Source organism: Rhinoderma darwinii, chromosome 5 (assembly GCF_050947455.1).
Source record: "Rhinoderma darwinii isolate aRhiDar2 chromosome 5, aRhiDar2.hap1, whole genome shotgun sequence".
Classification (NCBI taxonomy): domain Eukaryota; kingdom Metazoa; phylum Chordata; class Amphibia; order Anura; family Rhinodermatidae; genus Rhinoderma; species Rhinoderma darwinii.
Genome location: NC_134691.1, coordinates 269,049,404 through 269,193,582, shown reverse-complemented (window position 1 = coordinate 269,193,582; position 144,179 = coordinate 269,049,404). Strand labels below are relative to the sequence as shown.

Below are 144,179 nucleotides of genomic sequence, written 5' to 3'. Positions count from 1 at the left end.
ATGATGTGCGCACGGCATGACATAGGTAAAACAGCAAAGGTACCTGTGAAAAGTGCAGCCCGGCCAGATTACCCGTCCCAGCGACTGCAGAACATACAACTACCTGAGGTAGAAGTGTATGACAAAGTGCTCATGTGTGTAGACCTGTTCTCGGTGGGCCTGAAGCCCGGCCTGTATTTTCCCCACTACAGACGTTGTGTGTAAGTGACAGGGGAACAATGTTATCCCAAGTATTGAACTGGTGTTTGTACAATGATAAGATGTCAGCAGTTCTCTAGACATTGTCCCAAAGTTAGTTTGTTTAATAACTGTATTTAAAAAGTTTAGTGGGAATATTAAATATTGAGGTTAAGTTTTATGTAAAGTTCTGGACCAGCCTTAGCATTGGACTATTAGAGTCATGCGTCAGATAAAAGGTACAGAAGTGGGATATTCCCATTAGAAAACATTTTTATTTGTTTATTTTTATTTTTGTTGTGAAAGGGAAATTTTAGAGCAGAGAATTCTGTGCAGTGTATATGTGTAAGTATAGATATGTATATAAAGAAGGAGAATCAGTTTGTAAGTTTTAGTTACTGACCAGTGTGAACGTTTAATGTAAAGATGTTATTTGTTAATGTTTTTCTTCAATTGAATTATCTGATTAAGATCAATTAATGTTTATGCAATGAAAAAGCTTGTTCTCCACAGGAAGTGTCCAACTGGGAGCGGAAGGCGTGAAAACCAGATTCTAACAGAATGTGGACAGATAAAGGAAGGTGAACCGGTACCACCCAATTCACTCTTGATGGCACTTGTTTTGATGGTGTATGACCTCACATATGCCCCAAGACTGCAAGGATCGATTTGGTAAGATCTAATTGGTATGTCCCAGGTTTTACAGCTGTCGCTGCTAAATTCTGTTAGAGCTGTTTGATTTGCCTACAGAACAGTCCTGGCAGACCGGTGCCAACCTTATCATACCCGCCTCCCACGGAGAGAACCGACCTTGAGAGGCCTTCCCAGGTAGAACGAACCAGATTAGAGTAAGAAAAATAGGTTTAAGACGCTTGTCAGATAAACATGTGGAATCTGTGTATCTTTCTGTGAGGTGGAGATGTTCCAGGCAATCAGCTGAGATCAAGGTACAAATCCTGCTGAAAGGGTATCACCAAGTGCAAATGAAATGTACCCAGTAAGTTACACATCTTCTAGGTGCCCTGTCCATTGTAACAGAGAAGTTTTTCCTTATATAAAGGTGTTTGATGTCATTTAGGGGCCTGACATTATTGTATGTACTTAGAACAACGTTTATAATGTATGCGGATGATGTTATCACCAGATTAGTATTTATTTTAACAATTGACAAGAGTTGGGGGTCCCCAGCAAGTGCCAGTAAACATGAACTAGAAGACTTTTAATATGATGAACTCCATCACTGAGATGCGGCAGGCACAGCCTGAGCCAGTACAACGCGTTTATCATGAACTGACGGCAGTGTCACAATTCTAAGCGGCCGCCCAGACGAGTAACTTGCCAGAGGAAGAGTACAGATGCGGAGGGTTTGATAGTCACAATACAACTCCACTAATCCGCCTACGTGGGATCTCACCCCAGGCTCACAACATGCGGTGCTATGTACAGCCTGATGACGTAAACTAAAGGAGACGTGTCGGACAGATGAGAAGGACCAAACCAAGTCCTGATGACATCAGCAAAGTAAAGACCAAAGACCTGAGTGAATCCGTCAGCAGGATCAAGTGTTTTGATAAGTAAGTGACCAGGAGGGGGTAATAATAACTCCCCCACTGGACACCAACGTAGTCTGACTCCACAATTGTGTGGGTTACCCTGAGGGTGACAGTCAGTGAAGAGCAGAAGACAGGAGAAGAAGAAGACGATGGTGTACAGGACTGGCAATGAACTGATGGGACCCGAGACCTGAGGGTGATAGCATGAGATTGGTGATAGCATTATGTTATTAGCTGAGGCCCTATTGTTTATAATGTCTGAGGTTTATAATTATAATGTGTGTAAATATGCCACGGTACTGCAAATTACAATCTGAGGAGTTTTATGTGAAGGTGTGAGGTGAAGGTCACTGTGCTGCCCATGACCTGTCATATCTGCAGGGGTAAAGTCCCATTAGGACACTAAGTGACAGTGCGACAATTATTACTGTTAATAAAAATGTAGACCGGATTAATATATATATATATATATATTACAACCAGCAGTGGTTTGTAGATTATATCAAGACAACCATCCTGTATCCAGAGGAGAATAGGGAAAGTTAGGACCACTCCGACACCTTGGAAGTCCAGGTACAAAGGGGGGTTACTCATCAGGAGTAGCTCGTCTCAAGCTGGTGAAGAAATCCAAAACCCCTACCCGCCTGGTTCGAGTGGTCAGTGGTAGGTTGCTAGGCAAGACTCAGGGATAGAGTAATAATATTTTTAGGGGGGACTGTCAGGGATCATTACTATGTATATTGTCTGAAAAATATTATCCTCACACATATGTATATACATTTCAGTTCTTTGTGTAATATACTGATATATATAACAAGTTCTTTGTTCATGTCGGACACACCTATGGAAGACACCGCCCCCTGGAATGCAAAGAGGAGTGTGCAGAAGAATGTATAGGAAAAGTTACAGCTGGGGAGCGAATAGAATTTAAGCAAGTCACACATCTATAGGGAGGGGCATGTGTCTTCTCTGTGTGTGTGTTTCTTTGTTCTGAATAAAGTTCAGTTCTTCCTGGCTGACATTGAAGCTGTACCTCAGACATTTGTGTGGTGTACTTCTTTCCAGGCATGCCTTCAGCTTTCAATTTACAGAGGTGGTTATTCGGTGTGAAATCCGGACCTGACACTGGCAGGTACAGCTTAATGTAAACGGCCGTATAATCCCTACTCCAGGATCCAGGTAGCCAAAACAATAGGGCCCTGCATTCAAGGGTCACCTGCCATTGCCTAAGTCAATAACTTCTCAGTATCATAGTATGTAAGGCCGAAAAAATACATATGTCCATCCAGTTCAGCCTATTATTCTGCAATATTGATCCAAAGGAGGGCAAAACTCCCATGAGGCAAAATCCAATTTTCCTCATATTACAAAAAAAACGTCTTCCCGGCTCTAATATGACAATCAGAATAAATCCCTGGATCAATTACCAATCTACAGCAATCTAGTACTCATAACTTGTTATATTATTACACTCAAAAAAGGCATTCAGGCTTCTTATGAACTCTTTTCACTGAATTCACCATAATAACTTTCTGGTTACTGTAGTCCTCCAATTCCATTTTTTACTTTAGTTTCCGCCTTTGAAACTGCTCAAGCTCTGCTATGTCTTTCTTGGGCACTGATGCCCTAAACTGTACACACTATTCCATGTGCAGTTTTACTTGAGATTTATAAAATGGTAGAACTATGCTCATGTGCATCTTTTGATATACCCCATAATCTTATTTGCCTTAGCAGCAGCTTCCTGACATTCGTTGCTACAGTTAAGTTTACTGTCAACTAAAATTCCTAAATTCATTTCCATGTCAGTATAACCCAGTATTTTCCCATTTAGTATGTAATGGATAGATGCATTTTACCTTCCCACATTTGCCACTTCTCTGTCAAAGCCTCCAACTTCATTTTTAACAGAATATTGTCCTCCATTGTGATAATTACATTACACAATTTAGTATCATCTGCAAAATTTTAAATTTTACTGTACAATTCTTCTATGAGGTGATTAATAAATATATTAAACAGCATAGGACCCAATGCTTACCCCTGTAGTATGCCCCACTAGTAACGGTGACCCACTGAGAATGTACAGTTAATAGCCACCCTCTGTTTTCTATCATAGAGCCGGTTAATTACCCACTTACACACATTTTCCCCCAGTCCCAGCAATCTCATTTTATGTACCAACCTTTTATGCGACACAATGTCAAATGCTTTGGAAAAATCAAGACATATGACATCCAATGACTCACCCCAGTCCAGTCTAGCGCTTACTTCCTCATAGAAGCTGGTCAGATTAGTTGGACAGGACCAATCCCTCATAATACCTCTTTGAGATACCCCTGGATAGCATCTCTTAGAAAATCTTCAAACATTTTACCCACAATAGAGTTTAAACTTACATGCCTATATATTCCGGGCCTACTTTTTGACTCCTTTTTGAATATTGGCACAACATTTGCTTTGCCCCACAGAACCTGTCATTATAGAATCCTTAAATATCAGAAATAATGGCCTGTCCATCACTGTACTTAATTCCCTTAGATTGTTAGAAGACTTCTCTGATACACATACTGTAACTGTAACGAGCCGTACACCTGTGTGTCCAACACATGACAGAATTTTATCCACTGGAGCTAAACAATGAAGGTTCCTACTGAATAACAACAAGCCGAGAACTTCAAAGTCGTGTGGAATTAATACAGATAGTATATTGGGAAATTGTATAACTTTTAATTATACAAAAAAATAACATTGATTGACTTTGCCCTGTTAGTGACCGAAATTGCTGTTCTTTTTCTATTACCCCCCAAAAAAAGTTAATAAAAGTTAATCAACAAATGATATGTACCCCAAAATTGTGCTACTAAAAAACACAACTTGTCCCGCAAAAAACAAGTCCTTATACAGCTACGTCGAAAATAAAAAAGTTATAGCTCTTTGAATGCGACGATGGAAAAACGTAAAAAAATAGCTTGGTTATTAAAGTTTAAAATATTCTGATAATTAAAGGGTTAAACCAGACAACCCCTTTAATAAGGCATGCTTTCTGAATCTCAGCTCATGGTTGGTTTGGCACTAACATCTGTAATGTCTGTGGCTGCGGGCTGTCCACTCCAGCCTTCCGCTGACAGCCGCAGCCACAAGTTGGCAAGCGCTGGCCCCAGCCTCCTCCTCAAGAGACGCCAGCGCTTGCATCCACTCACCTCCGCCGGAGCCCGCAGGGTGCGCGCGCACGCTCGTCCCCGCTCTTAAAGGGGCAGCGCGCGCACCGGACATCTTGAACGACCTTTGATCCGTGAGTACCCTGGGCTATAAGAGGAGTCCAGCCCCCTAGTTCGATGCCTGAGCGTTGTTAGTCTTTCCCAGTCTGTCTCGCAAATGGTTCCTTACTGTCTCCCGTGCCCTGTTACCGTTCCTGTATTCCATATTGTTCCTGTGCCTACCAGCGTCAAGAGCCATCTGCCACGTCAAGTGCCATCTGCCACGTCAAGTGCCATCTGCCACGTCAAGTGCCATCTGCCACGCCAAGTGTCTTCTGCCACGCCAAGTGTCATATGCTACATCAAGTGTCTACCGCTTCATCGGATACTGCCCGCCACGTCTGGCGCCACTTGCCGCACCTGCCTCCATCCGTGCTGAAGCCACAGCCACCGCCCAGACTATTTCAGGTACCCAAGCATTACTGTCTGCCATTTACTTCCGCATAGACTGTGACCTGGTCAGCTGCCTCCCCGCTACAGCGGAGCGGCCTAGTGGTTCCACATACCCTGTGCCCGTGACAATATCATTGAGGTATCACAGTCAGTCTTGAATTCACTATTCATTAAATAGTTTTAAACTAATCACACAATTCTACATTCTTCTAAGGCCCCATGCACACGACCGTATAATTCATCCGTAATTACGGACCGATATGACCCATTCATTTCTATTAGCCACGAACACCTTTCAGTATTTTTACTGATCGGTGTCCGTGCTGAAAAAATTATAGTGCCTGTCCTATTCTTGTCCATAATTATGGCATGGACTCCATAAGCCGTCCGTATTTACGGAAGCGTTGCTATGCAACATATTGGTGACATCATTTGAAGCCTCCCTCTTTTTTTTACGGATCCGTATATATGGATCAAATACAGACGCAATATGGACCGTATTTATGGACACCTTTCTATATTTACGGATGACTATGGATCGGTATTTACGGACAGTATTTATCAATAGATAAGGCAGTGACTACTAGCGTCGTACATAACTATGATGCTAGGAGCCCGTCTCCCTGCACTGTGTTCGGTCCACCCTTACCTCTAATAGGATGAAAGACAGAGAAGAGAGATAGGCACAAAGTAAAACCAGAACCACCCAGAAGCTAGACCAGTAGTCATGGCGATCTTAAAGGAACAGACGTTTCCTAACATGCAGATCAGACATGCAGCTTTATTTTTTATCCCTTCTTCTCTCTTCTTCATATTCTCTCCTCTATAAATGGCTAACCTCCAACTCCTCCTCCAAGAGTAACATCTCCCAATGTTATAAACTAATATTAAGCTCCTACCCGAACGACATACATATTTACCTATAAATTTAAATGGGAACAAGATATCGATACCACCTTCTCAGAAAATCAATGGAATCTAGCATTTTTTTTGCTATTTCCTCACTTACTAGATGTACTAACTATATTGAGACTGCTAGAAAACTTCTATACCGATGGTATCTTACCCCCCTCTAAACATTTTAGTTATTACAAAGTCTCCAATAATTGCTGGAGATGCAATGCAATAGGTACAATGAAGTATATATATATATATATATATATATATATATATATATATACATATATATATACACCGCATTCCAAATTATTATGCAAATGTTATTTTTTGCTGATTTTCCTAAATAGTCTATGCAAATTACAGTCTTAATCTTCAAGCCATCAACCGTTGGAGTATAATGCACATTTTAATGAATAAATCTCCTAATGATAACAGATTTTTTTTTAGAAGTAAAAAACTCAAAATGCACTGTTTCAAATTATTATGCACGACAGAGATCAAAACATTTTAAAGGTTGTAAAGAGAACTAAAATGGTAATTTGTTGAATTTGCAGCATCAGGGGGTCATATTTACAGAAATCAAAAGCTCTTTCAATAAAAAAAACTTAACAGGCTAAGTTACATGTTTTGATATCACCTTCACAATTCTTGCATCCATTGAATTTGTGAGTATTTGGACAGTTTCTGCTTGAATATCTTTGCAGGATGTCAGAATAACCTCCCAGAGCTTCTGTTTTGATGTGAACTGCCTCCCACCCTCATAGATATTTTGCTTGAGGATGCTCCAAAGGTTCTCAATAGGGTTGAGGTCAGGGGAACATGGGGGCCACACATGAGTTTCTCTCCTTTTATGCCCATAGCAGCCAATGACACAGAGGTATTCTTTGCAGCATGCGATGGTGCATTGTCATGCATGAAGATAATTTTGCTTACGAAAGGCACGGTTCTTCTTTTTGTATCACGGAAGAAAGTGGTCAGTCATAAACTCTACGTACTTTGCAGAGGTAATTTTCCCACCGTCAGGGACCCTAAAGGGGCCTACCAGCTCTCTCCCCATGATTCCAGCCCAAAACATGACTCCGCCACCTCCTTGCTGACGTCGCAGCCTTGTTGGGACATGGTGGTCATTCACCAACCATCCACTACTCCATCCATCTGGACCATCCAGGGTTGCACGGCACTCATCAGTAAACAACACGGTTTGAAAATTAGTCTTCATGCATTTCTGAGCCCACTGCAATCGTTTCTGCTTGTGAGCATTGTTTAGGGGTGGCCGAATAATAGCTTTATGCACACTTGCAAACCTCTGGAGGATCCTACACCTTGAGGTTTGCGGGACTCCAGAGGCACCAGCGGCTTCAAATACCTGTTTGCTGCTTTGCATTTTAGCAGCTGCTCTCCTAATCCTATTAATTTGTCTAGCAGAAACCTTCCTCATTATGCCTTTATCTGAACGAACCCGTCTGTGCTCTGAATCAGCCACAAATCTTTTCACAGTACGATGATCACGCCTAAGTTTTCTTGAAATATCCAATGTTTTGATACCTTGTCTAAGGTATTGCACTATTTCACGCTTTTCGGCAGCAGAGAGATCCTTTTTCTTTCCCATATTGCTTGAAACCTGTGGCCTGCTTAATAATGTGGAACATCCTTCTTAAGTAGTTTTCCTTTGATTGGGCACACCTGGCAAACTAATTATCACAGGTGTCTGAGATTGATTACAATGATCCAAAGAGCCCTAAGACACAATACCATCCATGAGTTTAATTGAAAAACTAATAATTAAATGTTTATGACACTTAAATCCAATGTGCATAATAATTTGGAACATGGTGTATATGACCTACAAGAAAATTGATGCTACAAAAAACTTATAGAAAATTGAATTTTTTTTATCGAAATAACCATAACAAGCTACATGACAATACAGTGAAAAAGAGTCCACAGACCTACAATATAAAAGGACAACTCACTGTGTGACTCACAAGAAAAATAACAATTAAGTCAGACCCCATAACTGCACAGACCTACATAGTACAGATCATATGTAAATATCAAATGGTATAGAAAGTGCAAGAAGTAGTCAGTGCATAAATGAGAACAAATATAAATCAACTATTCAAACAAATGTAGAGGGATGTTACATCCACATAATGAGTTTTCAGGAGTACCAACACATAGAGCGTCCACCACAACGCGCATTTCGGCGCAAAATGCCTTTGTCTGGGGGTGGCGCTAATAGTGCACTTACAATATTTAAATGGACGCTAACCAATAGTATTAGTGGACATCCAGGTGATATGAATATGCCCATAAATCAAATCAATACACTCACTATTTACTACCGGTTGCAGTATGTTGCTGAAAACAAGGCTGGCCTCCGAAAACTTCAACCACGAGGAGCCGGGAGCGAAAACACGTCAGTGTGTCACACTGACGCGGTCACTTGGGTCAGCAACCCGGCACATCATGTGTGACGAGTCGGAGATGGGTGAGTTGCAGCCAATCAGAATGCGACACAGTGACAAAGAGCTTTTAGAAGAAAATCAAAAGGATATTATTCCTATGTGGACAGCCCAATAATAATATCAATATACTTCATTTCTGCTGGGCTAAACCCAAAATACAAAGAGACAAGGTAATTATACAAACTATTCGTGCTACCCCCAGACAAAGGCATTTTGTGCCGAAACGCGCATTGGGGTGGACGCTCTCTGTGTTGGTACTCCTGAACAACTCATTATGGGTATGTTACATCCCTCTACATTTGTTTGAATAGTTGATTCATATTTGTTCTCATTTATGCACTGACCACTTTTTGCACTTTCTACACCATTTGATATTTATATATTATCTATACTATGTAGGTCTGTGCAGTTATGGGGTCTGACTTAATTGTTATTTTTCTTGTGAGTCACACAGTGAGTTGTCCTTTTCTCTTGTAGATCTGTGGACTCTTTTTAACTGTATTGTCATGTAGCTTTTTATGGTTGTTTCAATAAGCATTTTTTTCAATTTTCTGTATTCTCTTTTGTAGCGTCCATTTTCTTGTATGTTATATATTTTTTAATAATGTATAGGGCAGGCGATTTCAAGAAAAACAGCAATATATTTTAGTAACCAATTCAGCCTTCTTTCATTGTAAAACTGTTCCCAAACTGCTGCCCCTAAGGGTATGTGCACACGATAACGACCATTACGTCTGAAATTACGGAGCTGTTTTCAGGAGAAAACAGCTCCTGCATTTCAGACGTAATTGCTCGTACTCGCGTTTTGCGAGGCGTCAATTACGGGCGTAATTTGGAGCTGTTCTTTATTGGATTCAATGAAAAACGGCTCAAGTGTCCTGCACTTCTTTGCCGAGGCAGTAATTTTACGCGTCGTCTTTTGACAGCGACACGGAAAATTAAAGGTCGTCGGCACAGTATGTCAGCAAACCCATTGAAAGCAATGGGCAGATGTTTGCCGACGTATTGAAGCTGTCTTTTCAGGCATAAATCGAGGCGTAAAACGCCTCGTTTACGCCTGAAAATAGGTTGTGTGAACCCAGCCTAACCGTTGCTGGGGAAAATCCGTATTCAGCGCCATACACACTGAATACAGCTACTTTGCATGGGGAACACTTCATGCTGCCTGCTCCTGAAACCCGATGCACACAATGTCTCAGTTCCTAATAACCAGCCATGAGGGAAAGAAGATAAACGGAAGGAATGGGAAAAAAATATGAATACTGCAAGATAGCCTTCTTATAAGAACGTTAAATTCCTCCATCTATGTTTGTATATACAACTTGCTGTTGGAGTTTAATCTAAGGGAAGGAGGCAGTGGCGGATACCCATAGGTCTGTTATGGGTAGCCCCTTGGTCCCAAGGCTCCCGGGGTGCCCATGACCGCCTAAAGACCACATCTTCGTTTTTGCCGCGAATCGCAGCAAAAACCTTGTCAAAACTGGAAAAAACTGGAATCAATTGTAATCAACATGACAAAACTGTAATCAATAGTATCCACGACCAAAGGACGTGAATACAAGTGACATCACAGGTAAGGGTACAGTCGGTTCCCTTGCCCGCCATTCGGCCTTTTTTTTAAAGCAGGCGGCGCGATGACATTGGCACGATTATGTCATTGCGCACTATTTAAAGGGGGGCTGTGTCTGATGCGATATAAAAGGGCTGTGTGTGGCACTATCCACAGGGGGGGTGTGTGACGCTATGTACAGGGGGCTGTGTGGGGCGCTATCCATAGGTGGGTGCGTGTGGCGCTATCTACAGGTGTGTGTGGCGCTCCCTACAGGGGGTGTGGGGTGCTATCTACAGGGGGTGTGTGTGGCGCTATCTACAGGGGCTGTGTGTGTGGCGCTATCTACAGGGGCTGTGTGTGGCGCTATAAACAGGGGCTGTGTAGCTCTATCTAAGGGGTTGAATGTGACACTATCTACAGTTGGTTGTGTGGCGCTATCTGCAGCGCCAGCCTTAGGATAGATGGTGCCTCGTGCAAAATTATCCACCCAATCATAATTGCCCCACCCAATCCTAAAAAAAATGACCCATAATAAAGTATAACGCCCTCCCATAATCTAATGCTCCATTAGTGCCCCCTTACAGTATAATGCCCCCATAGCTGCCCCATACAGTATATTAATAATATTTAATAATATGACCCCTTCAAGGACACAGTATTTTGTCCTCTAATTGTGCCCACACAATATTATATCCCCTAAGTGCCACACACAGTATATTGCCCCCTGTAGTGCCCCTACAAAGTATAATGTCCGCTTAGGGGCCCCCACACAGTATAATGCCCCCTCATCTGGGGGCCACACACAGCCCCCACTTATAGATAGTGCCCCCTGTAGATTGTGCCATACAGCCCCCTGTAGATACTGCGATAATCCCCCACCTCCTCTTTGTAGATAGTGCAATGCAGCCCCGCACGTCTCCCATGTAGACAGTGCCATACATCCCCCCACCTCCTCCTTGTAGACAGTGCCATATTCCCCCACCTCCCCTCCTGTAGACAGTGCCATACAGCCCCTCACTTCCCCCTTGTACACAGAGCCCCCACCCCTCCCCCTTGTACACAATACCATACTGCCCCCCACCTTCTCCTTGTAGACAGTGCCATACAGCCACCAACCTCCCCCTTGTAGTTCGTGCCATAAAACCCCTCACGTCCCCCTTGTACACAGTGCCATACTGCCCCCAACCTCCCCCTTGTAGACAGTGCCATACAGCCCCCCACCTCTCCCTTGTACACAGTGCACCCCACCTCCCTCTTTTACACAGTGCCATACAGCCCTCCTTCTTGTAGACAGTGCTATAATCCCCCACCTCCCCCTTGTAGACAGTGTCATAAAGCCACCAACCTCCCCCTTGTATACAGTGCCATACAGCCACCTCCCCCTTGTACACAGTGTCCCCCACCTCCCTCTTGTAGACTGTGCCATACAGCCCCCAACCTCCCCCTTGTATACTGTGCCATACAGCCCCCACCTCCCCCTTGTACACAGTGCCCCGCCTCCCGCTTGTACACAGTGCCCCCACCTCCCCCTTGTAGACAGTGCCATACAGCCCCCACCTCCCCCTTGTAGACAGTGCCATACAGCCCCCACCTCCCCTTGTAGACAGTGCCATACAGCCCCCGGCCTCCTCCATGTAGACAGCGCCCCCAAACCCAAAAATTTGTACTCACCTAGGCCCGATTCCCACGACGAACTGAGCTATTCCACAATGCCAATGACAGGATCCTTGCATAGGTCGGCGTGATCCAGTGACCTCATCACGCCATCCTGCGCAGGGATCCTGTCTCTGGGCATGATAGGCTGCAAGCTGAATGACCTGTAGCCTAGTAGATGGCAGAGCAGGGAGATACATCACTGCTCTGCCATAGCGTTCAATAGTATCTACGTCATAATGACGCAGATACTATTGAATGTGGCGTCTCTACCGCTGTAGCAGCCATGGTGGCTGCTAGCCACGCCACCGGCCATTGGATTGCCCGTCCTGGTGAGTGGCACGGTCGCCCTCATGCCCGGTGTAGCCGCTAGCAGCCGCTACGGCTGCTACAGTGATAGTGACTCCACTGAGAGAAGCGCCTGGGCGGAAAGGCAGCTACAGAGTCGCCGGGCGCTTCTGAAACACAAGCAGGGGAAGGGAGCCAGCGCAGCGCCAAATTCTACCTGCTGGAGTGATGCGCCCTGTGCGAAGGCACAGGTCACACACCCCAAAGGTCATCCCTGTCTACAAGGGGGTATTGTGGCGCTATCTAAAGGGGCGGTGGCACTATTTACAGGGGGCACTGTGTGTGATGCTATTTGCAGGGGCTGTGTGGGGCCCTGTCTACAGGGGGAATGTGTGGCGCTATCTACAGGGGGCTGTGTGTGGCACTATCTACAGGGGGTGTGTGGCGCTATCTACAGGGGGCTGTGTGTGGCGCTATCTATAGGGGATGTGTGGCGCTATATATAGGGAGCTGTGTGTGGCGCCATCTACAGGAGAGATTATGGCGCTATCTACATTGGATCAAAGAAAGGAACTGCAGCACTCAAGATAATCCAATGAAGTGTATTTGTATTTGATAAAGACGCATTTATGTGTTGAAACATTGCAAGTATTTTTATGCTTGGTGAATAAATCAAATACACTTCATTGGATTATCTTGAGTTCTGCAGTTTCCTTCTTCGATTGCATGTTGATTGTCTCCCTTGGACTTTGGTTTCTCTGCTGAGTGCACCATCCATGTTTGGGGAGTTGTCCTTTCCCACTTGAAATTTTTTATGGCTGTGCTGCTGTTTTCCTGAATAACTATCTACAGAGGGGTGTGTGCGGTGCTATCTACAGGGGGTTTGTATGGCGCTATCTACAGGGGGGCTGTGTGGCGCTATCTACAGGTGTGTGTTGCTCTATCTACAGGGGGTGTGCGTGGCGCTCTCTACAGGGGGGTGTGTGGCGCTCTCTACAGGGGGAATATGGCACTATCTACAGGGGGGGTGTGAGTGGCACTATCTATAGGGGATGTGTGTGATGCTATCTACAGGGGCTGTGTATTTCGCTATCTACAGGGGCTGTGTATGGCGCTACCTACAGGGGCTTTGTGTGGCGCTATCTACAGGGGCTGTGTGTGGTGCTATCTACAGGGGGCTGTGTGTGGCGCTATCTAGAGTGGGCTGTGTGTGGCGCTATCCACAAGGGGCACTGTGTGTGTAATGCCTTATTTTACAATGTTTGACACAATTATATTGGAATGTTGGAAAAGTGAGGAGCCGAAGATATCTGAGTGGCAAATTCTGCAGAAATGGGACATGAGCAAGAGAAGTCGTCATGAATTCTGGACCGGATGGAGAAGAAAAGAGGAAAAAAGACTACTAGAATCTGAAGTCGTCACCTGTGAGTCACTGGATTTATAGAGAAAAGGTCACCTTCTTCTGACAAGTTTATTATAGAAATCCTTGTATTTTACAAAAATTATTTCTGCCGTCCAGGACTGTTAGTTAAATGGGTGTTACTGTCAGCGATGGTTGGACACTGTCAGTATGTAGGGACCCAGCCCTTTGACAAGGGGAAACGTAACAACCATTTGTTAATGCTTCCACAAAAAGGTAGAGTGGTGGTGGAGAAGGGGGGCCCAAGTTTGGGTAACAGTCCAGGGCCTATGGACTAATCCGCCACTGGGAGGAGGGATAAGAGGTGTGGGGATAGAGAGTTGGATCGACATATGAGGATAGAGTTGATGATGAGTGAGGCAGCTCTACAAAAAGTGAGGGGTGGGTATTGGAAAAAATGGGAGGGAAGGGGTGGGGGGATATGAGCATCAGAGCATTGAAATATTGTAGATAGATAGATAGATAGATAGATAGATAGATAGATAGATAGATAGATAGATAGATAGATAGATAGATAGATAGATAGATAGATGAAAACAATTCATATAGTCTCATGGAACGTTAAAGGGGCTGTGTGGCACTACCCACCAGGGGGATGTGTGGCACTACCTACAAGGGGGCTATGTGGAGTGGCACTACCTACAGGGTGCTGTGTGGCACTACCTACAAGGGGGCTGTGTGGCACTACATACAGGGGGCTGTGTGGCACTACCTACAAGGGGGTTGTGTGGCACTAACTACAGGGGGAATCTGTGAGTGGCGGGCTGATGGTCATTTTAGTGAGAGTGGCGGGCTGATGGTAATTTTACTGTGAGTGGCGGGCTTATGGCGATTTTACTGTGAGTGGCGGGTTGATGGTCATTTTACTGTGAGTGCTGGGCTGATGGTCATTTTACTGTGAGTGGTGGGCTGATGGTCATTTTACTGTGAGTGAGGGGCTGATGGTTATTTTACTGTGAGGCAGAAAGTACCTGCGGTGCTCGTTTGGAGTGCTTTTTTTGCCTGCGTCTTTTGCATTAGCTTCAACGGCTTAAAAAAACGCAAAAAATTCTTGAAGGAATTTTGTGTCAGATGTTTTTTGCCTTCCAAAAAATACTGTGTGAACATACCCTACGAGTGTAGTGCTTGTTTTTAGCCGTTTTCTGTCTTTCTCAAAAAAAATTGGTGGAGGTGCCCTCAGGAAAACAATTTTTTCCAGTGGTGCCTCGAGTCCAAAATGGTTGGGAAACTCTGTACTAGGCTACAGGATAACGCCGGCCTACGCAAGGATCCCGCCATGGAGCAGATCAGTTCGTCGTGGGAACGGGGCCTAGGTGAGTAAAAATGTTTTGTTTGGGGGCACTGTCCACAAGGGGGAGGTGGCGGGCCGTATAGCAGGATATACAAAGGGGAGCTGGGGGGATGTATGGCACTGTCCAGAGGGAGGCTGTATGGCACAATCTACAGGGGGGCACTATCTACATGGCGGGCTGTGTGTGGCAGCCTGGGGAGGGGGGCATTATACTGTGTGGGGGCCACTAAGCGGATATTATACTGTGTAGGGGTAGTACAGGGGGCAATATACTGTTTGTGGCACTTAGGGGGCATTATACTGTGTGGGCACAATTAGAGGACAAAAAACTATGTCCTTGAATGGGTTATATTAATAAATATTATTATTATACTGTATGGGGGACACTAAAGGGGCATTATACTGTGTGGGGCACTATAAAGGGCATTATACTGTAGGGGGCATTATACTTTTTTATGGGGCATTTTTTTTTATGATGGGAGTGGGGCGCCGAAAGATAATTACGCACAGAGCGCCATCTATCCTAAGGCCAGCCCTGCGCACACGTTCTCCTCTCTCCAGCTCTTGCTGTGGCACTGTCCGTAGCTACGGACAGTGTCACAGCGATGTAACACAACCCCTTCCAATTACATGCCCCATTGAAAGTTCCGGGGGTTAAATAAATATCGGGCACCAAATATAATGGCACCGATATCGAAATAATGGCGGAGGATAGGAAAGAAATGTAAAGGGCCCCTGGGTTCGTGCAGCCCTGCCTATTACATGCTGCACTCAGCTGCACATGTATGGGCAGGTGAAAAGTTCTCTTTAAGTCAACGTATATCTGTGATATAACATTGTCAGACCATGCCCTGCTAGTGGTTGTTGTGGATATGGGAAGTTATAGGAATATATGTAATAATTGGCGTTTTCCGGTAGTAGCTTTAAGTGATAAGAACTTCATTAGCTCAATGGCTAGTTGGATAGAAGACTATGACCATAATAATGGACAACACCGGGATAATCCAATCCTCTATTGGGAAAGTCTTAAAGCAGTATTAAGGGGCAGCATCTTAGCCTCTACGCAGTTGTCGAAGAAAAAAATTCATTGGAATATTGGAAATCAAGTGAACACTATCATAAGGCTTATGATGAGTACAAAATGTATCCCAATAATAACAATAATAAAATAGAAATGTTGAAAGCAAAGAAAACAAGTAAAGAATGGATTGAAGTGGTAGATAGCTTGTACCGATCAAGGAATACAAATATTATAAATATGGTAATAAAGCAGGGAAAATGCTAACTTCTTAACTAGAGAGAGGTAGAGGAAATTATATTCCAGCAATTATAGATGAGAATGGGGATATTCAGACATCCTCCTATAATGTTAATAAGGTATTCTATGACTGCTATAAGACACTGAATGGCAACGCCGTAGAAAACAAAAAAGTGGCAGAATCATTCTTTTCCGGTATCTCCCTAACTCAGGTAACGAATGAACCAATTAAGATGCTAAACGTGACTATCACTAAAAGAGTGGTTGAGAGGGTAATTTCACAAGTCGCTAATGGCAAGTCACCAGCGTCGGATGGGTTCTGTAAAGAATTTTATAAAACTATAGTGGCAAAATTATCAGATACATTGGTTTCCCTCTATAACTTTATTATATCAACAAGTTTACAAATGAAAACAGGAGAACAAGCACATATCAAAGTAATTTTGAAAAAAGGGAAAGACCCTTTGAGACCTGATTCATATCAGTAAATATATCTGATGTACCACGATGCAAAATATTTATCAAAGATATTGGCCGATAGAATGGCAAAGATAATGCCTGATTTGATTCACCCATCGCAGTCAGTATTTACAAAGAGAAGAAGTGGTGCACGTAATACGATTTTAGATTGAGCAAAAGCTTCCCCAGAACGGGCCAAAGAAAAGGTACTCACAACTATTGATGCACAAAAAGCTTTTGACAATGTGTTGTTTGTTGTGGTCTTGGCTCTTTACAGTAATGCTTAAAACGGGGTTTAAAGGCAATATCATTAATATTATAAGATCCATATATGAGAACCCTAGGGCACAGGTTTGTACATCTAATGTGATCTCTGACTATATGACCCTGCACAAAGGGACAAGACAGGGATGCCCCCTGTACTCCTTATTATTCAATCTGGCTAAAAGGCCTCTTGCGGAGGCTATCAGACGATGCACAGAGATACGGGGGATCAGGATAGGTGAGGTAGAGTTAAAGATTAATCTCTTTGCAGATAATGTACTTTTGTATCTCAATGACTGCAATCAGGGCCGCCATCAGGGGGGTATTAGGGGTAGTGGTGTGAGGGGCCCGGCCAAACCTAATTGAAAGGGGGGCCCGGCAACTGCCTCGACATTCTTTTGGTAGGAAAAAACGGGCCCCTGCAATGGGGCCCGTTTTTTTCACCAAAAGAATGTCGTGAGCTGCTGCTGCTGCTGCGGGCCCCCTCCCCTCGTCATGGGGGGCCGTCAAACCGTCCGCCCGCGCGCGCGCACCCGATCGCGCGCACAATGAAACTCCCGCGCGTGCGCACTCGCGAGCGCGCATCCACGAACGGCCGCACTGGAGACCGCCCGCGCGCGCACCCGCGATCGGCCGCGCGCGCACCCGCGAACGAAGCGCGCGCAGCCGCGGACACACATGGACAAAACTTACCTGGAGCCTGGCTGGAGGTGAAGGACTGGACGTCTGGACCGAAGACCTCCCCTGGAAGACATCGCCGGAAGAGGACTGGAGTGGGAGCATCTCTTCTGACACAGTGAGTAAATTATCTCAAAGTGTTGTTTATGTATGGCCCTGTTCACACAGTATTTTGCAGGCAAAAAAAAATCTGCCTCAAAATTCCTTAAAGAATTTTGAGGCAGATTTTGACCTGCCCACACTATCTTGCCGCGTTTTTTTGCTGCGTTTTTTGCTTGCGGCGATTGAGGACAGCAGACAAAAAACGCAGCGAAAAATGCATTTTCTGCCTCCCATTGATTTAGATGGGAGGTCAGAGGCGGAACCGCGGCAAGAAAGGATGTGCTGCTTTTTCTTTTTTCCGCGACTGGCTCTCATTGATTTCAGATTAAATCAATGGGAGGCGGTTTTGGAAGTTCTTTGGTGCTGATTCTGACGCAGTGTCCGAGTCAATATCAAGGCCCAAAAACTCTGTGAACTGGGCCTTATTGTTAGGGCTTATTCAGACGAACGTGTAATACATCCGTGCAACGTGTGTGATTTTCACGCGCCTCGCACGGACCTATGTTACTCTATGGGGCCGTGCAGACTGTCAGTGATTTTCACGCAGCGTGTGTCCGTGTGTCCACTGCGTAAAACTCACGACATGTCCTATATTGGTGCATTGTTCGCGCATCACGCACCCATTGAAGTCAATGGGTGCGTGAAAATCACGCCCAGCACTTCCGCAGCCGTATAAACTATGAATGAAATTAGAAAAGCACCGCGTGCTACAAACATACAAACAGAGTGTCATAATGATGGCGGCTGCGCGAAAATCACGCAGCCGCGCATCATACGCTGCTGCCACACGGAGCTGTTATGGACCTTTTGCAAGCGCAAAACGCCACGTTTTTGCGCGCGCAAAAAGCACACGCTTGTGTAAATCCGGCCTTAGGGTAGGAACACACTAGGCATGAACACTGCGGATTTTATGCAACACATTTGATTGTGGAAAATCCGCAGCGTATTACAGTCGCAGCAGAGTGGGTGAGATATGAATAAATCTCATCCACACGCTGCAAAAATAATGGACCTGCAGTGTGACTTTTTGGCTTTTTAAGTCGCATGTCAATGTATTCTGTGGAATCGCCGCTCCTCTGTTGCGGAAATGCTGCGGTTCTGCCGCAAAAATCACACAAGAGAAGAAAAAAAAGGTACTTTTTTAAATTGATAAAGTTTAGACTTACCCCGGCCGTAGTCCTGGTGACGCGATCCTCTATTCTTAGCGCAGCCCGGCCTCCTGTCATGACGTTTCATCCCATGTGACTGATGCAGCGGTCACATGGTCTACAGCGTCATCCCAGGAGGCGGGGCTACGTTCAGAAGAGAGAGATGCGTCACCAGGACTACGGCCCTGGCAAGTCTAAACTTTTTTTCCCTGCAGGATTCCCGCAGCGGACACGCCTCACGAAACCTGCGCCGCTATTTGGTGCGGTTTTGCTGGCAGAATTCCCTGCGGCTCCCGGGATAAGCTGTGGAGTTTTACTCAGCATATCCGCCTAGTGTGTCCCTTATGATGTCGCTCCTGGAGCTGCTGCCGATCTCTAAATAGGCAGTTGGTCCAGTAGAATTTGGAATTATTTTTTTTTGTGAACCAGCTTAAAAAAATACAAAACTTTTGTGTTAGGGCCTGTTCACATCACTGTTCGCTTCCGCTCCGGGGTTCCGTCTGAGGTTTCTGTCGGGTGAACCCCGCAACGGAAAGTGAAAGTGATAGCATGATAGCACAGCTTCCGTTTCCATCACCATTAGCACAGTCGACTGCGCTATTAATTCCGTCCGAAAACCAGCCGGAATGGTGACGAACCACCGCTCCGGGGTTCCGTCTGAGGTTTCTGTCGGGTGAACCCCGCAACGGAAAGTGAAAGTGACAGCACAGCTTCCGTTTCAGTCACCATTGATCTCAATGGTGACGGAAACATCGCTAATGGTTTCCGTTCGTCACCATTCCGGCTGGTTTTCGGACGGAATTAATAGCGCAGTCGACTGCGCTAATGGTGATGGAAACGGAAGCTGTGCTATCACTTTCACTTTCCGTTGCGATGTGAACAGGCCCTAACACAAACACAAAACACAAACAGGCCCTAACACAAAAGTGATGTGAACAGGCCCTAACACAAAAGTTTTGTATTTTTTTAAGCTGGTTCACAAAAAAAAATAATTCCAAATTCTACTGGACCAACTGGCTATTTAGAGACCGGCAGCAGCTCCAGGAGCGACATCATAAGGGACACACTAGGCGGATATGCTGAGTAAAACGACACAGCTTATCCCGGGAGCCGCAGGGAATTCCGCCAGCAAAACCGCACCAAATAGTGGCGCAGGTTTCGTGAGGCGTGTCCGCTGCGGGAATCCTGCAGGGAAAAAAAAGTTTAGACTTACCCCGGCCGTAGTTTAAGTGACGCATCTCTCTCTTCTGAACGTAGCCCCGCCTCCTGGGATGACGCTGTAGACCATGTGACCTGCAGCAGTCACATAGGATGAAACGTCATGACAGGAGGCGGGGCTGCGCTAAGAATAGAGGATCGCGTCACCAGGACTACGGCCGGGGTAAGTCTAAACTTTTTTATAAATTTAAAAAAGTGCCTTTTTTTTTTTTTCTCATTTGTGATTTTTGCGGCAGAACCGCAGCATTTCTGCAACAGAGGAGCGGCGATTCCACAGAATACATTGACATGCGACTTAAAAAGCCAAAAAGTCACACTGCAGGTCCATTATTTTTGCAGCGTGTGGATGAGATTTGTTCATATCTCATCCACTCTGCTGCGACTGTGATACGCTGCGGATTTTCCACAATCAAATGTGTTGCATAAAATCCACAGTGTTCATGCCTAGTGTGTTCCTACCCTAAGGCCGGATTTACACAAGCGTGTGCTTTTTGCGCGCGCAAAAACGTGGCGTTTTGCGCTTGCAAAAGGTCCATAACCGCTCCGTGTGTCAGCAGCGTATCATGCGTGGCTGCGTGATTTTCGCGCAGCCGCCATCATTATGACACTGTTTGTATGTTTGTAGCAAGTGGTGCTTTTCTGTTTTCATTCATAGTTTATACGGCTGCGGAAGTGCTGGCCGTGATTTTCACGCACCCATTGACTTCAATGGGTGCGTGATGCGCGAACAATGCACAAATATCGGACATGTCGTGAGTTTTACGCAGCGGACTCGCGCTGCGTGAAAATCACTGACAGTCTGCACGGCCCCATAGAGTAACATAGGTCCGTGCAAGGCGCGTGAAAATCACACACGTTTCACGGACGTATTACACGTTCGTCTGAATAAGCCCTAACAATAAGGCCCAGTTCAGAGTTTTTGGGCCTTGATATTGACTCGGACACTGCGTCAGAATCAGCACCAAAAAATTTCCAAAACCGCCTCCCATTGATTTAATCTGAAATCAATGGGAGCCAGTCGCGAAAAAAAGAAAAAGCAGCACATCCTTTCTTGCCGCGGTTCTGCCTCTGACCTCCCATCTAAATCAATGGGAGGCAGAAAATGCATTTTTCGCTGCGTTTTCTGTCTGCTGTCCTCAATCGCCGCAGGCAAAAAACGCGGCAAGATGGTGTGGGCAGGTCAAAATCTGCCTCAAAATTCGGTGCGCGGTTCCAGGCGGTCGCCGGTGCGCATGCGCGAGAGTTTGCGGGTGCGCGTGATCGGTCGCACGGGCGGCGGTGTTTGACGGCCCCCATGCTACCCAGGGCCGCCATCAGGGGGGGTATTAGGGGTACTGATGTGAGAGGCCCGGCCAAACCTAATTGAAAGGGGGGCCCGCAGCTCATGACATTCTTTTGGTGAAAAAAACGGGCCCCATTGCAGGGGCCTGGTTTTTTTCTACCAAAGGCAAGTCGCGGCAGTTTGCCGGGCCCCCCTTTCAATTAGGTTTGGCCGGGCCTCTCACATCAGTACCCATAATACCCCCCCTGATGGCGGCCCTGGGTACCATGATATAGTACTGGACGGAGTACCGTTAACAGGCGGTGCCACGGTAGGGGGGCCCAGAAAATGTAGCTGTAGGGGGCCCTGAAATTCCTGATGGCGGCCCTGACTGCAATGATTCGTTAGGTAAAGCAATGGAACTGATGCGGGAGTGTGCATCCTTCCAGGGGTTCAGGATCAACAAGGGAAAATGTGATGTGTTCTTCTTGAGTCCAGTGGAGAATGCATCCTCCCACTATATTACCAACTTGAGCTTACCAATAGCCGAGGAGAAGGTTATGTATGTAGGTATTTGGTTTGCTAGAAGTGTGAACAAGATGTACGAACTAAATTACATCAAAGTGATACAAAAAAAATAAGCAAAAGTTGGAAAGGTGGAGAGCTACTGTTATGGATTATAGGAAGAGCCCATTTTATGAAGACGATTAGTTTCCCCCTGGATCCAGCCGGAGGTGTGCATCCCCAACCCTTTAGACTGTCTGGCAGGTAGAGCAATATTGCAATATTTTTTTAATCACCTGCCCTATACTTTATTAAAAAAAATACATAAATGACAGTTACCCTTTAAGGACTTTGAGCTAATCTTTCCTAAAATCACAGAAGCTAGCCTAGGATCTTGTACTCTGAGAATGACAATTGTTGTCATTTGTGCAGAGTCTACCTTAGTTAAATCTATTCTGATAGTACTAAACGCTGGCTGATTACCTTTGTTTCTTTAATTGTTACTACGATGATGGAATTGTCTGTTATAATGTACAACTGTAACTGCAGTTTAGGCCGGATTCACACAAGCGTGTGCGTTTTGCGTGCGCAAAAAACGCGCCGTATTGCGCGCGCAAAAGGTCCATAACAGCTCCGTGTGTCAGCAGCATATGGTGCGCTGCTGCGTGATTTTCGCGCAGCCGCCATCATTATGACACTCTGTTTGTATGTTTGTAAACAGAAAAGCACGTGGCGCTTTTCTGTTTTCATTCATAGTTTTGACTACTGTAGCGCGCATCACGCGCGGCACACGGAAGTGCATCCGTGTGCCGTGCGCGGTTTTCACGCACCCATTGACTTCAATGGGTCGGTGATGCGCGAAAAACGGGCAAATATAGGACATGTCGTGAGTTTTACGCAGCGGATATACGCTGCGTGAAAATCACTGACAGTCTGAACTGCCCCATTGACTAACATAGGCCCATGCGAGGCGCATGAAAATCACGCGCGTTGCACAGACATATTATACGTTCGTCTGAATAAGCCCTAAGTGTTATAGATATAGTCTAGCAAAAAAACCTGAGAATTGCATAATAGCATTTGATAATGATATAGCCTCTTCCTTAGGGCCCTTTTACATGGGCAAATTATCGGGCACAGGAGCGATCACAGCGCTCGTTTCCGATCATTGCCCTGTGCAAACAAGGCAACGATCAGCCGATGAACAAGCAAATCGGCTGATCGTATCGTTTCTGCAGAAGAAAATATTATCATTGTCGGAAAGAAATCTCCCTGTGTAAACAGAGAGACGTCCTGCCGACATGATAGAAATGTATGGGGACGAGCGATCGTAGTAACGAGTGATTGTTTCCATACATTACTGATAACAGATCCTTGTGAAAGAAGCAAACGAGCGCCGACCAACGAGCTGTCTCATTGATCGGCACTCGGTGTTACGGCTAAAATTGGCAAGTGTAAAAGGACCCATACTTTCCGGATGGTACCTTACATCTCCCTGTGTCAGCAGATTATCGTCTGGGTACATGTCGGAGAGTATGTGGGCCACAAGGCCCTTACTTCCATATGTGGTGGACGTGCCCAAAGGTTGTGGAGTTTTAGAAGGGTATTTCACTTTATTGATAAACTATCACTTAGCCCAGACCAAGCAATGACCTTGTGCTTCCTTCACATGGAAAAAATTAGATGAAAACTATAGCCAACCATGTTACTTTCATGGCCCAAAAGACTGTTGTTTATTTAGAATCTTGAAAATGCTCAACAACCCCCACTATCCTGAATGTTCTGGGCTCTCTTCATCATACTTTCTCTCTGGAACATTTTTATGGCACTTTCAAAATGATTGATTGAAAACTTTGGACTCCATTTTATACTTTCAAAACCATTTTTTTGCCTAACAGACTTTTTTTATTATTGTTTTTATTGTATTTTCAACCTATATAACAGAAAAATCATTGTGTGTCTAAGTGCTTGAGAGTACAAGTGGCAAAACAGTACAATCTACTCGATCTTTTTTTCTCATGCAGGTAATTTTAATAGCACTCGGTTTGTAACATTGGGCTCTGTTGTTGTAATTAGATCTGAATTTGAATATATCTCCTAACCTGAGCAGTCATATCGTTTTATTCAAATGTAAGCCTCAGTGGGTTATAGAATGGAAGAAGGTTAATGGTATGGATATATTTTTGGTATTTTTTTTATTATCTTTTTACTGCCTGGTCCAGCCTTATGTGACTTAGAAGGACCTGCTCAACCATCCATGCTGTAAGTAGGATCTTGGCCTGGCACCCAAGGCTTCTGACCACCATGGGTCTTAATATTAATGTTAGTCTATTACCAGGTTTATGCTGTCCTATCTAAGGGTAGTATAAAGTAAGGACACAGTCCCTGATTATGGTGCTGTGTCACTTACTTTGAAATACTTTGCAGTTCTCAGAAAATCCCAATTTTCTTCTGCAGCCCACATTTATGAGCTGCGGCTAGCCACCGATCATTAATACAGGCTGCAGGTAAAGACCTGGATTTTATGAAAACCACAAAGTATTTCAAAGTAGGTGACACAGCGCCATTATAAGGGACTGTATCCTTACTTTATGCTACCCTGAGATAGGACAGCATTAACCTGGTGACAATTCCCTTTAATTGTATGGCAGTTTTATTTATATTTGTATAGTATTGTATACTGATTACTTTAAGTATGAAGCTGTCATGTGGTCACTGTATGTTGGTATTATTTGAGCACTGTATAGTAGTATTTATATTGTTTGGCACTGCTACTTAATAACTTTGGGTTATATTATTTTTACAGTGTATTGTGGTGGGGGTGGCACAATATCGCTTTGTTATTTAGGCAATTGTATGGAAGTGTAATTTGGCCAATGTATTTGGCTACTGTTTTTGGGCACCATAATGTGCTTATATTAGGCACTGTTTGGTATACTTATTCATATACTATATGATAGTACACCATATGGAGGGCGCCAACAGAAGGTACTGCACATGGAATGATTTAACCCCTTAATGCCCAGGCCATTTTGCGCGTTAATGACATAGGATTATTTTTTGTTTTTTCACGGTCGCATTCCAAGAGTCGTAACTTTTTTTTATTCTGTCGACATAGCCGTATAAGGGCTTGTTTTTTGCGGGATGAGTTGTATTTTATAATTGTAACATTTTTAGATGCTTATAATATATCGATTAACTTTTATTAACTTTATTTTAGGGGAGAATTGAAAATAAGCAGCTATTCCAGCATTAATTTTCACGTTATAAATTTACACCATTTACTATGCAGCGTAAATAACATGTTAATTTTATTCTATGGGTCGGCACGATTAAGGAGATATCAAATATGTAAAGGTTTTATATGTTTTCCTACGTTTGCACAATAAAAAGCATCGCCGCATTCCAAGAGCCGTAACATTTTTATTTTTCCGTCAATGTGGCCATATGTGGGCATGATTTTTGTGGGCCAAGGTGTAGTTTTCATTAGTACTATTTTGGGGTACATAGGACTTTTATTTAAAAAAATGTATGGGCGGAATGGGAGAAAAGAGATAATTTTTTGTGGTTTTTTTGGACGCCGTTCATCCAGCGGTTTAATTAATGTGTTCATTTTATTGTTCAAGTCGTTATGATCGCGGGGATACTATATATGTGTATGTGTTATTTGTTTTGGCACTTTTACTAAATACAATTTTATTTCATTCTGACTGTAAATAAAAAAAAAAAATTTCACCAACTTTATTTAACTGCTTTACTTTTTTTTTTTAGTCCCACCATGGGACTTCACTATGCAATCTGCTGATTGCATATATAATGCTTTGGTATACTTAGTATACCAAAGCATTATTGCCTGTCAGTGTAAAACTGACAGGCAATCCGGCCACCGGCATGGCCTAACAGGCATTTGCTGAAGGCAGACCTGACAAAAGCCCCCGGCTGCCATGGAAACCCAACTGCGCCCCGCGATTTCTTTTTCGGGGGCGCCGATGGGGTGACAGAGGGAGCTCCCTCCCTCTGTCAAACACATTAGATGTCGCTGTCGCTATTGACAGCGGCATTTAATGGTTAAACAGCTGGAATCGGAGCGCGCTTCGATTCCGGCAGTTGCGGCAGGAGCCAGGCTGTGCTTAACAGCCATGCTCCTGCTGCTGATGGCGTGGGTACACTGGCAATACCCGCGCGATCAGAGGACGGATATATATCGGTCCTCCTGCACGAACTAGCAGCTGCAGAGGACAGATATATCCGTCCTTTGGCGTTAAGAGGTTAAGGCGCATGCAGGTGCCCATTGGAAGACCTCTATTATATTATTGATACTGAAAGGGTCAGTTCACATGTTGTGTAAATACTGTGGTTTTTCGTTGCGGAAAATCCACACCAAATACAGTTGCAGCAAAGTGGATGAGATAAAACAAATCTCATCCACACACTGCGTAAAAACACTCAGAAATTGACCTGTGGTGCTGAAATTTATTCTCAGGAAGTCAATCGTAATTGCATAAATGCTGCTTATTTGTTGCGGGATTTGCCCATTGAATTCAGTGGGAGGTAAATCTTGCAACAAATAGCAGTTGTTGCCTTTTTTTGCGGCTAGTTCGCAGCGATTCCGCCGGAAAAAAATGCAACTCAGAAAGAAAATAAATCACATACTTACCCAGGAGTCTGTGTTCCTCCCTCCAGTGCGGCCTCTTGGGATGATGTTTCATCCCATGTGACTGCTGCAGCCAATCAGGCTGTAGCGGCGGTCACATGGGATGAAACATCATCCCAGGAGCCCGGCCTGGATGAAGTCAAAGGGCCGGCCTCCTGGGATGACACTTCATCCCACGTGACCGCCGCTGCCGCCAATCATAGGGGATGAAACATCATCCCGGGAGGCCAGCCTGCTAGCAGGCTATCTAAGTTCCACAGTTTGGTGCACTTTTTCGCCTGGAATTCCCTGTGGCACACAGGGCGGATACACTGCGTGCTTTTACGCATCGTATCCACCTTAGGCTAGACTCACACGGGCGTTGCGCATCTCGGACGTGAAAAACTGGCATTTTTCACGTCTAAGGTGCATCCGTGTTCTGAGCTGCGGTATGCGATATCACGCATCCCCCATAGGCTATCAACTTTTTGCTGATATTATACTAACCTTACCTTAGTAAAAATATTTTTCTGTAAAATAGGTGTATGTATGTATGTATATATATATATATATATATATATATATATATATATATATATAGCCAGTCATCATGAGACTGTACAATATTTATAACTTCAATGATTACCTTCTATTATTAGTTAATAAGAAGTCAATAACCTTGATAAAGTGACCTCCTTTTAGAATATAAGTATAAACATAAAATTACTTTCTCAAAGTTAAGCAATTTAATTTACAAACTTGCCAATTCCTGCAATTGTTTTTCCACTTTAAAAAAACTCCATACAAATAAGTGTTTAAATGATAAATATTTGTATCTTTGTACCCAACACGGAACAGAATAACTCCATAGAATTCCATCTGTTATTGTTTATATCTTAGGGGAGTTTCATGCACAGTATGAGTGGGAGGTGAGATATCTGCTTTAATTTAAATAAGATATTTCTTCTTCTGCCTGCAACAACTTTCTGAAAATTGATCCTTGATACTTGATTGAATTGGAATTTCTCCATGTACTTGTAAGTAACCAATTCTACAGACAGATGTAGTTTGTTTCCATGTTTTATCTCTCTAATACGGTGGTCTCCAACCTGTGGCTCTCCAGCAGTTGAAAGAACTACATGTTTTGCTACAGCTGGAGACCTCAAGTGTTAGAGGTCCAAATTATAGTATTCAGTACCTTTTTTTAATTAATAATAATTCTGGATAAAGTATTATTCTTCTTCTTCTTCTTCTTCTTCTTATTATTATTATTATTATTATTATTTCAAGTAGATACGGTTTCTCTGCAGTGCAATACTAGATGGACCTGCTTTTTTTTCCCATTTTTTTCCATATGGTTCTTTGTGTTTTCTTTAGATTTCGGAAGAGGTAAGATGAAATGTTATAAAAAATACTAGCAGATTTGTGACTTAAATGAATGAATAAATGCATCAAGAACATAAAAAAGATGTCACATGATAAATGGTTAGGTTTCTGATATTGTCATTGCAATAGGCAATTGAATTTTTGTAACTTCTTTTCCAAAGAGTGAGAAGCATAAGTTATATATTATTTATTGCATTTTTTTGCGATTGGATGTAACAGAATGGGTATTTAAAGATATAATTATTTTGCTGTTGTAACTTTAACTTCTTAACGACCAAACCGTTTACTTTCATTTATTCATCCTCACATTCCAAGAGCAATAACTTTTTTGATTTTCCGTTGATGTAGCTGTATAAGGGCTTGTTTTTGCAGGACAAGTTTTTTTTTTCCAATGGCACCTTTTGGGGTCCATATAATTTATTGATTAACTTTCATAATTTTTTTGGGGAAGGGAATGCAAAAAAAAACACAAGCAATTCTGCGGTCCCTAATATGTAGTTTTTTTTACAGCGACCCATTTTTAAAGAAATGTAAAGGGAAGTGTCCCATATATATATATATATATATATATATATATATATATATATATATATATACTTCATTATACCTATTGCATTGCATCTCCAGCAAATATTGGGGACTTTGTAATAACTAAAATGTTTAGAGGGGGTAAGATACCATCGGTATAGAAGTTTTCTAGCAGTCTCGATATAGTTAGCACATCTAGTAATCGAGGAAATAGCAAAAAAAAGCTAGATTCCATTGATTTTCTGAGAAGGTGGTATCGAGATCTTGTTCCCATTTAAATTTATAGGTAAATATGTATGTCATTCGGGTAGGAACTTAATATTAGATGAAATCCAAGAAAATATGATCGACTCAAGCACATAAAGTTTATGAAAAAAGATACAAAATTTTATTGACATAAAAACATAACAGAATAAAACTGGAACAGGGATGAGTCACTCAATAAAAAGACATCAAATCAATCACGTACCGGATGTAAATATCAAGTGATTATGTGAGTACTAGACATATTGTTAAAGCAGCAGAGATGATGTAGGTATACATGTAGACCTACGTCTAATGGAGCCGAGGTAAACCTATAGCAAAAGAACCAGTCCAATGTGATCAAGCAACGATGTATGTATGTATTAGCCCAACTGTATGAGGGCATACAACAGTAGTTACATGTACATGCAGGTACGCAAATACAGTGATTATCTGAGTAAACCTAGGGAGTTGACATAAACCCTAATGTGAATGCTGAGGGATCAACATTGAAAGGGCAGGTATACAATGCACCTGGGCTCAAAAAATGACAGAGGAATAACATGGAAAACTCAATAGCAGCTGTCTAACAAGGAGAAATAGTAAGACATACCGGTAGACATAGAAGAGGCGTGAAAGCGATGTCTGTACCCGACGCGCGTTTCGGCAACTGCCTTCGTCCGGGGTTAAGGTCAGACTGCTGATATCCGCCCATATATACTACATAGCTCAGGGGTTTGAGATATAAAGAAAGAATGAGGAGGAAGCAGATCTGGAACTTAATATTAGTTTATAACATTGGGAGATGTTACTCTTGTAGGAGGAGTTGGAGGTTAGCCATTTATAGAGGAGAGAATATGAAGAAGAGAGAAGAAGGGATAAAAAATAAAGCTGCATGTCTGATCTGAATGTTAGGAAACATATATATTGTCTCATGAGCTAGGGCTGTAGAGACACAGCCCTGGTCATGAGAAATTAGTCATTGTCCTGCTTTGCTTTAGGGTGGATTTACACGAACGTGTGCATTTCCCGCGCGCAAAAAACACTGCATTTTGCGCGCGTGGCAGGTGCGTGACAGCTCCGTGTGTCATGTTCATATGGATGCGCGGCTGCGTGATTTTCTCGCAGCCGCCATCATTATGACACTCCATTTGGATGTTTGTAAACAGAAAAGCACGTGGTGCTTTTCTGTTTACATTCATTCTTTGACTGCTTTTGTGCGAATAACGCGCGTCCCACGGAAGTGCTTCCGTGTGGTGCGCGTGATTTTCACACACCCATTGACTTCAATGGGTGCGTGATGCGCGAAAAACGCCGAAATATAGAACATGTTGCGAGTTTTACGCAGCGGACTCACGCTGCGCAAAACTCACGGACAGTCTGCACTGCCCCATAGACTTGCATAGGTCCGTGCGACCCGCGTGAAAACCACGCGGGTTGCACGGACGTATATCACGTTCGTGTAAATCCGCCCTTAAACTGATGGAGACAGGAGATACTTCTTTTGATCTCCTGTCTCCATATTTAACCCCTTAATGCAAAATCACGTAACTGTACGCTCCATACACAGCGGGTGATGGCTGCCGAAACCTCACTGCAACGAGCAAAATCACAGTTCACTTTGATTCTGCCCGTTTAACACCTTAAATGCCTTGGTCAATCGCAACCGTGGCATTTAAAGTGTTAGAATCAGGGGGATGCCCTCTCAAAAACACCATCGCACCCCCCTCCCTGCGGCCCGATCAGCTGGTAACAACGGTTGCAGGATTTCAAAGGAGACTGTCAGAATCACGATAAACTGCAAAACATTAGTATTGCAGTATATCATGCAAGTGATCCAACGATCGCTGCTTCAAGTCTCCTAGGGGGACTAATAAAAAAAAGTAAAAAACAATTAAATAACATTTTTTGTAAAAAATAAAGTATTAAAAGTTTAAAAAAAAAAACCTTTTCACATTTTTTCCCTAAATCAATGTTAAAAAAAATATATCGCTAAATTGATGGAAAAATTAAAAAGTTATGGCTCTCAGAATACGGCGACACAAAATATTTTTTTAATTTAACAAATAGTTTTATTTTTTTAAAAGTGGTAAAACATAAAACAAAACATATACATTTGGTATCGCCGTAATTGTACCAACCTGTAGAATAAGGTGAATATGTAGTTTTTACCGCCTGATGGATGTGGTAAAAACAAAACCCCCAAAAATATGGCGTAATCGCTGTTTCTTGCCCATTTCACCCCACAAATCATTTTTTTACAGCTTCCCAGTAAATTATGCGGTAGAATAAATGGTGCCATGAAAACTACAACTTGTCCCGCAAAAAAAAAGCCCTCGTATTGCTATATAGACGTATTGCTAATAAAAAAATTATAGCTTTTGGAAGGTGGGGAGGAAAAAACAAAAGTGAAAATCAGAAAAATTTGTTCCAGGCTTCCGTCGGAGGTTTCCGTCGTGGAACCGCGCAATGAAAAGTCAAACGGAAACCACAGCTTCCGTTTGCATCTCCATTGATATCAATGGTGACGGAAACACTGCTAATGGTTTCCGTTTGTCACCGTTCCGGCAGGATTCAGTTTTTACGACAGAATCAATAACGCAGTCGAACCAAGGACAGACTATAGGTCTAGAAAAACAAGGCACTTGGTTGGGTTTTATCAGGATATTTGCCATGTAAATACAAAGGGGATCATAGATCTGCCGTAATTGCTTAAAATGTAAGTTTTTAAAGGTTTCTAAATGAAGGATTAAAGGCTATATACACCTTTGAAAGGCATTTTTTTTTAAAATAAAAAGCTTAATCATTGTGATTGGTGCAGCTTTATAATTCGTTTTTATTTAAAATTATTTTAACTTTTTGAGATCCAGCTTCTCTGTATTCTGTATACAGAGCAGCTGTATTGTTCACTTTGACCTGAATCTGGCAGTCCTACAGACCTGACGGGTTCAGGATCCACCTGTAATCTATTACATCTAAGTTATGAACTTAGATATGATCGATAACAGGTGGATCCTGCGTATCAGAGAAACGTAAGACCCACTTTCACTGAACCCGTCAGTCCCACGGACCTGACGGGAACAGGATTTAGCGAACGATACAACTGCTCTTTATAGAGAATTCAGAGCAGCTGTATCTCAAAAACGAAAATATTTTTTAATAAAAACTAATTATAAACTCATTTTCCTTTTGGTCAATTATGCCTATGTTTGCCGTTGTTCGGTTTTTAAAGCATATTATCAAAATGTGATCCATTTTCATTAACGGTTTGTCTTAAAAGTGATAAATAAGGTAGACTGCTACGTATATTCATTAGTATAGGCAGTATGCTTCTTCTTGACCATTTACCCCAGTCAGTTTGACAATTTGGATTTTCCCACACTCAAAAAATGGGCTCAAAGCAAACCACTTCCTTCTGCCTGAACATTTTCTTCAGATAAAAAGTAAAAAAAAAACACAGTAATAACAAGCCTATACATAGTTTTTGTTGCTTCTTTGTTTTTTATTCTTAACAACATCATCTTTTGTGTCATTGCTTAGCTCATTGGCATTTGTCACTTCAAGTCTCATGTATTCGACACTCTAATCTGTAAGGGATTATTTGAATTTATTACAGTAATTAAAGCAATTAAAAAACAGCTAATAATTTGTATTAGTTCATTCTTTGGCTCTAAAAATATACTTTTTTTTATCTTCAAAGAGCACTATAAATCGCTTTCCTTATAAAAGAGCTTCAGAAAAAATCATAAATTAAATAGCGCCTGGACAGAATTCTTTGGATAGGCACGTCACGGTAGTCTTTTTAAGGGTTGCATGTAGGGGCGGATTAAGAGTACTATGGGCCCCCGGCACTTTTTCAAGTCTGGGCCCCCCCAACTCTGAAGACAGAACTCTGAAGACACTGTACCGTATATATTTTCAGATCTCTGTTTAGGCGGCCACAGATATGGCACGGTTTTGAATTTGCTGTAAAAGCAGAATGAGCCACACAGAAGAGAATACACTAAAGAGGTCAGGAGCTTTATAACTTTTTTATTTTTACGTCAATGGAGTGGTGTATGAAGGATTATTTTTTTGCGGGAGGAGTTGTAGTTTTTATTGCCACCATTTAAAGTAACATTTAATGGGTGAATTGGAAAAAACTGAGATTCCTCCATGGTTTTTTGGGTTTAGTTTAACATCTACTTTTACCTTAAGATAAGGTAAATATATACAGCCCCAGAACCAAGCTCAGTACATATATACAACACCAGAACTAAGCTCAGAACATAAACACAGCACCACAAACAAGCTCAGTACATATATACAGCATCAGAACAAAGCTCAGTAAATAAATACAGTCCCAGAACCAAGCTCAGTACATATATACAGCACCAGAACATATATCAGTACATATATATAACTCCAGAAACAAGCTCAGTACATAAATACAGCCCAAGAACCAGCTCATTAAATATATACAGCAGCAGAACTAAGTTCAATACATAAATACAGCACAAGAAACAAGCTCAGTAAATATATACAGCACTAGAACCAAGCTCAGTACATATATACAGCACCAGAAAAAAGCTCAGTACATAAATACAGCACCAGAACAAAACTTAGTACATATATACAGCCCCAGAACCAAACTCAGTACATAAATACAGCACCAGAACCAAACTCAGTACATAAATACAGCACCAGAACCAAGTTCAGTACATATATACAGCACCAGAACAAAGCTTAGTACATATATAAAGCCCCAGAACCAAACTCAGTACATAAATACAGCACCAGAACCAAGCTCAGTACATATATACAGCACCAGAACAAATACAGTTCAGCACAGAGATCATTTGCAAATTCAGTTTAACCCGTGCCGTATAAATTTGTACGGCATAAAATAACAGCTCCCAGTACAGCCTGAACAATGGTTAGGATCTGCTGGGAGTTGCTGTTTAACAAAAAAGAATACTACCATCCGTCATCTCGCTGCATATCATACAGTGACTACAGTACTGATCAGTCACAGGGTGAATAAACATTTACATTGAGTGACTCACAGGTGATATTTCAGATACTTTTTAGTTATTTTTCTCATTTCTTCTCTATCCGGTCCAGACCTCTATGATGACTTCTCCCAGGCACGGCGCATTTCTGCAGTTTGCAGCTCAGATGTCTTCGGCTCCTCACTTTTGCAACATTTCCGCACCCATAAACGAAGATAAAATTCTCATGATGCAACACTCTATGGTTCTAAATATAATAGTATCATACACTGTGCCCCTGAACAAAATAGTACTATTCACTGTCCCCCTAAATATAATAGTATTATACACTGTGCCCCTGAATACAATAGTACTATGCACTGTGCCCCTGAATATAATAGTGCTATACGCTGTGCCCCTGAATATAATAGTATTATGCACTGTGCCCCTGAATATAATACTACCCTACACTGTGCCTCTGAATATAATAGTACTATACACTACGTTCTGAATATAATAGTATTATACACTGTGCCCCTGAATATACTACCATACACTGTGCCCCTGAATATTATAGTACTATACACTGTGCCCCTGAATATAATAGTATTATACACTGTGCCCATGAATTAAATTGTGTCAAACACTGTAAAGTAAAGTACCACACACTAACAATGCCCCCTGTAGATAGCGCCAGTTACAATGCCCCCTGTAGATAGTGCCAGTTACAATGCCCTATGTAGATATTGGCCCCTGTAGATAGTGTCATTTACAATGCCCTGTGTAGACAACGCCCCTTGCAGATAGCGCCAGTCACAATGCTCCCTGTAGACAGTGCCAATTACAATGCTCTCTGTAGATAATTGTAAAGGATCTGCCAGACACAGCTTCTGTGTCGACGCCCGTGGGTAATCAGTCTGCACCTGCTCCTAAGTCTGAGAGAGTGACTCCATCCTCGACCACTCAGCCTGGCAGGCTTAGGAGTGGGAGAGCCTATCACAGCCTGGCCAGACGGAGCTAGCTCTCGCCCTCTGTCTATTTATACCTGCATTTCCTGCTCCTCCTTTGCCTGTGATTCTGCCTGTTTCCTGGCTCTGCTGCTGCTTGAACTATTTGTCCCTGCTTCATATTGACCCTGGCTTTACTGACAACTCTACTGTTCTGCGTTTGGTACCTCGTACACTCCTGGTTTGACTCGGCTCGTTCACTACTCTCCTGCTCTGCGTTTGGTACCTCGTACACTCCTGGTTTGACTCGGCTCGTTCACTACTCTTGTTGCTCATGGTGTTGCCGTGGGCAATTGCCCCATTTCCCTTAGCTTCTGTGTCCCTACCCCGTCATTACAATAATGTCACGGCATCATTTATTGTACCATATAATGTAGTGGGAAACTGAAAAAAAAATATTTGTGGGGTGGAATAGGAAAAAAAACAGCGATTCCGCAATTTTTGGGGAATTTTGTTTTTACAGTGTTCACCGTGCAGGAAAATCGGCATGTTAACTTTATTCTGCGGGTCAATACGATTACAGTGATACCAAATTGATATAGTTTTTTTTTATGTTTTACTACTTTTACAAGGAAAAAACTGATTGTTCAAAATAAAATTGGAGTTTTGTTGCCATATTCTGAGAGCCATAACTTTTTTAATTTTTCGTCGATTGAGCGATATGATGGCTTATTTTTTGCGGGGCAAGCTTTAGTTTCTACTGGTACCATTTTGGGGTACATGAGACGTTTTGATTTTATATTCCATTTGTTGTGGGAGAAAAACATTGATTCTGACGTTTTAAATTTTTTTTTTTACAGAGTTCACCTTACAGACTAAATAATTATATATTGTTATATTTCAGACTTTTACTGATGCGTAGATACCAGTTATGTTAATATTAATTTTTTTGTTACTTTGTGCTTGAGGAAAAATGGGAAACGAGATTTTTTTGAAATTTTATTTTTTAAAATCTTTTTATTTATTAAAAAAACTTTATTTTACTATTTTTTAATTTTTTTACTTGTTCCCCTAGGGGACCTGAACCAGCGATCACTGGATCGCTTGCACGATATACTGCAATGCTAGTCTATTGCAGTATATTGTGATACTGACAGTGATACTGTTATATAGTGATACTGACAGCCTGAGGCAGGGCTTCATAGGAGTACAAAGATGGTGGATCTGGGGACCTTCATCTGGCCACAGGCTGCCATGCCAACCAACGGCACCCCCCGATCATGTCATGGGGTGCCGTTGGAACGTTACAGGGGGCCACCCCCTGTTTCTAGTCATTTAAATGCGGCAGTCGCTATTGACTGCGGCATTTAATGGGTTTAACGAGTGGGATCATGCTCGAGCGACATCCCGCTCATTTCCTTGAAGTTTCGGTTGTAACACACAGCCGACACACATTCTCTATGGAGCGGGCTCAGCCCGTGTGCCCGCTCCATACTCCCCCACCCAACGTGCGCCGGCGGATTTTGGGAATGGGATAATAAATCACATGCCAGAGTTGGGAAGCTCTTGCTTGGTATTGTAATTAATGACCCTGTAATAATATAAGCTTGCCTTGCTGTTGACATGTGCCCCTGCTCTCTTTCATTGAGAGCACCTGGACAAGCATCAATTATAAAGCTGAATAGCTGACTGCTGATCTAGGTGTCTGAATTGACTTAAAAAAAAACAAGATGGCATACTCGGACAGTGAACCATAATTAATAAATCCTCCCATAGATTCTTCCATCACTAGAAATTCGGAGAACATATTCCAAAATATCCCAATTTAGAGTCCTGTAACTACTCCATTATTATACCCATGCATGTGTTAACAGAAGTTAATATTTACAGAAGTATAGACAGGCTATTGTCCGTCTATGTTTCAAGTGGCTCTGTATATTATTTTGTATTTTATACTTTTCTACAGTTTTTGTAGTAAAAAAACAAAACACAATGTAATACAAATAAACCACAAATAAATTGTGAAGAAGTAGGATTTCAAGAGATGTTGATGTGGAAGGAATCAAATGGCTCTAAATAGTAGATTTGTACTATAATCATATTTAACGTGAAGTTACGGGCAATTTTTCATAATTAGTAAAATGAACCTATTAGGGTCCTATAACATACCGTGTCCTGCATGTCCTCGGCAAATACACCAATTAAGACATTTTTTCAGGGGGTTTTACTTTAAAGGCTATGTACACTTTGAAAGGACTCAATGTTTTTTTGTGTTTTTAAGAACTTTTTAAATAGACTTTTATTAAATTAAATTCTTTACTTTTCACGATACAGCTTCTTTGTATCTTGTATACATAGAAGCTGTATAGTTCTCTGTCAACCAATTCTCTCAGTTCAGCTGAACTGACAGCTCGGCTAAGAGCTGGTCCTTTGTGTCCCTGACACACAGAATCAACCTAATACCGATAAATGTGATCGATATTAGGTGGATCTGTGTCAGAGACTTGAACATATATTGTAGGAAGATGAATACCTATATACTTATAGACCATTGGCATTCGCCCAAAAATAATGCGTCCACACAGATCGCAAAGCAGAACTCAATACCTATAGAAGACTGTGAAGACAGCTAGTATATCCAGAAAAATAAGCGACACATAGCACTAATTACGTACCATGACAATAAAAAATAAACTTTATTATATTGCACATACTATACTATACTATGGTAACATATAACTGGGACTATTTACGTTGTTTCTCCACACTCTCCTTTTAAATTGTGTGTATTATTGTTTTTATTTCTGTGATGGCCAATATGCTGTTATGTGCAATATAATAAAGTTTATTTTTTATTGTCATGGTACGTAATTAGTGCTATGTGTCGCTTATTTTTCTGGATATACTAGCTGTCTTCATAGTCTTCTATAGGTATTGTGATATATTGTAGGAAACCTATCTTTATGTTCTTATGTGTTACACAACTTAATGTTTCACAAGCATATCCGTAAAGCATAGTCTATCGATGAGCTACAAATATAGTCCTCAATGTATACAGGATGGATATGCATGTGTATTACACAGCACCTCCATATAGCTACACTCCAAGCCCCTGTGATCTCAGCTCATACACTGAACCATATCAAACAGTAGATTACAAAGTACCAACACATTAACATGAGCACATATTAAAATAGCAGAGCGCTCCATGTATTTCATTATCTTGTTCATATACAGTCTTGTAAAGCAAATTAGAGCAATGGGATTGCCAGGAATTGAACCCAAAAGGTTCAAAATTAAGCATGTTATTGGCACTAATAGACATAAGACCAACATTCAACATACATAACTCTGCTGTTTTTCCCTGAACATCAAAATTTGGTATTATAGAGAAAGACAAGCCGCTATTTGACACAAATGTAAATGAAACTTGCTTGGTAATATAGATGAAATAAATGCCAGTCTTCTCTTCAGCTGGGTATGTCATCATGTTATATTTCGTGCTCTATGATTGGTCTTCATGCTATATGCATTTAAGATAAAACAAACCAAATGTAACGGCTTGGCAGAAATATTCACTGGGTTTCATGTATCAAAACTGTTTCAGTAAAAGAAAGTTGCCTTTTTGCCCATAGCAACCAAAGTCCATGTGTCACGGCACGGGCTGTGGACCCACTGGGCCGTACCGCGTAGCGGGTTAGCAGCTGGCCAACTAGGTACAAAACAATGTCTATAGTCCAGATTGGGTACCTGAGGCAATGCAAACAGTAGCGGTGACACAACTTGACTTTCACTGTAGATGGCACAGTAGATGCAGCAAAAGACACGACTTGACTTTCACTGTAGATGGCACAGTAGATACAGAGGAAGACACAACTTGACTTTCACTGTAGATGGCACAGAGGCACGGTAGCACGGGATACAGGGTACAGGCAGCAGGAACGGGTAACACTGGGAACTGGAAAACACTAGGAGACCATTTGCAAGACAAACTTTAGGTATACAACAACGCTCAGGCAAGGATCAAGTGGGCAGAGCCCCTTTTATAGTCCAGCAGCATTCTGGGCTAATTACTGATTAAATGACAGCTGGACGCGTACTGGCCCTTTAAGGGCATGCACGTGCGGGCGCGCGCGCCCTGCGGGAAACAGTCCCGGAAATGAGTGCCGATGTCTCCCTGGAGGGAGATGCCGCCGAGAACACAGATGTCCATGGCTGGGGCCGTCAGAGGGTAAGTCTGAACGACGGCCCTCGGCCATAGATGTTACAGTATCCTCCCTCTTACGCCCCCTCTTCTTGGAGCCAGAGCGGGAAAGAAATCTCTTCACGAGGATAGGGACATCGATGTTCTCCCCTGGCTCCCAAGACCTCTCCACTGGATCAAATCCCTCCAATCCACCAAATAAAATGTCCTTCCTCCCACTTTCTTGGTGGCCAGGATCTCCCTCACTTCGAAAGTCCCTGACGAACTGCCAGGAGCCACTGCGGAACTAGGAGTCCTGGAGTAGTGGTTCAGGACCATGGGCTTCAGGAAGGAGACATGGAAGGAGTTAGGGATCTTTAGGATAGTGTCATATCCGTGGCTGCAGGCCGTCAGCTCCAATCTCCCCCTGACAGCCGCAGCCACGAGTCGGCAAGCGCTGGCCGCAGCCTCCTCCTCAGAAGACGCCAGCGCTCGCTTCCACTCACCTCTTAAAGGGGCAGTGCGCGCACCGGACTTTTGATGAACTTTGAACCCGTGAGTCCCTGAACTATAAGAAGGGCCTTGCTAATATGCCTGAGTGTTGTTGTTGTTTCCTAAGTTTGTCTATGTGATGGCCTCCTAGCGTGTTCCTGTTCCCTGCATTCCGTACTATCCTGGTCAAGTACTGTGCTGAGCTGTTCCCGTGCCGCGCTGTATACCACGCCTAACCTGCTTCACCACGCCTGACGTCTGCCTGCTGCCTAGTTCCAGCCGAGCCTGCCTTGCTACTGTCCATGCTGCCACTGGTACCCTATACGAACTATAGACTTAGATCTGCGCCCCGTTGGCCAGCTGTCATACCGCCAGGGCGGTACGGCCCAGTGGATCCACAAACCCTTCGTGACAGGTAGTAGGCAGCCGAAGCTTGTAAGACACAGGATTGATTTGTAACAGAATCTCGAAGGGTCCGAGGAACCTGGAAGCAAACTTGCAAGACGGCACCCTTAGCCGGATATTTCTGGAAGACAGCCAGACCTTCGTACCTGGAAGAAACTGGGGAGATTCTCGTCTTCTAGTCTCTGCCTTTCTCTTCATGTGGTCCACCGCCAGCAGAATAGAAGATTGTGTCTGTTGCCATATCTGCAGGAAGTCCCTGAAGGTAGAGTCAGCTGCAGGCACCTGGGACATAGTAGAGACAGGAAGAGGTATATGAGGATGTTGGCCGTAGACAATGAAGAACAGACTGGAGGTGGTGGACTCACTAGTATGGTTATTATAGGAGAACTCAGCCCACAGGAGCAGCTGCATCCAGTCATCATGCCGTCTGGAGACAAAGTGCCGCAGATAGTTCTCCATAATCTGGTTAACCCTTGCTGCGCACACCGTACAGGAGGAGACAAAGTCCATGACGTCTTTGGGCAGCGCGGGCCACCAGAACTGATGGCCAATTAGGTCTCGGGTCTTACGGGCACCCGCGTGACCTGCCAGCTTGGAACTATGACACCAGGGAAGGATTCTTCCTCTGTCTGCCAGACGTACAAAAGTCCTTCCCGGAGGAATGTCTCTAACTTGCAGAGGGTTTACAGAATAGATGCAGGAAGGGTTGATAATATTCTGTGGGGACTCCACAGTGTCCTGTGGGGACTCCACGGTGTCCTCTGTTTCAAATGACCTAGACAAGGCATCGGCCCTCACATTCTTGTCGGCAGGTCGGTAGTGAAGTTCGAACCGGAACCAAGCAAAGAACAACGACCACCTGGCTTGATGAGGATTCAACCATTGAGCCGTCTGTAGATAGGTCAGGTTCTTGTGGTCCGTGAAGACCAGGATAGGATGAGCTGCGCCTTCCAGAAGGTATCTCCACTCCTGCAGGGCCAGCTTGATGGCCAGTAACTTCCGATCCCCAATCGAGTAGTTGCGCTCTGCGGGAGAAAACAGCTTAGAATAGTAGCCACATACCACAGTCTTGCCTTTCGAACCTCTCTGGAACCTCTCTGGAACAAAAGTGCATCGGCACCAACAGAGGAAGCATCCACCTCTAATGAAAACTGTAGGGATACATCAGGTTGATGAAGAATAGAGGCTGACGTGAAGGCCTTTTTTAAGGTTTTAAATGTGACTTCTGCTTCTGGAGTCCACACCTTGTCATTCAAGCCCTTTTTAGTGAGGGTGGAGATGGAAGTTGTTAATGAAGAGAAGTTGGGAATGAACAGCCTCTAGAAGTTGACGAATCCCAGGAAGCGTTGTATGGCCTTGGGGGCGTTGCCATTCCAGGACAGCCTTTACCTTTTCAGGGTCCATTTTGATCGGAGATGATATAGCCCAGGAAGGGTAGAGACTTCTCCAGCTTGGCATAAAGATGATTCTCCCTTAATCGAAGCAACACCTGGCGGACATGACCCTGATGAGTAACAAGATCTGGGGAAAAAAATCAAAATGTCATAGAGATACACCACAACACAGACATAGAGGAGATCACAAAAAATGTCATTCACAAATTCTTGAAACACCGTGGGGCGTTACACAGGCCGAAGGGCATTATCAGGTATTCGTAGTGTCCATCACATGTATTAAATGCAGTCTTCCACTCGTCACCCTGACGAATCCAGATTAGATTCTAACCCCCCCCCCCCCCGTAGTTCTAGCTTAGAAAAAAATGTTGCCCCTCGTATGCGATCAAACAGTTTCGAAATCAAAGGCAATGGATACCTGTTCTTCCCCGTGATCTGGTTGAGACCTCGGTAGTCAATGCAGGGTCGGAGGGATGCATCCTTCTTCTTGACAAAGAAAAATCCGGCTCCGGCCGGGGATGAGGATTTACGTTTGAAGCCCCTCTCCAGATTTTCCTTAATGTAGGCTGACATAGACTGGGTCTCAGGCAAGGAGAGAGAGTATACTCTACCGCGAGGAAGGAACGAATCAGGAACCAAGTCGATAGGGCAATCATACGCTCGATGTGGTGGCAATGTCTCTGCTTCCTTCTTGTTGAAGACATCTGAAAACAGAGAGTAACAAGAAGGCAACCCTGCCAGTGACTGATGCGGAGGAGACTGAGGTGGATGGACATGCACCAGACAGTGGTCGAGACACTTGGGACCCCGAACCTCTCCAGAGTTCCAATTCAGGACTGGGGAGTGTAGACGGAGCCAAGGCAACCCCAGCAGCACGAGGTTGACGGCATTGGGCAGGACAAACAGCGAAATTAGTTCAGAGTGAAGGACTCCCACTTGGAGTCTTAATAGCTTGGTCACAGACAAAACTGGGTCAGGCAAAGGCAGTCCATCTACCGAGGCAACGATCAACGGTCTTTCCAACAGAACAGTGGGCAACTGAAGATCTACAAGGTCTTGGCAGATGAAATTGGCTGCAGAGCCAGAGTCCAGGTAGGCAGAGACTGGATGGGGCCTCTCGCCAGCGACAATGGACACAGGAATGAACAGTTTGGAGGAGAGTTCTCTATTAAATGCAGTATTGCCCAGGGTTGTCTCTCCAACCAATCCTAGGCGTTGGGGTTTTTTGGCTTCTGGGGACACAGACGCACGACATGGCCAGCGAGGCCGCAATATAAACAGAGTCCAGAGGTGTGCCTGCGCTGTTTCTCTTGAACGCAAAATTTAAGCCGATCCACCTGCATCGGAACCTTGAGTGGAGCAGTAGAAGAAGGCAAGAGGGGTTGCTGGAAGTTGGGTTTTCAAATAAAAACAAAACATTGCAATACTGTTGTATTGGGTTGTCATAGCGTTTCTCACTATGAAAATCTTTTCCATATGTTCCATTAAGGCATATGAATGTTAGGGCCTGTTCATATCAGAATTTGCCTTTCATTTGGACTTTCCGTTCATCTGTTCCACCAGAGAAACAGATAAACGGAAAGTATGTTTTCGGTTTGTACCATTGGTTTTTTTTTTGGCTTCAGTATGTTTCAGTTTGCCTCCGTTCTGCTAGGTTTCCTTTTTTTACGGAAACAACTGCGTAATGTGCTGTGCTATTGTTTTCGTAAAAAAACAAAAAACCTAGAGGAACGGAGGCAAGCTGATACCAACTGGAAGAGAAAACATGCCATTGAAATCAACGATATTCAAACGGAAACCTTCTGCTTATCTATTACTCTGATGGAACAGATGAACGGAAATCCCAAACGAAAGGCAAATGCTGATGTGAACAGGTCCTTATAGATGTGAGGGGTGGGGGGTGTTAACCGTTCATTTGGCAAAAGCTTCCCCAGTAATAACAGCTTCTTGCAAGGGGTATTCTGAAGTTGAACCTTAGACAATCAGCTGTGCGTTGAAAAGAGGTTGTTGAGATGAGATCCTCATTTATTTTAATTTTGGGCATAATGGGATCTGTTTTTATAGAAACCATGACACATATAATGGATCCAGTAACTGATTATTAAAAAGAAAATCTGTTGAACTAATTTATTTATTTTTTACTGGTTAGAATAGAACAACTTGTTACACTGTTTGGACTGTCAAAGCAATAGAAACCTGATGGGGAAAAAACTTAAAGAAGTTTCGCTTAAATGCTGGTGTTATGTGAAAATGATGTGGAATGAAAAAATATTTTTTTAAAACATTACCAAGATACAAAATCAAATTCTAAAATTGGAAGTTTAATAATTGGCAAAGATTTCAATTTAACTGTAACTGTTGGACACCTAACTTAAAGAATCTGTTTCAGGATCTGGACTGACTACATGCTTAGAAAATGTGGCAGATGATCAAAGACTAACACATTTAATGTGAAAATATAAGACAAGAACAAAAAAAAGAAAAAAATATTAAGACTTCTTATTTAACAAAATAAATTAATGAAAATCACATGTTTTAAGAAAAAAAAATGCTTAATGGGAATAAGCACCATTTAACACCTATCTTATCAAGGAGCTTACTGTCTACTGTTAAGACATTGACCTTAATAATAAAACAGTATACAGTGAGTTCCAAATCTCCCCCTAGTGAGGACTGCAGACGGGCAGAACTTTATAATTTCACTCTATATCTATACAGGGGATTTGGAGCACTATCAAACAAAAAAGCTACAGTATAAAGATAAATTAAGAAATGATTCAGCTCAGAAGGGATCTATTTAGAAAAAAAAATGATGTCCAAGGGTGGTCATTCCTTGGGTACATTTAAAAACTGACCCTAGTAGGTCCATTAAATAATTATTGGATAAATTGATATGTATAAATATATGACAATAATGTATAAATGTTTAATGTAACTTAAGTAATGCAATATATTTACAAAGTTACATTTTATAAACCAAAAATGTCTCGACTTACAAATAACCATCAATCATCACAGACACATACTTTCCATAAATATCCTTTATTACGCCACAAGTGTGGACCCCACCAGAAACAACAAATATACATACAAAAATAAATTTAAAACATATCGTATTTATCGGTCATTCCTTGGGTACATTTAAAAACTGACCCTAGTAGGTCCATTAAATAATTATTGGATAAATTGATATGTATAAATATATGACAATAATGTATAAATGTTTAATGTAACTTAAGTAATGCAATGTATTTACAAAGTTACATTTTATAAACCAAAAATGTCTCGACTTACAAATAACCATCAATCATCACAGACACATACTTTCCATAAATATCCTTTATTACGCCACAAGTGTGGACCCCACCAGAAACAACAAATATACATACAAAAATAAATTTAAAACATATCGTATTTATCGGACTATAAGACGCAGTTTTTAGCAAGAATAAATCTTGCTAAAAAGTCCTTGTGTCTTATAGTCGGCAGTCAAGGGATCCGGCAGCGCCGGGCCCCCTGACCGCTTCTTACTTAACCCTTTACTGACCCATAATGTGCCGACACATCATGGAGCAGGGAGGGGATGATGTTTGAAGCGGGCTCACACGCTGAGCCCGCTCCATACACTGCAGGTGTCAGCTGTGTTTTACAGCTGACACGCTACTCTAACGACCAGGAACAGCATTGGCGCTGTTCCTGGCCGTTTAACTAGTTAAATGCCGCAGTCAATAGCGACCGCAGCATTTGTAGCGGTCTTCCCATGACGGACATTTATGACATATCCACAGGATATGTCATAAATGTCAGATAGATGTGGGTCCCGCCCATGGGACCCACACCTATCTCCAGAACGAGGCCCATAAACCCCGTTCTATCTTACTCGGCTCCGCTGTCACCCGGCCACTTCCTGGTTAGGTGGTCGGGAGTTATGGAAACAGACGAGTGCTAGCTGAGCTATGCTGTTTCCGTAACTCCAATAGAAGTGAATGGGAGTTACGGAAACAACATAGCACCACGAGCTACGCTGTTTCCGGAACTTGGTAGCTATCAACACAGCATACATGGTCGATTTACGGAAACAGCGTAACTCACTGAGCTACACTGTTTCCGTAACTCCCATAGAACTGAACAGTAGTTACGGAAACAGCGTAGCATGCTACGCGGCTTTTGTAACTGCTTTTGTAACTGCCATTTACTAATATGGGAGTTACGGAAACAGTGTAGCTCAGCGAGTTATTCTGTTTCTGTAACTCACCCATGCATTGCATTGTATTGTACTAGCGATCTAATGATTGCTGGTTCAAGTCCCCTAGGGGAACTTATAAAATGTGTAAAAAAAAAACTTAGATCAATTGTCAGGAGTGTAAAAAAATATTAAAAGTTAAAAAAAAAAGGTTTTCCCATTTTTCCCCAAGCCCAATGTAAAAATAAAAAAAAATAAAGTACGAAACTATTACAATATAGCATTATTTGACTAGCACGGTGAACGGCATAAAAAAATGTAAAACCCCAGAATCGTTATTTTTTTGGTCACCATAGCTCTAAAAAGAATTATATAAAAAGTGATAAAAAAATCGTATGTACCAAAAAATGGTGCTAATAAAAACTACCGTTGATCCTGAAAAAAATAAGCCCTCACACCATTCAAACGATGAATAAATATAAAAGTTATGGCTCTCAGAATGTGGTGAAACCGAACAAATTTTTTTTTTTAACCAATAGTTTTTTCTTTGTAAAAGTAGTAAAATATGCAATATTTTCCTATTTTCTGTTGTCTAAAACCCGGGTGCGTCTTATAGTCAGGTGCATCTTATAGTCCGAAAAATACGGTAATTAAAAAATAATCCCTCTGAAACAATAGGCTAAACATCACCAATGCAATTATAAGTCAATAAGTACCAAACTCACAATAATGCAGGAAAGGCGTATGGTAAATGCAATCCTAAATATCCATGTGAAAAGTGCACAACCTACATAGAAAGTATAAGTAACTTCAGTTACCTGTAGCTGGCATAAAGGCTGCTTATGGACTCCAAGGAAAACACCCTGACGCGCGGTTCGCACCCTTCGTCAGGAGGGTGACCATTGCGGAGTAATAAAGGATATTTATGGACAGTATGTGTCTGTGATGATTGATGGTTATTTGTAAGTCGAGCCATTTTTGGTTTATTTACATTTGTAATATGTCTTGGTAATATATTGATGCCTTAAAGATATTATAGGTGGTAATACCAAAGTTAAGTTTTATGTTGATTAATTTCTTTATGTAAACTGTAAAATGGTGTTCAATGATGAATATGCTTTGAGGATTCTGATGTCAAAATGAGATTTGTTCTTTAACCATGAAATCTCCTATAATTCCTCCAGCTAGCAAGAATTAAAACCAAATGTATTGACTATAAAATGAGGACATGTAAAAATAAACAGAATGGTTGCATTATCTTGGCAGACTGTAGATTAGGCAGATTGAACAATGGCCCATAAGCACAAGGCTATCCATTATGAATGGTGCCATAGGCCTATTCGAGTTTTTGCCATGTTAGTTTCTTCTGGGGCATATTCTTGGACATGCCCCATTAGAAACAATGCAGCGGAATTTGAGTCAGGATATGTCTACATGTAAAGCCAATTTGCAATTTGCCGTTCTTACTTTGCTGTTCGTGAGAAAAATTAACTTGCTCTTATGATCTAATTGTTGTGTCGTGATAATGCACCATCAGAGGCTGCTGTATTGTTTTCGCTCTTAAAAATTGAAGTAAAATTCAAAATATTGGTGTACTTTCCCTTAGCAATGGTTAAATTCAGCACATTGTGTCCTTTAAATGATTTGATCATTGGAAGAAAGAACTATTCAGAGACAGGATCATTATTCCTCCTCTGTTGTGAGCTGTATGTTTTTCCTTTAACTGGATTTATTGATGATAATTCAAGCAGTTGAAATGTTATTGTTAATATTTGACTTTAAGAAGTTTGACCTTCTTCTAAAAACTCTACAGTGCATATTTTTCCAGACTAAGTGACTTTTTAATAATATTTTATTAGTTATTCTGGGGACTATATTTCTAATTCACAGGAAAGATATGGTATTGCATGACACCCATTAAAATTAATGTAATTGGGGGCGTGGCTTGGATGCCGAACAGAGCGGTCGCATCTCCTTGAGCTCCGCTCTGAGATCTCTAAGCTACGACCTTAGCGACGTTACATACCACCGGATTACCAACCCTCTTACCTCCGAACAGCACGGTAGCATGATGACCCGGACGAAGTCCTCGAAAACAGGACCCAAGCGTCTCACAGACTTCTTCTCCGCGAAGGAGAACAAGCATGGCGGCGAGGCATCCTCCGCGACCAACGTCCCGCCAGCCTCTCCTCCCTTGCCTGAACGAGATTGGGATGACAACCCCTCCAAGACGACAGCCGAGGGTGAGTCTGTGCCCTGGGGGGACGGGGAAGCAGAAACGCCTAAAGTGGCATCCATGGGGAAGGGACGCTTTGCTGCACTAACAAATAGCCCCATATCTAAGATGGCGTCCTCACCTCGTGTATCAGAGGAGTCTCCTCCCCCCAGCCCTGCAGGACTTACAACCAACTGCACAAGCTCCCTGTGTGGAGGATATATTTACACATTCTGTGGCCATAGAAGATATACCCTCATCGGATCAAGCAGCTTCAGAAGCTTTTATAAAAAATATGGTACTAGCCCTCAGAGGCTCCTTTCACAGCGATTTATTAGGATTCTCCACTAAACTCTCTAACGCTATTGACGACTTGGGAGACCGAGTTGACCACGTGGAGACAAAAATGAGTGAACTCACTAATGCACATAACGATATAGTGGATGCTCATGTGTCTTTGGAGGAAGAAATGCAAGCTTTAAAATACAAGTTGGCTGATTTGGAGGATCGCAACAGATGGAATAATGTCAAATTTAGAGGAATTCCAGAGTCCGTCCAACCTTCCAACCTCACCGCTTACTTACAGCAACTTATTAAGGATGTATTGCCTACTTCCAAACCTGCAGATCTTATCATAGATAGAGCCCATAGGCTCCCTAAACCTAAATCTATTGCTGCTGATTTGCCACGAGATGTGATAGCAAGGATTCACTTTTATAATACCAAGGATTCCTCATGTCTGCTTCACGAAGATTACCGGCTCTACCTGTACCTTATGAAAAGATACACATCTATGCGGATCTCTCCCAAACAACCCTGCAAACTAGGAGGAAATTTCTGCCTCTTACACTGGCGCTAAGGAAGAACGACGTGGGATACAGATGGGGATTTCCTACCAAATTACTGGTGTATAGGAATGGAGTCCTGCATACAATGGCGGATGTAGAGGAAGGATCGGCCCTGTTTCATAAATGGGGACTTACACCTATTTTGCCCGATACAGTTCCTGCTAGAAGGTCCCCCTCGAGACTCTCACCGGAGTGGATTGGGAAATCTCGTCCTTAAACGTTCCGGGGTATTGGCTGCTAAATGGAGGTCGTGATGGTGTCCAAGTAGACTCTTTCCCCACTTGTCTTTGGTGACTCTCAGCCAGATATCTGGCGGAGTTACTTTCTCACTACGTGATGTTATTCTTGCTACAGTTTCCAAGTTTTTACTTTCCTTCCCTGTCCTCCTTCCTTAAAATTGCTGATCTACGATTATTGTCATATATACCAGACACGTTATGTTCTGATCCTATCCTAGCTCGAATATGGGTTTTAATTCATATGAAGCACTTTACATGTATTATTTATGGCGGTTAAATTTGTATCTCTGAACACCAGGGGGCTTAATTCACCCTTTAAAGAGGCTCTGTCACCAGATTTTGCAACCCCTATCTGCTATTGCAGCAGATAGGCGCTGCAATGTAGATTACAGTAACGTTTTTATTTTTTAAAAACGAGCATTTTTGGCCAAGTTATGACCATTTTTGTAGTTATGCAAATGAGGCTTGCAAAAGTCCAAGTGGGTGTGTTTAAAAGTAAAAGTCCAAGTGGGCGTGTATTAGGTGCGTACATCGGGGCGTTTCTAATACTTTTACTAGCTGGGCGCTCTGATGAGAAGTATCATCCACTTCTCTTCAGAACGCCCAGCTTCTGGCAGTGCAGACACACAGCGTGTTCTCGAGAGATCACGCTGTGACGTCACTCACAGGTCCTGCATCGTGTCAGACGAGCGAGGACACCGGCACCAGAGGCTTCAGTTGATTCTGCAGCAGCATCGGCGTTAGCAGGTAAGTCGATGTAGCGACTTACCTGCAAACGCTGATGCTGCTGCAGAATCAACTGTAGCCTCTGGTGCCGGTGTCCTCGCTCGTCTGAAACGATGCAGGACCTGTGAGTGACGTCACAGCGTGATCTCTCGAGAACACGCTGTGTCTGCACTGCCAGAAGCTGGGCGTTCTGAAGAGAAGTGGATGATACTTCTCATCAGAGCGCCCAGCTAGTAAAAGTATTAAAAACGCCCCGATGTACGCACCTAATACACGCCCACTTGGACTTTTACTTTTAAACACACCCACTTGGACTTTTGAAAGCCTAATTTGCATAACTACAAAAATGGTCATAACTTGGCCAAAAATGCTCGTTTTTTTTAAAATAAAAACGTTACTGTAATCTACATTGCTGCAATAGCAGATAGGGGTTGCAAAATCTGGTGACAGAGCCTCTTTAAGAGAGCTTCGGTGTGGAAGGATGCTATAGCTTCCAACTCTGATATAATCTGTTTACAAGAGACACATTTTGGCAAAGCCCATTGTCCCAAATTTACTCATCAAAAAATTCCACTAATTTACCTTTCTAATGCTGATAAGAAAAGGGCGGGAGTGATGATAGCCTTTAAGGACACAGTATCCTTCCAAATGCAGTCTTCCATTATTGATGAGTGGGGGAGATTTTTGATCCTGGTAGGTCTGCTTAACAATTGTCCCATCACTATTGCTAATATTTATGCTCCTAATACGTCACAAATACGTTTCCTCAACAAGACTATGCGCAAAATTCGCAAAATTATGCAAGGGAAGCTTATAGTATGTGGAGATTTCAATATAATCCCAGACGCTAAATGGGACTCTACTAAACAAGGTAGAAGGTCTCCCCCGACTCTAACCCCATGGTTACTTAAGGAAGATTTATATGACACGTTTAGATGTATGAATTCCTCTTCTAGAGAATTTACCTTTTACTCCACAAGACACCGCTCATTTTCTAGAATAGACCTTTTCTTGGTGGATAGGAATTCTATATCAGGGATTAAAGCTTCTGAGATAGGACAGATAACTTGGTCGGATCACGCTCCCTCATATCTCCTTCTCTCTTTAGGGCCTGCCCCCTCCCCAAGATCCTCATGGCGAATCAATAATTTTCTTATCAGTCTTCCCAAATATAAGGAAAAAATCTCCTCTCAATTACAAGAATATTTTCTTTTTAATGGTTCCCCAGACCTAAGCCCATTCACTCTATGGAATGCACATAAAGCGGTTATGAGGGGGGTCTTGATACAACAAGGGGCGCAATATAAAAAATTGAAAATGGCTGCTCTGACATCCTTACTGTCGGATATGCGTTCTGCGGAACAAGAACTCCAACTAACTCCATCTGCCTCCCTGCACAACAAACTCATTACCCTTAGAAGGAACCTGCAGGCCCTCCTTATAGACGAATTTGACAAAAAGATTGCTGCCTTAAGATTAAACTACTACACTTCTTACAATAAATCCAGTAAACTGATGGCGCGTAAAATGAAACAACGTCAGCTAAAAACTAAAATCACTCACTTAGTCGAACCAGCAGATGGGTCTAGGATCTCTAACCCCCAAACTATAGCAGATCAATTTAGCTCCTATTATTCTAAACTATACAACCTGAAGTCTGATCCCCAAACTCTACAACCCTGGGATAAGGATATCCAAACCTTTTTAAAATCGGTTCGGTTACCTTCTATATCTCCGGACCAACTATCCAGTTTAAACGCCCCTGTATCGCTTTTAGAGGTGTCTAAAATTATCAATTTATCTAAAACCAACAAATCCCCTGGTCCGGATGAGTTCTCCAACGAATACTACAGAACCTTTAACACCATTCTCGCCCCCCATCTAACTGCAGTCTTTAATAAAGCAATGTCAGAGGGAAGTATGCCCCAAGAAATGCTAGAAGCCACGATAGTGATGATCCCTAAACCTGGGAAATCCCCTACAACCCCGGCCAATTTCAGACCCATCTCCCTCCTTAATTGTGACACTAAATTATACGCTAAACTTATAGCCACCCGTTTAATAGACATCCTACCCACGTTAGTACATTCCGATCAGGTGGGATTCACGAAAGGGAGGCAAGCTCCGGATGGAACTAGAAGGGTAATTGACCTTATAACTAAAGTAAGTCAATCTCGAGCACCTTCTCTCCTCCTTACCCTGGATGCAGAGAAGGTGTTCGATAGAATACACTGGGGGTTTGCATTTTCGACTTTGATGAAATTTGGATTCGAAGGGAACATATTTAAGGCTATTCAAGCACTATACACTCTACCTACTGCTAAAGTTCTCTCTAATGGTTTCCTGTCTACCCCCTTCAATATTACTAATGGTACCAGGCAGGGGTGCCCGCTGTCCCCCTTATTGTTTACACTAGTTATGGAACCTCTAGCAGAATCTATAAGATCTAACTTGTTGATTCGGGGAATCCCAGTGGGGTTTCGACAACATAAAATTGGATTATTCGCGGATGATATAATTTTGACCATTATTGACCCTTTATCCTCCCTAAGGGAAAATTCTTCCATTCCCTATCTGGGAATCCAAATCAGCTATCCTTTGTCGCAACTTCCCAAAATAAATTTTGATCCTCTTCTAGCGTCCTTACAGAAGGAATTGGATCAAATTGCTTTGCATGAACCTTCATGGTTAGGACGCAACGTGTATAAGATGTTCATACTACCCAAAATATTATACTACTTACGCACCCTGCCAATCCCTATACCGCAAATTTGGATCTCTAAGTTCCAGAAGCAACTTCGGAACTTTCTGTGGGGAGGAAGGAGACCTCGGATAGCAGCGTCCCTCTTGTTGAAGCGGAAACATAGAGGTGGGCTGGGTGTACCTAATCTCTTAGCTTACCATAGAACATTTGTAGTTAAACAATCAGAAAAATGGTTTACTTCCTCTTCTGGAGTTAGCTGGCCAGCGATTGAACACCATTTGATAGGGGGTCAACCGTTATCTACAGTACTGATGGCCTATGCCTTGAGGCCTGACCTTCCCCTTCCCAATATCCCTACAATTAAAGTTGCAATACAATGTTGGCTTCATTTCATAGCGCAACCCGTGGGGATTCCTGGGAGGGGCACGACTCAGATACCGATGGGGGTGCTTGAAACACTAATTCCCAACCTAGGAATCAAACATTGGCCGATGAACGGCATCCAGTACGTTTCTGATCTATTTTTGGGGAAAGATATTAAGTCCTTTAACAACATTCAGGAACAGTTTGGGATCTCGGATAGAGATATTTATAAATATACTCAGATTAAATCTTATCTGGAGTCCTCGCCTCTGACCGGGCTTCAAGCACCCCAATCAACTATAGCACTTCTTTCTGGATCTGGTTGGGGAGGCAGCAGCCTTACGGCTAGAATATATGATGCAATGAATGGGGATGTGGAGACTTCTAGGCGAGCACACTTCTTGAACTGGGAGAGAGACATGGGGAAATCTTTCTCTATAGCACAATGGGAAGCAGCGATTAAATGGACTTTGAAGTCCTCAGTTTGTATGAACCTCTTGGAAGTCTTCCATAAGGTTCTGTTGCGATGGTACTATACTCCGACCAAATTGGCGAGGATATATCCTCAAACTTCTAACCTATGTTGGCGTAACTGTGGCCAAGAAGGCTCGTTATATCATATATTTTGGGGATGTCCCCGCCTGGTGACTTTCTGGTCCAGCATTTTCCAATTACTCTCAGAGGTTTTGAGGATTCCTATTCTCCAGGAACCAGGGTTAGCATTACTATCTCTGGAGATAGAAAAGTTCCCGCCGATTTATCGACGCCTAGTGTGCCATGTTTTGCTCACAGTGAAGTTACTGATAGCTAAGGCCTGGAAGTCTCCAACATCACCCACACGGGAGGAGGTGGTGGCCAGGGTGTCAACGCATTGTGTATATGAACGCATTTTTTACCTTAGACAACATAGATATGCTTCTTATATTGCCTTTTGGAATCCCTGGATAATATATCATAAAGTGGATGTGGAGATAACACAGATTTCAGCAATTCCCCCCCCCCCCCCCCTCCTAACCTTCCCCCTGAACCTCCCCTTGTTTCTGGTTCTCTGTTAAAATGTTATGCGAACAAGATGGACTGCTTTTGACATCATTGATGTATACTTGTATATGATGCACTTTATTTCTGTAACATATGTTGTTTATTTGAAAAGTACAATAAAAATTAAATGTTGAAAAAAAAAAAAAATTATGTAATTAATGTTCGTACTGAGTCCTCTAGAGTGCGGGCAGTGCTATCCTGACTAACACACTCCTCCACATTGAAATTGCAACACCAAGAAGGAAAAGTTTTGGAATTATGGAAATCACAGGATCAATAGATATGTTAATGATATGCCAATGCTTAAAAAACAAAACAAAATATTTTAAACATCTTGATTTATTCAGTATTGAGTATGCTATCAATGAGGTTATTAAAGGCTATGTACACCTTTGAAAACTTTTTGTTTTTTAAATAATAAAATGAAACTTTGCAATTACATTTTATTTAAAAAAAATTTTTTTAAATACAGCTGCTTTGTATGATTTATACAGAGCAGCTGTATCTTGTGCTGAGACCTGAATTCGTCAGGTCAGCGGTGCTGATGGGTTCAGTGACAGTGGGTCCTGTTATCAATCACATCTAAGTTAGTCACAGACATGCAGGATCCGCCGTCACTGAACCCGTCACTGAATCCGTCTGATGGATTCAGGTCTTAGAGCTAGATACAGCTGCAGCTGTATCTCAAAAAAACAAAAATCATTTTTAATAAAATGTAAATACAAAGTTGTACCAATCACACTGACATTTTTATTTAAAAAAAAAAGTTTATGAATGTGTACCTTTAATAGTTGTCTGGGGAATGCTATGCCACGCGTAATGCACTTGGGCACGGAAATCATCAAAATTGACTGCTTGCAGCTCCCTTTGCAAATGACGTCCCAGATGTGCTCGAGACAAGTCCAGAGATCCTGCAGGCCATGGTAGCACATTTAGGCCACGCAGGCTGCTCACAGTTGCATGACCAACATCCGGCCTGGCGTTGTCCTGTTGGAAAATGGCTTCTGTGACAATTTGGAGAAATGGCAGTACCACTGGTTCCACGGCCAAATCAATGTAACGCCGAGTTGTTAGTGTACCTGAAATAAAGACTAGAGGGGTCCAGCTACTGTACATTATGCCACACCACACCATAATCCCGGGAGTAGAACCTGTGTAACATTCCCTTGTAAAGCACACCAGAAAATGGCGACTGCAAACTGCGAACACTAATGCCACCTAAGCCACTAAATATAAATAAATATACATTACTGCTAAATCTACTTACAATAGGGAGGTTCTTAGTACACATTTGGATCAAATTGTGTGAGCCCACCTGCCACGACAAGGCGACCTCTATGAGGTGGAAACCTACGCTGCACATACACCCAGAACTGGGACTAAACCTACATATTCTTGGGGATGGTATCAACTAGCATTAAACAAATTAAAATTACCCAGGGCAGAATGAGTGGAGCGCAAGATCAAAAAATGGAGGCAATCACTAACCCCACATTCCCTTGTAAAGGCCTCTTCATGGCGTTGCCCACATGGTCCAGACCAATCTCCGGCAATAATCATTGCGTCCAAGACAAAAGTGGGACTCATCGCTGAAGAGGACAGACCTCCATTCCAGCCTCCATTGCCATCTGGTTGTGCACCATGAGAACCTTTGAGAATGGTGGTGTGTGGTCAATTGACCTGTAGTTGTACGTCTGGCTCATAGCCCAATTTCGTGCAAACGCCTTCTGATGGTTTTGTCAACACTGGTTGCCGCCCTAGACTTGGCATGTGACGTCCAATTTCACTTGCAGTAGAGAATGGATCACTACGCTCCATTCTTCCAATCAGATGATCCACCTGTGCAGAGGTTCGCCTCCTCACACCTCTTGCTGTCATTCCTGTTCGTTGTTGATCTCCCAACCTTCGGGACATGCAACATTGAACAGTGCTGACATCTCAGCCCAGGTGCGCAGCGGTCTGCCAGAGTGATAAAGCAAGGTCTCTTAGTGTAAGGATTATGTCCCTCTCAGTTTGCGACAAGTGGGGATAACTGGAATGTCTATGAACAGGAGGCATCGCACAATCATCCATCATCCCACACCACTTGATCCAATTTTTGAGGTTTCAAGTGGCTAAAAAACTTTGCTTTCAATTTGGCTTTTATGCCCCTCCACATGCCACAGATTGGAGCTACGTGCTTGAAAATGTGATTATTTGCAGATCTGCATATTTGCATAACCTTACAGCTTGCCCTTCTTGGTGTTTCAATTTCAATGTTGAGGGGTGTATTTTGCTATGGGGCCCTGTGATTTTTGTGTTCACCCCTAAAAGACATCTAGTGAATGTTTAACAAAAAATAAGGGCTAATCCTGGGGATCTGTTGTTTAAATTAAAGAAACAGTGCAAGACATTTATTTTTATTATACCAATAGTTTAATTAACAGTACCTAAAAGTGAGAACCATTTTTCTGTGACAAACAAATGCTCACAGCAGTTGTCACTCCCCTTCCCCTCGAGGAAAACCACTGAACACAAAGGAGTTTTACAGCAACAATTTCAAATGATCGAGAACATGCACTCCTCATACTTGCTAAAATGTTAAAATTCAAATGCCAATAGTTAGTCCTGGGGACTGCTGTCTTGGGTGAGTGGGATTTATTTTTATATTGGTGGCTCTATAGGAGAGATATTTTCTTTGCTCTCTATTGGCATATCCCATATATCCTGTCCTAAAGCCGTCTATATAATCGAGCAGCCTGTGAAAATCCGTTCTGCTAATAAAAAAAAATATGCTATAACAAACAAATGTTTATACGCATTTTGATCATAGACAATTGTGTTTTTTGCTTTTTTTTATGTATAACTGATACTTATGCTCACTATGAAACTTTGTCTTAAAAATCTTTCAGTAACTACCCTGTGGTGCTCTGAAAATGAAATTCCTCTTTGGTTTACTTGTGGCGGTTATTTGGTTGGACCTATCATCTACTCAAGGTACTGGTAAGCCTGTAAATAGAGAATCCTTGTCATTAAGCCTAAAATGTATGTTGCTTATTTCTATAGAAGGAACATGTCTTAAAGAGGCTCTGTCACCAGATTTTGCAGCCCCTATCTGCTATTGCAGCAGATAGGCGCTGCAATGTAGATTACAGTAACGTTTTTATTTTTTAAAAACGAGCATTTTTGGCCAAGTTATGACCATTTTTGTAGTTATGCAAATGAGGCTTGCAAAAGTCCAAGTGGGTGTGTTTAAAAGTAAAAGTCCAAGTGGGCGTGTATTGTGTGTGTACATCGGGGCGTGTTTACTACTTTTACTAGCTGGCCGTTCTGATGAGAAGTATCATCCACTTCTCTTCAGAACGCCCAGCTTCTGGCAGTGCAGACACAGCGTGTTCTCGAGAGATCACGCTGTGTCGTCACTCACAGGTCCTGCATCGTGTCAGACGAGCGGGGACACATCGGCACCAGAGGCTACAGATGATTCTGCAGCAGCATCGGCGTTTGCAGGTAAGTAGCTACATCGACTTACCTGCTAACGCCGATGCTGCTGCAGAATCAACTGAAGCCTCTGGTGCCGATGTGTCCTCGCTCGTCTGACACGATGCAGGACCTGTGAGTGACGTCACAGATATGCACTGCCAGAAGCTGGGCGTTCTGAAGAGAAGTGGATGATACTTCTCATCAGAACGCCCAGCTAGTAAAAGTATTAAAAACGCCCCGATGTACGCACATAATACACGCCCACTTGGACTTTTACTTTTAAACACACCCACTTGGACTTTTGCAAGCCTCATTTGCATAACTACAAAAATGGTCATAACTTGGCCAAAAATGCTCGTTTTTTAAAAATAAAAACGTTACTGTAATCTACATTGCAGCGCCTATCGGCTGCAATAGCAGATAGGGGCTGCAAAATCTGGTGACAGAGCCTCTTTAATATAAAATTAGAATCACAATCAGTCCCTTTACAAGTATAGGAAATTTCATTTTAGGCTTTCTTCACATCTGCGCGGGACTCCGTTCATGGGTTCTGTTGGAGCTGACTGAAACAAACGGAAACCACAGGCTTCCGTTTGCAACTCTATTGATTTCAAAGGTGAGGGATACGGTGCAAATGGTTTCAGTTTGTCACCGTTGTGTAAGGATTCCCTCGTTTTTACGGAATGAATAGCATAGTCGACTATGGTATTGATTCTGTCAAAATGACGGAATCCTTGCACAATGGAAACCATTTGCTCCGGATCCGTTACCGTTGAAATCAATGGTGATGCAAACGGAAACCTGTGGTTTACGTTTGTTTCAGTCAGCTCCAACGGAACCCATGAACGGAGTCCCGCGCCGATGTGAACAAAGCCTAAAATGACATTTCCTATACTTGTAAAGGGACTGATTGTGATTCTAATTTTATATTAAGACATGTTCCTTCTGGGTTCCCCTGACAGAAAGCTCAGACGGAATCCCTGAACGGAGCCTCGACGCAGATGTGAACGAAGCCTTACTTGTAGCTTCCCCAGTTAGGTCATCAGTAGATAAAAATGATCTATCTATTTAAGTGTCTGCAATTTCATTATCTGAGCCTTCCCTTATACAATCATCAGCTAAAGCTCCAAAAGAACAGTCTAAGAATTGTCTAAATGGTACATTGTCCCCAGATTTGCTTTTTGGATAATTAAGATAATTCAAGTTCTCGCTTTATTTTTTGCCACGTGGGGCTGGTTTTCTGTCGCAGAGTGTTTAATCTAAATCCCTTCATCTTGTTTACCTTATTTTTATTTAATTTATTGTTTTCTTAGGAACGAAACCATCTATCACCAAAACATCCAAAACAATTAGTAATGCATCAGCAGGTAATATTGCTTAAATATCGAATTGTAGTAGTTAGTATCAGTTATCTTGTGCCTAGCAGTGGCGGACATAGACAGCAAAGACCCCTGTGCAGGGATCCCCCTTATCATAGAGAATGCTCTTTATTCCTCTCCAACATTCCACTAATAATTGTGAGCTATGAAATTCAATCCTTTAAATGTAATCGAATAGACAGTGCCCCCTTATCTGCTGGGCCCCAGTGCAGCTGCGCGGGTTGCGCTTATGATATCTCCACCCCTGGTGCCTAGTGTTTCTTATATTTCATATATATTTTGCTATGAATTTGTAAATGTGATGCATCCTGTTCAATACTATTCTGTCTATTTTGTCCTTCAGATTTGCAATCTCAAAAATAATTCCTCAAAGGGAATATTTAATCTTCCTATGCTATATTTACTGTAAAAACTGTCTGGGAAATACTGTGACATTCTCTACATGTCACAGGTTATCATTTTATAATAATTAAGGTAGAGAAAATATTGTAATTCTACATACAGTTAACTATTCAATTTTAATATTTTCATTGGCTCGTCTGTTTATATGAATACTTTGTTCTATATTTTATCAACAATTTTTGTTGTCCTTTTTCAGTTTGTAGCAAAGGTATAGCAACAGATCTGGTGCTAATGGTGGACATTTCTCAACATACATCATCAGAAAACAAAGACTTGAAGAAATTCTTAATTGATGTTTTATCCCATCTGGAGATAAGTGAATATTGTGTCCATGTGGGCCTGGTGGCATTCAGTAATGAAGCAAAAGTAATTGTCTCCCTCAATACCGGAGTCAATAAACTTCTTGTAAATAAACATATTGAAGACCTTCAACCTTCAGCTCAGAAGATTGCAAATATTGGAGGTGCTATTAATTATACGAGAATTGAAGTGTTCGGTGATGCCTTGGCAAGCAGGAAGAACCAGGGAATAAAACCAATATCAATCTTGGTCACTCATAAGTCTTCTGCAGATAGTGTAATTGAGGCTGCCTATTTACTTCGCAAAGAAGCAATCCGAACTTTTGTTGTGGGAATTTCTGAGGCTAATGTAACTCAAATGAATGAAATTGCATCACATCCAACTCAAGATTATCAAATCAGGGTGAAGACTTTTTCTGATCTTTCAACAAATGCAGACCATTTTCTAAAGAAGATAGTGAACGCTGTTGAAAGAGATATTGTTTTCTCAGCGGACCAAACCCATCAGATAAGACAGGGTAAGATTATCAATATCATATAATGGAGGGGAATTCTGCTTCAACTACTAAGGTTGTTCTTTGATTGTAACATTATAGTGGGGTGACAAAGTGACTGATATCATATTTAAAGAATAGTGGAACATTTTTAGTTAGAGAAAGTAGTAGTAGTCAATATTGGATTTCCATCTAAGAAGCCTATAGCCACAGTTTGTCTGGTGCCTCAGACTCTACTTATCAAGTAGGCCACATTTACAGTCATATATGTATTTAACCTAACAATGTGCTTCTCACAACATCTAGCACCCTCAGCAGCTTTCCCCTTATCTTTCTCTTAGTCTTGCAGCAGTGGGAGTACCTAATTAATATATAAATACAATTAATTTACATATGTAGTATATTTTTCCTTTAGCAGCCAACCTAGACGTAAATCTGGCCCTCTAAGTAGTTTTTAATGGGTTGTCCCATTAGGACAATCCCTCTTCAAATGATAGCCACTTCAGCAATAAGCAGATTGCCCCAAGTTACTGAAGCTAAGGCTGGCCATACATTATAATATTGTATTATATGGCACCCATTCAAATAAATGAGTAACAATGTAATACAAGATCACAATATATATTCTCTAGAGCAGAAGCCCCAATGCCTCCCCTTTCTGGCTAATTGAAGAGGGATGTCAAGCTGGGGACATAATAGGTCATAATGGAAGGGGTTGTCCTGATGGAAGAACACATACATACAGTTGCCTTGTATTTATTGTTCAGTGGTGAATTATAGACATGTCTTGGACAATCACAATGCCCCTGAGCTTATCATATATCTGTTGATTTCATGCATTTATTTTTATCTAATGTATCGTGAATCTGAATAATGACAATTGGCCGTAAAATGCAATCACGGTATTCAGTTGTACAATAAGATGTATTATTTTTCAATGCTTGTTAATTGCAATTTTCATTCTTTGAAGGATGTCAGAAGACGGAGCTAGCTGATATTTATCTGCTCATTGATGGTTCTGGAAGTATCACTAACGTGGACTTTAGTGAAATGAAGACCTTTCTGGCGGATCTAATAGATATGTTTGATATTGGACCTCAGAAGGTCCGTGTTGCCACTGTACAGTACTCTGATAGTAGTCAACGGGAGATTGATATTGGTAATAATTACAATAAAATACAATTGAAAATGCAGATAAAGAACATGTGGCAACTAGGTGGAGGAACGAAAACAGGAGCTGCTATAAACGTTACTCGTGAATTAATAGTAGACCCCAAAAATGTCAGGGCAGGGAATGTGCCTGTGTATTTTATTGTTCTTACAGATGGAGCATCTCAAGATAGTGTGAAGGAGGCTGCCGTCATTATCAGGGAAAACAAAGTGAAAGTGTTTGCAATTGGAGTTAAAGGAGCTAACCAGACTCAGTTAGAGGAAATCGCTGGAGATTCAAACAGGGTCCAATTTGTAAACAATTTTGATTCTCTGAAAGACGTAAAAAATCTGATAGCCCAACAAATCTGTTCTAGCAAAGGTAAAATAAGTGAAATGTCTACCTGTAAAACATGCAAGAATGTATATGAAATACTCATCTAAAAGTGTGGAATTAAGTATTTTATTGTTCTCGTTACAGTTTGCGATAAGGTGCAGGCTGATGTAATGTTCCTGGTTGACAGTTCTAGAACTATGGGCAAAGATAACTTTAATAAAATGAAGGAGTTTCTGAAAAGCTTGGTTAATAAAGCAGAGGTTGGCCCGCGTAAAGTACAGTTCGGCATTGTTCAATTCAGTGACATCAGCATGGAGGTATTACAGTTAAATAAGAATGGAACCAAAGCTATTATCTTGGAAGCTATTGACAAAATGGGATACCTGGAAAAGGGTACATACACTGGAAAAGCCTTGGAATTTGTGTCACAGTACTTCACGGAAAATAAAGGTGCTAGACCTTGGTTCAAAAAGCTCCTTATACTTATAACAAATGGAAAAGCGGAAGATGATGTTGCACTTCAGTCCCAGTCTCTGAGGGATAGCGGTGTGAACATTATCTCTGTGGGTATTTTCAATGCAAATAAAACTCAACTGGAGGAAATAAGTGAGCGTCCAGGAAAAATACATTACGTGGAGTCTTTTGAAACATTGAGGTTTAAGGAAGATGACTTGCTCGATGATATCTGCAAAGAAGGTCAGTATATAGAGTAGTATCATATACACAAGATGTAGCTCCATTTAATCTACTATACTATAACATTTCTCTCTTTGCTTTTTAGTTATTTATAAAAAAAAATATAACGTTTATTGAGATTGTTAGAAAGAACGTTATAACAGTTTAGTGTGGAACAATAAGGAATATACCAGGTCCTAGACAGTATAACCACCAACGCTTATAAAACACATGTATGGTAGATCTAACAAAATATAGATGAAATACCCCCAAACAACTGCACAACAATGGCATTTGGAGTTAGCAGAGTTAGGGTGGATTCAGACGAACGTGAGGGTTTTGCGCACGCACAAAACGCATGCGTGACAGCTCCGTGTGTCCTGTTCATATGGATGCGCGGCTGCGTGCTTTTCGCGCAGTCGCCATCTTTATGACACTCCGTTTGGATGTTTGTAAACAGAAAAGCAAGTGGTGCTTTTCTGTTTACATTTATTCTTTTACTGTTGTTGCGCGAAGGGCTTCCGCGGGGTGCGCGTGATTTTCACGCACCCATTGACTTCAATGGGTGCGTGATGCGCGAAAAACGCCTAAATATAAAACATGTCGTGAGTTTTACGCTGCGCAAAACTCACGGACTGTCTGCACTGCCCCATTGACTTGTATAGGTCCGTGCGACCCGCGTGAAAACCACGCGGCTGCACGGACGAAAATCACGTTCGTCTGAATCCGCTGTTATAATGTTGGCCATGTTGCAGATCTGATGAAGTCACATTATTAACATAGGATGGCCAGCAAGCCTCCTAAGAAGGCAAATACGGCATATACTTGATAGACAAAAACAAGACAATAACATCACAGGAGAGGACAGGAAAGGGAGGAGAGAAGAGCAAAAAAGAAAAAGCTCAGTTCAGGGTAATGGTAGCAACTCAAGAAAGTGGACACCATACTTTACGCTTTCCCTGTCAAGGACGTATTTCATGCGTCCCTGGCAGGAAGGCTCTTCAGTATCCAATGACGTATCTGATACATTCTTGCTACTAATGGCTCTAGCTAAGGCAAGGTTGCAGCTAGAACTAAGATTCTTCTCAGCTCTAGCTGTACCTAGCCTGAGTTATGGTAGTTGAAGTGGGTGAATATATTTGCAGCTATCACTTTAGCCACGTGGAGAAGGAGAGGGAGGCCAGCAGCGGGAAGTGCTGGCAGCAAGCTGGGACAGGAAGAAAAGCTGTCATCCTCCTCCCATCCCTGTATGATTGTAGATGACCCCAGGGGAAGGGGTAACGTGAACACTTCTTCATGTTCACTTCATCTTCATTCTCTGACGCGTCAAATAAGTTGCACCAAGCCTTTTATGATACCCGGTTCACTCTACAGTCATAGCGATTACAATTATCACTAGAGAAGAATGTCTAATACATATCTGATGGATGGAAAAGATTTTGTCAGAAAATACATTTTTATCCACTGACAGTTGCCATAATCAATAGTTTCTTACTAGTTCCACAAAAAAAATCAGTTTGAGCTCAATACATTAGAATAAATGTAGGGAATTGAGATTGATCAGGATTAGGCTGTGTTTCACACGTTGCGTATAATTTTTTTTGGGGGGGGGGGGTTTACATGATTTTCATGGAATCGTGGCAAAATAGAGCGGTTTTGCTGCATTTTTTTTTAGATTACTGCAAAAAACTAGGTTTGACCGCGATTTTTTAAAACAGCCTTAGTGTTTGTATAGGTCGTTAAAAAACATTATACCTATATAATCCCCATTTTCATTTGCATGTAAAAAAAATTTGGTGCATTCCTGCAGTTTTCACATTTCTCTAACACATACCTGTCAACGTAGACATGTGTGCTATGTATCCACTCTTCACATTTTACAGTTCTTTACACAGTACATTTTGTTTGGATAAGAGGTCTACTTGAGTAGGCACTTTTGTACTAAATTAAATTTTTATGCAATTTTTGCTTATAATCACTGTTTGATGTAAAGTTATGTGAGGGTGGTTATGTGTATAAATTATTAGGTTGTATTTTTATATACAGTTTGCTGTACGCTTTCAAAAATTTTTGATTTTGGTAGCATAATAGCTGTTTCCTGTTGGCAGTACATCTTTTTTACACATTTGTGGATGATGGTCAAATATTACATTGCCTCTGCGGTTTTGAGAGAACAAGCTCTTATTGATGTAGTCCTATGTAGAACTTTGCACACTTTGGTCTATTTTTTGAAATTTTTGTGTGTAAACCTCTTTTAATATGTAAGTTATAGGCGCAAATTAATGTTATGATACTTTATATATATCTATATATATATATATCTAGGAATTCAAAAAATAGGCAGCACTCCACAGCATAGTAGTCAAAAAAGTGAAAAACGTTTATTCACGCATATGTAAGATTGCAATCTTACATATGGGTGAATAAAAGTTTTTCACTTTTTTGACTACTATGCTGTGGAGTGCTGCCTATTTTTTGAATTCCTAAAATTGGACTATTTGTCGAGGTCTGAAGGATTGCACACACGAAACCCCTGATAGAGGTGATTATTTCAAGATTTGTGGTGCGGTTCTTCTTTGTATTTCCTATATATATATCTATATATATATATATATATATAGATATATATATAGATATATATATTATTACTGTTAAGGCTTATTCAGACAAACGTTAAATACGACTGTGTGACGGCTGTTAAAACAATGGTCGTCACACGGACTCATGTATTTCAATGGGGCCGTTCACCCAGTCGTTGTTTCAACGGACCGTGTGAAGGGTCCGTTGAAAAATAGAATATGTCTTATTTTCGTTCGTTTTCACGGATCCCTCCATAGACTCATGTCTATGGGGATCCGTGAGAATGTAACCTGCACGGGGGCAACTCGGACATGATAAACTTCAAGTTTTTCACTTCCAAGTTTCCCCATGTTCGCGTGAATCTGGCCTTAGTCACAAAGTTACGTGACGGTGGCCATGGCTGCCAGCAGCACATCAAGACAATTGCAATCATCAGGTTGTCTGCTTTCAGTAAACATATAAGGTTTGGATCTAAACTCACTTTTTAAGGTGTGTAATCCCTGTATTTTATAGGTTGTTAATTTTTTTATGTTTCCAGCTTAAAACCAGATTTTTTATCTCTTTAGTTTTGGTAATTTTATGAAGATATGTTCATGTAGACATAGGCATAAATGCTATTTATGAACTCTGCACATATTGAACATTTATTTTTGGGATGTGTGGTGCATCTAACCTCCTGCTTGGGTCACACTTTTAGCCGCAAATATAAATTTGTCTGAATTTTTTATGAAAAATTTTAACTATAACAATGATCAGTTTTTCTCTAACCTGAGTTAAAGCTTCATAGTCCCCAGAGTAAAACCAATCAATTATATGCATACTCACTGCCACCTGATAATACCAATGATAATCCAGGAGCGACACCCCTCCCATCGACTTGGGTCAGGATAGTGTTTGGACATTGATTCAGGGTATATAGGTGCCCCAGGCAAATCAGTTTTATTCATTTGCCAAACGTCTACATTTTTTATAGCGCTAATGCATCCAAACTGGGAGATATATATTTTTTATAGTCAGTCAAGTCCCATATAGTCTGCTGCAAGAGGGTGACATAGATCGTGCAACTCTGTGGGGATCTGAACACCTAAGCAAATAAGCAAGCGTGCCTATTAATGAAAGAGAAAACCTTGGGACAAGAGTCCCATCTCAGAGGAAGGCATAGAGACGTTAAGCGCCTCTGCTTTTCTTAAAAATACTGACTAAAAATACTGTAAGAGTCTGTCACATACAGTAACAGGTCATGGTCATCTGCATACAGAGGCAGCTTGTATACCTGGGAGCCAAGACCAACACAGTACAGGTGATAAATGTCCCATTGCTGGTGACTCAACCCTTTAGGATCCTTCTATCCTGCGGATAGGTAATAAATGTAAATTGTGGGGGAAACCCCTTTACTTAGAGAAGGGTTGTCTGCTTGGATTTCTTCAGAGGTGGCATGGTCAACGCATTATATTCAATGGCCAACCATGCGGCTGAACTCCTGCCAATCAAACTTTTACAGCAGATTTTAGTGATAGTCCATCAGTGGCCAACTCCTGAGACATCCCCGTTATTGTCAAGAGCTGTAATTTACTTTTATTTTTTTATTTACTTTACATTGTATTTTGACCTAAAGCAAATGATAATAGCAAATATGTGATAAATCTGGTGCATATGAGTTACTGGCCAAAACAAATACTCTTGCTTTTATTTTTATTAATGTTTTAAGATATAAAATGTTCTTTTTATATATTCACAGATTGTCCAAGAATACAACAGGCAGACATTGTTTTTGTGATTGATACATCAAGTAGTATCAGCATTGAGAAAGCTAAAATAATGAATTCCTTTGTTATATCTTTCGTGAATAAATCAGATGTTGCAGCAAATAAAGTTCAATTTGGAGCTCTTAAATACGCAGATGACCCCTATAAGATGTTCTACCTAAATTCATACAACAACAAAAATGATATTATTAAAGCTATTGAAATGGATACATCAACAGGAGTAAACACCTATACCGCTAAGGCCTTGCAATTTTCAAAAGGATTCTTTACTGAGCGGCACGGCAGCCGCCAACCTAGAGGGGTCCCTCAGTATCTTATTGTTATAACTGATGGTGACTCTCATGATTGGGATAAACTTAATGAAACTTCAGAATCTCTCGAAAATGATGGGATTACAATATTTGCAATTGGAGTAGATAAGGCCAAAACTAATGAGCTAGTAGCAATGGCAGGATCCAAGGGCAAGTGGTTCTTTGTTGAAAATTTTGATGGATTAAATGAAATATTTCAGAACATTTCTGATGCTTTATGCCAAAATAAAGGTGAGTTATATTCCCCAATATCTATCATAAAATATATAATGTCACTACATACTATTTTACTTTGAATCAAGTACATACTGTGATATAAAAAAAACTTTTATTAAAACATTCACTAAAACATGAATCAAATAGTTTTCATGCATGTAGTCTGATCCTAACTCAAGAGTTACTCCATTCCATCTGCCCCCTCTTTTAGTTAAGCTACTGGCAGGAGGCAGGGAGTAACACATGACAGTAGGATCAGACTACACACAAGGTTTGTAGTCTGTAACCATGGAGACTTATAGGTCTACATAGGAGTCTAGCTTTTGACACAAAATGGTAAGATATTTTTAATCAAGAGGGCTTCTTTTTTTATTTTAATCAAAATTGCTTCTTTTTTTTCATTTTAGATGCTTTGGAGGAACATTAAAAAATGGTTGCAATGGTGGATATAGCATTTTAAGGGGTTATCCATTTTAGAAATACAATTTTTAGAAACAATAGTAGTAGCTTCTCTGTTCATGGTCCTCGTCACTTGGTCAGAGTCTTTTGCTATAGAGGATCAGTCCTATATTACACAGACAGCCCATAAAATGGGTATTCCCGTCTCAGACATTTATGGCATATCCACAGGATATTTCACAAATGTCTGATAGATGTGGGTCCCAACTATGGGACCCGCACCTATCTCTAGAACGGGTCCCCCTAACACCCGTTTCAGCTTTTTGTGCTCACGCTGACTCCTGGCCACTACCTGATTACGTGGTCGGGGGTTATGGAAACAGCGTAACTCACTGATCTACACTGTTTCCGTAACTCCCATAGTAGTGAATGGCAGTTACGGAAGCAGTGCAACATGCGAGCTATGCTGTTTCCGTAACTACCATTCAGTTCTATGGGGCTTATGGAAACAGTGTAGCTCAGCAAGCTACGCTGTTTTCTCCTTCATGATCGGAAATCAGTCAGAACACAAAGAGGTAAAACAGGGTTTAGGGGCCCAGAGGTGGGACCCGCGTCTATCTGACATTTATGACATATCCTGTGGATATACCATAAATGTCCCTCGTGGAAAAACCCCATTAACACTTAAAGAGGCTCTGTCACCAGATTTTGCAACCCCTATCTGCTATTGCAGCAGATAGGCGCTGCAATGTAGATTACAGTAAAGTTTTTATTTTTTAAAAACGAGCATTTTTGGCCAAGTTATGACCATTTTTGTATTTATGCAAATGAGGCTTGCAAAAGTCCAAGTGGGCGTGTTTAAAGTAAAAGTCCAACTGGGCGTGTATTATGTGCGTACATCGGGGCATTTTTACTACTTTTACTAGCTGGGCGTTCTGACGAGAAATATCATCCACTTCTCTTCAGAACGCCCAGCTTCTGGCAGTGCAGACACACAGCGTGTTCTCGAGAGATCACGCTGTGTCGTCACTCACTTCCTGCCCCAGGTCCTGCATCGTGTCGGACGAGCGAGGACACATCGGCACCAGAGGCTACAGTTGATTCTGCAGCAGCATCGGCGTTTGCAGGTAAGTCGATGTAGCTACTTACCTGCAAACGCTGATGCTGCTGCAGAATCAACTGTAGCCTCTGGTGCCGATGTGGCCGACATGATGCAGGACCTGGGGCAGGAAGTGAGTGACGTCACAGCGTGATCTCTCGAGAACACGCTCTGTGTCTGCACTGCCAGAAGCTGGGCATTCTGAAGAGAAGTGGATGATACTTCTCGTCAGAACGCCCATCTAGTAAAAGTATTAAAAACGCCCCGATGTAACACACATAATACACGCCCAGTTGGACTTTTACTTTAAACACGCCCACTTGGTCTTTTGCAAGCCTCATTTGCATAAATACAAAAATGGTCATAACTTGGCAAAAAATGCTCGTTTTTTTTTAAATAAAAACGTTACTGTAATCTACATTGCAGCGCCTATCTGCTGCAATAGCAGATAGGGGTTGCAAAATCTGGTGACAGAGCCTCTTTAATTTGTCCTGGGGTGGCATTGCAGCAGATTTGAACATTTACAGTTGCCAGCCAAGGGGACACTTTGGGGCAGATTTACTAGGACTGGCGTTTTATATGCGGGTCTTAGTATGAAGCCTGCAGGAGTAAGATGTGGCTAATTTATTAATAATGCATCCCTCTTAATAAATTTGTTGCATCTTCTTCAGTCCGTGCGCCAAAAAGGAAAATCTACACAAGCTACGAGTTGGCATATATTTCATATAAGTGTTGGTTCGCGAGTCCCACTGCTCTCTTTTACTTAGACCTGCCCACTTTTTTAGGTGTCGTGAGCAGCGTAAAAAATGAAAAGATTGCACAGTTTTTGCTCAAAATTATCGTTTTGGCACAAAATGTGACTTTTCTACACCATAGAACATTGTAGCAAGTTGGGACTGTCCAAAGGAAACAATCACTTTCAGTAGCATGCCCACGAGACAGCCTATATATAAAATCACATGTAAATAAATAATCCTCTCAAATAGCTGATGTCTCTAGTCTAAGGCCAAACTTGTATAGTCTGTATTAGGAAGTTAAAACATTACAAGTGCTCAGTTATTAGCCTTGTTTCTATTATCACATACGGCCTAAGTTTTACTTCGTTTGTACATATTATAATTGGTGTAAAAATTGTTTATCTCAGGACAATATAATTCCCACACAACTTTTTGTCTGTTCATATATGAATACCGTTGCTGAAATAATTATTACTATTATAGAAATACATTTTAAATATCAATTTGGCACACAATTCATTATTATATATTGTGTGTAGGTTTTCTCTAATGAGTGCTTGAGTGGTCCAGGTATCTAATGTTGTGTAATTGCTGAATGTCCTTGATATTTTGCAGGATGCGAAAAAGAAGCAGACATAAGTTTTCTAATTGATGGTTCCTGGAGTATTGGACTTTCAGAGTTTGAAAAAATGAAAGATTTCATGGTCTCTATCATTGATGACTTTGACATAGGTCTAGGCAAGGTTCATGTAGGTGTTGCCCAATATAATGAAACATTTAAAACAGAGTTTCAGCTAAAAACATATCTGGATAAGAAGACTTTACAGTACATGATTAAAAACATCACATGGATGAATGGAAACACTCTCATTGGAAATGCTCTCAGGCAAATAGATTCTGCCCTATTAAGTCCTTCAGCTAATAGTCGTATTAATGAAAAGGTCCAGCAAATATTGATAGTGATAACAGACGGAGACTCACAAGATGAAGTTGCAACACCTGCAAATGCTCTTAGAAGTAAAGGCATCTTTACCTATGCTGTGGGAGTGGGACAGGTGTCAGAAACACAGCTTATTCAGATTGCTGGTGATTCAGAGAGACGATTTTATGTTCGAACATTTGATGAATTAAAAGATATTAAAGAAAGATTGGTCGCAGATATATGCGTCCAGCGGCTTGCTGAGAGTGAGTATGATCTGATTTGTCGAATACCTTTAAAATTTAATTTGGTGTCCATTACCTCATCTGAATGTACAACTACACTACTGCACAATAGTTTTAGGCAGTTGTGGAAAATTGCTGTAAAGTAAGAATGTTTTCAAAAATAGAATTGTTTATAGTTTTTTTTAATCAATTAACAAAATGCAAAGTGAATGAACAGAAGAGAAATCTAAAGCAAATACATATTTTGGTTTGACCACCCTTTGCCATCAAAACAACATCAATTCTTCTAGGTACACTTGCACAAAGTTATGGATTTTGTAGGATTACAGTCAGGTGTATGATTAACCAATTATACCAAACAGGTGATAATGATCATAATTTTCATATGTAGGATGAAATACAGTCATTAACGGTAAGGGTATGTGCACACGATAACTGCAATTACGTCTGAAAATACGAAGCTGTTTTCAAGAGAAAACAGCTCCTGAATTTCAGACGTAATTGCATGTACTCACGTTGTGCGGGGCGTCTTTTACGGACGTAATTCGGAGCTGTTCTTCATTGGAGTCAATGAAAAACGGCTCCAATTATGCCCCAAGAAGTGTCCTGCACTTCTTTTGACGAGGCTGTAATTTTATGCACCGTCTTTTGACAGTGACGCGTAAAATGACAGGTCGCCGGCACAGTACATCGTAAAGCCCATTGAAAGTAATGGGCAGATGTTTGTCGACGTATTGGAGCCGTTTTTTCAGACGTAAGTCGAGGCGTAAAACGCCTCCATTACGTCTGAAAATAGGTTGTGTGAACCCAGCCTAACAGAATCAGATTGGTAGACGGTTTAAACTGGGTGAGGAACAGCCGAACTCTGCAACAAAGGTGTGGTTGTGAAAGACAGTTTCATGTCAGAGGTCCACCATGGCACAACTAAGCACAACAACAAGACACAAGGTAGTTATACTGCATCAGCAGGGTCTCTCCCAGGCAAAGATTTCAAAGCAGAGTGGGGTTTCAAGATGTGCTTTTCAAGCTCTTATGAAGAAGCACAAACAAGCAGGCAACGGACTCTAGACGCAGTGGTCGGCCAAGGAAACAGTGCAGCAGATCAAAGACACATCATGCTTACTTCCCTTCAGAATCGGAAGATGTCTAGCAGTGCCATCAGCTCAGAACTGACAGAAAACTGTGGGAGCCAGGTACACCCATCTACTGTTTGGTGAAAAGTTTTCATGGAAAAATTGTGGCCAAAAAGTCATGCCTTCGACATGGAAACAAGGCCAAACGACACAACTTTGCACGAAAACATAGGAACAGGAGTGCAGAAAAATGGTAGCAGGTGCTCTGCATTCACTTTGTTCCTATCCAATGTAATATCTGGCCACTGCGGTAAAAGAATACAGCAGACAAAGTTCAAGATGGTTTAAGGGAACACCCCTGTCTCCCAACATTAATCTGTAATAAATGTAATTTCTTATTTATTTATTTATGTTATTAGCAGTCACCTTCTAACAGTAATACTTGTTTATAATTGGTTTTACGGGATTAAAAAAATTCTTTCATGTCATAACATAACAAATAGACGTCTACTCACCATTTAGTGTCACCGATCCTGTGGTCCGCCGATGTTTACATGACGTATTATCTCATTTCTTGTAACTCGCCTCTAATTATTATTTACATGGTATTTTACTACCTTACATCATTCATACAATTTAGATACATGTTTTGTGAATGTGCCCCTTGCCATTGTCTTATATATGTGTCTTTTCTATCCTTTAGATTGTTCACTTGATGTCATAGTTGCTTTTGACCTTTCAACTATTCCCAGTGGTGCCAACTTATTCCATGGTCAAAAGCTATTGGAAGTTCGTATTGCTAATATCTTACACAGCATGATGAATTTAGGAAGTGCAAGCTGCACCCCTGGTGCTATTCCTCAAATCAATGTAGCTTTTTATGTTCCAAATTCAAGTACATCCCTTACTCCAAACTTCCACACCTACAGTTCGGATTTAGCTCAGACCCTTAAAGTCATTTCTGTCAATGGTCCTTCCTATCTGACAACATCTGTTCTTCAGTCTATGTGGAAGACATTTCGAACGAACAATGCAGGAAAAGCAAAGGTATGTATTAGTCATTGCTACATAATAAATATTATCTCAAATTGTGTTCATTTAATATGCCTTCCTTATGCCATGTAGATAAGGAAGGATAGGTGGAAAAGGGAGGATCCTGCAAGGCGCTGCTGCGTGTCTGTTTGGGAAATATTGACGTGGTAGACAAAGTGATATGAAAAGTGTCTGTTTATTGAAAAACAATAGTGGCTACGCGTTTCAACGCTGTACCAGTGTCTTCCTCAGGCCGTTTTTCAATAAACAGACACTTTTCATATCACTTTGTCTACCACCGTCAATATCTCCCAAACAGCCACGCAGCAGCGCCTTGCAGGAGCCTCCCTTTTCCACCTATCCTTCCTTATCTCAACAAGCGGTGACCGTACGGTTTAGCGGTTTGGATCCTGGCAGCAGCATTTGTGGATTTTTGTATTACTTTATCCAAGCACTACCTGGGTGAGCATGCTATACTACTACTGACATTTCACCTAAACCCAATTGACCTACACTATGTGGCGCCGTGCCTTTTGTTTTTATTTCCATTATGCCATGTAGATGATGCTAATCTTCACTGATGGCCTAGATGAAAAGGTGGAAGACCTTGAGCAAACAGCAGAAGATCTTCAAAGACAAGGTATAAAGCACAAGTACTGTGGATTGTCATCAATTATTAAGATATATACAATAGGTTCTGGAGATAATTGATTACATTAATAATATAATAAGCCAATTATTGCTGTAATTGGAATTTTTTGTTATAATCGGTGAATATAATCTACGTGTTCACTTCAGGACAGGGGGTTCACTCCTGTGTGGATTTTGTATGAATTCTTGCTTTGCATGTGGGATCCCTATTTGGTATTCTTAGAGGAAAATGTAAAAAATATATGTTTTTCACATTTTGTTTCTTAGTTTTTTTTGTTTGTTTTAGATGTTTTTACACATTGTGACACCCATAGGGTCATAAGTAACCTTTTGGGGACATTTTAACAATATTTTTATTTATTTTTTATTGCTGATTTTCCTTACAGGGGCTGACATATTAGCCCCAGATACAGGACAAATACAACCATCTGTAATGTTCTGTAGACTGCTGAGTGAGATTTTCTACATCTCCGGGAGGTACCAACTGTGTGGAGGGTGGCTCATTCTATGCAGCATCTGAACGGCAAAAGAGGGCTTTGAATCAATTTGCCTATATTGCCGTTTTGCTAGCCCATAGAAAACAATGGGAGAATAGATTTACCAATTTTTCTCATAAATTCTCTAAAAGCAAATCTCTAACCTGGTGAAATAATTCTCCAATGCATTTAGGCAGCAAATCGGTGAGGTGTGAATAAGACTAAACTTGTACTTACCTCTTGTCAGGAGCTTGAATTTCATACGGAATATTGTTATTTTATCAGGTAATAACATATTTCTGTTAACTATGCAGCCCAGGTAGAGGAGAAGGAGGACACAACTGCTTGTAAAGGATTATTGTTCTAGAGGAGGAGATGGCTGCTTGTAAAGGGTTAATCTGAGTGTCTGAGCACATACACACTGAAGCAGCAGCAGCCATATGAGGTAAAAGCAGAAGATAACATGAGAGTGACAGGATTTACCTTCCTTCTCTGCTGTGTCATGTGATAAACTCTTCAGATTACCCAGCAGTCTCCTCCTCATCGTCCTTTAGCTGCTCCATAGTACACAAAAGAATCATGTTATTAAGTTGTCTTCGTTCTTAAAGGGCCAGAGCTTTTATCACTAAATTAGAGAGAGAATTTTTTTAATTTTCCTAATTTTATATGCTAGAGAAAAGTTTTATATTATGGTCTACTATTTCTCCATGCATTAAATACCGAAAAAAGTGGAAACCAAAAAGCGCTACTTCATCACAAATTAAGGACGTCCTCCAGTAGGTAATGCGTAATTCCGTTTTATTAGGTTTAATGGGGTGATGCGTTTTGATACCGAACTGGCGTCTTCATCAGACCATATACATGAAGCACCAAACAGAATGTGTTTTTTTAAACACAAAAAAAAACACCAAGAAACTCCAAATGACATCATGAATGGCAGTCACAGCAGCCAATCAAATGTACACAAAGAAAAAAGAGAAAATTATTATTACTATTTATATTTCTCCATGAGGTTTTCAAAACAGGACTAAGTAATGACTTTATTATGGCTCTGTACAACCTTCTTTGGCCATTCAGTACCTCTATATGCATCTGTATGAAATCAGAAAGAAAATAATCATGCCATGTACCATCAGGAGCATATCATAAAGATATTCTACCCTAGAAGCACATGGAGCGTCTTAGGCTTCGTAGTACGGCATGTGCCTGTGTACACTGTTTGAGTCCTAAGATTAAATACCTGTTTGAGGTTTTTCTTGTGTGGGCAGCACTTATGTTCATATTGATTTTTATAAGGCGTATAGCTTATTTATATGTATTGTAAATATCTTTGTTAATTATATAATTTATTAATTTCTGCAAAACTTTCAGGGTTAAATGCTTTAGTAACTGTTGCTTTGGAAGGAACAAAAGAATATGATAATATTAAGCATATCGAATTTGGCAGAGGCTTTAACTACAACTATCAGATGAATATTGGAATGCCAGATATAGGATTTAGACTTTCCAGACAAATGGTGGGTATAGTAGTATGGGTCCAGAATAATTTAAATAAAATTATTTCATAGACATAGTAATTATTTTTAGAATTATGTTAGAGCAATATAACATATTTTATCTTTCTCTTTTAGTCCCAACTTAATGAGAAAACATGTTGTTGTGTCTTCTGTGAGTGCGATGGACTAAGAGGACCGCCTGGAAGGTATGGAGGTCGGGGAATCAAGGTATGTATATCAACTGGAAATGAACATAAGGAAAGAAAAGCTGAAAAAAACATATGTTGGTATACAGGGGCATAACCAGGAAAGACTGGGTCCCATAGCAAACTTTTAACAGGGCCCCACACCCCTGGGTGCCACACAACCCCCCCTTGTAGATAATGCCTCCCTGTAGATTCTGTCACACAGAGCCCCGTGTATGTAGCGCCATACAGCCCCCTGTAGATAGCGCCACACACAGCCCCCTGTAGATAGTGCCATACAGCCCTCCCTGTAGATAGCGCCATACAGCCCATACAGGGCATTGCAGCTCCTGAAATTACAGTCCATACATGTACAGTGATGTCAGAAGCTTTCCCAGGCACAGCGCTTCAGGTAGCGCTCTGCCTGGGGTGTTCGGGCAATGTATCCATTTACAGTGTTGTATGTTGCAGCCTTCTGTTGAAGGTATACTGTACGTCAGTATGTAGGTAATAGCAATCACAAACAGCTGTAGCCCAATATCAACAAATGGCAACATTAAACCAAAGTGGACCCCTAAATGTAATAGCAATAAGTCAATATCACCATGCTGAAACATTCAAGTATGTGAACATGTGAATGAATATCACTGAGATAAGCCTCTTATTGACTTGGCCTAGCTATGATGTAGGTGAGTGTGAAAAGCCAAACACCACAGAACCTGGTACCCGTTTCGCATGCAGCTTCATCCAGGACTGAATTAATTTAGGCTTCTCATCTGGGGTATGAATTAATTAAGTGGTCTTGTCAGGGGTCTAAATGAATCTTGGTGTCTGGCCTGGGGTTTGATGTCTCCTATGCCCTCATCCTGCATTTTCTAGAGTGACTGATGGTGTTTGTGGTACCATTGCTCCAGCATGCTCTGATCATTTGTCATTTCATGCTGGGAGTTGGGATACCTGCTATGTAAATCTTCAACTCCCTTTGCAGTCTGATGAAAATAAATTGTCAGGCCATGCTCAGAGTTATACTTTCACAGAAGTTGTTTTTTTTTTTGTACTGCGACTCGTCCAGCAGGTGTGCCCTCACCCTAACTTTCACATGTCTCTGGTATATACCGGAGCGGACATTCAAAACTTTGCTTTGGGGCCTGTTAGAGAGGAGTAAACTGCCCCTTCTCATATGAAAACAAATAAATGAGCCCAACTGTTGAGGTTAGAGTTATTTCCCTAGATATGAAATAGCTTCACAAAAGAAATTTATTGCATTGTGATAACATATCCTTTTATTATATATATCCTGATGCGTTCTGCATGGATTACTGTGATGTAAATTTCAAAATGAATAAATATTTGGGTAAGTTAAAATATGGCCTACATGGGTTAGAAATTCTGAGATTTTATGGGCTGTTTAGCGCTAGATCAGTGAAGCCTAGCTTAGATTATGGAGACCTCACATGTGGTATTCAGCTTTTCAAATGCACTACATCACTGTTCTCCAACCTTGTTATCATGAATATGCAACTGCCAACATGGCGTAAAAGCTGGAAGTTATAGTTTCACAATAGCTTGAAAGCCGTACGTTGGAGAAAACGGTACTACATTATGTATTGAAGCATATATTCAATAATCAATTTAATAATTCTCGGTAATACTAAATGAAGCCTGAGATTTTTGGATCTGGATCAGTGAATGGCAACGTCAAGCTTTATTCCGGCACATTAAAAAGCGCTTACAGAATCATTTGCACACAGACATCTCCGCTTACCTTTTTTTGAACACCAAAAACGTTTTACTTATAGCAGACAGGTTCAAGGTGAAGTCATGTTTTTAAACACACATTTACCAATGAAAACATCATATAAACTGTGATTCATTCCCATGTCATGTATATTTCTTAGATCGCGCAACGTAAGTATTTTGGATCGAGGTTATTAAAAAAAAAAAAATAAGGATGGACATTCCCTTCAACTACTGCCGTAAAAAAAAAAAAATTACATTGATTGGACGGTGCATTGTTTTCTGATCACATTTCAACTTAACATGAAAATATTTTAAAAAAACATTTTAAATATTTTAACTAATGTCTTTTTTGAATGAGTACACATTAAATCTTATTATCTAAATGAAAAAATAAATATGCTATGTCTCTAAAAACAGGATGCTATTTTAAGAAATAAAGTTATGCAAGTTTTTGTGTTGGAGGCATCTTTGACATAACACTACTATAATTAACCCTTTAATGACCGGCCACTGTCTTTTGACGGCAGTGCAGGTCCTCAGTCTACTTCAATGTCATTTGGCGTCGCTGAAGAAGAGGATAATGAGCTCTCCAGTGATCGATCATTCTCTAAGCAGGAGAGGTTACTAACAACTTCTATTCTTATAGATGCCTTTTGAGTATGGCCGGGATAGGAGGAACCCTTTGATCGTTTAACCCTTTGATTGCCGCGGTTCATGACTGTGGCATGATCAAAGAGGACTCCTCCTTTCAATAGCGTCACTAGGTTTCACTAGAACACCAGGGATGTCTGTTCCATAAGCCTGCTGTTAGGGCACACTAATATTGTGTAACACCAGCCTGTATCATAGAGACACAGAAGATAATGTACTAGCATACAGGAGTGTGCTAATACATTACAAGTAAAAAAAAAAAAGTTGTAAAATAGTTATCCCTTTAATAATAAAAACATAAATTAATTTTAAAAAAAAGTCAGCAAAAACAAATATATAACAAAGTGATTATTTTGTATAAAATACATTTTATTGTGAATACAATACATACAAAAAAAACCTGCACATATTAGGTATCCACACAAGCGTAATAATCGGAGGAATTCATTTACCAGGTCATTAAGTGTAAAACGTGAACAGTGTAAAAAATAAACAAAAAAACTATTGAAAGACACATTGAAAAACAAATTCTACAAATTACACAGTAATTTTTATGTACCCCCCCCCCCAACTGCGGCGAAAAAAAATACAACTTCTGCCGCATAAAACAACATTTCGTCAATGAAAAAATAAAAAGGTTATAGCTGCTGAATGCAAAGAGGCAAAAACGAAAATAAGTATCTGGTCATTTAGGCCATTTTAGGCCTGGCCATAAGAGGGTTAAACAACAAAAAAGGTTGTAACACATCTTCTGCACATTTGTCATTTAACCAGGGATCAACTGGAGTAAAAGGATATCAGGGCTATTCTGGAGAACAAGGAATGGAGGTGAGTATTGTCTTATTTATGATATTATTATTATTAGTTTGAGAGTATTAGCCCTAAAATTGCAAAATGCCCCTTTCAATAGGGAAAAAAAAGTGTAAAAAAAGAGTATGTAAAAAATCTGGATGACATTTCAGAAGCTTTATATTTGGAGGCTCAGTCAAAAAAAAAGAAAATAAATAAAGGGTACCTCCACGTGTGATTTCCTGCCTGACCTCAGGCATGGAGAGATGCTTCCGCATGCTGGGCAGTATTGTTGCCATGGCAACCGTACAATGCCTGGAGATTATCTTGCTGGGCGCTAACACTCCAGGTCAAACCTGATTAAATTGTTGATGCAAGTGTGAACACCCAGCAATCATTTGTTAACATTACATGACAGCCATTCAAATCACGGCTACAGAGCAACTCTCCTTTCTGGCCCATAGAGGGGGATACCGAGCAAGGGACCTCCTGCTTTGTCGTCCATAAACCACGGGGCTTTAAATTGTAATCTGTTCCAATCCTAATTATTATTGACAAGATGAACATGTTTACACTTGCAAGAAAATGAAATTATTTTGGTTAATCCATAAAATAATAAGAGTGGGTAAACGCTGGATTTTTATATTTTTTTCTTAAGGGTGATAGAGGATTGCCTGGTCTGATGGGTGTGCATGGCGACCATGGATGTGCAGGAACCAGAGGCCCCAAGGTAACACTGTGATATTAAATTGATATTCCAAATATATTACTGCCATTTGAGAGCTACAAAAAAAAAAATTTTTATGATAAAATATAAGAGAGACTACAACTAAATCTACAGTTGATGTCATTAATTTTTATTGTATATAGTACTGTAGATACATACAGTGGATAGATAGGGTTGTGACCACAACCCCTTTAAAAATCACAGGGTTCCATAGCGAAAGTCAAAGTCAACCTTGCATATAGTGACTGCATCAAAGTGAGTGACCAAATACCAGCTCATTCACCATGCTACAGTTTGCGTAAGAAAGCAGGTGGCCAAACACACAGCAGCATGGCAAACAGCAGCTTTAATAGGCTGTCACTGGGAACTTTCTGGACGTAGGGTCAGATTAGGGCCATCAAGAGTAATGGTATCTCATGACTAGTGTTGATACCTACTGTGGGGCCCCTGCCAATGAAGCATTTAGAACATATCCTTTTGATATGTCATATCAACCACAGCAACCCATAATCCGTGCAAAGAAAATCACAGCATCCTCTACTTTGGTCCATTTCTCGTACTAGATTAACCCATTCAAGTCAATGGGACCGTGGGAAAAAACAGACAGCACACAGATGCTATGTAGGTGCAGTCAGTTTTTTACTGCTGAGTTGTTAACAGATGCTCAAAAGAAAGCAGAAAGTACTGCCGAAGCAGCATCAGTTTTCTTTTTACGTATGTGGAAAAAGTGCTGATAACTGTTGCCATACAGACATAAAAAACTGACAAAGCTAAACGCACCGTGACATAATACTGATTGAACGCTGGTGTAAAATCAACAGTTTTTCCCTGATAAAAAAAACAGATGAGTTTTACAATTCATGTCTGAATAAGGCTGAAAGTGAATAACTTTGTGTGTGTGTTTTTTTTTTCTCAGGGAAACAGAGGGCTTCCAGGAGACAAGGTCTGTATTTGTTTATTGTTGTTGTTTTTCAGCAACAAAAATATAATTTTGCCATTAACCCCTTAATGACCAGGCCATATTGCACGTTAATGACCCAGGATTATTTTTTGTTTTTTCACGGTTGCATTCCAAGAGTCGTAACTTGTTTTTTATTCCGTCTACATAGCCGTATAGGGGCTTGTTTTTTGTGGGACAAGTTATATTTTGTAATTCTACCATTTTTAGATGCTTATAATATATTGATTAACTTTTATTAACTTTATTTTAGGAGAGAATTGAAAATAAGCAGCTATTCCAGCACTAATTTTCACGTTATAAATTTACGTGCACGTGATCCAATGCTCGCTGGTTCAATTCCCCTAGGGGGACTTATAACAAAAATATAAAACTGTTAAATTAAGAGTTTTTTAATGTACAGAAAAAAGAATGTAAAGTTAAATTTTTTCCCTAAAGTAATGATTAAAAAAAAAGTTAACATAACTGGTATTCGTAAAAGTCTGAACTATTACAATATAATGTTATTTATCCCTCGCAGTGAACGCCGTAAAAAAAAAAAAAAAAATGCCCAAATTGTTGTTTTTCGGTCACCTTAACTTCCAAAATTTTTTTATAAAAAGTGATCAAAAAGTCGCATGAACAACAAAGTGTTAATTTTTTTCACAAATTGTTTTTTCTTTATAAAAGTGGTAAAACATAAAAAAATATATAAATTTGGTATTGCCGTAATCGTATCAACCCATAGAATAAAGTAGGCATGTCATTTTTACCACACAATCAACGCCGTAATAAAATGTTTTCAGTTTCCCAGTACATTATATGGTACATTGTGCTATGAAAAAATCCAACTTGTCCTGCAAAAAAAAAAACCCCACATACGGCTGTGTCGACAAAAAAATGTAAAAGTTATAGCTTTTGGAAGGCGGAGAGAAGAAAACGCTCATAAAAAAAGCAAAATTGGCTGCGTCCTAAAGGGGTTAATTCAAATGTATGGAATTGATTTTCAATTGCAGTAATAAAATATGCCTCATGGGATAACACCTTTAGGGCATGGCCCCACGTGGCGTATTTCTGCCGCAACTGTCCGCATCAATGCCGCACAGAATCTGCGTTGCAGATTCTGTGGCGGATCTGCCCAAAATGTGCAGTAAATTGATGCGGACTGACCGCTGCGTATTGAGGGGAAAGTACTTCCCTTCTCTCTATCAGTGCAGGATAGAGAGAAGGGACAGTAATTTCATACTTACCGGCCGTTGTCTTGGTGACGCGTCCCTCTTTCGGCATCCAGCCCGACCTCCCTGGATGACGCGGCAGTCCATGTGACTGCTGCAGCCTGTGATAGGCTGCAGCCGTCACTTAGACTGAAACGTCATCCTGGGAAGCCGGACTGGAGAAAGAAGCAGGGAGTTCTCGGTAAGTATGAACTTCTATTTTTTTTACAGGTTGATGTATATTGTGATCGGTAGTCACTGTCCAGGGTGCTGAAACAGTTACTGCCGATCGCTTAACTCTTTCAGCACCCTGGACAGTGACTATTTACTGACGTCGCCTAGCAACGCTCCCATAATTACGGGTGCACACACGTAGTCACCCGTAATTATGGGTGCACACACGTAGTCACCCGTAATTACGGGAGCCCCATTGACTTCCTCAGTCTGGCTGTAGACCTAGAAATACACATAGATCCATGCAGAATGAAGAAATGTCATGTTAAAAAACCAATACGCTCCGCAGCACACATAACCATGTACATGACATCTGCGAACTTCATTGCGGAATTTTGAATCTCCATTGAAGTCAATGGAGAACTTCCGCAATGAGTCCGCAACCAGTCCGCCACAGGTCCGCAACATCCATTGTATGCTGCGGACACCAAATTCCGCACCGCAGCCTATGCTCCGCAGCGGAATTTTCCGCATCGCCTAACAGAACCCTACTAAAAAGAAGTGGAAGTCAATGGAAAAACGGGTCCGCCGTGGATTAACGCTGCGGAGTGTCCGCAGCGGAATTCCAGAGCAATTCCGCCACGTGGGGCTTTGCCCTTAGGGTGAGTTCACATGGAGTATATTGACGAGTTTTTTGGTGCGGAAACCGCGCTGAAAAACGCTCCAAAAAACGGCCGAAAATGCCTCCCATTGATTTCAATGGGAGGCAGCAGTAAAACCGGCTCGCGGGAGAAAAAAGGGACATGCCCTATCTTTGGGAGTTTACGCCTCTGACCTCCCAGTGACATCATTGCGAGGCAGAGAAAGCGTATTTCGTGGTGTTTTATGCCCGCTGTGCTCAATGGCCGCGGGTGAAAAACGCCATGAAAATCGGCGTGCAGGCAGAGGAAAACCTGCCTCAAAATTCCAAACAGAATTTTGAGGCAGAATTTCCTCCTGCAAGAAAACTCTGTGTGAACCCAGCTGGTGCTCCAGACGTTTTTTGCACAGTGGTTTGACAAAAACTCGTCAAAACACTCGTCGAGGCGTTTTTTTCCAGTATCTGACTGATTGAAATGGGGTTTTGGAGGCGGAAACTGCCTCAAGATAGGTCATGTCGCTTCTTTGTACTGCGACGCGGTTTTTCAGCTCGCGGTAAAAAAAATTGTCTGTTTCCGCGTCAAAAAACTCATAAAAAAACACAAAAAAAGTGTGAACAGGGCCTTAGGGGTTAATTATGCAAAAAGTTAAAAAAAAATCGAAAAGTAAAAATCTTTCATTTAGCAAATTTACACTAAAATACAGTATTATTATTAAACCATTTTGTTTTGATCATTTTTAAATATGATAAGTATAGTTTCAGGTGTTGGCTATGTTTTGTTTTTTGCTTTTTCACTCAATCTGTTTGTTCTTTGACAAATTGTTGTACATCTTTTATAATATTTGTCATTTTGGATATGCCACTAGATATTTATTGTAGTGTCCATCACTCTAGGTTAAACTGGCCGTAATGCGATTAAAGCCCATTCTAATTTTTTTTTCATAAACACAGCATAACTCTTTACTTGAATAGGTCTGCGGTGCTGGGCATGATGCTGGGCACAATGTTAACAGTTTACTGCGTTTATATCTTATTTCTACATTTTTGTCTTATTGTTCTTTATTAAAAATGCACTCACTTCTCTGATAAAAATCAGCTGCTCTATACCACTGTCACAAAGCCCACAACCTAATTTCAATATCGTTGCTAATTTAGTGTACCTAACCTTTTTATTTTACTTGAAAAACGGGAGCTTTAACAAGCGATTGTAAGATCCCTAGTACAATACACTGCAATAGTTATGAATTGCAATGTATTGTGATTTTTACCGGCTCCTATTAAGCACTGCCTCTGCAGGGCTTAAGAGGAGCACCAAGATGGCAGACCTGGGGGCCTTCATTAGGCCCCCAGGATGCTATGACAACCATTGGCACCCTAAAAATACAATATTTGAAGCAGCACAAATCCCGTAGGCTTGAGAAAGACCCTCCACTTGTCACGGGTCGAAACGTTGCCATTTTTTACTGGATGTTTGACCAATAAAAGAACTTATTGATTGAAACTTGGGAGACGTGTGCTGCTGTTCACCACGCTTTTTCTGAAGAACCATTGGCACCCTATGATCGACTGGGGGTTGATGGACTGAAAAAGGAGGCTTCCCCCTCCGTCTAACAGTCTTAGATGCATCTAAGTAATTAAATGGTCGATATCTGAGTTATCTTCAATCACGGTCTTTAGTGCGAGATGTCAGCTGTTATATACAGCTGGCATCCACGGTTTATGGAGCAGGCTCAGTCCATGAGCATGCTCTGTACTCTCCCTCCTACTGACTACGATGTACTACTAATAAACAGACCCCACATTCCAACCAATACTATATACTGTATAGTGCATGTATTGAAGGAATGTTGGACTGAAATACTAAGAGTCTGCCTTTAATCAAAGTTCCCACTGTCCAGCTATGAGCAATAATCGTATGTCCCCTTTTATTTGGATAGACTAATATGCTGTTTTTACTGAACATAGCCCACGTCAGCAATAATGATGAATAGGTAATTTGTGTAAGAACCCCCAAAGATAAACCCTCGCCTACTGGTGGATCATAATATCATGGAAGAGCCTAGGCCCATTGGTGGATCATCTGGTCTTCTAGTTCAACCTGTTCAAGTCTTAAAAATTGTATATATTGGTTTTTGTTCAATAAAAGAAGATCGGATATTTATTTTCAGACAGGCAGTCCTAATTTTTACTATGACTATAGCTATCATTTTAATGATTATATAAAGCTCCTTAATTTAATATACACAGCATAAATGTATTTGCTTGTGTTTTTGCAGAGTGACAATGGGGAACCTGGACTTGATGGACTTAATGGAGAAGAGGTATACTGTTTAATATACATGTATATAACTATTTTAGCATCTTATTGCAATAAAAATTCTCAGTTATATCTTTTCTTTCCTTTTTTTAAAAAATTTCTGTCCTTCTTTTAGGGAAAGTCTGGACATCCAGGAAAAAAAGGAGAAAATGGTGAAAACGGAGAGCAAGTAAGATATTTGTAGAATGCTATACTATGCCTGAGAATATGTTTGCAACTGCACATATATTCAGCTTAAGCATTAGACATATCGTGATCATTATTATTATTTTTATGAATCTGAAGCTGAAAATCATGATGGGCCTATTGTGAGCTGCGCCGTGCCTCTGGGACAGGAGGGGGAGAGTAGTGTGATTAGTGTTATGGCAACGCTCATATAAGTTTTACATTTAAAAAAAAACAAAACACTGCTGCAGTGCTCCATACTAAAAACATTACCTAAGTGTCATTGGCTCCTAAACTGAAGAATTTTTGTCGCCAAATGTAAACACATATACAGTATATAAATAATGTTATAATAAAAAAAACTTACAAGCTCAGTACATAAATGCAGCAAAAGAACAAAGCTCATAACATAAATACAGCACCAGTACCAAGCTCAATATAGAGATAGGATGACAGAGGCAAGCACAGTACAAAGATACCAAGCTCAGTACCTAAGTATAGCAAAAGTACCAAGCTAATAACATAAATACAGCACCAGTACCAAGCTCCATACTGAGAAAGAGTGCATGAAATAAGCTCAGTATACATATGCAGCAACAGAACAAAGCACAGTACATAAATACTGCACAAGAACCAAACTCAGTACACAAACACAGCAACAGAGCAAAGCTCAAAACATAAATACAGCACCAGAAAAAAGCTCAGTACATATATACCGCACCAGAACTAAGCTCCGTATATAAATACAAAACTAAAACCAAACTCAGTATATAAATACAGTACCACAACCAAGATCAGTACATAAATACAGCACCAGAACAAAGCTCTGTACATATATATAGCACCAGAACAAATCAGGACATATATACAGCACTAGAACCAAACTCAATAACTCAATACAGAGAAAGTATAAATGAAACAGGCTCAGTATATATATATATATATATATATATATATATATATATATATATATATATGCAGCAACAGAACAACCAAACTCAGTACATAAATACAGCACCAGAACTAAGATTAGTACATAAATACAGCACCAGAATCAAGCTCAGTACATAAATAGAGCACCAGAACCAAGCTCAGTACAGAAATACAGCACCAGAACAAAGCTCAGTACATAAATGCAGCACCAGAACAAAGATCAGTACATAAATACAGTACGATTAACAAAGCTTAGTACATAAATACAGCACCAGGACCAAGCTCAGTACATAGACAGCACCAGAACAAGCTCAGTACATAAATACAAAACCAAAACCAAGCTAAGTATATAAATACAGCACCAAAACCAAGATTCGTACATAAATATGGCAGCTCGGACAGTAGCAAGGCAGGCTCGGCTGGGACTAGGCAGCACGCAATCGTCAGGCATGGTGTAGCAGGACAGGCGTGGTATACAGCACAGCACGACTACAGCTCAGCACGGCACTTGACCAGTATAGCACGGGATCCAGGATACAGGAACAGGGAACACTGGGAACTGGAAAACACTAGGAGACTATTTGCTTAGACAAACTAGGAAACGACAAACAACGCTCAGGCATGGGCTCTTCTTACAGTCCAGGGCACTCATGGGCTGATTACACATTAAAGTCCGGTGCGCGCACTGCCCCTTTTAGAGCGGGCATGAGCGTGCGCGCACACCCTACGAGACCCAGCCGAGATGAGTGGAAGTGAGCGCTGTTGTCTCCTGAGGAGGAGACTGGGGCCAGCGCTCGCCGACCCATGGCTGCGGCCGTCAGGAGGTGAGTGAACCTGACGGCCCGCGGCCATGGACATGACACTCAGTACATACATACAGCACACAAACCAAACTCATGACATATATACAGCACCAGAATCTAGCACAGTACTTACACATACAGTATATACCGAACCAGAACCAAGCTCAGATAGTTTGCAATGTAAGGTTAATACAATAACTACAGTTTTAATCACACACACACATATATATATATATATATATATATATATATATATATATATATATATATATATACATATATATATATATATCAGCATTGTGAGAAACTAGACATGGACCGCACAATCCACAGTATATACGTTGATCTGAGCCGCTAGGCATAATTTAGAAAGATGAACATGAGGTTCTTTGTAAACATTTTGATCAAACTGTATAAGCCCACTTGCCACTTCACGGCGACCTCTTTAAAGTGGGTCCCTACTCTAGCGGTTGCAGCACCGCATGGCGGCTACCGCCACCACAGCACCGCTCCTGCAGAGGGAGCAACCCAGGGGTCCAAAAGCACCCATGCCTTCAGACCGTGCCAAGCCTCCTTGGCTCTGGGCCACGTCCCCCTACAAGTGCAGCACTACAGCAACAGACACCACCATACAGCACCACAACATGTGAACAGATGGAAAGAGCTCACCTTGCCATGCGCCCCCAGTGGCCAAACTGAGAGCACAAGCAAGAGCAGGAACACTTATGAGGTCATTCTGATATTAAAATCAGCTGGGTATTTTTTCAAATGCGTGGAGTGCTGGTAACAAGTAAAACAAAGGAAATGAGGAGGATAGACTATACAATATCAGCATTGTGAGAAACTAGACATGGACCGCACAATCCACAGTATATACGTTGATCTGAGCTGCTAGGCATAATTTAGAAACATGAACATGAGGTTCTTTGTAAACATTTTGATCAAACTATATAAGCCCACTTGCCACTTCACGGCGACCTCTTTAAAGTGGGTCCCGACTCTAGTGGTTGCAGCACAACCGAGTGGTAATCAAATGAGAGTGATGGGTGCATGTAGGCACAGGAACCAGGTCCAACGGACTTCTTAAAGAGGCTCTGTCACCAGATTTTGCAACCCCTATCTGCTATTGCAGCAGATAGGCGCTGCAATGTAGATTACAGTAACGTTTTTATTTTTAAAAAACGAGCATTTTTGGCCAAGTTATAACCATTTTCGTATTTATGCAAATGAGGCTTGCAAAAGTACAACTGGGCGTGTTGAAAAGTAAAAGTACATCGGGGCGTGTATTATGTGCGTACATCGGGGCGTGTTTACTACTTTTACTAGCTGGGCGTTGTGTATACAAGTATCATCCACTTCTCTTCACAACGCCCAGCTTCTGGCAGTGCAGATCTGTGACGTCACTCACAGGTCCTGCATCGTGTCGGCACCAGAGGCTACAGATGATTCTGCAGCAGCATCGGCGTTTGCAGGTAAGTCGATGTAGCTACTTACCTGCAAATGCTGATGCTGCTGCAGAATCAACTGTAGCCTCTGGTGCCGACACGATGCAGGACCTGTGAGTGACGTCACAGATCTGCACTGCCAGAAGCTGGGCGTTCTGAAGAGAAGTGGATGATACTTCTCGTCAGAACGCCCAGCTAGTAAAAGTAGTAAACACGCCCCGATGTACGCACATAATACACGCCCAGTTGTACTTTTACTTTTCAACACGCCCAGTTGTACTTTTGCAAGCCTCATTTGCATAAATACAAAAATGGTCATAACTTGGCCAAAAATAGTCGTTTTTTAAAAATAAAAACGTTACTGTAATCTACATTGCAGCGCCTATCTGCTGCAATAGCAGATAGGGGCTGCAAAATCTGGTGACAGAGCCTCTTTAAGACAAAATGGATAAAAGACCACAGCACTCTAATAGATACATTAGTGACGGCATGAATGCAACATTTTAACCCCTCAGGGCCTTTGTCAAGTTGGGTGACAAAGACTCTGAGGGATTAAAACATTGTATTCATGCTGTTGAGGGAATTGGAAGCTCACTATTGCATCAATTGGGGGTGCCTCAGTTTTTTCTGCATTTTTCTTTTCTGATTTTAAACTTGCTCTTTCCTTTTCTTCTCCCTACCATCCAGACTAACATAACGACTTCTGCCAGCCACGACCTACTCTCTGTAGAGTTTCTAGCCCAGATGGCTTTGGCATCCTGTTTTCAAACACATCCGCACCTATATACAAACACAAAATCCTCATAATGCTACACACTGTGCCCCCTGAAAATTATAGCAACACACACTGTGCCCCTGAATATTCCGCCACACACTGCGCTTCTGAATATTATTGTCACACAATGTGCCCCCTGAAAATAAAGTGTCACACAAGCTGTGGCCCATAAAGACAGTACCACACACTTTCAGCCCTGAAAAGTGTCATGAACTGTGCCCCATGCAAATAAAGTGCCACACACAGTGCCCCTTGTAGATAGTGCCACACAATCTGTACCTCCTGTAAATATTGCCATATGCTCTGTGTCTACCTGCAGAAATTGCCACATGCTCTGTGCTCCTGTAGATAGCGCCACATGCTCTGTGTCCCCATTAGATAGTGCCACATACTCTGTGTCCCCTTTAGACAGGGCCACATTCTTTGTGACCTCTGTAGATAATGCCGCATGCTCTGTGTCCCCTGAAGATAGTCCCACATGCTCTGTGCTTCTTGTAGATTGTGCAGCATGCCCTGTGACCACCCATAGATAGTGCCACATGCTCTGTAACCTTTGTAGATAGTGTCACATGCTCTGTGCCCCCTAAAGATTTTGCCACATGCTCTGTGCCCTATGCATAAAGTGCAAAATACTCTGTTCCCTCTGCTAATGCATTAGCCCCATTTAAACCCCTGAAGAAGCTACGTTCGTAGCGAAACATGTCGTGGGGGCTCTTACTTTCATTTTAACCTCAACGACTATTTGACAGTTAGACCTAATTCAATATATAGAGTTAGTGGTAGTACAGTGTCCTGCAGCCGCTGGCTGTAAGACTTACACACCAGGTCGCTCCTGACCCGGCGTATTTTGGCAACGTGCTATATTAACTAGATACTGTCAGCTAGCGTTTGCCACTTTTTATTGTGTGTTTACTGTTTAGTTTATAAGTGTTCAATAAAAGTTATATTTTAGACTCTCTGGCCATTTTGAACACCATCTGGAGTGACCAAACCTGCTAAGACCATAGATTGATTTTTTTGGGGGGAGGCCTGGAGTTGTTGCACCATTCACCAAATTGTAAATCCGGAACTGCTGAAGATCCAGAAAAGTCTTGCACCTGTAAATGCAATATGTGAACATCAATTTCATTCGGATACCGGTTAGGTTTAGACATTTTACTGGGACAGTGATGATAATTCACAGAAATAACTACTCAATAACCAAAATGTTGCATTCTTTAAGAAGTATGATGTAACCAGGGGCAGACTGAATTGATCTTGCCACTGAATGTCATGGACATCTTACCAACTACTATAGCCATTAAACACTTGATTTGGGTAACCAAAATCCTTGATAGGAGCACTAATCATTTGTATTTCTTTTTTTTTTTAGTTTATTGTTTTTGAAGGCCCTGCACTTGAACTAAGCTAGTTCTCTAACTGACCAAAAAAGCTGTGGGCCTACCCTGGCCATGGGCCCTTGGTGACTACTCTAATGTCTAAATAATCAGTCTGCCCCTGGACGTACCTGACAAAAATGTTTTTGAATTTTCATAGGGTAAATCCGGATTAAGGGGAGCTAAAGGTGATGAAGGCCATATAGGTCCGAAGGGCTCTATAGTAAGTATATACTTTCAAAAATCATTAATTGTTCTCGTCCATTGGTTAATCCTTTTGTTCTTTTATGTAATCCAGTAAATTGCTAGGGAACTAAGTAAAGGTCCTTTTACACACTGGCCGACACTCGGCCGGTGCAGCGTGCGCCAATTAATGAGACATCTTTGATCGGCGCTCGATTGCTCCTGTCACACAGAGCTAGGGATAGGGACGAGTGGTCGTTACTCCGATCGCTCGTCCCCATACATTATTATCATGTCGGCAGCGTGTCTCCCTGTTTATGCAGGGAGATGTGCTGCCGACAACTAAAATTTTTTGTTTTTTAAAACGGTACGACCAGCAGACGAATGAGTTTGCTCGTTCATCTGCTGCCCTTCTTACACAGGGCAATTATCGGCAACGAGCGTTATATGAACGCTTGTCTGCCCGATAATAGTCCTGTTGAAAACCCCCTTAATTTAACCGAAAACTGATTCATGATCTGTGGCCAACATTTTAGACTTTCACTATCAAAGGTATCATGAACAAAAATTAGTTTGGTTCATGTAATAACTTAACCCCCTGCCACCTAATGGGAACAAAAAAAATTTGATTTATATTCTATGAATGGCTATAGACCATATCTATATCTAAATGTCAAAGTATTTATGGAAAATTACTATAAAAAAATAACCTGAAATATCCCAACAAAAAACTGTATAGTGATGTGAATAATTAATGCAAATCATAAAAAGAAACACCTCAGAGCATTGTATAAAAAATGTCAATCATGTTTTTTCTTCATTGAACTAGTACTTTTATCTTGTTTTATTCACAGGGTAATCCTGGAATAAAGAGCACAATCAATGGACCTCCTGGTCCCAAAGGAGAATTAGGCATGGAGGTGATTGTCCATTGTACTGCTCTTCATAATCTTTTTTTTATTTTAAGTTTCACCAGAGTTTTAGAATATACAGCTGTAAAAGATCTGCCAGACACAGCTTCTGTGTCAACGCCCATAGGTAATCAGTCTGCACCTGCTTCTATGTCTGTGAGACTGACTCCATCTTCCACCACTCAGGATGGCAGGCTTAGGAGTGGGAGAGCCTATCACAGCCTGGCCAGACGGCGGCGCTAGCTCCCGCCCTCTGTCTATTTATACCTGCCTTTCCTGTTCCTCCTTTGCTTGTGATTCTTCTCTGCTGGTTTCCTGGCCCTGCTGCAGCTTCTTGAACTACTACCCTCTGCTTGTTATTGACCTTGGCTTTTCTGACCACTCTTCTGCTCAGCGTTTTTGTACCTCGCTCATCTCCTGCTTTGACTCGGCTCGTTCACCTCGCTTGTTGCTCACGGTGTTCCCGTGGGCAACTTCCCCATTTCCCCGGCTTCTTTGTACCCTTGTCTGTTTGTCTGTCGTGCACCTATTGAGTGTAGGGACCGTCGCCCAGTTGTACCCCGTCGCCTAGGGCTGGTCGTTGCAAGTAGGCAGGGACTGAGTGGCGGGTAGATTAGGGCTCACCTGTCTGTCTCCCTACCGCGACATTACAACAGCGCTTGCAAAAAGTGTTCACAATTTTGTTGTGTGACAACATTTAATCAGTGAATTTCTACGTTTATTCTTTAACTCGATCAAGAAAATAACAAGTACGTTTATATGTGGCAGACAATTTCCACTGCAGATTTTGCGGCAGATCTGCAACGGACCGGTGGCAAAATCAGCATGTGAAACATGCAGATTTTGCTGTAGATTTAGCAGTGGATTTTCTGCTGGCTTCACCCTATCCATTTCAAAGGGTAAATTCCGCTGTATAAATCCGGTGCTTCTCTACAACAGTATATTATGCATAATCTGCATTTCATTGTAACAGTGGTAACAGCCATAGTATAGCATTCTATCGTTTAGAATGGCCCATAGTAGTCATCTTTCGCTGCAGCACTTTCAGAATAAGTGGTAAATAGAAAAAGAACCAAAATAACTAAATAAACAATATGTTCCATTCAAACAACTTTCTAGGGTGAACCTGGGCTGGAAGGAAAATCTGGAGAACCTGGTGCAGTTGGAAGTGAAGTAAGATTTAAACTTTGTCTCCTGAGAATATATAGCATATGATACAAATTAATTTGGTTATTTATCAAACTGTTTACTATGTTATTTCTATAGGTGGCGTCTTTACTATTCATACAGTATTACTACTGGTTATTTATCTAGCCTTGACATATTCTATAGAGAATACACATCAGAACTTATACAAAAATAATAAAATAGGTGTCGACCATGAGTGAAACTTCTAGGGTAGCAAGAAATCCAGCAACTAATGGGCCCATCTCCATTCAGGTAAGAGGTGGAGTTGGTGATAACTGTGAATGATGGAAGGCGAGAGCGGAAAAATCAACAGAGAGCACTTATAGAGACCAAGAAAAGGCGGAAAAGGCACAGGACACCACAATAATTCTAAGCCTTTACTGTTCTGATGGAGCGGGCGTCATTCTAAGTTTTACTATTGGATCCATTTTGTCCATTGTAGTATAATTTATACTTTTTTATGAATGTCAAAGCCACCAAATCCAGTATTAATCTAAGAATGACCAAACAATGAGTTAATTTACTATCTGTTAGTAAATAAGAAAGTCTTATTCTATATTTTAGAGTCTTCCTGGTCGACGAGGCACTTCTGGACCAACGGTATGTTTATAGCAAGTTATACAGCCAGGATAAATTTACATTTATCAGCATTTAATTTTTGATAATTTTAGTTACTTTTAGAATTGTTTTTTTATTTTTTCTATTTTATAAACAGTTTTTATTGTTTTTCAAAAAAAGGTAACAAACAGTATCGAATACTATATCCTTATAATTGACATAAATTGTCATTGACTTTTAGAGTTTTTTATGTTTCAAAATACATTTCTGGCAAGAACAAGATCATATTGTGGGATGTAACATTATACAATCACTTATTTTATGAAAACATCTTCAGGAATTTTCACTAAGGGTATCATTATATGGATTTGCATGACAACACAAACACAACGTAACTTTATATATCAGAATATAAACATTACTATAAACCTTGCAAATACCATGCATCAGGACAAACGCATTGCAATTCATCTTTATACAAGGTTTAATATACCTTACATTATACTTTAAGGGTATGTTCACACGGTATAGATTTGTCATAGGCAAAATGGACTTGGGTTTGTTAGAAAATCCGCAGCAGAAATCCATAGCTGACACTCAGATTCATGCCGCGGGCAGAGTTTTAGTAGATTCTGTCAGGACTGAGGCAGATTGGTGCCTTTGTTTCTGACTGAATCCTAAATGTGTGAACATGGTTTTAACTTTAAAGGGGTTGTATGAGATTAGAAAAAGGTAACTGTTTTATTTCAGAAAGAGCTATACTCTAATCCATGGGATGTGTAGATGTTCAATGATATATGTCCATTTGAATAGGACTCAATATCAGACAACAGCTCATGACAGGAGTGGCACTGCCTTTAGAAATAAAAAAGCAAATGCTGTTTTTCTAATCTTTAGTGTATGGATTACAACTGGATTTAACTGGGATTAACTGCGGATTTTCCGCAACAGAAACCCTCCTCAAAAGGCAGACTCCATGTCAATGGGAATAATGAATATCAGACTGACACAAACTGACTTTTAGGCTGGGTTCACACGTGGCGGAATTTCACTTAAATTCCGCTGCGGACACTCCGCAGCGTTAATCCGCAGCTGAGCCGTTTGTCCATTGACTTTCACTTTAATTTAGCAGTGTTCGTTTAGACGATGCGTAAAATTCCGCTGCGGAGCATAGGCTGCGGAGCGGAATTTGGTGTCCGCAGCATGCTCTGTCTGTTGCGGAGCAGTGGCGGACTCATGGCGGAATTTCTCCATTGACTTCAATGGAGATTCTAATTTCCGCAATGAAGTCCGCAGCTGTCATGCACATGTTATGTGTGCTGCGGATGCGTCTTGCTTTTTTAACTTGACATTTCTTCATTCTGGCTGGACCTATGTATTTCTAGGTCTACAGCCAGACTGAGGAAGTCAATGGGGCTCCCGTAATGACGGGAGCGTTGCTAGGAGACGTCTGTAAATAGTCACTGTCCAGGGTGCTGAAAGAGTTAAGCGATCGGCAGTAACTGTTTCTGCACCCGGGACAGTGACTACCGATCACAATATAGAGCAACCTGTCAAAAAAATAGAAGTTCATACTTACCGAGAACTCCCTGCTTCTGTCTCCAGTCCGGCCTCCCAGGATGACGTTTCAGTCTAAGTGACGGCTGCAGCCAATCACAGGCCAAGCACAGGCTGCAGCGGTCACATGGACTGGCGCGTCATCCAGGGAGGTCGGGCTGGATGCCGAAAGAGGGACGCGTCACCAAGACAACGGCCGGTAAGTATGAAATTCGTTTACTTTCACTAGGGAAAGTGCTGTCCCTTCTCTCTATCCTGCACTGATAGGGAGAAGGGAAGCACTTTTCCCGCAGTCCGCAGCAGCTAGTCCGCATCAATTTTCTGCACATTTTGTGCAGATCCGCAGCCGTAATCCGCAACCCGGATTAGGTGCGGCATTGATGCGGACAGTTGCGGAGGAAATCCGCCACGTGTGGTCATGCCCTTAGGCTTTAAAAGCTATGTCCACCTTCGCAAACACAATTTCTTTTTACAATTAAAAATGAAGCAACTTTGCAAAGGGTTTTAATTAAACATTTACATTTACATTTTGTTTCTACAGCTCCTATGCAGACCTCAGTGTCTCCATGGTAACAGACAGCAAACAAATCCTGTGTAGTCGGATCCTGCAGATACAATGCTTTCCATATGTCCCCTACTGAATGTATGTTAGTCAAAAGCAGGGAACAGATGGAATGGAGTACGACTGCAGGAATAGTGTTTGTTTATTGTCTGTTACCAAGGCGATGCATAGGTCTGTATATGAGCTATAGGAACAAAACAATAGGAAATTTTTCATCAAGACCTATTGCAAAGTTGCTTTATTTTTCATTGTGGATGCAGTGGGAAAATAATATTAATGCAATTGTTGTGTAGGTGGACTAAAACAAACAAAACCTATTATAAAATACATTATGTATTAATATATAAATACTTCAATATGGTGTGCTATACCAGAAGATCAAGATACAGATATGCAGTAAAGGTATACACCAAATCCTAAAATTAAAATACTACATTACACGTTCATATTTAAATGTACAGATACCATTTCATGATCATAAATAACATACATTTATACAAGAGACTGTAGCTTTTATATGACTGCTAAACAATGTAGCATGCTCTATATACTAAGTGAAAGTTTTTACAATTCATTCATTGCTATTTGTATTAATTTCATAAAGGTAACATCAATATTTATTTGTAGGGAATTAAAGGTAATCCTGGTGAAACAGGTGCTGTAGGAGAACAAGGCTTTAGGGGTCCTCAGGTAAATAAGCGCATGCCATATGGTTCTTAATAAATAAAAAATTCTATTTATTGATTCATTCATTTATTCATTCATTCATTCATTCATTTTTATACCAACAATTTGAATTGGGTTTGATTGTTAGTAATTTGAAGGGAAACTTCAAGCCTTGAGAGGATTCATCCAGTTAGATGACTTATGAGTTATTTTTCTGTATGACTTAATTATTACCACAATACCCATATACAGTATTCTCTTTAGGAGAGAAAACAATTAGCATGCTTCTCCAGATTGAGAAGATGGGTAAAATCCATTCTCAGTGACCCTGTCTGATATACTGGGCCCTAAAGCATACATGAGCAATCTCAAACATATTCTTATTAACTCCTTAAGGAAACATTTAATTTTCTTTTTTTTTTTTTCCTCCCCACATTTCAAGAGCAATAACCTTTTTATTTTTGCATCAACATTGGAGTTCTCCTTTTTTGCCGGACAATTTGTCTTTTTTAATGGTACCATTTAAAGTACCATATAATATACTGAAAAAAATCTAAAGATTAATTTGTAGGGTGAAGTGGAAAAAAAATATAAATTCCATCATCGTTTTTCGGGTTTTGTTTTTACGGCGTTCACTGGGCTCTAAAAACTGCGCTTCAGTATGAATATGGTGATACCAAATTTATATCTTGACTTGAGGAAAGAGATTGTTCCCTGAAACGTGTTATTTTCAGACTTATCATTTTAATCTACATTTAATAATTACAATTATTTATTACCTCTGCGGTATACTTGTGCCCTTTTTAGGTAGCACGGGAGTCTGGTACCCTTTACTAAGAAGTATCTTTTATTTTAATAGTTCGGAGGCGGTGATACTAATTATATTTATTTTTTATTGTTTATATATTTTATGTGAAACTTTTTTTTTAACTTTTCCTTTTTTATTTTATTTTATTAAAAATAGTTTTTTTGTTTTTATTTTAGTCCCCCTAGGGGATTTTACCATGCTGTACTTATGTTTTGCTGTGTATGTTCTTTTTTGTGCTCTACTATTAAGCCTTGCATTAATAGTAGCACACAGAGGGAAGACCAGGAGGCCTTCACTAGGCTTCCGTCTACGATGGCAACTGATCGGCACCGATTTTATCTTGGGGTGCAGTCGAGGGACAGAGGGAGCCCCCTCCCTCTGTCTAACTGCTCATATGCTGTGGTCGCTTTTTACTGCAGCATCGGAGGGATTAAATAGTCGGGATCTGAATTATCTTTAACTCTGGTCTTTGCAGATGGGTGTCAACTGTATGAAACAGCCGATACACGCTGGCTATGGTGTGAGCTCAACTTGCCCCATATTTTGACGGCGCACATCCGCTAGTCATGTAAGGCGGATGTCGCCAAAGGGATAAAAGGACCTGTCAGCTCTCCTGACATATTTGTTTTAGTAAAAAATTCTGGAGTACCTTTATTTAAAAGCCTGCGTTGTGCCATTTCTCTGTTATTCCTCCTGGAAATGTATAAATAAATTGACAACTTGGTGTTGCCATTCTCTTTGTCGTTAGGGTAGTACTACAGGTAAGTTAATTACTTATACATCTCTAAGTTGTTGAATTCATCAATAAAACAAAGAATTGGCCAACTAAGAGCTATCAACTCTATATTGCTTAAACATGAATTTGGTGTTTAGCTTAAAGACTATGTTCACCTTTGATTGAATTATTTTCTTTTTATTAAATCAATATTTTTTGTGTTTTTATTATACAATAAAATAATTCTTCGTAGGAAAAAAAAATTGCATCGCCACATTCAGAGAGCCATAACTTTTTTATTTTTCCAACGACGTAGCTTTATGATGGCCTTTTATTTTGCTGGGATGAGTTATATTTTTTAATATTTCTCCCATAATAGCTGCTTCAGGGAAAATACGAAATACCAATTAACCACTTAATGACCCATGATGAAAATGTAGGTCACAGTGAGGTGCTCGTTCCCTCACCGTGACATACATGTTGATCTTGTCGGTGCTGTCAGCAACCGCGGCATCTAAGGTGTTTGACAGAGGAAAGGAGCTTCTCCTCTGTCAGTCCATTAACACCCCGCATCACAATTGTGGTTCGCTGGTGGGTTTCTATGGGCAAAGGCATGGCCTAAAAAACTGCCCGTGAATTTGTTAATAGACTGCCTGTTTTAGTATATTGAGTATCTCAAAGCATTATATAAGCAATCAGAAGATCACAATGTGAAGCCCCCTAGTGGGACTAAAAAATTAATTAAATTATGTCTAACAAAATGTATTAAAAAAATAAGTGTTCACAGTAAAAAAAAGCAACAACTTTTTTTTCCCATTAAAAAGTGGTTTTATTTTGTAAAACTGTTAAAAAATACCACATACAGTATATGGTAACGACCCATATAATAATATTAACATGTTAATTAGACTGCGTGGTTAGCAACAAAATGGTAATTCATAATCTATATGTAAAAAACAAGGCTACATCAATGGAAAAATAAAAAAGCTATGGCTCTTGAAATGCAGCAACATAAAAAACTTTTTCCATGAAATGTGCTATTATTGAGGAAAGTAGTAAAAAACAAAAAAGATTATATTTGGTATCGCCATAATTGTACTTACCCATAGAACAAAAGTTATATCTTATTTATGATGTATGGGGAAGGGCGTAAATTGAAAACGCGAAAAACAGTGGTGAGATGCTATTTTTTGCCAATACCCCAAAAAAAAAGTTAACAAAAGTTAATCAATAAGTTAATCAACAACTTGCAAATGTAGTCAGGAAAACCACTAAGTAGGGTGAATACTTTCGCAAGGCAATGTATATTTACGCCACAATGGTGCCATTGAAAAATACAACTCATCCCACCAAAACAAGTCCTTATACAGCTACATCGATGGTAAAAAATATAAAAGTTATGGCCCTTAAAATGTGAAAATTTAAAAACAAATAAATAAATTGCTTGGTCTTTAAGTCCCAGGCTGGGTCCTTAAATGGTTAAAGTATATTGGTAATGTGCAATAGTTTTGTTGTTCTCTGCAGAATAGAAATAGTGTTACATGTATGGGAAGATAGTAAATTTGGCAAGGACTGTCCCATGGAGAAGAAATGAACCCTGTCTCTGGTCCCAGGGCTGGGGGTGTAAGGGCTTTACATATGACAGCTATTATTAGTTAATGTTAGTCCAGAAAACGGAGTCACATAAGAGATTCATACATGATTGCAAATTGTTATAGTTACTTCTAAAAGACCTCACCTAAAAGGATGCCAGAAACAGACAGAGTTTGCTGAAGCTGTAAATATAGGAGCTGGCTTACTTACTGACTGTCCACTTTACTAAAAAAAATAACTTGAAATATGAAATCATTAAAGTATTGTCTTTAAAGCTGTCCAAAGTTGTCATGACCAAAGAGATAAAGAAAACAACAATTCTTGCCACGTTTGCTAAGAGCATTCCGGACCCATAAGTCTTTATGTAATTGAATATATTTCTTTAAAATTTTCCCCCAAAAACGTAAAAATGGCCTATATTTATATTGTATACTGATGTCATTTTTATTTTACTGTTATCATGCTCATGATAGAAAATATATATAAGCATTGTTTATGATGCTATTATAAACTGATAATGTGCATTGTTCTTTACTACTGTTTTGTAAAAACATTTACATTCAGAGATATTGACTTTTTTGAACTTTGTTGCAGCCCGTATTTTGGCTAAAGTAAAATCAGAAAGCACAGTCAAGTTAGTAACCAACAGTCATTTTGTCAGCCTGTTCTATCAAAACTTTTTTTTCTTGGCATCAACACCCTCATTACAGACCAAATTAGATCTGTTGTCAAACTATGATTTGCTATTTAAGTGTAGCATAGTTTGGCGATAGGCCCACTCTGCTATTAGCCTAAACGGCACACAAAAATATTGTGCCATTTGGCTAATAGCGGCCATACACATTAGATCTGTATCTGCCGAACATCCTGATTTCATCAAGACTGGCGGACTATCTAATGTGTATGGCGGTGTCCCGATTTTCCCTCGATGGCAGATGTCGGGGGAGAGAAGGATCGGGCTGATCCTTTTGTTTGCAAGGAAATAAGCTGCTGCCAGCGGAGCTTTATTCCTTCTCCCTATTAAGAACACATGCAGGCTCGGCCATGACGAGCGTGCATGTGTATGGGGGGTCAGGAGGAATAGCTGTTGGAGAAACAATCTCTTGTGAGTTCTCAAGCTTGTACGAGGCGGCTTGATCAAGTAATTCCAAACCTGATGAAAAGTACAGATGATTTTTACGCACAACACACTTATGCACTTCGTTAACTTTTCAGCTTTTATCCCAAAATGTGACTTCATGTTAAAAAAAAAGATGGCATATTTATATATATTAAAATCCCCATTTCTATAGTTAAAGTATTGTTGTGTTCCCATAGGGAGGGCCAGGAATCCCAGGCATTAAAGGAGAAACAGGAAGAAATGGACTGGATGGCCTTCCGGTACGTAATCAGAGTATATTCCAAATCATTGTTGACTAAATTATGTATATTCATGATGGCAGGACATAAGAAATGAGATTTAGATGACATTTTTTTCACATCTTCTCAATTACAGGGTTCATTTGGTATTCCAGGCAGTGCAGGAGAGCGTGGGAATCCAGGAACAAGTGGCAAAAAGGTTAAAAACTATAGAGCAATCAAACCCTTTTGACAATATGGAATCGTCAATGAAAATCCTGTGTACAACATTCTAAGCAAAATACCATTTAATTAAATTACATTTGTTTAAAATGTTACGTCAGAGATTTTTAGTAACAGAAATCCCTAAATGGTGGTAATCAAAAATAGATATTGGGATGCACTCCTCAATCAATTGGCGTGGTGCTAGTAAGGTAGGGACGAGAATTCCTGACAGGGAATATCCGGCGGACAACCCATACCAGTGATATCGTCTTACAGCGACCGTGACAAAGGCCGAGGTTCGGCCGAAACGTCTTTACCAAGTCGCTTTCCACCTCAACTTTACCATCTTTTGTTGCAATAAAACTTAAATTTGTTTGCATCTGGATCTTTTGCGTACCTCTGTGTGTGCTGGGGTTATATATTTCCTAAATGGTGGTAAACAGGTTAAGAGCCCCTACCATCTGCATATCAGCGGAAGTAGTCCGAGATCATGGACTATATTGATGTTATCTTTTGACACATATCTATGACACGTCAGAAGATTTATTTTGGATTTTCCCTTTAGAAAGAAAAGGTGTTTCAATTAATGTGCTTCCAGTTCAATACTTTACACATTCCAGTTGACACAAATGTTCTTACACTTAATTTTAAGATATTTGACATATGAGTTATAACTCAAAGCTTTTAAGAGCATTTAACCAAATCAACCATTGTAAGTAATGGAAACATCAAATTTTTGAATATTTGAAATGTTAAGAAAACTCACTAATTTACCTGCTCATAGATTTGCATCTTCTCTGTTATAGAATGCAACACTCATCTCCAAAGCAATTACACGTGCATGTCTGTTGCAAAATGCTTTATTAAGTTTATATGTCTTACTTTTGAGGTTAAGACAATTTTATGTTTCATTTTACGGGGTGGCCCAGCGTACCTGCAAGTTTATGAGGGAAAATGGAGTTTAGTTGTCGGCTGAACGAGCTCCAGATAGTTATTCAAAACAATTAGAGTACCTCTTTTCTTAAAGGAAGCAACCCAAATCTAGCTTCTATATACCACCTTCATTCTTGAGGTAGATCTATTACTGCTCTTGTGCAAGAAGTAACTGCAATGCAATGTTCCTAATTAAGTTTAAGCAGTCATCAAGGATTAGAAAAAAGGGTCTTCTTTCTTAACTTGAATAAGGATGAGGTGCAATACCAGTCGCAGCCCATGGTCAGGAGTGTTGCGGTTTCTTGATCCTGGACAACACCTTTAAGAAATATGCCAAAAGCCTCAATTTAAATGTACTAGAGATTTTCTTTGTATATGACAGAGGTACCCCTCATATTACATGTTATTATTTAAAATATTCTAATGTTCTGATATTATAAGTTGTAATAGTTACACTACACTGAACGCAATATGCCTAAGATCCAAATAAAGAAACAGTTTGTTCTGTTATTTTTCAGGGTGAACCTGGTGATCCTGGAGAGAAAGGAAACCCTGGGAATGTGGGACAAAGAGGACCTATGGTTAGAAAGTGAAACATTTTATGTGCATATGAGCATATTCCAAATAGATACATAGATGTTTTATAGATAGATAGATAGATAGATAGATAGATAGATAGATAGATAGATAGATAGATAGATAGATAGATAGATAGATAGATAGATAGATAGATAGATAGATAGATAGATAGATAGATAGATAGATAGATAGATTAGATAGATAGATAGATAGATAGATAGATAGATAGATAGATAGATAGATAGATAGATAGATAGATAGATAGATAGATAGATAGATAGATAGATAGATAGATAGATAGATAGATAGATAGATAGATATACAGAAAACAGAGGATTGGAGCAGCACTGTGATAGCGCGCCTAACTAGGCTGGTGCAGGGCTTAAAAAATAAAGGAGTGACCTCTCCTTATGTATTGGATATACAAGAAGAGAGAACATGAAGCAGCACTAAAAAAAAATTTGATTTATTTATCCAACATCAGACCACAACGTTTCACCTTCTCAATGAAGGTGAAAATGCCTTTATTGAGAAGGTGAAACGCTGTGGTCTGATGTTGGATAAATAAATGTGTTGGTTTTTTTTTGAGTGCTGATTCATGCTCTCTCTTCTTGAATATATATATGTGTATATATATATATATATATATATATATACATATATATATATATATATATATATATATATATATACATATATATATATATATATATATATATATATATATATATATATATATATATATATATATATATATATAAAACTGATAGCCAAACTAGCCGATTTACAAAAACTGTCCCAATTACATGGCAAATTTTTATGATTTTTTGGAGTCACATCCTTCAAAACTATTGTTGTAAATGCATCAATTGTATTTTATTCAAATTCGCTTGTTATTATATTGTATCACATATTGTAATCATTAAGATTCGCTATAAAAGTAGCTATAATATACAGCCAGGTACACACAAGGCCATTTGATGCAGTTTTTGATGTACTGCACTTGGAGAACAAGGCCTTACCATACCGTTATTTCCACAGAGTACTGACTTTCCTTAGGGGTAATCAGCAAGTAGTTAGGGATGCTCATCTTAGTCCCTGGAAAAAATATACTAATAAAAACTCTGGGGTAGATTTACTCATTTACAATAAAATGTGCTTTTCTCTAGGGTTGCCAAAACTCTTCTACCTCCTTGAATCCCTTTAATCTAGGACCTAATACACCTTTATTGTGTTCATTAACCTAAATCCTACAATATACAGTAAGGTAGTGATTGTCTAAGAATTTAAGTAAATGTAAATGTTTTAGAAAAAAAATATGAATTTGTTTTTATATTAGCTGCTATTCTGTGCTCTATAATAAACTTTCTGCCATGTATTTGATCATTTAGGTCCCCCCTCCCATTCCCCTTCCTTTAAGGGTGTCATTTTTGACCAAAAAAACCCAACATCCATAAGTGTATAATGCTTCTAATCTAACTTCATATCAACATATTTTAATAGGGTGAAAATGGCAAAAATGCCATTGGAGTACCTGGCAGAAAAGGAATAAAGGTGAGTTTGTTCCCCCTGTATGACATAAAGTCTTGCAAAATGTACTTAATATAATAATTTTAAAACCTATGTGAGACTCATAGACATGAATTCATATCACTAGTTGTTCATCACTTGTTTCATTTTTGTTTGCTTATGTTTTTTTCGGGTTATTTTTTACCTTGGGTAAACCCCGTTAAAACACCACGATACGCATTGTATAAAAAGTGCAACAGATCTTTAAGGGAGAGAAGACATTAAATCCTGGGTCAAAACAGAGAAGACCAGAAATAAAAATCAATGTATTAAGGCCCCATGCACACGACCGTAGAATTTGTTCGTAGTTGCGGACTGTAATTACGGTCCGCAATTATGGACCAATTCACTTCTATTAACTACGGACACCTTTCCGTATATTTGCTGGAAGGTGTCCGGGCCTTAGAAAGCCTCTGCAAAAGATAGGACATGTCCTATCTTTTGCTTTTTACGGACCGTGCTCCCATACACACTTTTTGTATGGGAGCATGGGCCAAACATGCGGGTGGCAGGCACTAGCAGCCGGCCATGCCAATAATCGTGGACAGTGATTACGGGCACGGCCGTGTGCATGAGGCCTTAGAGAAGGTTGTAGGAACCATGAAGTCAGTAAAACTATATTGTCTAATGTGGAGTCCTCCATATAATGGGTATTACGATTTCAGCAAATAAAAGTTATACAATGTATGATTTTTGATGCACCTTAAGTAAAACAGTAGGGAATACTTGAATATCTTATTGCAGTTATTTCAGTGACCCCTTCATAAGCAAGGATTATAAAATAATGACTTGCAGGGGAATAACTTTTTATTCCATCCAGTCCCTACTCACTCAACGGGCATCGTAAATATAGGTTATCCCGTCAATGCAGTTGAATGATGAATTATAGGTTGTTATTCGGATTTGTCCCCTTTGTTATATATTTGGGCAATGCTATATATTACTGGTATGTAACAATGTAATGGCTTGATTTTGTCCATAGGGGCCCCAAGGACGACAAGGAGTCATTGGTATTAAGGTATTTCCTAAATATTAAAATCTAATGGTCAGAGCTAATTTATGTTGTACACTGTATGCAATAATCGTTTAAATAACAACATTTTCTCCTAGAAGTTTAATGTTAAAATAGAATTTCCACTGCATTGAAGTTGCGACATTCTGAGAGCGAGTCATTTTGTGGGGACAATGAGAGAGAGAGAGGGCGCACGACCACAAGGGAAATGCAGCATTGCATGGCGCCCTCTGAAATCAATGCGCTATCTGTGTAATGCATGGATGTGCCACCAGAGAAAGAAACACTCATACATTGCGTTTTTTCCAAAACCCTCACATTTCTGCCCTACAGTTATTCACAAAATAAACTGTAGGCTAATGCAGCAGATATAAAATCATACACTGCTGTTCAATTCTATTGAACTTTACATGGTTTTAACTTCGATATCACGTAAATTGATTTTCAGGGAGTGCAAGGAGATCTTGGCGTGGTAGGGGACGGTGGAAAAAATGGAGAAAAAGGACAAAGCGTAAGTATTGTTGATTGAATGTTTCATGGATGTTTCTACATTAACTTTTCAGCTATGAAGAACTAGAGAAAGTTAACTTTTAGGGGTGGTATGCTGCTGTTTTTGCTGATAGAGGCCAACAGTATCCCAAGCAAAAAGAAAAAAACTTACTGGCAGTCCTTTTTGGTCTTGGTGGACAGGTGGCTGGCTGGAGCCATCAGGAAATAGTTATAAAAAAAAGGAATATGTTCCCTAATGGTCCAGGGTTAGAAGCTGGATATATTTTCTGATGTCTAGTAAAAGAGTTAGAGAGAAGTTTATAATCTTTGGTTTGTAGGTGGAAAGGGAGTTTAAAATCTTTGGTGTTCAGAGGTGAAGGGACATTACAGTCAGTGGCGGATTAAGTAGACCATAGGCCCTGGGCTGTTACCCAAACTTGGGCCCCCCTTCTCCACCGCCGCCCTGTAACTATTGTTAACACTTCCTTTTTGTCCAGACATTAACAAATGGGTGTTACTACTCCCCTTGTCAAAAGGCTGTGTCCCCACATACTGACAGTCTCCAACCATCGCTGACAGTATCGCACCGTGTAGGGACACATTCTCCTAACAAGGGGAATAGTAACACTTATTTGTCTATCAGTCCTGGACAGCACAAAGACTTTGTGAAATACAAGGATTTCCTATAATAAACATGTCAGTAGAGATGACAGATTGTCTATAAATCTAGTGACTCACAGGTGACGACGTAGTTTTTTTCCTCTTTTCTTCTCCATCCAGTCCAGACTTCATGACGACTTTTCCCGGCCATGACCCATTTCTGCAGAATTTGCCACTCAGATGTCTTTGGCTCCTCACTTTTCCAACATTTCCACACCTATAAACAAAGATAATATTATCATGGTGCCACACACTGTGCCCCTAAATATGATAGCACCAAACACTGCGCCCCTTAATAAAATAGTACCAAATGCTGGGCCCGTAAATATTATAGCACCATAGACTGCGCCCCTGAATATAATTGTGTCAAACACTGTAGATAGCACCACACACTGACCCCTGTAAATAGCGCTACATAGTCCTCCCCCTCTGTAAATAGCGTCACATGGCTGTTGTATATAGTGCTACACAGCAATCCCCCTTAGATATAGTGATACACAGCGCTCCCTTCTATATAGTGCTATACAACAATCCCCCCTTGTATATAGTGCTACACAGCGTCTCCCCCCTTGGACCTGCAGCTCTTGTAATTGCTCAGTATAATGTCCCCCATAGCTGCCCCCATAGTATATTGCCACCGATAGGTGCCCGATACAGTATAATGTCCCCCATAACTGCCCCCAGAGTATATTGCCACCGATAGGTGCCCTATACAGTATAATGCCCTCCATAGCTGCCTCTACACAGTATAATTTTCCCCTTAGCTGACCCTACACAGTATAATGCCCCCATAGCTGCGACGCAGTATAATGCCCCCATAGCTGCGACACAGTATAATGCCCCCATAGCTGCAACACAGTATAATACCCCCATAGCTGCGACACAGTATAATACCCCCATAACTGCGACACAGTATAATGCCCCATAGCTGCTACACAGTATAATGCCTCCATAGCTGCGACACTGCATAATGCCCCCATAGCTGCGACACAGTATAATGCCTCCATAGCTGCGACACAGTATAATGCCCCCATAGCTGCTACATAGTATAATGCCTCCATAGCTGCGACACAGCATAATGCCCCCATAGCTGCGACACAGTATAATGCCTCCATAGCTGCTACACAGTATAATGCCTCCATAGCTGCGACACAGTATAATGCCCCATAGCTGTGACACAGTATAATGCCCCCAAAGCTGTTACACAGTATAATGCCACCATAGCTGTGACACAGTATAAAACCCCCATAGCTGCGACACAGTATAATGCCCCCATAGCTGCGACACAGTATAATGCCCCCATAGCTGCGACACAGTATAATGCCCCCATTGCTGCTACACAGTATAATGCCCCCATAGCTGCTACACAGTATAATGCCCCCATAGCTACGACATAGTATAATACCCCCATAGCTGCGACACAGTATAATGCCCCATAGCTGTGACACAGTATAATGCCCCCATAGCTGCTACACAGTATATTGCCTCCATAGCTGCGACACAGCATAATGCCCCCATAGCTGCGACACAGTATAATGCCTCCATAGCTGCGACACAGTATAATGCCTCCATAGCTGCGACACAGTATAATGCCCCCATAGCTGCTACATAGTATAATGCCTCCATAGCTGCGACACAGCATAATGCCCCCATAGATGCAACACAGTATAATGCCTCCATAGCTGCTACACAGTATAATGTCTCCATAGCTGCGACACAGTATAATGCCTCCATAGCTGCGACACAGTATAATGCACCATAGCTGCGACACAGTATAATGCCCCATAGCTGTGACACAGTATAATGCCCCCATAGCTGCTACACAGTATAATGCCTCCATAGCTGCGACACAGTATAATGCCCCCATAGCTGCGACACAGTGAGTGACTCCGTGCAGACAGGCTCGATGACGTCACTACATCGCGCCTGCCTGCACCGAGCCGCTCACGACAGAGTGAATGCTGGAGCGAGGCTCCAGCATTCAACCCAATTTAATCTGCGTCCTGTGGACGCAGATTCAGTTGGAAGCGGGACAGCGCGGCAGTTAGCAGCGCTAGAGCGCTGCATAGTTTTTAAGATTGTGTGCGGTTCGGGCCCCGGGCGGCCGCCCAAACCGCCCATATGATAATCTGCCATTGATTACAGTTCTTGGTTTCCAGTGGTGAGCGGCAGGTTGAATTCTCCAGTGTCCTATGGTAGGTGGTAAATTTCTTGATGTTGAATTGGGAAGCCGTATAGAGGGGAATAGTTCAAATCTGTGATATCCAGTGGTGAAGAGAGTTTAAATTCATGGTATCCACTTGGGATTGGGTGGGAGATTTTTTCCAGGTGTCCAGGTAGGGGTCGGTGAATGTAGTTCCACCATTGGTCCCTAGTGGTAAGTGACATCTCTATATATTTTCATAATTACACAATTTCCAGTTTTTACTGAGCTGCCAGTAGTGGCTGAAAGAGTAGCAGAAAATAATCACTTTAAGCTTCAGCAAGGGGTGAGGGGCAGAACGGCAAAGGCTCTGTTATAACCAGCTCTGTGAGCTGTCACTTGGGGTCTATGAGCCCTTTTGCCTCGAAATAAAACTTGCTAATATTGATCATTTTCCAATGGTGATGCTTGCTATCACTTCAAGACTATCATAAATTATGTATATGGTTTGAAATATAAGGACAGGTAAACTGCTAATATAAAGCTTGTTACTATTTTAGATAAACATACCTGACTATAAATTATTACTTTTTACCATAGTTAATTACAGAAAAAGGTAAAGTTGGAGATCCAGGAACACCAGGAGACCCTGGTCGCAGGGTAAGTTTCAGTATTGACTGGTATTCCAGTCTTTTATCAATCACTACTTTATCCAGAGTTATAAACCCCTTAATACCGTGACCAAGGCAGAGCAGGTCATGTGCCTGGAGACCAGTACTCCAGGCACATGACCCAAGAGCCCCACCTCCACCCACAGTGCTCCGGTTTTATCAAATACATTATATATCTCCAGCTACACTTTGTAAAAGCTACACCTTTATTTGATTTGTATTTTAAGTTTAGTGTTTAACCATAGTTTAGGATGAGTGAGAAATACTATGCAGATGTTTGCATTTTGTATACTAACTAGATAATCATGTATCTAAATATTTTTTATTTCATCTTATTTCAGGGACAAAAAGGAATTCAAGGCCAAACAGATCAATCCGTATGTGTTATTTAAATTATTGTCTTAGGTTATTATCCTGCATAAGATGTTATATTATATATCATATTATATGATAGATAGATAGATAGATAGATAGATAGATAGATAGATAGATAGATAGATAGATAGATAGATAGATAGATAGATAGATAGATAGATAGATAGATAGATAGATAGATAGATAGATAGATAGATATCCGCCAGCCATAGACGCCCATATGTTTAAAAAAAGTATACATTTAACGTATACGTTTTTTACTGGATGTCTGTGACAAATGCCTCTCACGGAAGCAGTTAAAAAAAGTAAAGATTGTTTTACTTGGTGTTGTGTTTTAATGGACGTACACGCAGCGTTACATTCGTAGGGGCTGTGCAAGGTATTGCATCGTTGTCCCATTCAAGTGAATGGGACAGTGCTGCGAACACGTGAACAACCGCTACGAAATACGAACGAAAAGAAATCCATGTAAACAATGAAGAGGCTGAGCGCCGCAGCCCCTTCAAAAAGCTGATTGGTGGGGGTGCTGAGAATCGGACCCCCACCAAGCTAATAGTGATGGCCTATCCTAAGGCTAGGCTATCAATTATAAAATCACAGAAAACCCCTAGAAGGGTACATATGAGATGATAGATAGATAGATGGATGATAGATAGATAGATAGATAGATAGATAGATAGATAGATAGATAGATAGATAGATAGATAGATAGATAGATAGATAGATAGATAGATAGATAGATAGATAGATAGATAGATAGATAGATAGATAGATAGATAGATAGATAGATAGTTTTGTTGAACATAAAGTCAATATTACTAAACCTTTGAAGTCACAGTTTGCCCAGTAAATAAATACTTATTCTTGTGTTTGCTGTACAGCCATGTGAATTAATTGACTTCATCCGTCAGACATGTCGTAAGTATGATCTTATTTTTTTTTAAATTTATAATATTACTGTTATATTATTCAACTTTCTAATATTCTTTGTATGTGAATTCCTCAATATTGATACATCTTATTGACAAGGTGAGTGATAATAGTTTTTAATTGATGCTCCCGGATTGTTATTACATGGAAATTAAAGTAGATTACTAAAACAGACATGTTCAGAAAGACGTTAACCTAAGTGAGGCTTCCTATAGAAAATGTTAGATCTAGGAGTCACAGGGACGTAGTGCACAGAAGAGTGCCACATGTAGGGGTGGACTGACCCACCAGAGGATACTCCGGTCGGCCCAGGTTCTGACACAATAATGTGCCCTAATACAACAGGGTCCAATAAGTCCAGCAAAAGCAAATTTAGACATTTAGACCAAACTCCAATCACTTGCCAATAGGGTTTATATTTTATAGGGTTGTTGACAAATAAACTATTAGATCTTATTGATGATATGTTTTGCATGTGCAATGATAACAACAAAAATTAAACTTAAATTAAAAGTGAACATGCACGTGTTCTATATGGGTGAAGGATGGGCTCTCAGAATCATTTCCTCTGGTGGACCCAAGTTACCCCAGTCCAACCCTGGCTTTTCACTTCACTCTAGGGACTGGTGGGGATTGCAGCTTATAGTCACCCACCCTTGACATGCAAGGTATTTAAAAGTAGAGTTAAACTTAAAGGAACAGTGTCACCACAAAAAAAAATTTCATGTCAGTTTAATGTTAGTGTTTTATTAAAAACGTTTTTATTTATTTGTGTGTTTGTGTGTTACTTTTTTCTATTTTTTCACTTTTTCTTCCCTATGGGGGCTGCCATTTTTTTTTCCATTTCTGTATGTGTCGATTAACGACACATACAGACATGGAATACGGCAGCCACAGTCCCATAGGGACTGCGAACGGGTCCCGTCCCATCCACTTCTGTGTACGCCGTCTGTGTGGGAACTGCGCATGCGCCGCTCCCACACAGTCCAATTTGACATGCGCACCGTCCGGCGCCATTTTCCTGTGGACCGGAAGTCGCGGCCGGACAGTAAGATTACTACTTCCGGTCGCGGCTTCCGGACTTGTGCACTTGGACCAGCGGCAGCAGACGGAGCGGACGGGCCGGAGGGAGCCACGGCGGCAGGAGCAGGTAAGAGATTTCTATGTATGTTCGTGTTTGTGTGTGTTTACTACTGTATGTAAACCTACTACACTGTGTGTTAGCTCAAAAAATGGCGACACACAGTGTAGGAGGTTAGACCGTTCAATCCCCTCGTTTATCCCGGCACTAGCCAGGATAAAGGAGGGGGGGATTCTCAGAGCTCACTAGAGCGAGTGCTTTTTTCCCAATTTTGCAGCAAAAAGCAATGTGGTTGCTTTACCACATGCAATGCTGCAATTTTGGGAATAGCTCCATCTAGTGACCAGCAATGGGAAATATTATAAATTAGAATCTAATTTATAATATTTCCTGACTCGTGAAAAAAAATAAAAAATTTGAACAATGTTTAATCACCTACACACTAAATGTTTAATTAAAAAAAAAAAAACATGTTTTGCTGGCAACACATTCCCTTTAAAGAGGTCCAATCTATATAAATTGTATGGTTTAAAGAGGTTGTATGATTTGTCATAAACAGTCTTCTGAAAAAGCACCACCCTTGTCCATGGGCTGTGTCTATCATTGCACCCTCGCTCTATTTACTTAAAAGAGAATGAACTATTAACCCTCCCTTTTCCCATAAATAAAATGTACCCATATACTCTTACCAAATGCAGGATACATTTAAATACAAATGAGAATACATATTTATTTATTCAATGTCCCAAGGGGATCCACGTAGTTCCAGGCTCAGTCTGCAAAATGTGGGCAGGCTGTGCACTTCCCCTGACATGCTGCCACTCTTCCATGATCCCCATGTGCTATGCTCCATGTGCCAACGCTACATCATCACGTGATTACCACAGTGCCCCTGCCCTCCTCCACACTGCAGGCAGTATTTAGCTAGCTACAGTGCATGTGCAGGAAGAGGAGAAAGACGAAACCTGAAACTACAGGTCTTGCGCAAGCACTGAACAGATAGCAGGCACAGAGAGTAGCAGCGACAGTCCCGCGAGAGAAATAGCAAACTTTTGCATGCATGACCACCGATTGCAAGTGCTGCTGGTGGGCATTCCCGCCAGCAACAGAATTTATAAACAAAACCGGGACATGGAACACAGGTATGGGAATATTTTTTGAACAGAATTTTCGAAAATTGATTTAAATGACAGACATTATTTTATGAAGCTCTGATGATTTAACTAGATTTATGTTAATGAAAAAAAACACCTTAAATCCGCCTTGGAGTCAATTAAGACTATCTATTTTGAAATTGTATAAATAGAAATTTTCGAACCTACTGTTATAAGGAATGAAATCACTCTCTTTAGCTATGGTAGTATTTCTTTTTTAAATCAAATAATTTTTTATTGCCATTTTTACAAATATAAAACATAAGACATACAAACCCCCCCCCCCCCCCCCCCAAATAGCCCCCAAACCCACCATCCCCTTACATAAAATTGTACGTAACAGTTTCATTGTACAGATCATCAAAGCAACAATGTAGGCAGTAAGTACACATATTGCAAAGGAACAGAGTAGACATAACTCGACATGGATTAATGCATCCCGAATGGCAAAACAACGGTAGGGGCACATTCGTCAATAACTTATCTTATTAACATACACCCATTATGGATCTTTGAATGTGGGGTGTAGTCAAGCCCAGAGTATCTATCTAGGGTCCCCATACTTTAGCATCTGTTTTCCTCTTATGATACACCCCCTTTTCTAATCGAATGATGTTATTCATTTTAGCAATGAATTCAGTTATCGTTGGTGGGGAGGACTGTATCCAATGTTGGGCAATTAGCTTTCTAGCCTTGTACAACATTCTAAGAATTCCAACAGAAATTCCTTCGGTAACATCAGTTCCCTTCAGCAGCTCCAAGACACAGATCCTAGAATTTGCCTGAATCGATATACCAAGCACTCTATAAATTAAAGCTAGTACTTCATTCCAAAAAGGTCCCAGTAAGGTACACTCCCTCATCATGTGAAAGAGGTGGGCATCATCAATGTCACAGCGAGGGCACTTAGCATCTCCTCTAAATCCTACCCTATGCAGCCACACTGGAGTTCTATAAACCCTATGAACTAGCAACATCTGAGAATACCTCTGAGCCTCACTCAAGGATAACCCAGGCGTATTCGCCAGGACATCTTCCCAGGCTTCATCAGTGAAAGGACCCACATCTGCCTCCCATTTCACACATACATGTAGGGGAAATTTTTTTATGGTACGAATCCAGAAGGTATCCATATATATCGCTGAGACAACTCCCTTCATGGTGCACTGCAAAATTATTATCTCCAGTATAGGATAAGAGGAGGTGACAACAGCGGTGACTACCAGGGCATGGCACTGTGGTAGTATTTCTGAAAAAAAATTATTTATAATTCCTTTTGTTCACCCTACAAACCCTTGAGCAGACAGCAGGCTATTTTTTATGGCAGTGGATTTAAAACAATAAATAAATAAAGGCTGTGATACAATGCTAGAACAGCTCGTGTCTGCTGACAGATCTACAAGAGAGTAGAGGGGATTTCATAAAATTACAAGTTTGGGGAATAATTATTTTTCCAATTATAATATTAGTAATAAACACTACAAGAAGATCTACTAAATGTATATTAAAATGAGTTTGTCTTGATGGAAGGAAGTGTAAACCACAGAGAGGGCTTCAATATTGGTCTTCTAGTAGTCCTCGTTTAGACAGTATTATGTTTTAGCGGTCAATATTTTGGGTCTTGTCTCAAATCTGTAGGAAAACAACCTGAAAGCTAAGCCCTTTTCTCTCAACCTGCATGTTACCTAAATTGAAGGCTATCATTTTGTGGTCCAATATGACTAGTCAATATACTAGTCCATTCAATGAATTAGAATATCATCAAAAAGTTCATTTATTTTAGCAATTCAAATCATAAAGTGAAACTCATATATTATATATATTCATTACACACAGAGTGATCTATTTCCAGCATTTTTTTCTTTTAATGTTGATGATTATGGCGAACAGATAATGAAAACCCAAAATTTAGTGTCTCAGAAAATTTGAATATTATATAAGCTCAATTTCAAAAATTATTTTTAATACTGAAATGTTGACCTACTGAAAAGTATGTACAGTATATGCCCTCAGTACTTGGTCAGTGCTCCTTTTGCATGAATTACTGCATCAATGCGGCGTGGCATGGAGGCGATCAGCCTGTGGCACTGCTGAGGTGTTATGGAAGCCCAGGTTGCTTTGATAACGGCCTTCAGCTCGTCTGCATTGTTGGGTCTGGTGTCTCATCTTCCACTTGACAATACCCCATAGATTCTCTATGGGGTTGAGTTCAGGCGAGTTTGTTGGGCAATCAAGGACAGTGATACTGTGGTTATTAAACCAGGTATTGGTACTTTTGGCAGTGTGGGCAGGTTCCAAGTCCTGCTGGAAAATGAAATCAGCATCTCCATAAAACTTGTCAGCAGAGGGAAGCATGAAGTGCTCTAAAATTTCCTGCTAGACTGCTGCGTTGACTCTGGACTTATAACACAGTGACATAACAGGAGATGACATGGCTCCCCAAACCGTCACACCGGACCGCAAACAACTTAGATTGATGCCTCTCCACTCTTCCTCCAGACTCTGGGACCTTGATTTCTTCTGGACAACTGTCACATCAGCAGTCTTCCCCATGATTGTGTAGCTACTGAACCCGACTGTTGGACCATTTAAAGGCTTAGGAAACCTTTGCCGGTGTTTTGTGTTGATTAGCTGATTAGAGTGTGACACCATGAATCTACAATCCTGAACTTTTACCCAAAATTAAAATTTTCGGAGAGAATAAATTTTTGGTTTTCATTAACTGTTAGTCATAATCATCAACATTAAAAGAAAAAAAAATGCTGGAAATAGATCACTCTGTGTGCAATGAATCTATATAATATGAGTTTCACTTTTTTAATTGAATTACTGAAATAAATTAACTTTTTGATGATATTCTAATTCATTGAGATGGACTAGTATATATTAGACCACTGTATACATATGTTTAACATAACAGAATACATTTACAATAAATGCTTATTAAGCATCTTTTCTGTAATACTGATACAGTTTTATGTTTTACCTTACAGCATGTTGCCAAGGTAAGATTAATTTTTCTTGCATGCTCTTGACATCCCAGCTAGTAAATAGATAAAATAAAATACATTTATGTACATTATATAGATGGAGTAAGGTATCACCATATTACTGTAGTCTACTTTGGAGCTTTATTTAGTGTGACTTTTCAGATGCCTCTGCAGTATACAGCTACAGTCTGCCATAGTATGAGCTCCTGTTTATTAAAGATTCCCTGCTCTAGCTCAGGGTCAACTAGTTAAGTCAGAAGTCTAAGATAAAAAGTCAGACTTTTAAATTCAGAATTCTGATTTACGTAACTCTAAATTATATTTATTAAAGGCCCGGAACTCTTAAGAAATGGAAAATATAAAAATAGTAACATAAAAATAATAAAAACAAGAAGAAGAATTGCATTTAGGATAGTAAAAATATAAGACTAACACTATAATTGAATATCAGTAAGTGCAGAGTGTTTCCAGCATTGTATAGGTTTGTTCATATATTACAACTTTTCATACAATTTTAGCTTTAACCAAAAGAGGAGAGGACCCCATCTGATACTGTCTGGGAGAGGCAAAACCACTTTTGAAATTAGATGCATGGGGAGTTTTTTGTTCTTATTCTAAGAATGAAGTGCTAGTGTGAATCTGCATTTATAAAGACAAACCTTTTTTCTTCTTAGGACAAACCACCTGCCCTGTGTATCCAACGGAATTAGTGTTTGCATTGGATATGTCAAGTGATGTGAAACCGCCAAACTTCAAACGAATGACTGATATTGTCACCTATATTATGACCAATCTAACCATTAGGGGAGGTAACTGTCCTGTTGGGGCACGAGTGGCTGTAATGTCCTATAACAAACATACTAATTATCTGGTGAGGTTTTCTGACTTCCAAAGCAAAGACAAATTACTGAATGCAGTGAAGAACATATCTCTGGAAAGTTCTAATAAAGGTCGTGACATTGGAGCCTGCATGAGATTTGTAGCCAGAAATGTCTTCAAAAGATCTCTGCAAGGAGCCACTGTAAGAAGAATTGCAGTGTTCTTCAGTAATGGTCGTACTGATGACCCTGCTTCAATCAGCACAGCCGCCATGGAATACAACGCTCTTGGGATTATACCTGCGGTTATTACATTCACTCCTGCACCTGCAATCAAACGGGCTTTTTCAGTAAGAATATATCTTTACTTTATTGCATGAATTAATCTACTCGATGCAGGCATTGCTTGATCATACTACAGTACTATAGTTGTAGGAATCTTCCGGATCTCTAAAGTAGGAGAAACACAAGAAATTATTTCAAATGTCAGAATATATACTGTAGATTGTTTGGGATGAGTTTGGACACAGTTTTATTTTAGAGAAACTAAAAAATTAGATGCTTCATTATTGCTGGAGATAATATATTACAAGGAATGATAAATAATAAAGTGGAACTATAGAGCTATGCTGTTGAAATATCTTCCCGTAGTCCCATCTTGTAATGTTATGGGATATAATTAGGATATCCCATAACATTGGGGTTGGTGGGGGTTTGACCTCTGAGACCCATGCCGAGCCCGAGAACGTAGAAGTCTTCCGCATTTCTTCTCCTGCAGTTTCTCTGCACGATGCTCCCGGACATGTCTCTGTTTAATTGAATTGTACAGCCAGTAACTGGCTGCATTGCTGTAAAGGAAAAACTGTTTACGGGCCACAAGTCTTACCTAGTGATGTGGCTGCTTTATTCTGAGGATCGTGGGGGTTTTAGCAGTCTGACCACTACCTGTAATGAATCGGGGTAGGGAGACGGACAGGTGAGCCCTAATCTACCTGCAACTCAGTCCCTGCCTACTTGCACGGCCGGTCCTAAGTGACGGCGTACAACTGGGCGACGGTCCCTACGCTCAGAAAGTGCAAGACAGACAACACAAGACAAGGGCACACAGAAGCAAAGGAGGAAATAGGGACAGTTGCCCACGGAAACACCGTGAACAACAGGAAGTGGTGAACGAGCCGAATCAAACCAGGAGAGTACGTAGTAGCAAAATCAGAGCAGGAGAATAGTCAGGCAAGCCAGGGTCAAATAAGTAACAGCGGTCAATCAGGTAAATAGCAGGAATCGCAGAGCCAGGAAACCAGACAATCACAGGCAAGGAACATGCCGCAAGTGAGGATATAAATAGACCAAGGGCGGGAGATAGAACCGTCAGGCCAGGCTGTGATAGGTTCTCCCTCTCCTCAGCTTGCAAGCCTGAGTGGTAACAGATCGCGTCACTCTAGCAGACCTTGGAGCTGATGAAGGCTGATTAACCCCCGGGCGTCGACACAGAACCTGTGTCTGGAAAACCCTTTACACTACCAGTGAGAAAGTGATGACATATACTAGGCCTCATGCACACTCTGTGCTCCGACTTATGATTATCCATCAGGACATGTATGTGGGAGATGTCCCCCCCCCCTTCCATACCTCCATAATATTGTCTGGAATGGAGCGATCCTTTTTGAATCCAACAGGAAAAATATTCTGCCCTATTATGGAATTTGTACCAAAATGAGCCATAATACAGCCATGTGCGTCAGGCATAATTTGGTAAATACATTACCTTACTTATCTTGTACTGGTCTGGAGTTACGGCCTGTATTACAGTCTAGAGCTGCATTCACAATTCTACTGACTTCAGAACTGAATTCTCCAAACATTCCTTTTGGACTGTACACACCCACCGTACAATAGTCTGATGTAGCTAAAACTATTTCTCTCATTAAAATGTAGGAACTGCTATTACGATGTCCGATGATAACCAGCAACTGTTAATGCAGTTCCAGACTATGATACGAATTGTAACTCAGGAAGGATCAGTAGCTACGCGAATTTTTTATGGGCTTTATATGTATATACACCGTATATAAACTGTAAATGGGTGTTCAAATGTAGACATACCCCTATGGGTTTTATTTTGAAATTAACTTTTTAATATTACAACAGATTGATGACTCAGGGACATTTCAGTTGATTGAGATCACTGCAAATATGGATTTCAAGCCATCAGTACAAACCTTCCTGACGTGTACCCTTTGTTATGGTAAGTCCATGTGCAGCCGTGAATGTGCCTCATTATAAAAATTAGACGTTATGTTCTCGAACAGATTAATGCAACAGAAAGGATGATGAAAGTGCCTTTAGGAAAGTATCCCTTGTTTGAAGAACAATTCCATCTTGCAATCAAAAGACAGCACTCCAAATTCTTAAATTTATGTGTATTCTTTTTATTATTCCAGCTATATGTGCACCGAGGAAAATACTTACTGTGCAATGTTTGGGGTTATAACATCACAGCTGAACATGTGCATAGAAATTATTTTGCATATCGAGTGCTTACCTTTTTAGAGGCTCAGTGTCTGGAAGAGTGGTGGGGTTCACGTGAAGTTTTGAACTCGAAGTGTCACTGTGGGACTGGGACAATTTATTCCCTGCCAGTCAGGCCTCTTCTTGGACTCTTCGAGGTCCTGCCGCCGCACTGGGAAGTGGCTAATAAGGTTGGAGAAGTTTGGAAAAGTTTATTGCTTCTCCAACCTTATTAGCCAATACAGAATTATTCAATACATTTGCTTGTTCAGAAGAAAGAATACACAATTGGATTGGGGCCAAAAAATATTCTTGCTCTTTCTTGAATATTTAGAGGTGTAAAATGGAAGAATATTACAACTTCATACAATAGTAAATGTATATTAGGTACATAATGTGAGTGGGAATCAGACTGGCCTATATTATCAATAAATCTAGCAATAATTGGTGGCTCTATCTTGGTCTTAGTAATGTTGTACAAAAATGTCCCTAATTTGTCACCATGTTCGAAATAAGTTTTTCAAAATTGTTGTTGTGTTGTTTATTTTCACGAGGATGGAATTGCATGCAAGTTGTCTCATTCACACTGACACTTTATCTTCCACCAAGGGATTGTGAATATGCTCAAGGGAATTACACTGTGTGGGCAGCTCTAGGGGCAATATCCTGTGTGGGCAGCTATAGGGACATTATACTGTGTGGGGAGGCACTATAGGGTAATTATACTGTATGGGGGCAGCTATGGGGCATTATACTGTGTGGGGCAGTTATGGGAGCATTATACTTTGTGGGGGCAGCTATGGGGACATTATACTGTGTGGGGGCATTATCCTGTGTTGGGGCAACTATGGGGGCATTATACTGTGTGGGGGGCAGCTTTAGGGGCATTATACTGTGTAGAGATGCACTATACTGTTTTGGGGCAGCTTTAGGTGCACTATACTGTGTAGGAAGGCACTATATGTGCATTATACTGTGTGGGGGCAGCTTTAGGGGCATTATACTGTGTGGGGGCAACTAACGGGGTATTATACTGTGTGGGGGCAGCTATAAGGGCATTATACTGTGTGAGGGTCACTAAGGGGTCATTATACTGTGTGGGGGCCCACTCAAAATGTGTTTCACCTCCATGTGCTAAATTCCTAGCTACTCCTCTGATGGCCAATGGTGGACGGGTCGGGTCACATGACCCATCATCAGCTGCCATAATCGGGCCTCAGTAACACACTTTAGCAGGCTATCTTGAGCCCGCCCCCTCCCCGACCCACACAATTATCATTTTTTTCAATGCTGTAGGGACTTATTTTTCTAATGGAGCTAAGTACCGGTAAGAGAGCTAAGTAAGGTAGTGGGGGATTCCAAACAAAAGTCTCGGCCAAAAGTGGGTTCCGGCCTTAGAAATTTGAGAATCACTGCCCTAAAGTATTTAATGCAATGAATAAACTGTAAACCCCATTAGCTCCCATCAAAAGATATTTTGCTATTATGTCCACAACTGGTCCTCCACAAAATTGTCAGGTTCAAATGGGGATTGATGGTGAAGTGTTTCATGGAAAGAAAAAAAAACGCTTTAATATTTTTTAATGAAAAAGGTTGAATTCTTATTTTTTTAACTGTGTAAGGCTCTGTGCACACTACATTTTTGCTCTACGATTAGACGGTACATCGGGAAAGTTTTTGCTCCACGATTAGACAGTACATCGGAAAAGTTCCTGATGTACATGCTAAATGGCCCCTTAATGCTCCATTAGCTCGACGGTGGCCAAAAGAGTGTCTATTAGGCCTTCGTCAGGCTGGTATATGTCAGTATACCTTTTTATTTGGAAGATGGAATTGCGTAGAAGACGAAGCCTTTTTATCCCGAGAGTTCCTGCAAAAACATGTATACCTCGTGGTATGCGTTTTTTTTAATATGGGATTCTAAGGCTGGGTTCACACGACCTATTTTCAGGCGTAAACGAGGCGTATTATGCCTCGTTTAATGCCTGAAAATAGGGCTACAATACGTCGGCAAACATCTGCCCATTCATTTGAATGGGTTTGCCGACGTATTGTGCAGACGACCTGTAATTTACGCGTCGTCGTTTGACAGCTGTCAAACGACGACGCGTAAATTGACTGCCTCGGCAAAGAAGTGCAGGGCACTTCTTTGCAACGTAATTTGAGCCATTCTTCATTGAACTCAATGAAGAGCAGCTCAAGATATACGAGCGTCACAGACGCCTCGTATATTACGAGGAGGAGCATTTACGGCTGAAACGACGCAGCTGTTTTCTTCTGAAAACAGGCTGTCATTTCAGCCGTAAATGACAGCTAGCGTGTGAACATACCCTAAGGGGAAAGTATGCCGTGCATGGTATACATCACAGGTAGACGTTTAACGTATACAACATGGACTTTTAAATAGCTTTTAATGGCGCATATGGTAAAAGGATACAGATAAACGTCTATGGACGACTTATGCATTAAATAGATGCCTAACAGTGGCATCCGTCACCCATAGACTATAATGCTATTTGTTTAATGTATACGTGATAAACAGGGTCATCAGAGTTCATGACATATATGTTTAACGTATACCATTAATATCTATGGCGACAAATGCCACTGTTAAGGCCTCCGTCACAGCCTATATTAAACTACAGGAGCTTAGTGATACGTGGGTCAAAAACGTGATGTGCAGTCTAATTTAAATAGGAGAATCATTTAAAATTCTTCTAGGTTCATGATTTCAAATGCTTGGATAGTTAATGGATCACTGTATTATTATTTTTTTTAAATTAGATAATATTCATTGGCTTTTGACCTTTCTCATAGCAATAAAAAGACCTGCTGCTAATAAAGCAAGAAACCTACCCACCCCCCCCCCCCCCCCCCCCCCCCAAAACTCCATTGTTACCATATGGTATAGAAAAATAACACAAATATACAGACACAAATCTCAGAGCTGTAACACAGAGGACAACATTAAATGTTAAATGTTAGTGCCTGACAATAAAAGTTAAAAAAAAACAACAGACCACTGGTTATAGATCAAGGAAGCAATAACAAAACATTGAAATAGCAAGACATAAAAAAATCTCTAACCTAAAAAAACAACAAAAAACATTTGCCTTGATGTGTAAAATTTACCTTGATGCAAGAAACCCCTGAAATTAGGGCTATCTAGTATCAATTATGATAAGTCTCTCTTTAACAGGTTGAATAGATGCCAATCCAGTCATGGTTGAGGAGCCTTGTAGACACACTTTTCCATATTATGTACTGTGTTAATAAATTGCTGTCGAATTCTGCTAAATAATAGTTTTTGAATCTTAAACAAAAACTCCATTCAAAAAGAATAATGTAGATTTCATATTTGCATGTGTTTGGATTTGTTGCTTACTCACATAATGGCTGTGTGGTCCCCACCATTGCTGTTAGACCACGGGGCAAATAGAATTTTCTACATCGTAGCGCTTAGAGGCATGACGTATTTTATAATCTATTCCAGACCTTTCACAAAAAAGCTTGAGCACAATTCTTGTTTTGTAATATTATTTTGGCTATCATTTCCGATTATTCTTCCTAAATGCATGTTCTGTTTTGCTTCTGATTTCAGATACATGTAAACCAGACGTATCCTGTGTGGAAAGTAATTCTGAGCTGAAAAAGGCACCAATAGATGTAGGGTTTCTTCTGGACAGTTCTTACAATATGAACACTGAAAAGTATGAAGAAGCAAGAAACTTCATCAGTACAGTGATTGATGGGCTTGACATTCCAAACACTGGTGCCCGAGTGGCTGTGGTCAGTAGTACGCCCCCTGGCTTTAGCCCAGACGACGAAGGAAACCCTTACCTTGAGTTTGATTTTTCAACATATAGTAATGCAAAGCTTATGAAGAGACACCTCCAGGAAAACAGCCATCACCTGCGAGATCCACCTACCTTTGGGCTTTCATTGAAATGGATGCTTGAAAATATCATGTCTAAAACATCAGACCCAAAGAAAAATAAGGCCATCATTATGATATTATCCGGAGAGACAAGCCAGTGGGACAAACAAAATCTGAAAGAAGTTTCTTTGGAAGCCAAGTGTAAAGGTTTTGCTTTGTTTGCACTCTTTATTGGCAGAACATATAATAATACTGAACTGATGGAACTTCCAAGCTCTCCCACAGAACATCACCTGCTCCTGCTTGATCAGGTTCACAAATCAAATTATGAATATGCCACCAGATTTATTCGAACATTTCTGAATTCTGTTAAAAGTAAGTTAACATAAACATGGGAAAAATACTACTCAAATGAGTCTTTCTAAACCAAGTATTGTCAGGAAGGTAAAATAATAGGTGTAGTATTGAAAATATTACATTTTAAAACTAGCCATACAATTATAGTATGTTGTACAAGGGCATACTTAGGGGGGGGGGCACTTACTACCTGGATCCTTCCAGCGCTAGAGCGCTCACTAGCAGACTCCACAACCATAGAGTTAAGTAATAACATTTGGCTACTTGCAGTCACCACAAGGGGCAGCACAGTCAATACTGAATAATACAGCTCTAACTGAAATTCATGCTAACTGTAATAATCTGTATTCATCAAGTACCCCCTGGTGGCAGCAGCAGGCAGAAAGTCATTTATTATTAAACTATGACTATGTGAACAGAGTTAGGAGATTTGGAGTTCTGACCCCTATAAAGATATATTATTTAAAAAAATAATTAGCACTTAATTTTGTATCTCTTTAGAGTTAATAAAATTAAATGATCAACCTAGACCACCAGGTATGTACCCAATAACACCATCTACACCCTCAACAATCTGAGTTTAACGATGCTGGTTCTCAGATCAGGAATGCAATAGACGACACTATTCTCAATTATAGTCAGATATAATGAAGAGTTCGGTATGCAAGTAGAGTGATCAGCCATGGACAGACATAATGCAGAGTGCGGTACACAAGTAGAGGGATCAGCCATGGTCAGATGTAATGTAGATTTCAGTACACAAGGAGGGGAATAATAGTAGATAAGAACAGGACAGCTGGATCAGCGACAAGCCAGAATAATCAGGCACAGGAAGTACTAGGCTGTGGGTTAATATTGGGCTGCAAATACTGTGATTGGCCAAAAGGCACGTGCAATCCATTAACTAATCACTAGATGCAGAAGACACATGGCTGGGCAAAGCTAGAACAAGTTAGGACTCCTGTTTCTGCATTTTTGTGCATTTTCCCCAGATTATCTTCCATGGTGCTGTCCAATGGTTACCTGAAATTGCAGTAAAATTATAGAACAGCTTAGAGAATTGCTGAAACTGCTGCATATTTTTGAATTTGTCTGTACTTTAAAAAAAAAATTAGCTCAAAATATTTGATATGATTTAATTTCCTTCTTGAGATCTTCTTACTGCTGTGGTAATGTAAACATAGTGCTGCTTCTGGGATTGCCATGGTAGAGTTATTGGATATCCTGTTATGTGTCACGATCCGTGGGTATGTGGACCCACTAGGCCGCCCCGCTGTAGCGGAGTAGCAGCTGGCCAATCAACAGTCTATACAAAGTCCTAGCACAAGAATACCTGTAAAATTCCAGACTGTAGTAGAGGCTTAGGCACAGATGGAACCTGAAGGTAGGTGAAGCCACACGTGGTGAATGATATCAGGCGTGGCAGATGACACCAGACTTGGTGTATGATAGCAGGTGTGACAGATGGCACAAGAAGACTTCAACACTAGATAAGGCTCAGGAACAAATACAGCACAGGATACAGGTAGCAGGGCACGGGAACACTGGGAACAGGATACGACTAAGGGACCATTTGATAAGACTAACAGAGGAATACACAACAACGCTCAGGCAAGGAGTTAAAGGGCAGGGCCCTTTTTATGGTCCAGGGTGATCTGGGGATAATTAATTAATTATATACATGTGCACGCGTTGGCCCTCACAGGATGTACATGCAGAGTTATTCCATTCACACTAGACAATCCCAGAGCAATGTTTTGCTGTAATTCTATACATTTATCTATATATTAATACCATATATTTCATTTTGGAATTTTGACAGTATCAATAAACAAATATCCACCACCGGAGCTGAAAACAAAATGTTCCAGTTTTACTAATAGCAGAAAGAAAAGATTGATGTGAGTATTCATTTCTTTACTACACTTTTCCACAAGCGTTACCAATTCATTTTTGCTTGGTTGTGATGACTGTGAGGGCAGACGCAATACATCAAGATCGGTTTAATGTAATGGAAAAAGCAATGAACATAATAATGATGTGCTGCAAAAAAAATAAATCCTAATAACTCTGTTGTCTACTGTAGATGTAATGCTGTTAGAAATTGTGTTTTCTTGGGAGATTTTTACATTTCTCATATGCATGCCATTTGAAAATGTATCTTGAGTCTCCCCATTTCTATTGAATGGGTGGGCTTTTGCTGAACAATCAGATAAATCAATAGGTATGTGTGAACAGTAAGGGCCCTTTTACATGGGCCAATAATCAGGCAAACGAGTGATGAATGATGAGTGATGAACGATGAGCTGATGAATGAGGAAACGCTCAAGAAATATTATTATTGTCGGCAGCACTGCCAGCGTAAACAGAGATATGTGTTGCCGACATGATAGAAATGTATGGGGACGAGTGATCGGAGTAACGATCACTCATCCCCATAAGTTGATAATCATAGCACCTTGTGAAGGGAGTAAACGAACACTGACCATGGGCAGCTGGACTCATCTCAAGACCCTTCTCTGTTCATTTACATAAAGCGCACGCTGAATTATAGACAGAATGATAAAACGCACAGTTGTAAGACGAGCATGTTTAGGATGCTAAGCTCAAGCAGTATAATGACATGCTGGTGATTTAGTGCCCAAAAATCTAGTGACAGGTTCCCTTTAAGGTATTACATAGAGATTTTAACATGGATTCTTCGAGGACTGAGGAGGTTTCTGAAAATGTATAGAGCCTTCAGGCAGGGAAAAGAGAACTACAGGCTGCTGGGCAGTGAGGAAGATGCCACTTTCTCCACATAAGATATTTTATAAAGTTTTATATTTCAAGTAATCAGGTCTGAGAATAAAGATTTTGTTTGCATATAAACTGTTAGGATCTAGGGGTATGTGGCCTCACTTGGCCGCTTGACCGTAGCGTAGCAGAGCCCTCTTTATAGTCCAGTGTGATCTGGGGATAAGTTAGGGAAGCTTTTAGAGAGTGCGCACGCTGGCCCTTTAAGGCCAGGGACGAGCGCGTGTGCACCCTACAGCACAGTTCAGGACGGGAAGGCCGCGCCATCTGGTGTCTCCGGGGCAGACGGCCAGGAGGCTTCGGTCACGGCCGTTCGCCGAAGGTGAGCAACGGCGGTCCGTGGCCGCAGTCGTAACATAAACAATGTTCTAAAGTCTGCATATTTTAACAAACATCGTCAATAGATAATAGTCCTGTATAAAAACATATATACAATTACACGTACTGTATATACAGTACATTTATACCTTGAGATTGGAGATTGACGGTAAGTATCTGTATACCTTGGTCAATACCACTGTTTTTGCAATACATTTTCATATCTCCTCAGTTCGTTCCAACCAAATTGTCTTGAACATATTTATCAAAGATAAAGAACAAAGTACATAATTCACAATATTTAATGCATTAATAGATTAAAATACTGCATAAAGGAGTTTAAACTGAGACCGTGTCTTGTGCATTTTCTAGTTAAGAGACTTACTCCTTTACTCCTGCCAACATGTATGCATGATCAATGTAAGAGCTGAACCTGTGGACTGTATCCTCAGTACCTCAACTATTAAATATTTCTGTCAGTGGGCATATCATTATCTATAGGAAATTACATTGCATCAGGTTCCTCTACTACAGGACTGCACAACCTAGGGCATGTGCTATACAGTACCCAACCATCAGGTCACAGACATGCTTGCATACCTCCCAACCGTCCTGTTGCAAAATTGTCTGGTGACACGAACCTTTAAAAGGGGCAGGCATATGCAAATGAGACACAACAGCGGTACATATGGGAGGTTTTGTGGGTGTTCCTTATGTTTTGGGTGTGATTTATAATGTTGCACAGATTTAGATTAGATTTAAATGTTGGGAGGTACGTGCTAGTCTGTGTCCTAATAGATTAGAAAGACACAGCTGTCAAAAGACAGATGCATACCTCTGATACAGAGAAGATACATGGGAGTGCCCTCACAAGTAGGCGCACTGTGTCTAGCACCGATGGGGGGCACTGTCTGTGCCTGGCATTAATGTTGGACACTGTGTGGCTGGCATTGTTATGGGAGGCGGTGCATGGCTGGCACTAATGTGGGGACTGTGTGGCTAACACTGTTATGGTGTGCCAAGAAAGTATTCCCCACACCGCTACTCTACCTTCACCAGCCTGATCTGTTGACACCTGACAGCAAGGGTTCAACGGTTCAACCCTCCCATCAGCATGGTGCAACAGGGACCTGGGTTAATCTGACCAGGCAATATATTTCCACTGCTCAGTGATTCAATTTGGGTTTGAAGGGGGACGTGGATCAGTCAGGAATGGTAAAGTAGCCTCCAGCTGTTGCTATTTTATGGTGGTCAGTGATTTAGAAAGGGGATTGGGGAACAGTCAGGAATGGTAGTGTAGTCTCCGTCTGCCGCCCCTATACTGAGGTCAGTGGATTAGAAAAGAGATGGGTGATCATTCAGGAAGAGTGGTGTAGCATTCATCAGCCGCCACTTTACTGTGTTCAATGGGTTACAAGGGGGATGGGGTAACAGTTAAAAAGGCTAGTGTAGCCGCTGTCCACTGCCTCTTCACTGTAGTGAGTGGGTTAGAAGAGGGACGGGGAGCAGTCAGCGAGGGCAATGCACAGTAGCCTCCGGCCATCTCCGCCTTACTTTGGAAAGTGAGTTAGAAGGGGTATGGGAGAACAGTCAGGAAGGGTAGTGTGGCTGCCGCTGGAACTGCTGCTTTACTGTATAATGGGTTAGAAGGGATATGGGAGAACAATCAGTAAGGGTAGTGTAGCCTCTGGCAGTTGCCATTTTACTGTGGTCAGTAGGTTAGAAGGGAGATGGGGAAACAGTCAGGGAGGGTAGTATAGCCTGCTGCCGCTGTTGCTTTACTGAGGTCAGTAGGTTAGAAAGTGACACGGAGGAACAGTCAGGAATAGTAGTGTATAATCTATCCACTGCCACTTTACTGTGGTCAGTTGGTTAGAAGGGATTCAGCGGAAAAGTCAGGAAGAGAAGTATAGCCTTCGACTGCCACCTTACAGGGGTCAGTGGGTTAGAAGGGGTATGTGGGGACAGTCAGGAAGGGTAATGTATCCCCCGGCCACCACTTTACTGCGCTCAGTGAGTTAGAAGGGGTATGGGGGAGCAATCAGGAAAGTAGTATAGCTGCTGCCTTACTGTGTTCAGTGGGTTAGAAGTGGTATAGGGAGTGGTCAAGAAGGCTAGTGTACAGTAGTCTTTGGCTGTCGCCACTTTACTGTGGACAGTGGTGTAGTGACCGGGGGGTAGGGAAACGGACAAGTGAGCCCTAATCTACACGCCACTCTGTCCCTGCCTACTTGCAACGACCCGCCCTAGGCGACGGGGTAGAACTGGGCGGCGGTCCCTGCACTCCGTAAGTGCACGACAAACACGACAAACATACAAGGGAATACAAGCAAGGGAAAGGGGCAGTTGCCCACGGCAACACCGTGAGCAACCAGAGTGGTGAACGAGCCGAGTCAAGCCAGGAGTGTGCGAGGTACCAAACGAAGAGCAGAAGAGTAGTCAGTAAGCCAGGGTCAGTATGGAGCAGGAACAAAATCGAAGGAGCTGTAGCTGGGCCAGGAAACCACACGAAAAAGAATAACAAGCAAGGAGGAACAGGAAATGCAGGTATAAATAGACAGAGGGCGGGAGCTAGCTGAGTCTGGCCAGGCTGCGATAGGCTCTCCCACTCCTAAGCCTGCCAGCCTGAGTGGTGGAAGCTGGAGTCAGTCTCAGGGATGTAGATTCAGGTGCTGACTGATTAATTAAGGGAGTTAACCCAGAAGCTGTGCCTGGCAGATCCTTTACAGTACCCCCCCTTTTATGAGGGGCCACCGGACCCTTTCTAAGTGGACCTGGCTTACTGGGGAAACGCAGGTGGAACCTCCTGACCAATACCCCAGCGTGAACATCCCGGGCGGGTACCCAAGTCCTCTCCTCGGGCCCGTAACCTCTCCAATGGACCAGGTACTGGAGGGAGCCTTGGACCATCTTGCTGTCCACAATCCTGGCCACCTCGAATTCCACCCCCTCAGGGGTGAGGACGGGAACAGGAGGTCTCCTCGAGGGAGCCAAGGACGGGGAGCAGCGTTTAAGGAGGGAGGCATGAAACACGTCGTGTATACGAAAAGACGGGGGTAACTCCAGCCGGAAGGAGACAGGATTGAGGACCTCAATGACCTTATACGGCCCAATAAACCGGGGAGCAAACTTCTTGGACGGAACCTTGAGACGCAAGTTCCTAGACGACAACCACACCAGATCCCCGACCATAAACAGGGGGTTAGCAGAACGTTTTCTATCAGCCTGAGTTTTTTGTACGCTCTGGGACGCCTCTAGGTTCTTCTGAACCTGGGCCCAGACTGTGCACAGTTCCCGATGAACGACCTCTACCTCGGGATTGTTGGAACTACCAGGTGAAACGGAGGAGAACCGTGGATTAAACCCAAAATTACAGAAAAAGGGAGAGACCCCTGACGAGTTACTGACCCGGTTATTAAGGGAAAATTCGGCAAGGGGAATGAATGAGACCCAATCATATTGACAGTCAGAGACAAAACACCTTAAGTATTGTTCTAGAGATTGATTAGTCCTCTCCGTTTGACCATTGGTTTCAGGATGGAAGGCAGAGGAGAAGGACAGATCAATCCCCAACTTCATACAGAAGGCTCTCCAAAACAATGAAACAAATTGTACCCCTCTGTCCGAAACAATATTGACAGGGACCCCATGGAGACGCAGGATGTGTTTGACAAACAAGGTAGCCAACGTCTTGGCGTTGGGTAGTTTCTTGAGGGGCACAAAGTGGCACATCTTACTGAAGCGGTCTACCACCACCCACACCACCGACTTGCCTTGGGATGGAGGCAAATCGGTGATAAAATCCATGGAGATATGTGTCCAAGGTCTCTGGGGAATGGGCAACGAACGCAGTAAGCCCGCTGGTCGGGACCTGGGAGTCTTGGAACTAGCACAAACCTCACAAGCGGCGACGTAGGCCTTAACGTCTTTAGGCAACCCAGGCCACCAATAATTTCTGGTAATGAGGTGTTTGGTACCCAGGATGCCTGGATGACCAGATAGTGCGGAGTCATGATTTTCCCTAAGTACCCTTAGCCGGAATTGCAGGGGAACAAACAGCTTGTTCTCAGGAAGGTTCCCGGGAGCTGAACCTTGATCAGCAGCAATTTCAGAGACTAAATCAGAATCGATCGAGGAAATGATTATACCTGGAGGCAAAATACAAGCAGGATCTTCCTCCGAAGGAGGGCTGGCCATGAAGCTACGCGACAGGGCATCAGCCTTAATATTTTTAGACCCAGCCCTATAGGTAACCAAAAAATTGAATCTGGTAAAAAATAACGCCCATCGAGCTTGTCTCGGGTTTAGCCTCCGGGCAGATTCTAGGATAACCAGATTCTTGTGGTCGGTAAGGACCGTTACCTGGTGTCTAGCCCCCTCCAGGAAGTGGCGCCACTCTTCAAATGCCCATTTAATGGCTAAGAGTTCGCGGTTGCCAATATCATAGTTACTCTCAGTTGGCGAAAACTTCCTGGAGAAGTAGGCACAGGGGCGGAGATGGGTGAGGGACCTGGTACCCTGGGACAAGACAGCCCCCACTCCCACCTCAGATGCGTCAACTTCCACGATAAATGGCTCCATTTGGTTGGGCTGAACCAGCACCGGGGCTGAGATAAAGCACTTCTTAAGGACCTCAAAAGCCTGGACAGCCTCAGGAGGCCAGTGGAGGAGATCAGCACCTTTGCGAGTGAGGTCCGTAAGAGGCTTAGCGATGACCGAGAAGTTAGCAATAAATCTCCTGTAATAATTAGCGAACCCCAAAAAACACTGTAACGCCTTCAGGGAGGCAGGTTGGACCCATTCCGCCACAGCCTGAACCTTGGCGGGGACCATGCGGAATTCATGAGGAGTGAGGATTTGACCCAAAAATGGTATCTCCTGTACCCCAAACACACATTTTTCAGTTTTGGCAAACAGTTTGTTTTCCCGAAGGACCTGGAGCACCTTCCTGACATGCTCAATGTGGGAGGACCAGTCCTTGGAAAACACCAGTATGTCATCAAGGTACACTACAAGAAATATCCCCAGGTAATTTCTCAAAATCTCATTTATGAAATTCTGGAAGACCGCAGGGGCATTACACAACCCAAAGGGCATGACGAGGTATTCGAAATGGCCTTAGGGCGTGTTAAACGCAGTCTTCCACTCATCCCCCTCTTTGATGCGAATAAGGTTATACGCCCCCCGTAGATCCAATTTAGAGAACCATTGGGCCCCCTGAACCTGATTAAAGAGATCAGGAATCAAAGGAAGGGGATACTGGTTCCTTACCGTGTCCTTATTCAGGCTACGGTAGTCAATGCATGGCCTAAGACCACCATCCTTCTTCCCCACGAAGAAGAAGCCAGCACCTACCGGAGAAGAAGAGGGACGAATGTAACCCTTGGCCAGGGATTCCTGGATATACTCTCTCATGGCTTCACGTTCGGGATAAGAAAGATTAAATATCCTACCCTTAGGAAGCTTAGCTCCTGGTACCAATTCGATAGCGCAATCGTATTCTCTATGAGGAGGTAACACTTCGGAGGCCTCCCTAGAGAAAACATCAGCGAAGTCCTGAACAAACTCGGGTAGCGTATTCGCCTCCTCAGGGGGAGAAATAGAATTAACAGAAAAACATGACGTACAACATTCATTACCCCATTTGGTTAGCTCCCCGGTATTCCAGTCAAACGTGGGATTATGCAACTGCAACCAGGGAAGGCCTAGAACCAAATCGTACGATAATCCCTGCATCAACAGTACAGAGCATTGCTCCAAATGCATGGAGCCAACAAGGAGTTCAAAAACAGGGGTATGCTGTGTAAAATAACCATTAGCAAGAGGAGTGGAGTCGATACCCACTACCGGGACAAGTTTAGGCAAATCAATCAGAGGCATAGCAAGGGACATAGCAAATTCCACAGACATAATATTAGTAGAGGACCCTGAATCCACGAAGGCACTGCCGGTAGCAGACCTACCACCAAAAGAGACCTGAAAGGGAAGCAAGATCATAGTACGTTTCCTATTTACTGGAAATACCTGTGCGCCCAAGTGACCTCCCCGATGATCACTTAGGCGCGGAAGTTCTCTGGCTGCATTCTTACGCTTAGGACAGTTGTTCACTTGATGCTTGTCATCCCCACAGTAGAAGCAGAGACCATTCTTCCTGCGGAATTCTCTACGTTGTTGGGGGGACACGGAGGCCCCGAGTTGCATAGGTATCTCTGTGTCTTTCGGGGAGGAACGAAGCAACGGAACTTCGGGAGGCATCATGGGGGAGTCGGAGGAGAAAACACATAAACGTTCATGTTGTTGTTCCCTGAGACGTCGGTCAAGTCGTACCGCTAAAACCATAGCCTGGTCTAGGGAGTCAGAAGAGGGATAGCTAACTAGCAGGTCTTTCAGGGCATTCGACAGACCCAACCTAAACTGGCACCTTAAGGCAGGGTCATTCCACCGAGAAGCTACGCACCACTTCCTAAAGTCAGAGCAATACTCCTCAACAGGTCTCTTACCCTGACGTAAGGTCACCAGCTGACTCTCGGCAAAGGCAGTCCTGTCAGTCTCGTCATAAATAAGTCCGAGAGCAGAAAAGAAACAATCAACGGAGGAAAGTTCAGGGGCGTCAGGAGCCAAGGAGAAGGCCCACTCTTGGGGCCCTTCCAGGAGCCGGGACATAATTATACCCCCCCGCTGGCTCTCAGAACCTGAGGAATGAGGCTTTAAACGAAAGTAAAGCCTACAACTCTCCCGAAAGGAGAGAAAAGCCCTCCGGTCCCCTGAGAACCGGTCGGGCAACTTGAGGTGGGGTTCAAGAGGTGCGGTGAGGGGAACTACCAAGGTAGCATCAGGCTGGTTGACCCTCTGAGCCAGGGCCTGGACCTGTAGGGAGAGACCCTGCATTTGCTGAGCCAGGGTCTCACGGGGGTCCATAGTGGTGTCAGGGACCAGGGTAGACTAGGTATGGGCTTGTTATTATGTAGTGACCGGGGGGTAGGGAAACGGACAAGTGAGCCCTAATCTACCCGCCACTCTGTCCCTGCCTACTTGCAACGACCCGCCCTAGGCGACGGGGTACAACTGGGCGGCGGTCCCTGCACTCCGTAAGTGCACGACAAACACGACAAACATACAAGGGAATACAAGCAAGGGAAAGGGGCAGTTGCCCACGGCAACACCGTGAGCAACCAGAGTGGTGAACGAGCCGAGTCAAGCCAGGAGTGTGCGAGGTACCAAACGAAGAGCAGAAGAGTAGTCAGTAAGCCAGGGTCAGTATGGAGCAGGAACAAAATCGAAGGAGCTGTAGCTGGGCCAGGAAACCACACGAAAAAGAATAACAAGCAAGGAGGAACAGGAAATGCAGGTATAAATAGACAGAGGGCGGGAGCTAGCTGAGTCTGGCCAGGCTGCGATAGGCTCTCCCACTCCTAAGCCTGCCAGCCTGAGTGGTGGAAGCTGGAGTCAGTCTTCAGGGATGTAGATTCAGGTGCTGACTGATTAATTAAGGGAGTTAACCCCGAAGCTGTGCCTGGCAGATCCTTTACAAGTGGGTTAAAAGATGGATAGGGGAACAGTCAGGAAGGGCAGTGTAGGCTTTACAGCTTTATCGTGGTTAGTGGGTTAGAAGGAGGACAATGAACAGTAAGGAAGGGCAATGTAGCTGGCGCCACTTTACTGCGGTCAGTGGATTCGAAAGGGGACAGGAAACCGTCAGGAAAAGTATTGTAGCCTCCGACCGCCGCCGTTTTACTGTGGTCAGTGGGTTAGAAGGGATATGGGCGAAAAGTTAGGAAGGGTATTGTAGCCTCCAGCCGCCGCTTTACTGTGGTCAGTGGGTTACATGGTGTATGGTAGAACAGTCAGGAAGGGTAGTATAGTCGCCACTGCTTCACTGTGGTCAGTGAATTAGAAGGGGTATTTGGGAACAGTAAGGAAAGGTATTGTAGCCTCCGGCTGCCGCCGCTTTACTGTGTTCAGTGGGTTAGAAAGGGTATGGGAGAACATTCAGGAAGGGTAGTGTAGTCACCACTTTACTGTACAGTGGGTTAGAACGAGTATGAGGGAGCAGTCATGAAGGATAATGTAGGCACCGTGGCGGCCCCGTTCTTGTGGTCTGTCGGTTAGAAGGGGTGAGGGGGAATATTTAGAAAGTTTTACTGGGGATATTTAGTTACATGGGTACCAGGGACCAGATGCTATGGGTAGGGGAGCCACTGTTGCCACATCTACAAAGCAGACAGTGGTTTTATGGGGTGTCAGGAAACCAGGCCGGAGGGATAGGTGAGCCACCACCGGCTCTCTTGACAGTGGAGTGTACTTTAATGGAGTTTCCTTGGGGTCTGGTCACATACAGTACATTTACAGTACTGTCCGGTACTGTAATAAAGTGCAGCCGATGTCAATGGGCAAAGCATGCCTGCTTGCCTCTAATTTTGGTCTGCCATCTTTGGGTGCTTTACAATGATTATATACCCTGCATTGGATTTGATTGGCTGAAGAAATTACATTGTCTTCAGTGGCCAATAAAAAAAGCTTTCATGAGACTAATACAGGACGGATAGAATGTGTTAAAACATTCTATCCTTTGAGAAAATGACAATTAAGTGAGAGTAATGTTTTATTCACCCCTGAGGAACATGTGGTTCAATGAGGCAATCAGAAATTCAATGCAGGATATATATTCATTGGACAGTACCCAAAGATGGCAGACCAAAAATTGAGGCAAGCAGGCATGCAAAAATTGGACCAGCTTTGCCTATTGACATAGTCCACAGTTTATCAGGTGATGCCCAACATTTATGTTGATCTCCACACTGCCGTCTGCTTACTATATATAGCCCACACCCATAGCTTATACCCTTACTTGTGCTGCCTGCAACAGTATACTGATATGCCTCTTATACTGTACAGTACATGCGGTATAGTAGCCCCTAGCCCCAACTACGGTCAGATACAGTAGCTCATAAATGCCAGTTGTGCCGCCATATGAGGTCCTAACCCCCTACTGCGGCACCGCTTACACTGTACTGTGCTGCCTATACTGCACTTGCAGGACCCCATCCAGCAGTAAAAGTTAGGCGATGTGTACAGTATAGCCTACAGTATTGATAATGCCATAGAACCTACAGCAGCCTGCCTCATATTACCCCATGTCAGTGCCGCCTGCTAACACAGTTTACCCCATACACCCCGCTACCCTTTGCTTCATATTACCGTACAACACAGTGCCTCCTGCCTCATTCTGTGCCCCACAATGAAACTTATACATAATACTGTACCCCATCAGCTGCCTGATATAATGTACATCATGTGATATACTGACCCACTTTTACACTGTACCCCCTACTGCCCCCGGCCTCATATATGGTATCCTCCAGAGCCACCATCCTGATATAACCCTCAGACCTTACTGTCACCCACACAGTATACCCCCCCACTTCCTCATATACAGTAACCAATGCACCCCACGGCTTTCCGCTTTATATAACAACGACATCTGCCACTAACTTACACGTGATATCCCCTACCCTCTCTTGCCCTCATACATTAGAATGAAAAGTCTCCATTGCTGCCCTTAGAAGCTCAACACACGCCTGCTGCCTGCTTAGACAGCATACCGGTTATACTGTATACTATACCCCATCTCCACACTACGGTCCGCATAGTGTGTGGTATTGCAACCAGCCCAATCACTTTAATGGAGCTGAGATGCAATACCTGACACAACCCATGTACAGGTGTGCGTTGTTTCTGGAAGAAAATAGCCATGTTTTTCTAATCCTGGACAACCCCTTAGTAAACATAAAAGTAGAATCAGACCTTTCACTACTGCAGACCACCAAGGCTGTTATCATTAAACCCTTAATTACCCTAGAAAACCAGGGATATGCTTCACCCCATAGACCACCAGGGAGGAATAATTTTGTGTTGTCAAGGGCCTTAGAAATTCGATGGGCTGCCATGGTTTATCTGGACACTGTAACCAATTTTTCAATGGATGCTAAAAGAACTGAAGCGTTAACTGAACTGAAAAGATAATGTTTGTTTGTTTGTACATTTGTGCATTTAATAATTTCCACATAATTCTTATAAGATCCATACCACATAATATTTTGACCTCTTGTTTATTTTTGTGTTTTCATAATATAGAGTAACTCAAAATAAGGTACAGTCAGCCCCTCCAAAAAATCCAAGTGGGAAGTCCAAAAATAAAAGTGACAGCATTACTGGAAAGCAAGCTGCTACTTCTAAGAATGTCCCACTGACAACAGATTCTGTAAAGTTCAGTAACTAACTTGGTCATTCTACTTTTGCTGGTAAGAACTGTTTTTAATCAATTTAAACACATACACTAGGCTTACACCATGCCATATCTCATCAGCTGGGTTTACTGTGTAAGGGACCAAGGTTTGGCATACAAGTCCCTCTCAATGAATTAGAATATCATCAAAAAGTGCATTTATTTGAGTAATTCAATTTAAAAAAATGAAGCTCATATATTATATAGATTCATTACACACAGAGTGCTCTATTTCAGTTAATGAAAACCCAAAATGTAGTCTCTCAGAAAATTTGAATATTGGATAAAAGTTGAAGATTGTAGACACATGGTGTCACACTCCAATATGCTAATCAATACAAAACACCTGCAAATGTTTCCTAAGCCTTTAAATGGTCCAACAGTTTGGTTCAGTAGGCAACACAATCATGGGGAAGACTGCTGACTTGACAGTTGTCCAGAATACAGTCATTGACACCCTCCACAAAGAAGGTAAGCCACAAAAGGACATTGCTAAAGAAGCTGGCTGTTCACAGCATGCTGTATCCAAGCATATTAATGGAAAGTTAGGAGGAAGGAAAAAGTGTGGTAGAAAAAAGTGCACAAGCAACAGGGATAACCGCAGCCTTGAAAGGATTGTCAAGAAAAGGCCATTCAAGAATCTGGGGGAAATTCACAAGGAGTGGACTACGGCTGGAGGCAGTTTTTCAGGAGCTACCACACACAGACGTATCCAGGACATGGGCTACAATTATCGCATTCCTTGTGTCAAGCCACTCATGACCTAGAACCACGTCAGAAGCGTCTTAGCTGGGCTAAGGAGAAAAAGGACTGGTCTGTTGCTCAATGTCCAAAGTCCCGTTTTCAGATAAAAGTAAATTTTGCATTTCATTGGGAAATCAAGGTCCGAGAGTCTGGAGGAAGAGTGGAGAGTTGCTTGCAGTCCACTGTGAAGATTCCACAGTCAGTGATGGTTTGGAGTGCCATGACATCTCTTGGTGTTGGTCGACTGTGTTATATCAAGTCCAGAGTCAACGCAGCCGTCTAGCAGGAAATTTTAGAGCACTTCATGCTTCCCTCTGTTAAAAAGCTTTATGGAGATGATCATTTCATTTTCCAGCAGGACTTGGCACCTGTCCACACTGCCAAAAGTACCAATACCTGGTTTAATAACCACAGTATCACTGTCCTTGATTGTCCAGCAAACTCGCCTGACCTATACCCCATAGAGAATCTATAGGGTATTGTCAAGAGGAAGATGAGAGACACCAGACCCAACAATGCAGACGAGCTGAAGGCCTCTATCAAAGCAACCTGGGCTTCCATAACACCTCAGCAGTGCCACAGGCTGATCACATCCATGCCACGCTGCATTGATGCAGTAACTCATGCCAAAGAAGCCCCGGCCAAGTATTGAGTGCATATACTGTACATACTTTTCAGTAGGCCAACATTTCCGTATTAAAAATAATTTCTGAAATTGGGCTTATTTAATATTCACATTTTCTGAGACACTAAATTTTGGGTTTTCATTAACTGTTCGCCATAATCATCAACATTAAAAGAATAAATGCTGGAAAAAGATCACTCTGTGTGTAATGAATCTATATAATATAGGAGTTTCATTTTTTGAATTGAATTACTGAAATAAATTAACTTTTTGATGATATTCTAATTTATTGAGAAGGATCTGTATATCCCTTTAGAAAATCTTAGTGTAGGTTAACTTTAAAATAAATGACCAGACTTTAATACCATGTGTTTTTTAGGTTCATACTCCTATTCTGATTAATTTCTTAATATATCTATATAGTGGTCAGAGCTACAAATTCCCTGCATGGACATACATTTAAAAGATACAGTTTAGCTGCCTGCAGACACTACTAGAGGGAGCTTACTGCAAACTTTTTTATTATTGAGTTAAAGAGGCTCTGTCACCAGATTATAAATGCCCTATTTCCTACATAATCTGATTGGCGCTGTAATGTAGATAACAGTGGTTTTTATTTCGAAAAACGATCATTTTTATGAACAATTTTAGATTTATACTAATTAGTTTCTTAATAGACAACTGGGCGTGTTTTTACTTTTTACCAACTGGGCGTTGTACAGAGGAGTGTATGACGCTGACCAATCAGTGACCAATCAGCGTCATACACTTTTCATTGTTACAGTGTGATTGTGCAAGGAAAGAAGCTGGGCTGGAACAATGAGACGTGTATGACTCTGATTGGTGACTGATTGGTCAGCGTCATACACTTCTCTTCACAACACCCAGTTGTTAAAAAGTTAAAACACGCCCAGTTGTCTATAGAGCCTCTTAAAGTGTATAAGGCAGAAAAATCACACATTCCTGAAGGAATTTTGAGGCAGCTTTTGGCCTGCCTCAAATTCTTGCTGCAATTTTTGCGGCGTTTTTCGCACACAGCCATTGAGCGCCACAGGCAAAAAATTAAAAACCGCTAAAAACCGCTGCGTTAAAAAATGCCTCCGCTTCCCATTGTAATCAATGGGAGGTAGTTTTGGACGTTTTTTGCCGCTGTTCCTGACGCGGTTCCCGTGTCATAAAACTCTGTTTGAACTGGGCTTAACAGTATGCAGTAAGCTCCTAAGCTCCCTCTAGTGGTGGCTGCAGGCAGGCAGAAAGGTATGTTTTAAAGGGAATGTACAGATGTGTCCGCCCCTACTTTTGCTTAAATTTAGTTAAGAACTCAAATTTCTCATGAAACCAATTTATAACAATATCGAGACATGCAAACAAAACCCTTGACATGTTGTAATACATATCGCAACCACTGGGTGGCTACAAACAGACACATATAGCATAGACATATCACAAAATCATTGTTTTTTGTTACACTGTCTTGGATGTTTACACATCAAGGTAAGTACATGATTTCCATCCTCATTGCAGGATGATGACTACAAACATATACATTGATTCCTATTTTTATAGTCCCCAGCTACAATATTGAAATCCCTTAGATTATTCCCTTCTTGATAACAATTTTTCGCTGACTATTTGCCCCTTAAGTCAATTAAAGATCTTTCTCCTCTGAGATCGATCTTTTTCCAGGTTCCAAGATGGCCGCCGCACAGTGAATCGCGCACTGCACATGCGCGGAACTAATTGAGTGGATTTTGCCAAGATGGCCGCTGCGCGGTGTGCGATTCAGTGCGCATGCGCGGGAATTACATCTTGCGATCTCGCGTAAATTCGCAAAAGCATCACAGGTTGTGATTGCAATTCTTTTACACATGTGTGACATGCGCAGTATGCACACATGGACGCCGGAATCCATGAGGAATTCGTCCATCCGGTCTCTGCAAATGATAATTTGCAATTGTTTTATTGTACACAACTGGGTGATTCATTATGTTATTAACACTCTTTTGAGATCAGGACTGCTTATTTCTGTACCAGTCCCTTAACTACGATTATGTATGTTCACATTATCACCATTTTTCAGTGTCTGTACCTTTACATTGTATTTTTGTAATATGCAGTTAGATTTATACTGTCTTTTGCCTTAATCCCTGTTTTATCATGATTGGGCTTTGTGAGCCTTTATATATCTATGACTTGATGTGTGTTTTTATGCTTGAGAAAGGTCCTGCTGGACTAAAATGTCGCACGTGTGAATAAATTGCTGATACTTTTTGGAAGTGCTGCCTCTGTCCATTATTTGTCTGCCTGATATTGAGGACCGTGGACCAGGTCCAGTTGAGGCCTGCACCCAGTTGCAGTCCAGTGCTGTGGAATCTATTTGTTTTGAGACCCTTTAAAGAGGCTCTGTCACTAGTTTAATAAACGAGATTGATCCGGAGTGTATGTATAAAATATAACTTTTACAAAATTTCTTTAAAACATTAGCAATTTGCGACATGTGCGCATAAATTCTCTTCATTCGTCACAGCTGTATGCAGTTTTTCATGTGTTTTTTCACAGTATGCATATATAACATAATTTTAAGACAGCAAAATAGTCCACCTATTTAGGTTTCCTAATCCATATGATTTCAACAATTTGTTAACTTCAGAGGTTCTCTCATAAACACTTAGTTGATCTGTTTAGCATATAAGATATAAAGGAGACATAAGATTTTTCGGGCAGTTGCCCTCCTACCCCTTTTATTTTTGGGATGGTGATGTTCCTTTCAGGAGTTGTCTGTCAAGTCCTGGATTTAATTGAACCTCTGATGTAGGGTAAATTCTCTCCCAACGCGTTTCCTCCTGACCGATTGATTCTTCAGGGGAGATAGGTCATGAATGCTGCTTCGTCCTATTTCATGGGAAGCTGCATGAAAGTTAGATGTGGCTGTCTCGTGAAGAAAATAGCTTGCCACTAAAGAAATTTTAAAGAAATTTAGTAAAAGTTATATTTTATACATACTGTAATGATAGGGGTAGGGAAACGGACAAGTGAGCCCTAATCTACCCGCCACTCTGTCCCTGCTTACTTGCAACGACCCGCCCTAGGCGACGGGGTACAACTGGGCGGCGGTCCCTACGCTCAGTAAGTGCACGAGACAAAACATACAAGGGAATATAAAGCAAAGGGAAAGGGGCAGTTGCCCACGGCAACACCGTGAGCAACAGAGTGGTGAACGAGCCAAGTCAAACCAGGAGAGAACGAGGTACCAAACGCAGAGCAGAAGAGTAGTCAGAAAGCCAGGGTCAGAATGGAGCAGGATCAAATTGTTAGGAGCTGTAGCTGGGCCAGGAAACCACACGGAAAGAATCACAAGCAAGGAGGAAAAGGAAAGGCAGGTATAAATAGACAGAGGGCGGGAGCTAGCTGAGTCTGGCCAGGCTGCGATAGGCTCTCCCACTCCTAAGCCTGCCAGCCTGAGTGGTGGAAGCTGGAGTCAGTCTCAGAGAGATAGACTCAGGTGAAGACTGATTACCTGAGGAAGTTAACCCCGAAGCTGTGCCTGGCAGATCCTTTACAGTACCCCCCCTTTTATGAGGGGCCACCGGACCCTTTCTAAGCGGACCTGGTTTACTGGGGAAACAAAGGTGGAACTTCCTGACCAATACCCCAGCGTGAACATCCCGGGCGGGTACCCAAGTCCTCTCCTCAGGCTCGTATCCTCTCCAATGGACCAGGTACTGGAGGGAGCCTTGGACCATCTTGCTGTCCACAATCTTGGCCACCTCGAATTCCACCCCCTCAGGGGTGAGAACGGGAACAGGAGGTTTCCTCGAGGGAGCCAAGGACGGGGAGCAGCGTTTAAGGAGGGAGACATGAAACACGTCGTGTATACGAAAAGATGGGGGTAACTCCAGCCGGAAGGAGACAGGATTGAGGACTTCAATGACCTTATACGGCCCAATAAACCGGAGAGCAAACTTCTTGGACGGGACCTTAAGACGCAAGTTCCTAGATGATAACCACACCAGATCCCCGACCATAAACAAGGGGTTAGCAGAACATTTTCTATCAGCCTGAGTTTTTTGTACGCTCTGGGACGCCTCTAGGTTCTTCTGAACCTGGGCCCAGACTGTGCACAGTTCCCGATGAACGACCTCTACCTCGGGATTGTTGGAACTACCAGGTGAAACGGAGGAGAACCGTGGATTAAACCCAAAATTACAGAAAAAGGGAGAGACCCCTGACGAGTTACTGACCCGGTTATTAAGGGAAAATTCAGCGAGGGGAATGAATGAGACCCAATCATATTGACAGTCAGAGATGAAACACCTTAAATATTGTTCTAGAGATTGATTAGTCCTCTCAGTTTGGCCATTGGTTTCAGGATGGAAAGCAGAGGAGAAGGACAGATCAATCTCCAACTTCTTACAGAAGGCTCTCCAAAACAAAGAAACAAATTGTACCCCTCTGTCCGAAACAATATTGACAGGGACCCCATGGAGACGCAGGATGTGTTTGACAAACAAGGTAGCTAACGTCTTGGCGTTGGGTAGTTTCTTGAGGGGCACAAAGTGGCACATCTTACTGAAGCGGTCTACTACCACCCACACCACTGACTTGCCTTGGGATGGAGGCAAATCGGTGATAAAATCCATGGAGATATGTGTCCAAGGTCTCTGGGGAATGGACAACGAACGCAGTAAGCCCGCTGGTCGGGACCTGGGAGTCTTGGACCTAGCACAAACCTCACAAGCGGCGACGTAGGCCTTAACGTCTTTAGGCAAGCCAGGCCACCAATAGTTTCTGGCAATGAGGTGTTTGGTACCCAGGATGCCTGGATGACCAGATAGTGCGGAGTCATGATTTTCCCTAAGTACCCTTAGCCGGTATTGCAGGGGAACAAACAGCTTGTCCTCAGGAAGGTTCCCGGGGGCTGAACCTTGATCAGCTGCAATTTCAGAGACTAAATCAGAATCAATAGAAGAAATTATTATACCGGGAGGCAAAATACAAGCAGGATCTTCCTCCGAAGGTGGGCTGGCCATGAAGCTACGCGACAGTGCATCGGCCTTAATATTTTTAGACCCAGCCCTATAGGTAACCAAAAAGTTGAATCTGGTAAAAAATAACGCCCATCGAGCTTGTCTCGGGTTTAGCCTCCGGGCAGATTCTAGGAAAACCAGATTCTTGTGGTCTGTAAGGACCGTTACCTGGTGCCTAGCCCCCTCCAGGAAGTGGCGCCACTCTTCAAATGCCCATTTAATGGCTAAGAGTTCGTGGTTGCCAATATCATAGTTACTCTCAGTGGGCGAAAACTTCCTGGAGAAGTAGGCACAGGGGCGGAGATGGGTGAGGGACCTGGTACCCTGGGACAAGACAGCCCCCACTCCCACCTCGGATGCGCCAACTTCCATGATAAATGGCTCCATTTGGTTGGGCTGAACCAGCACCGGGGCCGAGATAAAGCACTTTTTAAGGACCTCAAAAGCCTGGACAGCCTCAGGAGACCAGTGGAGGAGATCAGCACCTTTGCGAGTGAGGTCCGTAAGAGGCTTAGCGATGACCGAGAAGTTAGCAATGAATCTCCTGTAATAATTAGCGAACCCCAAAAAACACTGTAACGCCTTCAGGGAGGCAGGTTGGACCCATTCTGCCACAGCCTGAACCTTGGCAGGGTCCATGCGGAATTCATGAGGAGTGAGGATTTGACCCAAAAATGGTATCTCCTGTACCCCAAACACACATTTTTCGGTTTTTGCAAACAGTTTGTTTTCCCGAAGGACCTGGAGCACCTTCCTGACATGCTCAATGTGGGAGGGCCAGTCCTTGGAAAACACCAGTATGTCATCAAGGTACACTACAAGAAATATCCCCAGGTAATCTCTCAAAATCTAATTTATGAAATTCTGGAAAACCGCCGGCGCATTACACAACCCAAAGGGCATGACGAGGTATTCGAAATGACCTTCGGGCGTGTTAAACGCAGTCTTCTACTCATCCCCCTCTTTGATGCGGATAAGGTTATACGCCCCCGTAGATCAAACTTAGAGAACCATTGGGCCCCCTGAACCTGATTAAAGAGATCAGGAATCAAAGGAAGGGGATACTGGTTCCTTACAGTGACCTTATTCAGGTTACGGTAGTCAATGCATGGCCTAAGACCACCATCCTTCTTCCCTACGAAGAAGAAGCCAGCACCTACCGGAGAAGTAGAGGGGTGAATGTAACCCTTGGCCAGGCATTCCTGGATATACTCTCTCATGGCTTCACATTCGGGACAAGAAAGATTAAATATCCTACCCTTAGGAAGCTTAGCTCCTGGTACCAATTCGATAGCACAATCGTATTCTCTATGAGGAGGTAACACTTCGGAGGCCTCCTTAGAGAAAACATCAGCGAAGTCCCGAACAAACTCAGGTAGCGTGTTCACCTCCTCAGGGGGAGAAAGAGAATTAACAGAAAAACATGACGTCAAACATTCATTACCCCATTTGGTAAGCTCCCCAGTATTCCAGTCAAACGTGGGATTATGCAACTGCAACCAGGGAAGGCCTAAAACCAAATCGGACGATAATCCCTGCATCAACAGTACAGAGCACTGCTCCAAATGCATGGAGCCAACAAGGAGTTCAAAAACAGGGGTATGCTGTGTAAAATAACCATTAGCAAGAGGAGTGGAGTCGATACCCACTACCGGGACAGGTTTAGGCAAATCAATCAAAGGCATAGCAAGAGACATTGCAAATTCCACAGACATGATATTAGCAGAGGACCCTGAATCCACGAAGGCGCTGCCGGTAGCAGACCTACCACCAAAAGAGAGCTGAAAGGGAAGCAAGATCTTATTACGTTTCATATTTACGGGAAATACCTGTGCGCCCAAGTGACCTCCCCGATGATCACTTAGGCGCGGAAGTTCTACGGCTGCATTCTTACGCTTAGGACAGTTGTTCACTTGATGCTTGTCATCCCCACAGTAGAAGCAGAGACCATTCTTCCTGCGGAAATCTCTACGTTGTTGGGGGGACACGAAGGCCCCGAGTTGCATAGGTACCTCTGAGTCTTCCGGGGAAGAACGAAGCAACGGAACCTCGGGAGGCATCATGGGGGAGTCGGAGGAGAAAACACATAAACGTTCGCGTTGTCGTTCTCTGAGACGTCGGTCAAGTCGTACCGCTAAAGCCATAACCTGGTCTAGGGAGTCAGAAGAGGGATAGCTAACTAGCAGGTCTTTCAGGGCATTCGACAGACCCAACCTAAACTGGCACCTTAAGGCAGGGTCATTCCACCGAGAAGCTACGCACCACTTCCTAAAGTCAGAACAACACTCCTCAACAGGTCTCTTACCCTGACGTAAGGTCACCAGCTGACTCTCGGCAAAGGCAGTCTTGTCAGTCTCGTCATAAATGAGTCCGAGAGCAGAAAAGAAAAGATCAACGGAGGAAAGTTCAGGGGCGTCAGGAGCCAAGGAGAAGGCCCATTCTTGGGGCCCGTCCTGGAGCCGGGACATAATTATACCCACTCGCTGGCTCTCAGAACCTGAGGAGTGGGGCTTTAAGCG

General features: G+C 41.6%; 1 protein-coding gene across 1 annotated transcript; it reads left to right on the top strand.

The window, feature by feature from the left end:
• The first annotated feature begins 56,262 nt into the window (after positions 1–56,262).
• LOC142652906 (collagen alpha-6(VI) chain-like) lies at positions 56,263–135,274 on the top strand. The gene is made up of 36 exons (XM_075828600.1): positions 56,263–56,329; positions 58,123–58,176; positions 58,787–59,407; positions 60,354–60,914; positions 61,014–61,565; positions 65,863–66,432; positions 69,268–69,837; positions 71,593–71,936; positions 72,483–72,561; positions 74,420–74,565; positions 74,680–74,772; positions 77,895–77,948; positions 78,568–78,639; positions 79,553–79,579; positions 83,878–83,922; positions 84,034–84,087; positions 89,576–89,638; positions 90,453–90,518; positions 91,629–91,682; positions 92,262–92,297; positions 95,002–95,064; positions 99,474–99,536; positions 99,652–99,714; positions 101,171–101,233; positions 102,735–102,785; positions 103,783–103,818; positions 104,261–104,323; positions 107,705–107,764; positions 108,117–108,152; positions 109,032–109,068; positions 114,309–114,320; positions 114,980–115,473; positions 117,272–117,368; positions 121,233–121,883; positions 123,688–123,766; positions 135,114–135,274. The coding sequence occupies exons 1-36, from the start codon at positions 56,263–56,265 to the stop codon at positions 135,256–135,258; spliced, it is 6,141 nt and encodes a 2,046-aa protein (XP_075684715.1). The 3' UTR covers positions 135,259–135,274.
• The last annotated feature ends 8,905 nt before the right edge of the window (positions 135,275–144,179 follow it).

Excerpts from the sequence above, each read along its gene's own strand:
- LOC142652906 (XM_075828600.1), top strand. The coding sequence starts at position 56,263 with ATGAAATTCCTCTTTGGTTTACTTGTGGCGGTTATTTGGTTGGACCTA. Across the intron at positions 99,715-101,170 it reads CAGGAACAAGTGGCAAAAAG|GGTGAACCTGGTGATCCTGG; the intron begins GTTAAAAACTAT and ends GTTATTTTTCAG. Across the intron at positions 101,234-102,734 it reads TGGGACAAAGAGGACCTATG|GGTGAAAATGGCAAAAATGC; the intron begins GTTAGAAAGTGA and ends ATATTTTAATAG.